Raw genomic sequence first — 128874 nt, 5'->3', positions numbered from 1 at the left:
TCCCCAAAGTTTTCCTGGAACTTCAGCTCTGCGTGCAGCAAGAGCTGAACACTTCTAAGGATGGGAAGATGATGGGTTTGTATACAAAGCCTGTAACTGTAACCTCTTGAAAGAATGCCTTTAAAACTTCGAGGACAGATGTCAGGGTCAAACCAGTATTTTAAACATTTTATCCTATACATACAGTAAAAAATTATGCTCTTTGGTACTGGGAAAGAAGCAAGGGAAGAAAGAACGAGCGAAGATGTTGACTGATGAAGAAAGCAGAAGCATTAAAAACAGATGCAGAGAAGAGAACAGAAAGAGGGAGGGGGAAGAGTGGGAAGGCAGTAAGCCAGTGAAAGAGCTGAGGCAGAAGTGGTGATGAAAGGGGAGCAGAGAAGAAAGAGATATAGAAGTAAATTACATCCATGAGCATCTTCAGTTGGAGCTCTGTTTAGAAGCCCAAATGTCACAGCTATTTCCGAAACAAAATGAAAACTATGTAGTCTAGAGGGGAAAGCACATACACTTCCCATATACTCGTTCCACTAGACTACCATTTGCTTACACGTGCCCGGTTGAGTTCATGAGACATTTGGATGAATAGCTACTCTGAATCCTGGAAAGTTACAACTTTACTGCAACACCCTAGATGACCTTTGCCAGTGCTTCAGATAAACACTTTAAAACCTCAAAGTCCTTGTTTGGGACACTGTAAGCAGTGAGGCAGTGACTTTAGACAGTTTGCAGACACCTGAAGGCACCACCATCCATAACAGCACTGTTTCTGTGATGAAATTATGCAGAAAAGCATGACCTAGGTTTTGATCTCCTACAGGTGTATACCTCTTGCTAAATGAAAGAGGGCCTGGGAACAAGCTTCGGCAGCGATCATTCACCTTGCCTGTTTTCTCACTGCTTGACGCAGCTTCATATTGCACCAGATATTCCTCTCCCAGACAAATCTGCTATAGATTAGATAGCCCTAGGCAGCAGGGGTGCAAACCAGTCAGCATCACATCATCCTAGGGTGAGGAGATTGCCGACACCAGTCTTTTCTCCAGCTCTCCATTCTGGGAGAAGGGGCAGGGATCTCTACAGCCTTGTACTTGGGCATTATCTGTACCTCCACTAACTGGTGACCCCACAGCAGAGACTGCTGCAATGAACCGGGCAATAGTAGCTCAAAGTACATTGTGCAGATCTTACTGGCTAAGCTTGGTTCACAGCAGAAGATGGCAGGGCCCTTCATCATTCTTCAGCACTCACTTCACCTTTCACGCACCTTCCAGCTGCATCCTGCAGGTTTGGCTCTCCTGTGCAAAAACATTGCTCTTCCATGATGGAGTGTAGAAACCTGATTCCAGCCCCAGGAATACCGCATGTTCATAGAGCTCACATTGTTACAACACATCTTGTTAATAAGCCAGGCTGAAAATTATATAGGAGCTCTGTTTTGGAGACTGAATAAATAGATGATTTTTTGAGATCAGAGCAAGACCTCTTCGTGGGGCAATCAGAGATGTTTACTCTCCTCTCTCCCACACATGGTACAATCACATTCCAAGTCAGGACACTAAATTACATGCAGCTTTTTCCTCTGACAGTTCTTGTGTTTTGTTTTTTGTTGCTGTTGTTTTTTTCCCTTCACTTTATTAATCTTTCTTCTTCCTCTCACTGCCCACTTTCATCTTCTTCATCTCCCCCTTCTTCCAGATTTCCTCTTTTTTTTTCAAAAGATGGCAGCTCTACTCAACGGAATATGTCCTTTCCCAGGCCTCCAGATCAACTTAGTAAGCTGCAGGCTAACTTTGAGACATGGGAAAATTCAGTTCCAATCAACAGGGTTTCCACCTTTTGGCAATCCATGAAAGCAATGTACAATGCATTATACTCCCCTCCCTCACTATTTCCATGGCCTTTAGGCTATTTTTACCATCTTGGTTCCAAGAACAAATACAAATAAATGTAGTTCTAGGAACTGTAGACTACAACAATCAGGGGGATGATCTGTACTCATCACTAGGAGAGCAGCTGAAACAGCAGAGGAAAATGGGGACACGGGGAGAGACAGGAAAATCCAAAAGTGGAAAAAAACCCTGGAGAGTGAAAGGAAAAGCAAAACAGGAGCAAAGAGGGTCCTGTTTCTCTCCTCACAGAAGAGAAAAAAAGAAAAAAAAAAACAGACAAGTAGTGGCCACACTGCAGACAGTCTGTATCTCTGTCATTTTGAGCACATGTAGGTAAAAAACTTACAGTAGGAGAGATCCATCCTCCACCCACAGCTCGTGCTCATTCTCACACCCTCAGCTTTTCCTCCTGCTGCCTCAGTGTGGACGGTGTGGGGGACACATGTGGTTTAGGCTCTCGAAGCCCCAGGGGCTCCCACAGGCTCATCCCACCACAGTCAGCAGCAAGGGCTCCCTTGCTGCTGCCCCACACCTATCCTTGCACAGGGTCTTCCTGGGGGCAAAGGGTCCTCTGCTGCAAGGCAAATGGGATCCTGGTGGGTCTGTTTCTTTACCCAAACCCAGTGCTATTTTGCCACCATGGGGCTTGCCCACTGTTCCTCTTTGCCTGCCTGTTGGAGATCAGGTGCCACACATTTGGGTGCCTGTGGATAGCCTGTCTCTGTTCCCCACTGAATTTTATCCTACTCAGGGAAAGCAACAGTGGCTCTCCAAGCGCATGTGGGAAAAACTGCTTGTCAGGATCTCAGCTCAGTATCTGAGAGCAACAGAGGAACCGAAAGGGCTCATCGGATTCTCCAAGGCCAGCTGAAGGAAGGGCAGCCAGAGGAAAAGGGGTTCCTACACACACATTTTTATAGTCTATATGTGGCTTCCCTCATCCTTTTCCTCTTCACCCTGTCACTCTAGAGGCCAACGGAGGAGCTGCACCAGGCTCTGCCTTCCTGTTCAGATAAATATGCCATAATCCCACAGCACGTCTGTCAGGACCTTTGCTAATGACTTCAAATAACCAAGCATTTTGGCCATGAGATAAGACAAGCCAAGTTCACCAAAGGCTATTTCAAACAACGGAACAAACAGGAGTATTTTCAAAGATGGGTGTAAATTCCTGATAAAAAGAAAAAGTTCCCCCATGTTATCAGACAACTGTGAATCACAAGTTTGCTTTCTCTCTCAGCCACACCTCTGCAAGTCCAGCTTGGAAAGACAGGAGAAATCACATCAGTTTTGTTTGTGATTTCTCATGGTTACACATCCCTCCCTGGTGACTCAGTTTCCATCAAATTTGGAAGAAAATAGTTCTAAATACTAAAAAACAGGCCTTGCATGAAAGTTTCCAGCTTTGTTTTGTGTGAATACAGGTGAAACTTTTAAACCGGATCAAGAAGGGTGCAATGAAATGCAATGAAAAAGGGTGCAGTGCAATGAAAACATCTGGGGATGTTACTCATTAGCTGTCTGATTCTCTAGGTGGTTTTGAAGTGTGACTTTCATCTAAAAAAACCCCAAACAAACAACAACAACAACAAAAAAACAAAACAAAAAAACCCGCCCCTTGTAGCATATCTAATATTAGTCTTTTTAATCTACTTTCACACCACTTCTCAGTTTGTTGTTATATCAAATATTCCTAACAAGTCTTTTTGTGGCCCTTCTGTTGCATAATTTTTATTGCTGTGAGCAAACAGGAGCTTTGAAGACCACTAAGCCGGTCAGTGTAAAAAAATGCTAGGACTCATACATATGAAAAGAAGGTACTAGAGCAATTCTCCTAGACCACGTCTGTCCATTTTAAGGACAGCTTTGGATTGAAGCAGCATGACTTGGTATAGAAGACAATTCAGGTTCAAAATACCCCATGAGCCTGAATATCTATCTGCTCAAACTATACACTGGAGAATTAATATACATTTCATATTTATGTGAAAAATTATTTAGACACAGCAAATACCCGTTTCTGGCTTTCCAAGATAATAGCAAATTTTTTTTACCGCCACTGAAAAAGAACTGAGATACAGCTCTGCAGAAAATAAAAAAGGCTGCAGGAGTGGAGTAAATTCAGAGGAGCAGCAAAGATCCAGTGCACTCCAAATGCACCAGCAAAAGTTCGAGTCATCCTGGAAGGATGGATGGGAACTAGTAATTCCTCAGTGCCTTTCTCTAATCTCCCTGTAGTTGTTTTTGGAAGCCCTTAGTGGTAACAATCTATTTATAGTTGACTCTGTTTTTGTAGTTTATCTCTGCTATAACATTGTGTCCTTTGTCCTAACTGCACAATACCAACCCAAAGGAATTCTTTACAGCTGGGTTCTCACCTCTTGCTTGATTAGCATGCTTTATTAATAGGAAGTAGTACCAGGCCACTTTCATCAGGCTGCTTAGCTGGGCATACACATTTGCTGTTCGTGATCCAGCACCTAGCACACTACTTGAAATGGGCATTTTTAGGTATGTGGACCTACCACAGGGTACTTCAATTGCTCAGTACTTTCAGATGTTTTAACGCTTATTTGCTCTTAAATATCAGTATATTTAGTACACAGGATTTGTTATATTTTTCCCTTAACTAGTGAATGTTTCTGAGTGTATTTAAGAAAAAAAATATACAAATATGTAAATACCTGATGTGGAGATGCAAAGCAAGAATTATTCCACAAGCATCAAGGAATTGGTCTGACATTCTGAAATCCTGAGCAACCAGATGAGGTGAAACACAGGCCAATTCAATCTGAGTGTTTCTGAAAAGGTTGCATCTTTCGTATCCATTTTCCTATGAAACAACCCTGCATTGACTGGATGGAAAGTCTACCACCTACATCTTGGGAAGCTGGACCAGATAAAATAATGCAGATGGCAGAGGGAGTCCCTGAGATGGCTGCTGTCTTTCTAGACTGAGATTTCAGTCATCATTGTCTACAGACCAAACCCATACCTTAACAGAGGACCCTAAGTAAGGGTAGTGCAGTGATCAGGAAACTCAGAGAGGTGGACCCTGCCAGTGTCACCACCATGCAAAGGATGGCAGCAGGTGGAAAGCCCTAGGCACCAGAAACTGGAAGGCATCATCTGCAAAAGGCTGCTCTTCCTACTGTGAGGTCGCTCCCCTTGGCAGCTGGTCTCAATTGAAGATGTGCAACCCTTGACTCGGTCCTTGTAGTATGTAGTAGCCAAAAGCTGGAGGTCCTGAATGATGAAGGGACATTACCAACCACAGAAAAGGGATGGGACCACAGCTCCATGCTGGCCAGCTGCAGTGGAATAGGGAATTGGGAAGGTATTGGGAAGTCTGCGGCAGTGCCATCTGCTGCCATGGTGTGTGGCCTTCCTTGGGGCCAGGCCCACCATCAGTCCTCCAGGGCAGCCAGTACTTCCAGTCCCACCTATCTGCTCCTCCATGATGAGGATGAGAAGACAGAGAATGGACCAGTTTCAGTAAACAAGCAGTTATTGGACTAACTTAGACTTAGGAGACTAATCCAAAGATGAGCTTTATGAAAAGGTTGTTTAGAGTATTAGTTCATATGGTATTTTTAGCAAAGGGATAGATGAAGAAAAGCAAAAGGGATTTACTTTGGGTTTGTTTAATAAATTAAAACAGCAACGTTACCATATCACTTCCATATATGCATCAGCACAGCTGCTGACACCATCCCAAACCCTCAAATCACTACCCCCCTCCAGTACTGTGTAACAAACTGTGCCTGGGTCAGCGTAGCCAAGGAGACATTTATGCTCCTGCATAGCAAGCATAAGGAGCAGGCATAAGCATGGACTTCTCATCTTCAGAAGGGCTGCAGGCCTCGCTGCTTTCCCATGGGGGCAAGGGGAAGCAGAGCACATCCCAGCCCTCCTGCCCATCCAGAACAGGCTGGCAGAGCAGGGTACAAGGTCATGCATGTGTCTAAGTGGTGAGTACCCCCAAGGAAGGCTGTCTGTCACATGCCTCATGCCTTGCAGGTACTGGCTGTCACTCTTGAAGTCCTTATCCCAGCTTGGTGGGAGTTTAAAGGCATCTTCACTGACCTCCTTCTGCTTCACAGTCATTTTCCAAAGGGTTGGCTGACAATTTTGTACCAGACAGAGGAGTCTTGGCACAAATAACAGGGGAAAAATCTCTCTTCCTTCCTGTCAGCAGCATGATTAAAAGGGCAATTTATTCTAAAGTACCAGGAATACCTCATTCCCATTTTTCCTAGTAATGGCTTTTGCTCAGAGGGGTGGCACTAGCTAAGCCATATGTCAGCTTTCAGCAAGGAAGCCCCTTGTTTATCTTCTATAAGTCTATGGTCTTCCCATCTAATCTTTCACTGATTTTTCGATATTCAGGGAAGCTGTCCCCTTGGTTTTCCCATCACATCATGCTTTGTTTTTACTTTATTTTATTTCATCTCAATTTTCCATCCTCTGAGGCTGAACCTTTCAGGCAAGTTCAGTCTTCTCTGAGACAAATCAATAAACTTGAAAAACACTGTGTACGACATGAGAAATCCTTCCTCCTGTTACTCTCCTGTTCCATTAAGCGATCAGTCCAGTGGGACACTGGCCTTGTGACCGACATAAGGAGGCCTCACACCTTGCAGCCACAGTCCCAGCTGTGATCCCTGTTAGTTCATACTGTGACAAGATTTTTTAGACATCCATTGACTCAGGTCCTATCCAGCCTTCTGTGTACAGAAGCTGCAGCATTTCTGTCAGGAGAGCATTAAAGCACATTCTTAAGAAGAATGTTTTAAGAGGCAATGGTCACAAGCTGAAACACAGGAGGCTCCCTCTGAATATCAAGAAACACTTTTTTACCATGAGGGTGACCAAGCACTGGCACAGGCTGTCCAGAGAGGTTGTGGAGTCTCCATCCCTGGAGATATTCAAAAGGTGCCTGGACATGGCCCTGGGCAACAGGTTCTAGGTGCCTCTGCTTGACCAGATGACCTTGAGAGGTCCCTTCCAACATCAACCCGTCGGTGATGATTCTGTGTTTCTTTTTCCCTACAAAGCTCCAAGCAACTGCAGTATACATTACCTGTGCTAAGCCATTCCCATCACTTCTGCTGGGAAACAAAAGCAAGCTGGATTTGTGCAACTTCAGCTCTGCTTTCTTATGCTTTTTTTGGAAAATACTATGTGTGTGTGCAAAAAACTACAGTAGTGCCAAATAACAAAATTATTCCTGTCGGTTGCATGCTGTGGTAGTACCATGTCACTTTTGTTCACCAGGTCTTGGGTCTAACGCCCACACTGCCCACAGAGATGGTTATGCTAACAATACCCGAGCCAGACTAACCTGCGCTCACCTCCAGGCTGTCATGGCTAGCTTGCTTTGTTGAGGCATGCAGGCAAATGGCCAACTCTGACCTGTCCTGACACAAACAAAATAACTGCATGAGAAATTATAAGGCAGCAACATGAGAAATGGCAGAAAAGATAAGTTAAATATATGGTGAAAGGGAAGTAGTAGTTTAAAGGAATTGCTGACCCATGTAGAAAATCCAGAAGCTATACTGTATGCTATCATACCACAGATAACAGATACAACTGTAAAACCAGCAAAACTGGGGGCAGGGGGTTAAGAGCAAAGGGGGCAGTCTGTGTGGGAGGGGATGAAGACAGTAAAGAGCTTGGTAGGAGAACAGAGTTGTCTGCTGTTGGTTTGCTCTGTTGCAGGGTAGCTGGCAGTCTCTGCTCACCCTCACCAGGTCTCCTCGGTTTCTTCTTGTCCCAGGATGGTATTTGCTGCTGCCTCAGCCTTTCTCCCTGCTCACAGGTGGGTCTGGCCATTGGATGCCTTGCTGAGAGCAAAGAGCAGCTTGTAGAGCAAAGATCTGTTTAAAGCACTTGTGAACTCATATGAGCTGGGCAAACGGAAAGTGATGCAAAGTGGGCAGCAGGCACAGAGGGAAAGGAGAAGAAATGGGTTAACTGGCACAATGACCATGCAGGGCCAGGTCTCCTGGAGAGCTGCTGAGCTACTTTGGTGGCCCCACAGCTCTGCTGTTTCCAAGGAGACATGGAAGACCTGGGACTAGTCAGGGGGCAGGGGAGAAAGAGGTGGCCACTGTGGACAGCTGGCCATGCCTGGCTCTGCATTTGGCACCACTTCCACCTCCTGCTGTGAGTCCATGTGAGTGAGGAAGGGCAGAGGCACCACCGTGCCACCTTCCCCAGAACCACGGCAGCCACAGAGGGCTCCATCTTCACCAACACAGCTCACACTGGTGTCCAGGGGTCTTTTTCCCTGCTGCTGCAGCCTTCAATTCCTCTCATGCTTTGCAGCCATAGAGTAACTCCAGAGAAACCGAGAGAGGTTTTGATTTAGCTCTGAAGGCTCCCAGCAGGAGGAGGGCCTGGGTTAGACCCTCACCAAAGGACTTGAGAGGAGAAGGGCTTCCCGGTGTGCTAAGGAGGCAGGAGGCGTTCTTGTCCCTCGGTCCTCTGTGGGGACAGCTCAGCAGGTGGCTCTGACTGTCAGCATTGTGGTGCTAAGTTATGACCTCGAGGTAGAAAAAGTTTGCCTTCACCAAAGCCATGAATGGCCACAGAGTCCCTCCAGCACTATACTGCAGGCAGTATTTCAGAAGTTGGCCTGTGCAGGGAAAAATGACATCAGAGGCGCGGCATCTTACTGTCTGCTGCTGCGGTGTCTGTGGCATGGTGGCTGGGGTCAGGCATTCAGCTTATGCTCTCCTGGTGGAAGTGTGTTTCCCTTTACCACTCATTTTTCTCAGAGGAATAAACTAACACTCTGTGTATATGTGTATACGTGTGTGTGCGTGTGTTCGCACACACGCACCTTTGGGCAAGGCTCACTGAGGTTCCGCGGTGCCACACCGTTGGCTGGTGGTGGCAGCAGGCGGCCAGGCCAGGCCATGGCAATGTGGCAAAGACTTCTCCAGGAGGGGCAGCTGAGGTGATGGTTCGTGTGCAGAGGTCTGATGCAAGACAAGGCCTGAGGCAAAAGTCCCTGGCTAGAAAAAACTCCATGGGGAGTGTTTGCAGAAGCAGGAATGCAAGGCACTGAGCTTGAAAGGGGACACAGCACATGGGCAGTGTGACCCTCGGATCAAGGAGTAAAACGAGGACACGCAGGGACAGCCAGAAAGCAGGGAGGGGACCAAAAGTTGTTGCGGGACTGAGGGGAAACACAACTGCTTGTTCAGTGGCTGTAACTCCCAGGTACAGATTAGCAATGCTGAAAATCGGCATCGATGACTGTTAATGCAGAACTAATACTGCCACCACCTCCACAGCGAGTCTGGCGTTCCCACGCCCTCACACTCAGACCACACCACTGATCACTTTCAGTGTCTGTTTAGAAAACCTCAGCTCATTTCTTTGGAGCTTCTGAAACTTTTCAGGTGATTTTCATCTTCTAGCTTGCTATGTGGCTGTTTTATTTAGCAGATGTAGAGGCTATCTTTTAAGATTATTCTTTCACTGAGTTCCCTGTGCCTGGAAACCCCAAGATAACCACAGTGCAGATAGAAGTTTAAACAAAGTTTTTGCATGCTATCATCTGACTACTTAAAAGATTTTCTCTCAACAGTTGCCACCTGTAATCATCCAAGAGCACACACAAATATTATAGGATGTTCTTGACAAGATCAGAGTTTGGGAGTCTGCAGTGTAATTTTTCCCTGCTTGGTAACTGACAGATTTGTTTTGCGTTGGGTATAGCTTCATGGTCGATTGGCAGCATGGATCCACCTGGCAGAGCACCTGTGTGTGAACTACCATAGAGTACATCCCCTCCGGGACCAGCCTGGGAAGGAGTCTCTGCTGAGGTCTGCATACCCAGGCAGACCTACCCTACCCAAACTCATTGAAGCACGTGCTCTCTCCTGCAGGGTACAGTCCTCCACCATAGCTGTATTTCTATCTGCTATGCACCTTGTGCCTTGGAGTTCAAGAAAACAGTAATTCTCATTAAGTGAAGCCACATATATCCCAGACGCCAGACCTGCCTGATGCACAGTGTCTGTGCACTACAAGGAGCAATGGCAGGCAAGGGGGCTCCAGTCAGTGTGGCTGTAAGGCTCCTAGGGATGGGTAAAACTAATGCAAAACACTGAGCTGGCATAAACATGCTCACCTGATTATGGTTTGTCCAGAAAGTGTTGAAGACATCTTCTAGCAGCATCTGTGCTGACTGAGGTCACTCACTCTCTGCTGGCTTGGGTATCACCTGTCATCCTGGGGCTGGCCTTGAAACCGATGTAAAAGCATAAAGTTGGCATAGACCCTATGTCATGTGCACTAATTCAACAGAAATGTGTGTTTGCCTCCAGGCTATGCAGGTCAGCTTTGTGTGCTGTGTGACCTGGAAACCACCACTGGTGTTACTGGTGTGGGACAATTCTGCTGCAGGTCACAGTGGAGACATACCTTGAAATCAGATGGAAAAGAGATCACCACATCATCTGCTGTAAATGAAGGGCAGATGCAGTTAAATATTAACGTGACTGTGATATAGCTATGGCCTGGCCCCAAAATGTATGTAATAGCACATACTTTATTGCACATATGACTAAGAGTCACTCACCTTGATGCTCCCCACAGGTATGACTAACCACCCTGCCCACCCACTTCCACACTTAGGGACTCATGGAAATTTATTTAATGAAGACTTAAGTTCAGAATTTCCTGATATGCCCCTAGTCCACTTACTCTTATATTTATGGGAGCAGCCCAATAATTTAGAAGTTATTGGGAACCTCTTGTACTGAATGAGCAGTTTGCTCCATAGGAGAGTCGGGACATATATTTTACAAGGTCACTCAGTCCAAAATACCTCCGTGGAGAACAACCTGTGCATTGTAAAACTGTCTGTGCTGCCGGCACTGCCACCTCAGTCTCAGGCAACCAGAGTGGGACCAGCGCTGTTTGCATGGCTGGCCACACAGGGTGCAGGGTGGCTGTTTGTCCATCACCTGCTGAGTAACGCAACGCCCTCCCTGCACACACACACTGCTCCCATATACACACACACAAGGACATGATGCTGTTCCTGTACTTGAATTTGTGGGTCCTTCTGCGAATGTTTCCTGCACTTTGTCCTTGGTTTTATCTTTATTTGACTTAGAGGCTGAACTTCCACAGTCACTTAATTAACATGCTTGACTCAGTGCCTTAGTTTCAGTCCACAAAGAACAGCTCTTCCGCAGGGAGCTCCCCTGCCTTCGCTTAGCCAATTCCTCCCAACTTGAAAGCGAACCCGCTCCAGTCCAGCAGTGGCCCCACACTGGATTTATGGTTCATCTGTACAAAGTGCCAAGTCCAATGATGTCGTTTCACAGACTCCCTTAGCTGTAAAGTGGCTAAGCTTTTCCATGGCTATTTCACTTCAAAAGCTGTTTGTTCAAGGGGCAACCAACCTTACAGATGCTCGAGGGTAGCAGCATGATCTCACAGAAGCATGTTGGCAGTTTCTTCTCACTTACCACTGCCCCAAACAGGATATGTAATGGTGACCATCACTGTCTTGTTGCTTCTTCCACCACCAGTATCCACCCGCTACCTCATTTCTTACACTGGAGGGAGATATCGAGGCACCTACTGCAGCTGGGAGGGGAGCATTGAAGCCTGCTGGGCAGCACAGCAAGACAGCCACTGCAGGAGAAGACTCAACCAGAAAACATTAGTCTCCATTTCCTAAGTCCTGTTCCACATGGTATATGTTTGGCTTCAACTTTGCCTGCTAGCTAGCTTCCTTACCATTGAATCTGACTCCCCTTACTTCTCTGACCAGCCTCTTTTAGTCTAGTTAGTCCCACTGAAATTTCAGCAGTCCTGAGGACAAAGTGAGGCAGGGCTGCCTGCATTCATGATGGGTTTGTAGCATTTAGCTCCAATTCTCTACCAAAGGCCATCTTGTTTGTCCATGAATGTTGGGTCTGTACTTTTCCTTTGGAGTTAACCTATTGGTGCTTTCTTGCCATGGCTCCTTGCCAGCTTTCTTTATCCTTGCAGACTCTGAGAGATTGTGTTTGCATTATCCCGTTTGTAGCTGCAGCTAGATTTGTGCAATCAGCATGTTTCATTACCTCCCAGAAGTATAGTCAGATGCCCAAATGTTCATAAAACCAAATTAGAAGATATCAAAACCCCCAAATTGACATCACAAGCTGCGATAAGGAAATGAGAGCTCTCAGGTTCTCCAGAAGGGAAGACTTAAGAGCACCTACCATTAGTGTTAGATACCTCCTCCTTTACTAGAGCAGCTCTTGCTTACACCTCTACGGTGTCAGAGACAGCAGACCTGAACATGGAATCTCACAAACAAATGTGCCATTTCTCGGATACAAGAGGGGTGGGTTTCCAAGCCATTTGAACAGAAGCTGAGCACAAAGCTCTTTTAGAAGCGTAAATTTCAGGGCTAGTAATGATTGTATAAACCAACACTGACAAACTGCATCACAGCTCTGTGTGTATGATACTTAGCTCCCCAAAGATGCAAGCTAGCAGAATTCCTTTTGCATCCAGAAAAAATATACTCAAACTCAGAGACAGTCTTTCACTAAATCTGTTGCACTGACTGATCCCCAATTACCACTTTTCTAGGTCAGTTTTATCTGCTTCGCTGCTCTTTTTAGTAAATGTTGTATATCTGATTCCAGGCCTTCTGTCATGTGAAAAGCAATATATAACCACACCAGAAGAGATGGGTAGGTTTAATAATTTCACAGAAGTGGTCAAATGGTGCTTTAACTCAGGACCATACAGAAAATCAAAGAATAATCTGCATAATGACACTGAAGTCTTCTGGCATCGTATACGTGGGGAATTCTGTAATTGCCTGTCTCTTTGCTAGACCACATTCCCATCAGCGATCCTAACAGCTGCATGGTGATACACATGGAGCAGGGCTGTCAGAAATACAGAAAATCAGGTCTCATAATGTTATACCACTTTTTATTCTATTAGGGCTGGCTTGAGACAATCCAGCACTCCAGGTTAACCGTATTTTGCTGCCTCAAGGATCCAATGGGATTTCAGCAGGGGTCAGGCCAAGGACAGGGGCTGCAGGAGTCAGGGGAGTCTGCCACAGGACGAGGCAGGGCAAACAGGCGAGTTTGGGGTCTTCAAAGAAGACTAATTGGTCTTGAAGTACAAGCACAGTCTTTCCTCATGCCCACCTGTTCCTCTCCATCTTCCTGGGGTCAGGACACTCTGCCCCAGTGCAGTCTTACCTGATGAGATGGGGGTCACTCTCTCCTCCATGCAGTCACCTGTCCCTCAGAGAAGCGCCCCCTTCTCCCCTTCCCAGCGGGATCCCTCTGGGCAGGTGCTGTCCCCACTGTGTAGAGACAGAGAAAGGCACAGACAAGGGCAGAGCTCCAGAAAACAGGGATCTGGGGCCCCTTGACACTGGAAATAGTGGTAGGATGTGCTGCTCCCTTGTCACCTTTGCTGTCCTCCCAGGCTGCCCGGGGGCAGCAGCACCAGGAGCAAAGCCCTGCAGAGGTGGGAAGGGGGCATCCCCTGCTTAAACTCCCCAGGCAGGGCAGCCTCACCCCTGCCACCACTTTTGCTCCTGCTCTGTGCTGGAGTGAGGGGCCAGGGGTGGCTCCATGCCTCACATCACGCTGTGCAGCTGTAATACCCTGTCTGAGCACAACAGTAAGTATGTGATAAATACATGCAATCTAGGAATTAATTAAGCAATCACACCCCCAAGACCTTACTGCAAAATCAAATGCTTGCTATTAACTATGTATTAAAGTCTTGCTGAACAGGGCCTGTTCTCAGCCTTTGTAGAAGCATCAGGGTCTTTTGGCTGTCCTGACAGCAAACCTGCTTGCTACTTGACGATTAGCTTTCTTCTATGCTTTTTTTAATCCCCTTTCAAATTCACAGTTTCTTTGAGCTGTGCTTCACCTGAAACCTACTTAACTTGCCTCTTCCCTCTTATCCAAGGCACGGAGCAGCTCCCACTTCTGCAGGGCTGCTGGTTCAAAAGGAGAACCTATATGTGGGAGAGAAGCTATCAATGTGTTTAAACCACCCCAGGAGTGATTATGCCCAGACTAAGAACTGTGAAATAGATACTACCTCAGCCCTTGCCAGGTAACTGTAGGTGCAGTTACCCAGTACATCATGACAATGGAACTGACCTTTGCCACCAACAGAAGCATATGTTATGCTGCAGCCTCAATCCCCAGGTTTGCTCCATCGTCACTGGTTTATAAGTCCCCTGTGTAGAATCTAGCCTTGTAATATCAGTACTGTTTGCACTGCTTGTCTCATGTCAAGTCCTGCTACCTTAGACCAGGTATCAGCAGGTCAACTACTCAACAGAAATAAAAAACCTAAGACCTGGACTGCAAGTTCTTTGGGGATGAGGCTTGTTCTTTCCAGTCGTGTGGCTGTTCACCAGGAAGCTGAAGCCCTGGGGCTCATGTGCTTCCCAGTCACGTTGGTGGCAGTGACGGCAGGTTGGATTGAGACATGAGGATAACTGCAGACAGCCTGTGCTGTACCTGTGCTTTGCCACCCCAGAGCCAGGTCCAGCCTTGGCTCTGCTGCTGGGTGTAGTCACCCCCTCCAGACAGCTCTGGGAGGAGTTTTGTGAATTGGATGAGTGGGTAGGCTTGAGAAAAATCTCTAATCAGCATTTTAAAAACCCTGGGTGTTTTTCCTGAAGTGCCTAGCACACCCTCCAGCCTCTGTGCGGGTAGTTACAGGACTGCCAGGACTCCTTTGCTCCCCTTGATAACCTTTTATCTCTGCCCCCTTTGATAAAAGTGGCTGTGCAAACCCCAAGCACGTTGCAGGGTGACCTTGCCGTCTCCTTGGAAAGTCAGAGCAAAGCAGCTCTGCCCTGGGGACCATGACACAGGTTCACAACAAGCCAAGCTTCTGCAGGGCTAATTCCCTTTCCCTAAGCAGCATGAGCATCCCTCATCCTGGCCCAAGCAGCTCCTCACACGGTGCTCCAGCAGCTCATGAACCCAAATGCCAGTGGCACAGCAGCTCAGCAGCGCTCCCACCTTTGGCAAAAGCTACTCCACCTCACGACTGCAGAAATGAAACGTTCAGAGAATAAACTCCAGCAACACGTCATGCTTTATACCACAGCAAAAGCTGAGCAGTGAGGACTGCACTGAGCTGTCTGTCATTGAGGGACATATTCCTACGTTGCACAATACTGTGGTAATTAGTGTTCAATGAGGAAATGAGCTCAAGCTGTGACTTTTGGATCTAGACGCAAATAATCAGAAACGAGAGGGATTTGTCAGATATAGTGTGATTATAATCTGAGAAAAATGTGTTAGTAGTATGTGAGCCAACCATAAAGTACACTTTGTTTCTCTCAGTTATAAAATACGTTCTTGTGGTGCAAATAAATATCAAGTGCAAACACATGTTGTTTGAAATAACTTGAGCAGCCTAAAAACAAGGTGTGTAGGCTCCCTCTATAGTCAGCTCTTAGATATCTAGCCCTCAGCACTGATCTGAAGAGCCGAAATCCCATGACGCAAAGCTCTGATGTATCACAGACTCTGGCAGTCCAAATTTGCTTAAACATTTTTTGGCAGGCACCTTTCTCCCAGCAGAATTCATGCAAGATCAGATGTTATCTGGCCACCTGCAGTCAGCCCCACTGCGAGTCCAGAACTTCATGCCCTGGTTAATTTGTCAGAAATGTCCCCATGTGTCAGCACCTTGTCCAGATTAGCTGTGTACTTGGGGTGTTCCGACTGCTATTAACGGCTCTGGCTGCACAGATCTGCTACTTATCACTGCTGTAGGCTCCTGCTATACATGTGGACATATATCTGGAGGTACCTGTTCTTCTCTATTGACTGGACAGGCCTGGACAACAGGTGTAGACAAATAACTCAATCTAGATGCTTTTACATGGCTGACATTAGCCCAGTGAAGCCCTACCAACAGCTACAAGGCAGCTGGTCTCCGTGTCACCACAAAGAGGACATCCTGCTTCTTCCATTGCCTTTCCAGCTTGCCTCCCGCAGCAGCTCCCAGCCATGTGGTCCTGTCCCTTCCCTTGTGCTGAATTCTTCCGCAGCCCTTCACTGAGCCCCTACAACTGCCTACTGCAGAATATATCTACCCAGATATTTTCTAGGATCAGCCTCTGCTGAACTTAACGAGTTGATTCAATCCATGGAGTACAGGACCAACAAGTGTCAGAACAGGCTGTAGGAAAGAGGATGGGAAGTTGGACCTTCACACCATGAGACTGGACTGGCTCAGCCTCTCTCATGAACCTGCACCCCAATGCACAGGCAGTACAGCCCAGTGGAAGCACAACTCACTGTTTATTTAGAGGTTTCCAGTGATTCTCCATCACATTCCTCTGAACCTAGTATTTCCTGTTCAGGTCCATAGTAGCACGCGATTATGGCAGACAGCATCATGCTCAAGGCTCCCTGTTAAACATCTATGCTCTTGTTATACTCACAGGAAACAGAGCTATAATAAGGTCCATACACATAGGTATGCACTAGGATCTGTAGTTTTTTTACAGCAGTGTTTTAGTCTTCACTTTGTTCACATTTCACCCAACCCTGTAAGTATACATCCAAAGCTCAGGAAGGTCAGAGTACAGGAATGCTTTTACCCCAGGTTTTGGAAGGCTGACACGTTTTAGATTGGGCATGGTAATGCTTCACTACAGTAAACTGAAGGGATTACTGATTATACACAGTAAACCTGTCACATCTGACACTGTTTCATGAACCTGTCACTGCAAGGTAATATGGGTCTTCTCTTGGAGGCACGAATGCCCTCTGCTAACAGAGGCGCTACAGCTTTCTTTACTTTGCTTCTCTGTCTTACGCATTATGTGCTGATTGATGTTATGCTGCATCTGTGCTAATAAATAAAATGGGCAGGCCCATTTTCTACTGCTGAAGACCTGGGGCATAGCATGGCTTACATCTGTATAAACCATTCCAAGTCAGGGTGATCTTTTCCCTCCTGCCTACCAGAAACAGCCTGGGTGCTGTGAGGTCCGTGCTAACAGGATTCAGGCAAAACAGTACTAGGGAGCGTGGTAAAGATTAAGCAGTGAGGGTATGGGACAGTTCTTGAGCCCATACACAGTCTCGTTTAGTTTTTCAGTGCAGAGGCTAGCTGTCAAGCCGCCTCCATTCACCTGTGTTCAGATCCACCAGCAGAACTGCGTGCATGCTTACTCCCTGCTCTGTCCCCAGCAAAATGGAAAAAAACCCTGCAGCAGAACATCTTAAAGAGATCACATGAATGCACTAAGGTGTGTCCAGGTGACAAAAGTCACATGCCATTATGTTGGCATGATGGACCACTCAGTTTCCCTAAGACTGGTGTCACCATACACAGGAGGGAGTCTTGTCAGGATATTCGAGGGCATCTCAGATGTCAGTAACAAAATCCTCTGGACATCATGCAATATGTGAAGCTACTCAGTGGCCACTCCTGCTGTAGGACAATACTTAATGGCAATACAAGAGAATAGTCAAGTGACACTGGAGGTTTTCCTAAAGAAATAACATCAATCTGCCTCAAAAGCAGAGATACAACCTTCTGCCAGCATAACTGGCATATAAACAAAATACTTGCATTGGTCTTCCTTCTTAGCATGAAACTACACTAGACAGAATCAGAAAAGGGAGTAAAGCAGATTTCCAGGATGCTTTCTGCAGTTATTCTTGCATTTAATTCTGTTCTGGCTGACCCAGGTTTTAGCTGTTAACGAATGCATCAAATATAGGCACTGCTGAGTAGTCTGTGTGCAGGTGGGTGCAAGGTTTAAAGGCTGCTAGTGCAGGGAGCACCTCTAGCATTAACAGGAGGAATAGCCCATTCCCTTGTGATGTAAACCAGACCTGAACAGAGACCGGTAAACAGTTTAGTTGTAAATGGTCAAAGGTCTGGTCTTTTCTTAGCTGTGAAAGATGTTTCTTACAAACTAGCAGTCCCATTTGTGATTCATGACAGTTCCTAGGCATGCCAGTCATTGTAATTCGATAGGGCTTCTTATTAATAGCCCCTTAAAATATCTCGTTACTTATCACCTCTGTTTTCTTCCAAGGTTCATCATTTACTTTTGTGCTTCATAAAACTCAGAGAGGTCACCGAGTGGTCCACGGGGGAAAATGAACTGACAGCACCTGCTCAGGGATTCCCTTCAGAATGACTAAACAAACTAAAAAGTCATAGAATCATAGAATATCATGTTGTAAGAGACCTCGAGCATCATTTGGTCCAACATTTCCTGGCAAAAGCATGCATTACAGACTGGTTTAGAAGGAGTGGTAATAAAACCTGTCTGCAGAAAATCTGCAGGCAGAAATCTTTGCTCATAGATGTTTTTTGACCAAATCCACACTTTTGATGTTCAGCCACACTGAACCTCTTCCAGTCTTCCATCACTGTTTACATTACTTGACACAGCAAATTGTTTACAGGGCAGGCAAATGGGGAACCACATGAAAGGACCTTATGCAACCAGCTATGAGAACATGACATAAAACATCCTCCTCAGTAAAAGAGGCTGAGGATGTCTCCATTGCTTAAGCACACATTTACACATTAGCATTGTCTAATAAATTCACATGAAATATCTGTAAAGTGTTTGTGAGATGGGACTGTGGCTTACAGCAGCCTCTGCCCGCCGCCTCCCCAGGGTGCAGGGCAGGAGGTAGGGCGCAGGGTGGGCACACAAGGGATGGTGACAGGTCTCGTGGCCACTCTCAGTTCCTCAGGGTGTGGAGTAGCTGCATGTGAACCCCTGCAAGTTCAGTCTGGGCATCTCAGACTCAGGAGTGCCAATTCATACTGCAGTGGCCTGTCTGCTTCATATTTGGGGCACAACACTATTCTTTAGCTACTAGGTGCCTAAAAGAAATCTGCCCTGTTATGTCCTCTCTGTGTTGTTTTCTACACCCCCAAAGCAGCATGCAGGTAGTCATCTATATCCAGTGTAATTCTGAGTAAAAAGTTCTTCAGTTGTATATATACAAGGAAGAGGATAAAATTCCTTTCATAATATTTATGGCCTCTGAAAATGCTGGACAAAGGAATTACTGTCTACCACATACCATGCACTGACGGACTCTCAGTGACACACTGAAAAGGACATGATCTAAGACATCATCCCTTGTTTTTCAAGTGTGTCCTATAGGAAAAAAAAGGAAGAACAGAGGCCAAAACAGGAGAGCCAAAGTTTGTTTAGAAATGGCATTTGAGAAACAAAGGTTGTGATGCATGGCTTGACAATTGACAAAGTCAATTAATTATTTGTTTGTGAGTTTTGAGGAAACACTTCAGCTGTTATTTAAGCATGCAGTGAAAGGCAAAGCCCTGGAACACAGCTGAGTTAGATATTTTAATGAGTTGCAATATACAAAGATGCCGACTCTGGATGACATTTTAGAGCACATCGGAGAATTTGACTTCTTTCAGAAACGAGCCCTCTTTCTCTTATGCCTGCTTTCTGCTGCCTTCACCCCGGTGTATGTGGGAGTTGTCTTCTTCGGGTTCATCCCCGAGCATCGCTGCTTCAGTCCCGGTGTGGCTGAGCTGAGCCAGCGGTGTGGCTGGAGCCTGGAGGAGCAGCTGAATTACACGGTTCCCGAGTGGGGTGGGCACAGGACTGGTTTCAGCAGCCGCTGCAGGAGGTATGAGGTGGACTGGAACATGACAGGCGTCAGCTGCACCAACCCCCTTAGAAGCCTCGTGGGCAATCAAAGTGCCATCCCCCTTGCTCCCTGCTGGGATGGATGGGTCTACGACACCCCAGGGACCTCTCTTGTGACTGAGGTAAGACATGGTTTGTCCAGCAAAATCACTCTTGCCTGCACACCTTGAAGCTAGAAGATGCTGGATTGCTAAAGTTTGCTTTTGGTGCACAGACTGAGCCTGACTGCTAATAAATAGTGAGTATCAGGACTTGCTAGGGATTTAGAGCAAAGATTTATATGGATAAATATTGGGGAATGATTGCTTATCCTTTGGGAGGATAATACTGCAAGCTTGTCATCATTCAGACAATGGCTATTCTCATAATCCAGTATTTCAGTCACCAAATTGAGGGTAGCACCCTGTTGCCCAAACTGAGGAATTGCACACTTGGGTGGTAATCCAAACAGATACTCATGTACAATGAACAAGAAGTAGAAGATGGTGCTGAATTTGTCAGATAATGAGTTAGCAACAGCAGCGTTCTTTTCTTCCAACTTCCAATATCTAAACCAGATAGTTTTGAAAGTGAAAAGCTGGGCAAACCAGTACTAACAGTCTAAAAAAACATGTAGAGACCTGAAGTTTAGGAAGGACCTCAAGATAGATCTCTTCTACTTCTCCTTCAGTCCCAAGCCTGTCTTAACTATACCCAAACCATGCCTAGCAGACGTTTCTGTAACCTGTTTTTTAAAAACTGTGACGCTAGATGCTTCACAGCTTCCTTGGGTAGGGTATTTGTATTCCCTTGCTTCTCTATCATCATTACAAAGCAACTCCACCCCACTTTCCCTTGGGACAGATGGGTTAGGGCAAAAAAGAGCACTCCCAGCTGTCCTTTGCATCAGCCAAGCCAGGGAAACTGGTCCGAGCTGTTTGGTATGGCCTCAGCAAACTTGTCCAGGTTAGAAAGAGATTAAATAAGCAGCCATAAGAAGCCTTCATGCTTCGTTCTGGGCCAAAGTCTAGTTACTCCTGAATGAACCTACCAGCTGTAGAGAAGTTAACACCACTTTACCCTCCTCCCCTCCCTGGGTGCAGGTTGGTAACCTGTTAATTGTAAATTAAAAGCAAGTTACAGAGTGCTGGTTCACTGCAGAGAAAAGTTAACCAAATCCTGGGCATTTTGCCAGTGCTAATGAGGAGTGGAACAGCCATCTCTTGGCTTCCCTCCGGCAGGGCTCATGACAGCCCCACCACCTCTCATGCCTGGCACTGCTTTCATGCAGTGACATAATATACAGTTAGAGACAGGTCTTGGCATCTGGGAAGGAAACCATGTTCCAAATGTCCTCCAAATTTCAAACAGATGGGTGGGGAGGAGAGGGCAAGATTTTTCTGAGCTTTTTAATTTGTTCATTCAGAGTTTCTCTCCCTTTCTCACTCTCCTTATGTGTCATTGTGCAATCATTTTCTGGCGTATAACTTTTCCGTAAGGTTTGGAGAAATCCAGACAAGATGTACTGCAGATGTCAGTTTAAGAGATTAGAGGGTTTCTTTTCCAGAGCCTGTTTTCTAGTTGTGTGTCATCAGTTTCCTTCATCCTTGAGGAGCCACGGTTTGTGCTGAATGTTCCTGTGCTTCTAACTGTGGTTGCCCTTGCAGTTTAACCTGGTGTGTGAGGACTCCTGGAAGCTGGACCTCTTCCAGTCATGTGTGAACGCTGGGTTTTTTCTTGGCTCCATGAGCATTGGCTACATAGCAGACAGGTATGTACTATATAGACAGCTGTGAGATGAACCGTTTCCACCGGTTATCTATCTGCTTTCTGCATGTCATTGAACAACATTCATGATTCAAAATGGAAATAAATGCAATTAGAACTTGATTCAAAAGGCCCATGTGTTACTTACAAAGGGGTGGATGGTAGTTCCTAAGCCCCTGTTTTCAAAGGCTGTTCTGACCCAGGAATCCACAGAAATGCCATGATGTTGCTCCAATTTTACAGCCTCACAGTGTCTCTGTGGGGAATTTGCACATTCACAAGCGAAGAGGTTTTGTTTTCTTTCACAGTGGCAAACTACAATGTGAACTCAGAGTTTGAGATTAAATTTTAACTCATGCACCAAAAACTATTTGCCCTTCTTTGTGATAAATTTGTTTCACATTAATTTTAACAGTATCCAGATGGCCATAAATCAGTTTCGGAATAGGAGAGTTTTTCTCAGATACAGAAATAGAAGCAGGTCCTTCCTAAATTTTCTTTGGTCCCCCTTTTTCTCAGTTGGCTCTTTATGTAGCCAGATCTAGACCTTATTTTCCCTCATGTCCTCTTTTCCATCACAAATGTCATTGTGCCATCTGTCTGCCCAGTGAGGTGTTTTTTTTAGTTTAGACTCTGAACAAATTTAATGCTTGGTAGCTGACCTTCCTGTGCATGTTTACCAAATTTTTCAGTAAAAAGGCAAGAGAGGCCAAGACTGGAATTTTGAAGAGGTGAAGGTAACACAGGGTGAACAATCTTTCTGTAGAGTCAGTCTGTCTTGGAGAAATGTATTTTTTCTTTGTATTCTCAGAACATAGGAAAGCACAGCGAGCAATAACCTTTTCCTCCCATGCTGATCAAGCCCCCAAACCATCTCTGTTGGACACTGTTTTCTTCTTTTCATTTTCCCCCTCCTCCAAGGAGGAAGGTCTATGGGAAGGGGCACAGCCATACCCCATAGTACTTCCGCAGTGTCACAAAATAAGGATGGGACTGTGTCCCCACGCCCATGTTTCATTGCAGGCAAACACATAATCATTTAAGCTGTGCACACCACCTTTGTGGGGAAAGTGGCTACCACAGTCCTAGCTAACCTCAACCTGTCCCTCCACATGGACAAACCTGCTTGTGAAGAAGCTCACCTATGGACGGATTGGACAGACCACTTTTCAGTCCTCAGTAAACCATTATTTTACTGCCATTGAAAGAAACCATGGGGGTTTTTAAGCTTTCTGCTTAAAGGGATTTTTCCTCAGAAGACAGTGATTTATCAAAGTAACTCTGGCCATATCTTGTGTGCAGCTACACTTTTGGCAAAAAGCTCTCTTGGGTGAAAATAGCTACAGAAGTACAGCAAAGATCCTACATCTAGTCTTCATTCCTGGGCTGGAGTCCCCTGTTTGATTTGAAGGACAAAGGCTGACATGTTTACACCGATTTTTGCTTTTCTTTACATGCATTGTGAAAGATCTTGGTCTCTTTTTTGCATTGGAAACATATGTCAGCCGTCCATCCTCCCTTTCCCTTAAACACAAATTCTTGTTTTCTGGCTAATCTTCTAGTGAATTTGAAAGTATTCTTTCCAGAACTGACATTTGGATAATGATGCACAGCTTATGGGAGCAAAGGAGGTGATATGTAGCATCTGCCCATCCAGGCATGGCAAGACATGAAACAGCAGTAAGCAGATCCCATGACAATCAGAAGCATTACTCTTCAGATCACCTTTTCAGCACAGGGGTGGATTAAGCAATCATGTTCACTAGCAAAGGAATTTCTTGGCAGCATACGGCAGTGCAAGCCAATAGAAACCAGAGCTCCCAAACACCCAGCCATTTATATCTCTCTCTGTGTCGAAATACTGAAGGATCTTTTTATCAAGGCTTATTATCAAGCAAAAGTATGAAAAGACGTGAGGGAGTAGGATATCATTGCTGTTAAGATAAAGCACATGCATGTCATAGCATCGAGTGGTTTTCTACTGCTCTGCTCACTGTCATCCATCTCCAGTTCACCATGGTCCCTGCACTGCAAGCACCCAACAGCTATATAAAATCCCTTACCCAGAGGGTTTGCACTTAGGGAAAAAAAAAAAAAAACAAAAAACAAACAACAAAAGCTTCAGATTTAGTAGAGAGAATGTGGGAAAGGCCCATGGATTCTATGTTTCCTGGATTTGAAATATCCATCCTCTTCTTGTCAGACAGCCTGAGTGCAGTTGAGTGCTAATCTTCCTGTGCATGAGATTGCTGCAACCCACTGTAATTGAGACAACTCCTGCAAATGTTTCAGCTGCTTCAGGGGAGATTTCATCAGCTCTTTCCAAACGTGCTTCTCTGAGGGATTAGACCTACTCATTTACTTGATCAGTTTCTGGGGACACATCCAGGTACTGACTTTGACATTCAAGAATCATAGGTGTCTTGGAATGACACCTCTGCGTCCACAGAGAGCTCCCAAGGTCAGTGATAACATGCAGCATTGCACCTCTGCCATTCAGAGCTGGGGCCCTGGGAAAGGACCTTTGTGGGAGAGGGCTCTTCTCGTGGTATCATGATGGCCTTCTGGGCTGAACTTTAAGGCAAGTCAAAAATGTCCGTACATCAGGCTCATGACAGGAGGAAAGGAGCGATGGGATCTGCTGATGTTATTGTGGAGAATAGAAGACATTTATCTCGTCTGGCATTTATTATTCTATTTTTGTTAGTGGACAATGACTAATTCAATGTTTTTTATAAATCATACTTAGTAATGGGATATATATCTCTGTCAGCTAGAAAACAAATGCCTTTCCAGGGTTTCAGTAAGCTTGTTTCTTCTGGAAAGAATTTCTGACTATCAGTGAGTCACAGTGATACAGGAAATGACAACAGGGATGTACAAAACCCTGCTCAATAGTCAGGCAAGGTTGATGAGAAAGCAGGTAAAGATCACAGTTATCGAACAAGATCCCCATTAAAAGCTACTGTAGCTTTGAAATATGGGCTGAAGAGCCATATCAATATGGGCATTTCTTGAACTCTTTAGCTAAGTCGTTAACCAGAAGTGAGCAATGACCTGAAAACACAGGACAGGGGAATCCTCCGAGCTTCCACTGAGATGAAAAATGTTGCAAAGGGAAGAGCAGATACAGACTCCTACTCAAAATGAACAGAGAAAATGTAGGCAGGGTCCATCTCCAGCTTCTTCAAACCCTCTGGTTTCCCACCCTACCCTGCCAGCAGCTGAGCCTCTTTCTTCTCATTTCTTCTTCCTCTCCACAGGTTTGGCCGCAAACTCTGCCTCCTGGTCACAGTCCTCATCAATGCGGTCTCAGGGGTTCTTATGGCCTTTGCACCGAGCTACACCTGGACAGTGATCTTCCGCCTGATACAGGGACTGGTCAGCAAGGGGGGCTGGCTGACAGGCTACGTCCTCAGTTACGGCAGCTTGCAATTATACTTTCTGGCAGGAACCCCCTGTTTAGCAGCAGGGCTGACCCCGCTTGTTCCATTCAGTTTTTAAGGAACTGTGTGTAACAAGAGCAGACACTGACACTGTTGTATTTACTGCCAAACTGCACCTCTTTGCTTAAATACGGGTGTTTATGACCCAAGCTTGCACCAGCTCATAGATATAAATGGAATAATTAGGAGGCAGCTCTGAAAACTAGGGAGTGTTCACATCTGGAGAGGCAATGGCCAAAATGAAGGACAAGGTCTAGAGACAAGAACTAATTGAAAAGGCTGCAAAGATGTATGACACTTCTCCGGGAAAGGCAGCAAGTGGTACTGTGAGAGGTAACACTTGTGTTTCACAGCCTTGATGCCAAAACAATTTTTGCTGTGCTGTTTCACATGCTTGGCAGGTAGGGAGGCTCTGTTCCCAAGACGTATGGGAGGAGGGAGATGGAGGCAAGCAAGTGCCAGCTGTCTATTTTATCTTTGTATTTAGTTCTTAGCTAGAAGGAGTGCAAGGAAGAAAGCAACTTTTACCCCATGTTAATGGTTGAGGGCCTGACCCCTTTGGAGGCAGGGATGAAGTCCCCAGCTGAATGACAGAGGAGCAAGGGTCAGGACTTGTCCTGCGATTTACACCAGGAACCCAGACCTGCTCTGCTTTCCCATCCAAACCCACACCCACACAGCACACCACAAGGACACAACTACACACAGGGGCTCCATGTGGTTTTAGCTGGCAGGAGTTACATCCTCCCAGCTCTCCAAACATTTATTTTAGTTCATATGACTTTGCAGTTGCAGAATTTGTTGGCTCAAACTACCGGAGGGCAGTGGGCATCACTTACCAGCTTGCGTTCACCCTGGGACTCCTCATCCTCACCGCCTTGGCTTACCTACTTCCACACTGGAGGTGGCTCCAGCTCACAGTCACACTGCCCAATTTCTTCTTCCTGCTCTACTATTGGTAAGTGCCTATTCTTTCTTACAGCTTCCAGCAGCACTGAGCCAAAAATAGGAGACTGTAAATGGGAGATGAGGTTTCTCTGTAGAGATCAGCTGTAGGGCTACACATAGGTTTTCTAAGATGACATTGGATCAGATTGTCATTTTTCTGTTGTTCTGTTGTTCTCCCTGCCCAGGAGTTTAGTTTGAATCACCTAAGAGCAAGGGACTACCTGCAACATGTCTTAATGCTTCTGTGTTTGCAGTCCTTGCCACCCATCACAAACTAATAAATCATTATTTCTTGAACAGTACCTGAGCTACTGTGAGAAGTGAGTTTTTCCAACCATTGATTAAATTGCTGCTTTTTTTTTTTTTAATGCAATCAACAGAATTTTGTTGACTATTTGCAAAAAAAAATGGAGTTAAAATGCTCAGAAAATTTCATAACCAGATCAGGGAACAGATTTGGGAGGGGTTTTCGTTGGTTTTTTTCTGGAAGTTTATTTTTAACATGGAGAAGATGAAGGATCAGGTTTAGAGGTGTTCTTTTTTATATCCACAGTCTATCAGCCATTTCTAAAACATGTCAACAGAATTTATCTCAGACTAATGTTTCCAAACTATAATAAACTGGTTTCAGCCTTAAAAAAATAGATTAAAAAAAAAAATCAGGCTATGTTGTCATTCAAGAGGAGCACAAATCAGATTGCAATCACTGCCAGACAGAGCTATCACTGATATCAGTACCAGCCTTGGATATTCAATACACCATAGGATCCTAGCCCAAGAAACTCAGTTCCATTTTCTTTTTCTGTGTACCAGTAACATGCATTTTCCTCCATCATAGCTGTCACGTTTACATGTGTTGCAGGTGCCTGCCTGAGTCTCCCAGGTGGCTCATATCTCAAAAGCAAAACGACAAAGCTGTGGAAGCTATTAAGCACATCGCCAAGGGAAATAAGAAGAATTTACCTCTCTCTTTCCAGGTGACTGCACTGCATCTGATGCATATATGCAAAGCTCAGGGCAAATAATTTAATGAATTAAGGATTGTTTTGAGTTTAGAGCAGGGAGCAGCTTGGCAGCCAAAAAACACTGCAGTTCCCTAATGGCAAGTAAGTTTTCATTGACTGCCTACGACCCTTGCAGAGAACATTTGGGAAAACAGGCTTGCAAAAATAGCTAGCAGACAAGAAAAATTCTTCCTTTAAGTAGTAGCAGTCAACAGTAAACTCACAAATCTCATGACTGAACAATCCAGAACATCCTTACTCATTATTTTTTTAAATGCTGTTTCATGCCATGCAATGGCCTAATACACATGGCTACACAGATATGAAGGCTGTCTATATAAATTTTCACGTTTCCCCAAAACACTCTGGAGAAGTTATTTTGCCCTGTTACTTAACTGGCAAATGAAAACCCTCATCTTCCCATTAATCCAAAGGAAAATATTCATTGCAGTGCTCACCACCCTCTCCTCTGCCCGGTGTAATCTCTTGTCCTTCTATTGCTTGTGCTCCTAGAATCTCCGCTTCAAAGATGAAGATGGCGAAAAGCTGAAACCTTCATTTCTAGACCTGGTCAGGACACCTCAGATCAGAAAACACACATTTATTTTGATGTACAGTTGGTAAGGGAAGACTTTTGCAGTCTAAATGGAGGTGTGTGATTCAGTGCCCTAAATGGTCATCATTGATTTAAGCTTGTTTTCCTCTTGACCAGCTGCAAATCTCAGTTCTGTACATAAACTCTCTCTCAAAGAGTTTGGCTTCATTTGCACCCTGTTCTCTGCCCAGGTTCACAAGCTCCATCCTCTACCAGGGGCTCATCATGTACATGGGAATAGCTGCTGGGAACCTGTATCTGGATTTCCTCTACTCTGCTCTCGTGGAGTTCCCAGCCGCCTTCATTCTCATGCTAACACTGGATCGCATTGGCCGTCGCTACCCCTGGGCTGCAGCAAACGTGATGGCAGGTGGTGCTTGCCTCATTACGGCCTTAGTCCCAGACAGTGAGTCATGAAATCCCCCTCTGTCAGTGAATTTTCTCCCTGTCTCTTGGTTATTGCCCTGAAAAATGGAAAAACAATCCTTGCTATCCTGGCCCGTGTCAGTATTGTGATTCAATGAAGACAAATTCCATAAAAGCTAACATACATCCCACCGTCAGCATTTATACCAGTTAATGAGAGGCTGGAGAAATGGGGTGAATTAAATTTCCAAAATGGCATCAAACCAGATGTCGAGTCTGATCATGTGCTAGATCACGAAACATGCCATATTAAGTCCACAATATTTGTCTGGTCTAAAATTTGGATTTGAGTGCATAATTCAGGGTTTTCATCCAAAAATCCCAATGTTTTCTATTTCTGAAAAGGAAAAATGTATGGGTACATGCACATACTTAAACACCATCTGGGTACCGTAAGTATTTCCTGCATCTACACATCAACAGTGCTGCTGCCATAAATGTAGGCTGTTGAGCAACCACAGTGACAGCACTTGGCTTTTGTTTAGCTAAGCATTTCTCTCCAAGGCTATAGTCTCAAAGCAATGTGTCCCTTAAGGGCCACCGAAAGAAACAATCTTTCCTTTTTCTTTATGGAATAAAGCTAGACTGAAACCACAGATGTAACAGTGCCAACAACTGTCACTTCATGGGGGAACAAGAACAAACCACAAAATGTTACGAAAAATGTCATAAGCAAAAACCCAAAGTGTCCAGACAATGGAAACTCATTTTAACAAGCAACTGGGGAGTGCAGGGACTATGCAAGGGACCCCTGGGCTTTGCTGAGGGAGCACAGGGGTGGGAGCCACACAGCCCTGCAGCTGCTGCCTGTACCAGGGCAGTGGGAACAGCAGTGCCCAGGTGAGGGTCTTGCTCCAGGGACAGTCACAGCCAGTGAAGACACTGCTGCCCTTCCAGCTCAGCCCATGGTTTGATGCCCCACCGGGCTTGGTGGCAGCACCCACCAACAGAGACCCCAGCTTTCCCCACTTGCCTGTGTTAGCACTATCAGCCCTAAGCTGAGCCCCCTGCAAAGCCCAGACCCCAAAGTCCAACCCTCCAGAAAAGGGTTGTTTTTCACCCAGGCCAGCTCCGCGGGGCTGTCAGAGCCCCGTCCAGGAGGCAGGGATGGTCCCAGACTCCCACAGCTGCAGTTGCTGCAGATCACATGCAGCAGTGGCTGGTGTCTCAGCCCTGGAGAGTCTCTACTAGCACGGCTTGCCAGGAGCTATGGGTCAATAAAATACTGCCCTGGGCTTGATGAGCCACTCAGATGGTGAAATGACGGAGAAACTCAATGCTCTGTATGTGCTAATAGCTGAAACAACTGAAGCCACGATCCAAGGTCAGTTGATCTAAAAGTGCACATGGCACACAGAGATGTGCTGCACTGACTCTACACCCAGTCCTGGGATATTTATTTATTTGCAGAAGACATCTGTAGCTCCAGATGTGAAAGCAATTGTAGACCACATGTAAAAGACAGGGAGGCAACACAAACTTGTCCCAGTCTGAAAGCCATCAGAAACCTCTGTGCAAAAGTACAGAGAGTATCTTGCTGACAAGCAAATTTCAACTACCAAACAATGCAGCTACCCTCTGTTTAGATTTATTGCAAGCAAGAAATGGTGACTTGCATAAGCTTTTGGTTAATGTACTGGATAACCCAAAATAGTTTGTATCATTGATTTCTCCTCTCTGTGACAGCAACCTAGCAAAATCTCAAATCGCGGTTATTTGCTTGAATCACAAGACAATTGCATTATAAATTATTTACTGATTGAAACAGCACACGAACATGTGCTGTCCTCTTGACCTTTCATGACAGCAAACTTACTGTTTTCTTAAATTAAGTTCAATGCTGTTTTACATCAAGAGCAGAAAAAACCCTGTAGTTTTGTATTCCAACCTTAATGTGCACAATGTCTTTCCAGCGCTCTATTGGCTTAAAATGACTGCAGCTTGCCTGGGCAGGATGGGAATTACCATGTGCTATGAAATTATTTGTGTGGTAAATCCTGAGCTGTATCCAACATTTCTCAGGTAAGTGCACCATCTTCTGTTAACTGGTAAAAACACTGGCTATTTCTCTGGAAGAGACTGTGGGAAGCCAGCTCAAGGCTGTGGATGCAGCTGATGAGTCTGTGGCTGATGCACTGCCCTGAAAAAGGTGTTTGTGCGTATTAAATACACCTTGCAAATGTGGAGGAGAGCTGCTGGGTAGTGCAACAGAAACCCCCCACCTTCCCTTGTCAAAGTCCCTTCCCTGCTTCTGAGCCCAGCACTGAGGCAGCAGGTTTCTGAGGGAAATGTAAGAAACCTTCCCAAACACCCTCCAGGCTCCCCTTCCAGTGCAGTTCAGGGAACCAGAAGTCAAATATTCATTAACATCTCTCCCCCAATATAGGGTTAGTCTTAATGTCTTGCCTTGTCTAACTCTCTCCCCCACTCATTTCATCTTGCAGTATTTCCCCACGGGAGAATGCTCTACCTATGCTCTCTTTTGATTATGTTCACCACAATAGGGGCCAGACCTTTCTAAGCCCCAGGGTGTTTGTTACCTGTCTTTTTCTCCCTGAGGCTCACGGCCCATCCCTCCTCCCATCAGCTGCAAATCCCCCAGCAGGGTGGTGACCTGCTCCAGCAGGTTCTGCCGGGGCACTGAGGGTGCAGGGCTGTGCGAGGCACCCTCAGGCGGAGCTAGTGACCCTGTGTGTGTGCATGCCTGTGTTCCTGCTTTGCAGGAACCTGGGAGTCCTCGTCTGCTCATCCATGTGCGACCTTGGTGGGATCATAACACCCTTCCTTGTGTACCGACTAGCGGAGCTCTGGCACGAACTCCCCCTGGTCATCTTTGGTAAGAGCTATGAGATGGGTCAGTTGGCTACAGCCTAGATGAATGAATGAGTTTGGTGATCTATTTCTTGCCTTCTAAAAAAATGGTACAGCTCTTTCAAGCTCTGACTTCCTCCTGCAGAGCCCTTCCCAAGGGAGGAATGTCGCTGGGTTCTGACCCTCTCAACTGGATGTGGTTACAGGACCTGAAGTCCAAGCAGGATGACCTCCTGTCTCCCTACGAAAAAGTCACACTCCACCTCTTGCTGGCACCTCAGGGGCACAGTCTGTTAAAGATCCCATAGAAATTCAGGATGACAAAGCAGCATGTCAGCCCTAATGTTAAGACTACTATCCTAAAAAAAGGCTGCCTTGAATGCCTGCTACTGCACATATTCAGATCGATGTCCCCACATGCACCATCTGCCCTGAGTATGGTCATAGCAGCCTCTAACTAATCAGAAGGTGAAATTGGCCAGGTTGGCTGGTAGCAACCTTTTGTGCATGTCCTAATCTACCCAGAAGTAGGGATGACAGCTAGCTAATGTCACCCCAAGTCCTGTGCCAGCTGCACAACTGGAGCCAAAACCTGTTTCTTTCACACTGTGTGCACAAAGTAAGGGAACCAGTCTGCCTCTGGGTCTATGGTCCAGGACGGCTTTCCAGGCCTCAGATGCACCTCAGAAATATCTGCAATTACTGAAAAATGAGAATGACGTAGATAAAAATCCAAGACTTATAATCACTTTGAAGAGCCTTTATTCAATTGTTGGGGCAGCTGTGTCTCAATGAGAATTAGTTAGTGACTTGGAATTAAACTCAGGCATGACCATTGTGTTGCCTTTGCAATCCTTGTTCTGTGTTTGCAGCTGTGATTGTCTTAATTGACAGTGGTTTGGTTTTGCTCCTACCTGAGATGAAGGGAAAAGCTCTGCCTGAGACCATTGAAGATGCTGAAAATTTGCACAGGTATGGCATTAAGGACCCTCCTTCGGACCAGAGCAACTCTCCTTTAAATCTGCAACATCTGCTAAGAAAAAAGTTATTGTACATCTCCGAGGATCTGTTGGGTTTTGTTATAGACATATAAATACAGTGGATGGCTGGTGGGTAACTCATGCCCAGGTAGCAAGATCAGGCTCTGGGCTCTCCTGCATGATCTGATCAGAATCCACTAACACCTTACATGGGAGCCAGACAGTAAGAGAAGGCATGGAGGGCAGTTTCAGAAAAGCACCAGTCTGGGCTTCAGTTGCTCCTTAGATATCACGTACAGCCTCTCCACCTTGAGAGGCATCCTTAAGCAAGAGGAAACACATCCTCCCTGCCACAGCCAGCCACCGACGGCAGCTGACGATGGCTTTCAAGCAGGAGAGCATCTTGGCATGACAGCAGGAGCTTTTGGCATCTCGTTCAGCTGTCCTACCTGCCCTGGGCAGGTGAGGCAGAGGGGAAAAGGCACAGCTCCTCGGGGAAAGGCAAGCAGGTCGATGGCATGGAAACCCTACTCAATCTGGCTGTTGTACTTGTGTGAAGTAAAGCCGAGGAAAACAACCCCCAGTCATGCCATCCTCCTAAAAACTTAGCAGTCCCATCTAAGCATCTGTGGCTGCCAGCTGCACCCCACATGTGCTCAGGGATTCTCACCACCCTGGTCTCACCCCCCATACACAGCTGTGCCAGCAAGGGGACTGCTGATGTCACCAGAGAGGCTCATGTCTAATGGGGACAAAGCTGGCTGAGGTGTAGTTTTAAGTCTGGTGAAGCAAGGCAGGGAATGTCCTGTGGTTTCAGTGCTTTCTCCTTCTGGCACGACTTGCACCTGCTGAAGCAGCTCCCAGGGTGAGTGCAGAGCTCCGCAGGCACTAAAGGAGCTGCTTGGATTTACTGAAGCTGATGCAGAGCCAAAAGATACTTGGCCTAGTAAAAAATTGGGTGTGGAAAGAAAAGGACCCAAGCCTGGCCAGAAAGGGATGGCAATGTAGCACAGGGTAGAGTATGGAGAGGTTGCCCTTAGGAAAAGTTAGGAAGTCCATCCATGCAACCACAAACCCAGATGTTACTTTAGGAACCACCTAGAATAACAGTTTTTACAGTAGGAAATGCCAGAGATAAAGTTACTAATGCTACTGTTAGGATAGGCTTTCCAGAAAGCAGTGCAGCTGCAATAAGACCACAGAAACTCTCCAATTTACTCCTTATTCTGCTGCTCTTCAAAATAATCTAACCTCATTTGTAAAATTACCAGTGATGAGACATCCATTAAACCTAGTTTTCAACGATTGTAAGCATATGGATTATTTGGTGGATCATGCTGTTAGCCGCCAAAGAGCATCATCTGCCTTTTCCCCTTTCCTTCCACAGGCAAGAGAGAAGCAAAGAAAAAACTATTTATCTCCAAGTTCTGACTTCTGAAGCTGCCCTCAAGTAAGAATCAGAGGATTGTTTAGGTTGGAAAAGACCTTTAATATCATCAAGTCCAACTGTTAATTTAGCACTGCCAAGTCCATCACTAAACCATATCCCTAAACACCACATCTACACGTCTTTTAAATACCTCCAGGGATTGTGACTCAGCCACTTCCCTGGGCAGCCTGTTCCAATGTTTGACAACCCTTTCAGTGAAGAATTTTTTCCTAATGTCTAATCTAAACCTCCCCTGGGGCAACTTGAGGCCGTTTCCTCTCATCCTATCGCTTGCTACTTGGGAGAAGGGACCGACATGCACCTTGCTACAACCTCCTTTCAGGCAGTTGAAGAGAGTGATAAGGTCTCCCCTCAGCCTCCTTTTCTCCAGCCTAAACAATCCCAGTTCCCTCAGCCACTCTTCATAAGTCTTGTGCTCTCTAGACACTTCATCTGCTTCATTGCCCTTCTCTGGATGCAGTCCAGCACCTCAAGGACCCGTTTTGCCCCAGATCTACCTTTGTTGTGGCAGGCAGACAGAAGAGGACCAGCAGAGCAGCTGCAGCAAGCCTATTCCTTGATCCCACATGCAGGGGACAAGCCAGGCCAACGTGGTGATCTTTTCCCTGTTGCACTCTTCCAGCTGCCAGCAGTCTGTGGCTTAGGGACTTCCTGAGCCAGAGGTCATCTGGCCACATTTCTGCATCAGTCCCTCATGGACCATCCTTCCAGGAATTTTCCTATTTGCCTTCTGAACACATTCATGCTTCTGGCATCCCAGGGCATCTGGCAGCAGCAATTCATAGAGCATGAGTGGGAAATCCACGAAGGAACACTTTCTTCTGCTTGTAACAAAGCTAAAAATCTCTTTGGACCTCTCACTCACAGCTTGCTTCTGTAATGAGCGGGAGTGTATTTGTGAGCCAAACTCACTGCCTCCAAGATACACCTGATTCAGCATGAAAGCAAGCATGCAGACAGTGATGGATTTACTGTCACAATTCCCCCTACACCCCTTAAAATCTTGGTACTGTCAGTCAGTCTATGGATCCTGATGTCCAGAACATTGCCTTCATGAGACAGCTCCTGATGCCCAGCAGCAAGCACCACTCCTGCAGAGCCTGCTTTGGGACCCCAGGGCACCCAAAACCCCCTCTTCCCTCCCAGTTTACTCCTCCTTTTCCAGAGAAATAGGTACAAAAAATAAGCAATTCTAAGCCCAGACTAGCTTTTAAGTTTTGGCATCCCCAAATTTGACTAGATGTTAGGGAAACTGGAAAATGGCTAGATATTAGGCAAGCTGAAAAAGGTGAAGAGGAGTCAGAGGCCGTGAAGCCTCAGGACATGGGAGGCTGCGTGCAACTACAACGTCATTAGGGATCAGCGGTAGGACAGGGGAAGAAAGCCCCACTGGGAGTGGAATGAAAAATAACAGAACACTGCCTTGCATATTAAAGTGTATTCATGTTTGTGTTTACACATGATTTTATTTCCTAATTCCATAAATTTAAGTTTTTGCATGGCTGAACTCCAAAACAGCTGTAAGGGGTGAGGATTAAGTCAGGGGAGGAGGGAGGATGAGCCAAAGAAAAGGATATGGCTTCCCAAGTAAATCTCCCTCAAAAACATGCTAGAAAAAAACCTGCTGTAGTGGTTTTGAAGGTTAAAGGGTCCTCTCCACAGCCCTTGGACAGCATTTAAAATGTGATTCACATCTTATTCATCAACTTGTGTATATTTTCTGGATTTGAGTTCATCTCTTGACCAGTCCCAGTTCTGGGAAAAGGCCCAACTTCTTCATATTTTAAAACATTTACAGAATGTAGGATGACACAGTGCCATACAGTAGGGATGGGATTGGAGCAAGTTGCACGTATAATGAAGCACATGAACTATTCTGATTACACAATAAGCAGGGGAGCTGGAAACAACATGAGCTTGTGCTGGCCTGTAGGATGTGATTTTCTGCCCATTCATGAACACATACACAGAAGAACACCTTGACAAAACAACCATGTTAAGATTACAGCTTGCAGACAAGAAGCCTTAACGATTCTCTGATATACCAAGAGCCTGTGGCCACATTCGAGAGGATAAAATTAGCACTGGAGTCTCCAAATAGCAGCTATGCTGGCATTGTGGTGTTTGGATGTTGATGCTGACAGAAACAGCAGAGGACAAAAGCAGTGCTTAGAAAGTGCTGTCCCAGACTACAACTGCAGCCAGGCTGTCATCAGATGATGCCAGGGAGAAAACCAGAAACTTTGTAAAAATAGAGAGCAATTCTTTCCAAAACCTAGTTACTGCAGGTTGGTGGAGATGCTGAAACATGGAAATTTTATGTTCCCTTTAGGCACAGTCCTTATACAGTTCAGTTTTTTAGTAGTTGGGCGAGGGACAGGGTCTTCTTAAAAGGTCAGTCTCACTTTCATTAACCTGGACACAAGGCTGTCCAGGTGCTTCCTGAGTTGGGCCTTGAAGTTCTCCTTCCCAGGTTCCAGGGACAGCCCTGCCACTGAGGTGGTTACGCTCCAGCAGTCCCATAAGCAGACAAGCTTGAGCTGCTGTTAAGGGAATGGAATCTGGCAAACTATTGTTTTATCTTAGACAGCTTGTTTCATACCCTGGAGGAGATCCACTCCTACCAGGACAGAAGAGCTGTCTTGAGAGCAACCATGTGCAGCTGGACCAGGTTTGGTATGTTTCATTGACTGTCCAGCCCCAGGAAGCAATACATGAATGGACAAGGTCACCATCAAGGAAATCAATGAAGCACATTTGCCCTTGTGCTCATTAAGGTGCCACCAGAAGCAAAGGTCAATATAACTTGCAGGTGGCTGCAAAGTGAAGGCACTCCAGAGCCTGCCACCTCTGCAGCTCCTGCTGTGGCAGTAGCAGTGCTTATGGAAAGAAATACCAATGTGACGGATAAGGGTCTTCAAAGTCAACTTCTATAGTTACTCATTTATTCATCCCAGTATTTACTTTGCTTGACTTCTTGCTGCCTCCCCCATTTTCTTTCTGCAGAGTTTTCAACAGGTTTTGAATCAATGGACTATAATAAAGATAGCTGTTCTGACAGATTTCTTTTGATGCAGAGCAGAGATGTCTCTGCAACCACAGCAGGACACAAGCTCTACAGGACACATAATTACATCCCCACTGTCCCTCTTGACCATCTCAGGACCAGTTTGTTCCCCTCTGACCCTGAAGCAAATACCAGTTTTGCAACTACCTGGCCCAAAGTCATGTCATTCCTTATCTCTTGGTATTCCGTACCCTTCCTAGACCAACCTCTGGCCCTGCTTTGCTGGACAACATGTTTCTCTGCCTTTGAGGCCTCACCAACACACTGAACTTTAACTGGGGCTCAGGCCAGTTGAAAGTAAGGGCAAGGTCACTGTACTGCCACATAAGGAAGCAATTCTGGGGGAATTTTATCCCACCTGCAAGAGTCCAGCAACACTTTGGCTCAGCTGGGAGTTCTCTTCCTGCAGCTGATCATTAAAGGGCAGAAGTATCTTGTGTCTTGCTTACAGCATCCTTATTGAAAACCAGCATTTCCCATCACTGCTATGGACCAGCAACACAAAGAATGAAGGGGAGCCACAGTACCATGGTGCCCGTTTTCCTCTGCAATCACAGGTCTGTTATGATTGCTCAGTGGGATGGAAACGTGAAAGGTGACGGATATTTCCTGGCAGACCCAGTGTTGTCCCTTATGCCCCCTGAGGTACAGGACCCCATGCCAAATTCCTGGTCACAGTCTTGCAGGTCCCAAAGCCTGAGTGTGGCTCACTCCAAATAGGTGCCCCTGCAGAGCTGCTCCCTCCAAACACCTAGAGATACAGTTCTGTTCTGACCCCAGTCCCATCCTAAGCCTCCAGTGGAGCAGCACTGTAGTGGACTCAGCTCCTTCCCTGGCATCTGTAATACTTTTTCCTTGTCTGGAGTCTCAGTATATTCTTTTTAATAAAATTATGTTTATCTGTTTATGCACACATTTATAACTCTGTGGAGGCTTAGAAAAACAGTTTTGTACAAAAAAAAAAGGTATAGATTATCCTCTATGAAGATGATATTTAACTAGACAAGAAAATTTAGTGGTTACACATTGAAAACTGAACAAGGCTATTACCTTATGAAGAACTCTGAGTCTATCTCCCATGCACCCCTTTTCATGCTCTGGAGTTGACACATGCCCATCCTTGTGAGTCCGGGGATAGCAAATAAAATCCATATAGGCTACTGTATAGGGATATGGACTCACATGATCACCATAAGACATAAGGGCTGGTAAAAAAAATCTACACAGATCTGTTGCAAGTTGTAAATAGATTGTAGGAGGTTGGTAGTCACCTCAGTTCCACAACAAAAGTAAATCTCTGTTATATTATGCTGCCCTGTCATAAGACCAAATGAGAAAGTTAGACTTCATGGAGGCTTATAAAGTTTTGTTGGGCTGGACCCCACCATCCCCAAGTTAAGATCTGTCCCCACGTTGATGTCCAGACAGATGGTATGAAAATTTCCCAGCCTTAAAACATATAATGCACAGAGATGGAAGCAGCTATGCAGTGATGAGGACAATCCCCTCAGAAAACCCGAAATATTGTAAATAAAGGATAGTCAAACAAAAAAAGATACAAGACTTCTGAGAGAGTATTTATTCCAACTTGTCTTTCTATTCTAGTCCCCAAAAACAGACTGTCCAGTAAGAGTTATGCCTTCTTCAGTCATGTGCTACTTCTGATGTCTGGACGTGGAGATAGATTTTTTTGGCCTTTGGAGCACTTTGCCTGCAAGAATAGCAAGACATCAGCAGCAAACCAGGAATGATGGTGTTCAGAGAGCACTTAACTTCAAGTACTTGCTCTGCCTTTTTCCCAAAGAAATTGAGCATCTAATCCTCAAATCCTCTAGATTTTCTCTGACTCTTCAGTAGATACTTCACTCACCACACAAGTAGCTGCTATCAAGTCTGCCCTTTTTCTGTTCCACAATTAGTTGTTTTTTAAAGCACAAATAACTTTTATAATAGTGTTGCAGCAGTTTTGAGACTAGTACAGTTATTTACAAGCCAGTAAAGACTTATGCTCCTTGTTTTCAGATGCCTAGGTAGACAAGCAGTGAAGAGAGAGTCCAAAATCTCTCCAGCTAGAGTCTGGGAATTAACTGCAAATTTTTGGAAGCATAGGAGGCAGCCAAGTAACTCCCGGGCTTCCCAAAGGAGCTATGGGCAAGGATTTTGCACAATTTCAAGTAAAAGTTGCTAAGAGTTCATCATTCTGACTCACCTGTGAAAGTTTTCAACATCTTCAACAGTCTCAGGCAAAACTCGTCCTTTAGTTTCAGGTAGGAGCAACACCAATCCACCCGCAATCAAACCAAGAACGGCTTCAAATCAAACAGATGCACAAAGAACTTCTTAGCATGTACCAATTTCCAGTGTATACACCACTTTCTTACTGCCTGACACAAAGGACTTGCAAATGGCATTTTATTTCATTCTTCATACAAGATGTGCACACCAAGGCTCTATACTGTTATACCACATCTGGCTGCCATGTGGAGACAGCAATGAGCCAAGATCAGTTGTTATGCACTGAACTAGGGCATCTCAGACTGGACAGAGAATCCTTCCTTTATAGAGGAAAGAACCCTCTCTAGTGTGAGAGTATGCCAGGAAACATACACAATTTTTCTGCTATTCACATAAGATTATAAAATACATACAGAATGGTGATTAACTTCTTCACTGATCATTTCTTTTACTCACTTTGAACATGTTTGGAGTCTATATTTTCAATCTACCAAGCACTCTTCTAAATGTCCTGTCTGTTGAAAACTGCATCTTGCCATTCAAGACATTTCTCTATAAATAGTGTGCTGATCTAAAGATTCAGACAGGTCTTGCAGACCCTAACCTGAGAGTTCAGGTCACTAGTCTGCAAACACTCATCTTGTATTTATTTACCAGCCTCTTTCCAAATACCTGGAGGATAGCCAGTTAACAGACTGTCAGAAGAGCTGGTGTAACAGCCATGCTTGTACTCCATTAAATAGGCGATTATGTGAAATTCTAGGTTTTGGCTCCTGGACTGAAAAATTATACCTCAGAGAAGAGCAGTAGTAATTCATCAGATTTGAATCCATCAAATATTAATCTCATCAAAACATTTTTCAGCCCTTTGCCATCTGTCAAACCTGTATTCACCTCTAACTTCCTTCAAAGTGCAAGGAACAATAATAAGGGCGAAGGAGACATGAATGCATAAACAAGCTCCAGGTTGTTACAAACTAAAGGCTATGACTTGTATAGACAGGAAGGGGCTTCTGCTGAACTTGGAGCAACTGCTTCTGTGGCTTTTCTCGCTCTTTGAAACTTGGGCCCCACTGCTGCACTCCAGGAGTGGCCAGCAAGGAGATGGCACTTACTGAAGACTATCAGTGGCAGATCATGCCAGACTTCCACCAGTCTGTAGACAATGAATGGGACGATGACTCCACCAATATCACACAAGGATGAGCAGACCATCACCCCAAGGTTCCTGGTTCAACAGCAAAGAGATCACATTAGCATCAGAGTACTGTAGATGGAAGGGGATGGATAACAACTATGACCCTTGCACAGGACAAATCCAAGCACTACATGGAACTTCAGATCCCTCATCTACCTTGGTTGCCTCCACTTTTCCTTTTGTTTCAGTCACATGAGTTTTCACCTGCCTTAAAGAACTTTTTTTTTCTTTATTAAGCTACCTTTTTAATGCATTTTAATTGCAATCTACCTGCTTTATGTTCAGCAGTACTTGTGTATTCTGAAGCATTTGAGGATAACTTGATTTAGCATAAGATGTAACATGCACCTTGCCCTCAACTGCTTGTTTCCAGGCCAAATGCCAATGGGGAGGAGGATACACATACCTGATGTATGTTGGATACAGTTCAGTGTTTACAAAGCAAACCATTTCAAAAGCCATTGTGATTCCCATTCTCCCGATGCAAGCAGCAATCACTTTTAGCCAATGTATATCTGCAGACAAAATGTGTTTAATACATTTAAAATTATCCCAGCGATTTATCAGGTGTCAATCAGTACACCAGTGTTATTTTAGGGGGACCTCCAATCCCATGTTACTTAATGTTTCTAAGGGGCCTTGTTTTATCTGTGTGAATGAGGAAATGGGAACAGGCACCACCACATGAGCTGTGGCACAGGGACCACCCCAAAGCAGCACGGAGGACAAAGGTGCTTTGAGGTTTATTATTAGCAGGCCTAGAAGTCAACCTCGTTTCACTTCTGCAGCACGAGAAGCACCGCTAAAAATCAAGAAGGCAGCACTCGATGGTAGGCATGGGTTTGCGAACCTTTGGGGCTGGACCTCAAGGAAAGGGAGATGTGGGTGCTGTTCCCAGGGCGTGAAGCCAGGGCGGGAAGCCACCAGCACATGTCCTCACCCCGGTGACTCACCCTCTGGGATCAGGGCTGTGACAAGGCAGGCAGCCCCAGCCACCAGGTTTGACGCAGCCCAGGGGTAGCGCCGCCCGACACGGTCGATGGTGACAATGATGATGAAGGCAGCTGGGAATTCAACAAGTGCAGAATAGAGGAAATCCAGATACATGTTCCCAGCAGCTAGTCCCATGTGCATGATGAGCCCCTGGTAGAGGACGGAGCTTGTGAACCTAGACAGAGAAGAGCATCCCGCCTCTGTTAGTCAGTCGAAGAACAGAGGTCTGTTTCCAGCTGGAGCCCTCAAAACCAGAACTTCAGAAACAGCTCTCCAAAGTTATCTTCTTACCAGTTGTACATCAAAATGAATGTGTTTTTTCTCATTTGTGGTGTCCTGACAAGGTCAATGAGTGAAGGACTCTGCTTTCCACCATATTCCTCTTCAAATTTAATATCCTGTGGAAGAGCCAGTACAAAGTACAGTAAGTTTTTACTGGGAGGAACTCATAGAAGGGACTATCATGACGTTTACTTACATGTACTAGCAAACCCTTAGCTCACCTCAAAATGGGAAGGCATCTTTTTCCGATTCTTTTTAGCTATATTACTGACAATTTTCATAGCTTTGTCATTTTTTCCTTGAGATATCAGCCACCTGGGAGACTCTGGGAGGCACCTACAACATGAGTGGATGCTATTATATACCAAAACATAAAGCCCACATAGTGTTCCCATGTATGGAGTCCCCTCAAGGAGCCATTTTCCAGTTGTGCCATCACAGGTTAAGAAGTAAACAAGCTGGAATTGGCTTACCAATTCACAAATATGGGAAAAGGAAGACAACGCATCTCTTTCTACTATTCCTAACTTCTTAACCCACCCAACTTCTCAAATCCAAAGCACTCAAACTGGAAAATATCAATCAAAAAGAGAGGAGAGAATCCAAATTAAAGATGAACCCACGTGCCTTCTTTTTGGTTGGATCACAAAAAGCTACAACTTTTTTCCTTAAAAGAACATGTTAAAAAAAAAAAATCTGTTACAGTTATGTCAGCATTCAACAATTTCTCAATAACCACCTCTTCAGTGTAGGATCTGCTAAATTATGTCAAAGCATTTATTTTCCTTCATTAAATGCTTCATGAAGCTAATATGTGATATTAAACCACTCTCTCCCAGTGTTTTTCAAAGTGGTCTTTCTTTTAAACAGAAGTCAGCTTCCTATTTCCCTCTCTTTTTTGCTGCGTACCTCCTCTTTGCACTAAGAGGTGTGCATAACCAAAAAGCAGTGCCAAAACTCCCTGAGTATCAAGCCTTGGGAAGCCATAGAAGCTAGTTTTCGGGTCATGGGCAGAATTTTACCAGTAGTAGAGCAGGAAGAAGCAACTGGGCAGAGTGACAGTGAGCTGCAGCCACCGCCAGTGAGGGATGGCGTAAGCAATGGCATCAAAGATGAGGAGCCCAACGGAGAAGGCCGTCTGGTAGAGGATGCCCACCGTCCTCCGGTACTTTGGACCGACGACTTCTGTCACTGCAAACATGCACAGAGACAGGTGAATGACAGCTCAACCATGACTGCTCAGCGCAGCAGTAACTTGCTCTGCAGGGGGGCTGGAAGACCAATACTGTGTTAGCGCCCTGAAGAAACCGTTTTGGCAATCCTGGGCTTCCTGGCATAAGGCCTCCAAACAAAAATCCCCTGGTGCGCCCAGAGGAAGGTTTGCTTTTCTGTCACCCTAACTCTCAGCAGAGGTGAAGACACGGCTTCTGCTCTTAGACTGGCCTAAGGCATCCAGTACTGTCCTCTGCTGTAGAAATCTCTTGAGTAAATCAAATATTCCTCAAAGTGCACAGATGGATTTTGTTATAAAACCTAACACCAACCTACATAATGTCTCCAACCCAATAACAAAACATCATATTTTGTTATCTAAATGCAGCTTTTCAGCCCACATCTCACTCCAACTATATAAGAAATGCTTGTACCACAGGATGGCACACAGCTTCCTGGTCAGGATGGTTTCACAACTCATCTGCACTTTGCAACTGCACATCACAGGATAGACCTTACAGGTTAAGTCTTGTTGACAGAGCTAAAAGTAACTATTCCAGCAGGCAGGCACAAGCACACTCACAATTTTGCATCTGGTTTTGTGATTTCAAGAAAGTAAACTAATTAGAAAAAGAACAGAAAACAGTTATTCAGCACCTGAAGGAACGGCTGTGTTTTGGAGCCATGGATTAGCTAACACTGCTTGGCCAAATGATGCACAAAGACATCTCCTCAGGCTTGGTAGGACGGAGCCAAAATGCAGCTGAAGGGTAGAAAAGTGTCCCAGGCGAGCACAAGAAGGTTGCTCTGTCTTTGTGCCCTTCCCTGGGCATTCAGTATTGGCCACCCTTAGGAAGAAGTTACAAATTTAAAGGGGCTTTGGGGCTAATTCTAGGTGACTTCTCTCTCATGAGAGGGTTTCAAGAACCCAGAAGTAAAAAGGTGTGACTGAGGAAAAATACCAGGATAGGGCAAATCGTTGTCCTATAGGGATTTCATGCTCTAAAATGGCATAAACCTCCTCGGAAAAGGTGATGAAGATTTCATTTGTGCCAAGATATTTAAGAGGCCAAGCAAGCATATGTACAGGATAGAATAACCATGTATTGTCAGAAGATGGTCTGGACTGTGGGCTAGATGTTTTTATTTTATTTATATCAGACATCTAGATAAATGGATTAGCAAGATGTCTCCACTAAAAGACGTAACATTTTAGAGTGTTATTTACATTTTTATCACAGTGAACTGGATCACTCAGAGCTACTCTGTACAGCCACCTGACATCCTAATCCAGGTAAGGCTCTGATGGGCAGCATTCAAGATATTTAATTTGCTGCTCAGGTGATTGTTTGGTATTGAGTTTTTTTTGACAAGAGCCAGAACTCCACACCAGAGAAGCCCCAGGCAGCTCTATAATGCACCAGAAAGTTGAGATGGCCCCAACCCTACTGCCACACAGCTGTGCTTCGCCACCAGACATGATCAGTGCAAGACGTTGGGAGAAGCACCAGCACAGCCGGGCTCCTCGCATTGCTCTGCAGTCCCCCAGGTTGGCCTCCACTCAGACAAGCATGCAGATACCCAAACAGCATGTCTTTCTCTGAGCAAGTACATGCTGTTCTTCTGTTATTTTTAGGCTGTAAAGCCTCTGTTTGCCCTTTAATGCTCTTTGTGTCATAAAAATGCCTCCAGTTTTCTCCACCCTCTGCCTGCTTTTTTAATGGCTCCTCTGTCATCACCCTGTCTGTGACTGGGCTGGAGCGGCTGCAGTCTGCCCTGGCACCGCCACCTTCACCAGCCAATGCTAAGGGGAGGGAGAGGAACACCAGGGGACCAGATCTGCAAAGGGGAACTGTACCATAGGAAAAAGCCTGTTTTGAGGTAACAGCCCCAATATACCACTGCTTGCTTGAGGTTTGAAGGCTACCATCATTAGGGACAAGCAACAGTGTTTTAAAAATACTCCAAAAAGTCAAAGAGGGAGAAAACTTGATAAAACACCATGGGAGGCATTTTTTAAGTGGCTTTTGTTTATTGTTTTGTTTGGGTTTTATTTCTCTCCATCTTCTGCAGCCAGTCTCACTCCTGGGAAAAGGTCTGAACTCACCGAGGATGTAGCCTGCAGTCCAGCAGCCCTTGCTGACCAGCCCTTGCAAGAAGCGGAGGATGACTATCCACAGATAAGTGGGCACGAAGACCAGAAGGATTCCACAGACAACGTTTGCAAGAATTGTATTTAAGAGGCAAAATTTACGGCCAAACCTGTATTTGAAGATAATACAAATAAAGCAAAACACTAGTCATGAAAACATTGGCTTTTTAGAGTAATAAGAGCTTTGTGTATTTTTGGAAAAAAATCCAAGTTTACTGTACAAAGGATAGACGCATACTGACTTATTCTTAGCCCATCACTAATCCGCTTTTCAACTTCCCGAAAAAAATTACTGTGCCAAATGCTCTGCAATTCCACAAAGGCTTTCAGGCTTCTCGGAGTAAGAAAAATTTCCCAAGTTAAAGAGCAGCAATAGTCCCATATTTACATATATTTGGACTGTGACTGTTATCTCTGAATTTCAGAACAGGCATTTTAGTAATTTGGTTTTTATAATGCAGTGAAAGTATGGATTAATATTATGAGTCTGATAATTCAGCATTACCAGAGTAACAGATTTATATACCCCAATCTTAATCCCCCAAAATCTTGTATGTATAGATCTTGCTGTGAGTGGGCTACATTTCGCAGCTGGATCAGCTCAGAGCCTGCTGTACTAACAGTCTCTTGGCAGGAGGGGAAAAAGGGCTTTCAAATGCCAGCATTTGTTTCTTTTTAACTCTGGCCACAGGCAGCTGTTTCTGCTGGCTCTGAACAGGGGTGCCAAAGATGCCAGGACACAGGGATTTCTGAACTGGCACTCCTGCTTATCTACCTGGCAATCTCTGTGACTATTATTTCAAAGTTTCTCCAGAGGAAGCAAATGTTTCCAGGCTCCAAACCAGCATTTCCTGGCTTTGGTTAACACCCTCAGGCTCTGGTGTGACACAGTAGAGAGTATGGGGCATACAGTCCTAAAATAGCCCTCATGGGCTCTGCAGGACTCGCAAGTCACCAGGTATGACCCAAGAGACAGAGTACTCCCTCCTAATACTGTGACTGAACACCCAGGTTGCTGCCCTTATTTTAAAAAGATCAGAGATGATACAAGTTGCACAGCTTTTCTCTGCCTTTACCTAAGCTCAGCTGCTGAACACCGATAAGGGAGGTCAGAGGGTTTTACTGTCAGCCCACACGTACCTGTCTGCTATGTAGCCAATGTTTATGGAGCCAATAAAAAATCCAGCATTCACAGAAGACTGAAAGAGGTCCAGCTTCCAGGAGTCTTCACACACCAAGTTAAACTAAAAGAGCAACCACAGTTAAAGCAAAAGAGTGTAATGAGGAGCTGGCTCACATCCACAAGTCTCCTTCTAATCAGTTAAAGATTTAAACTTGTTTCTGGGTCAGTGCCTGTTTTATCAGCACCCAGAAACCCTCCTGGCTAAATTAAGTGTCCAACAGTAAAAACAGGATGAAGCCCTTGAGCAGTTTCCTGGTATTTCCCATTCATGTCTCTTCTCTTGTTACTGGAAAGAACATACATAACTGACGTATCAAGATCAGGACTCTAATTCATGTTAGGCCTTGTTGATGAAATCATCATGGACCTGATGATCATCCTGGGTTTTTCAAACATCTTTTTTTGCGGCTGATGGTGAACATGTCTAAGCAGTTCTGGCTGCCTCATACCCTCACATGCCACAGTAGTCCCTGCAGACCTCTCAGGACTAAGGGGGATTCCTTCACTAAATGATGCTTGCAGAAGCCAGCCTCATCTTGCTTCCCATGGTCCACCAGCTCCCCAAAGGAGGGTGGGAAGATATATTTGCATCTGCCCCTGAGGCCACAGCATCTTCTCTCTGCTCTGGCTTTTTGCTCAACTAAATTGTCCTACAGCCTAACGTGTCTGAAGACCAGGTATTTTGTATCTAGGGACAAGCTTTATACCACATGGGTACACACATATATTTGCCATCTGGTCTTAGTTATCTTACTTAAGTAGATATACATAAAAGCTACTGGAGAACAAGTTATCTCAATAAGCTGTCCTAAATATGACTGAGAATCCATTCCCATTCTACTGGTAGCTAGGTTTATCTAAAGCTATGCATCTTTAATCAACACAAAACCAGATATTCCTCCTCCTGATGCTCTGTGGGGCTTCCCAGAAGAAATTCTTCCATGTGTAACTGTTTCCTTCAAGCAAAGTTACATGCTTCACTTTGTGCTATCCTTTGCCTTGCTTAGCTGCCAGAGCAAGGGAGAACATAACAGAGCCTGAGAGCCTTCACAGAAACAGTCACATCCAGAAGCAAAATACATTGCCAAAACGCACAGAGGCATATGACATTTCTGATCATCCTGTGGAAGAAGCGGCCCGCGGGCCTGGCCTTGCACCACCTTCAGAAGAAAAGGAAAGATGCCTGATGTGAGAGTGTGAATGCACAAATCCACACAGACTTCAAGTTTTCAGCTTCCCGCAGTCTCGAGAGATCATGGTAGGGGCATCGGGATCACAGAATCTGTCAAGCCTTTTGCAATAGATGTGCCCACTACTCTGCTGCTTTGTAGAAGTCCTAGGTCACCCTCCATTTGAGGTGTCTCACTTCCTCACTTTAATATCACGCAGTCCATACTTCACTGAAAGAAGTACACTTAACAGTACACTGCCTAAAATTTAGCTCCAACCTCTTACAAAACTCTAAATGCTGAAGCTGCTAGAGCAGAGAATTTACCTGCTCCTGTGTGTGTGTGTTAAGACATACGGGGGAAAGAATCCTGACCTCCACCATCTCTAAAAATTTGGTGGAACTTTCTATGACAAAATCAAGTTTGTCACCCTAGACACTGATTTGGTTTTAAAGTTAAGGCACCTAAAATCCTGAAGTACCCTAAGTAGATTAAATACTATTTTCAGTTTATTCACACATCTTCTGAGAACACAGAAGATTTTTCTTCAATTTATTCCTGAATTAAGCTGTTTAATTGTAGGAGGTGATTACCTTTTCCCCCCACCCATAGTCATTCAATCATATTTGAAACAAACTTTAAAAGATTTTCTTCATTAAAAAAAAGGTATCAAGACCTTCACATCTGGGCACAGATCCCAGAAAGATAGGGAGGATTGTGCAGCGTGTCTGCTCAGGGATCAGCTGGTTTTGTTTGCAGCACTGCAAGCTGCTGCTCCCTCACAGGCACTGTTTACACACCTCCACCAACTGGACCTCTCATGTGATAGGAGTTTCATTCAGATCTGGACTTTATCTACCTAGGGATTTATTTGCTGAAATATGCTTTGCTCCCCAGCTGGAGATATAAGCCTCCTGAGCAGACAAGGCAACGCTTCACAGCAAGGACAGAGGGAAGACAATTTGCAAAGCGCTCTGTGCAAGTTCACAGCAAGAGGATCCCCTTGTCCAGGTAAGCAGATGTCATTTTAACACAGCCTAGGCTACACCAACCCTCTCCCATGTCCCTCAGCTTGCCATTAACTGAGGGGACAAGGGAAGGGGGATATTTGTTTGTACCTCGGTCACGAGAGAGGTCCCTGGGGTGTCGTAGACCCAGCCGTCCCGGCAGGGACCAAGGGGGATGGCGCTCCAGTTGCCCATGAAGCTGCCGAGGGGGTCGGTGCAGCTGACACCCGTCATGTTCCAGTCCACCTCATACCTCCTGCAGCGGCTGCTGAAACCGGCCCCATGGCCACCCCACTCGGGAACCGTGTAATTCAGCTGCTCCTCCAGGCTCCAGCCACACCGCTGGCTCAGCTCAGCCACGCCGGGACTGAAGCAGCGATGCTCGGGGATGAACCCGAAGAAGACAACTCCCACATACACCGGGGTGAAGGCAGCAGAAAGCAAACACAAGACAAAGAACGTTTGCTTCTGGAACCTGTCAAATTCTCCAACATTCTCCAAAATGTCATCTAGTGTTGGCATTTTGGCATCAAAACCAGCCCAAAAACCTCATCTAGGTCTTCTCTGAAGCACTGATATATTTAGTTGGCAGCAAAGCTATTTAAGTAACAAAGACATTTGACCAAAAGTCAAGACTAACTCCATAAATTATTAAACTACATGTTGCAAGCTTTATTTTTTAGGTTTCATTTCAAATCAGACCTTTATTCACCCAGGAAGAATTTGCATTTAACCCCTAATCAGAGCACGTATGTTGCTTTTCTCCAGAAGAGCCACTAACAGCCACAGCACTTTAGGGGTTTTTTATATTAGCCAAATCAGCTCCTCAAAGACACATTTTAAGGAGCAAGCATAGATGAAAAATTCCACCAGCATGCAAACAAATGAAAAGTTCAGTGTAGCAGTTGTTGGGCACTACACGTGAACAAGGCTGATCAGCCAGGTTCTATAAAGAATAGGTAAGTACACTGTGAAACAGAAGTGTCTCTGCATTGAGCCATATAATGGTAAAAGAACAGCTCTTCTGCACACTCCAGTATCTTGTATGTCTCACCCCTGCAGCCACCCTCACTTTTCACACTCCTCTATTTCCAAGGAAAACCTCTCCCACCTACATCAGGGAACACAGTTTTCACCTGACCATATTTTTGCAGTGATACCAAAGTTAAAAGCATTCACTAAGGAATTACGCACTGGGAATAACTTTGGAAAGCCATAATATTAAATACACACAGCCAAAACAGCTCTTTCTTACTGTAGATGACCTGTAAGGCCTTAGGTAGAACGCATTGTGAAGCAACCCCCAAAAAATCCAATTATCTCAGGCTCCAATGATACTTCATGCTGTCTATGGATAGACACTTGCTACTCCAACACCTTCGGCTGACAAGAGCTGCTTCCATCAGAAAGAAAAATGAAGATGACATTTAAAAGATGGACTACTCTGTTGATCACTCTACAGAGACACCTGGACAGGCTGGAGCCATGGGCTGAGGCCAACTGGAGGAGTTTCAATAAGGCCAAATGCTGGGGGCTGCCCTGGGGCCACAACAACCCCCAGCAGCGCTACAGGCTTGGGGAGGAGTGGCTGGAGAGCTGCCAGTCAGAGAGGGACCTGGGGGTGTGATTGACAGCCGGCTGAACAGGAGCCAGCAGTGTGCCCAGGGGGCCAAGAAGGCCAATGGCATCCTGGCTTGTGTCAGCAATAGCGTGGCCAGCAGGGACAGGGAAGGGATCTGACCCCTGGACTGGGCACTGGTGAGGCCGCCCCTCGATTCCTGTGTTCAGTTTTGGGCCCCTCACTACAAAAAGGACATTGAATGACTCGAGCGTGTCCAGAGAAGGGCAACGAAGCTGGTGCAGGGTCTGGAGCACAGGTCATACGAGGAGCGGCTGAGGGAACTGGGAGTGTTTAGTCTGGAGAAGAGGAGGCTGAGGGGAGACCTCATCGCCCTCTACAGCTCCCTGAAAGGAGGTTGCAGAGACCTGGGGATGAGTCTCTTTAACCAAGTAATAAGCGATAGGACACTCAAGTTGCGCCAGGCAAGGTTTAGACTGGATATTAGGAAGCATTTCTTTCCAGAAGAGGTTGTTAGGTGTTGGAATGGGCTGCCCAGGGAGGTGGTGGAGTGCCCATCCCTAGAGGTGATCAAGAGTCGGGTCGACATAGCGCTGAGGGATCTGGTGTTGTTGGGAACTGTCAGTGTTAGGCTAATGGTTGGAATGAATGATCTTTTCCAATGTAGATGATTCTGTGAAAAAAAGTAAAAAATGGTCTGGAAAGTGACTTGCACAGTTTAGACAACCAGGCAAAAAAATTAACGAGCTCCTCTAAATACACTCCAAAAAATAAACCAGCTTAGGCAGGCATTCTGGTCCAGGGACAGAACCAGAAACAGTTCCACACCTAGTCTCACTGTCCATCAGCCATCAGAGCAACAGATCATTCCCTGCATCACAGAGGCATGCCCCCTCCACTCCTACCTCCTCTTCTCAGGCAGGAATGGCTGAAGCAGGGTAACGAAGGACACCTCTCCTACAACCACTTACAGCTGTGTTACCCCAAGCCCAGCACAGTACCACCCCACACCAGACCTTTACCTCCATGGCTGCAGAGGCTCCACATGGAGCTGGGGAGGGGGACAGGGACACAAAAGTGCACAGCAGCCACCATGCTCTCAGCCTGCTCTTGCAACCTCCCTCAGCAGGAGGATGCGTGCAGCCAGCTGAGGCCAAGGAAACTGAAATCAAAGCCTGCCTGAAACATGAGAGAAGTTTAAAGCCATTAGGCTGTACCTTAAAAACACACCCAAAAGCCTCACATCACTTCTTTCCTAGCAGTTTTGCTTAAACTGTTGGTAATGATGTGCATAAATTCTGTGTGAACTAAAAAAAAGTTAGATTGAGATTGTGCCTTTTTTCCTGATTTCCCAGAACCCTCTCTGCAGTCCGGACAGGGGTTGGGATGGCACTGTGCCATGCAGGTGGGTGCTTTAGAAGCTCATTTCCCAGGGAGTCGTGCTGTTGACTGGCAGGGGTCCTGCTCCTCGCACAGCCATTTGTACATACTCAACTGGTCCCCACTATTCTCATAACACTTTCCTCCCTATGGTTAAGCAGGGTATTCTACTGGAAAGTCTCGTAAAGCAAGTCACACATCCAGCTCTGAACAAGAGATTGTCAGCCTACCTCCAAATGCCTAGACAAAAAGTGAGCAATAGTTCCAAGACTAGGCACTGAAGTCACTCACCACTGTCAGCTGCATATTGGAAATATATCGTTGATATTGCTCAGAGAAGCATCCCAAGGCAGAGTACCTAAGCCTCATTATGCACAGTCACAACAGAGACCATGCAGTGTTATGCCTTAACACCTGAGAAGTTATTTCATACAGCAGTTCATGGATCAGACAACTCCAAGATGCCAGCCTTGAAGACTTGGAGAAGGCAAGCAGCCGCTTTCAACATCCATTTACTGTTGCAATGGTAACTGACAGTATCAAAAATACACTGTCAGGCCTCTTGTTCCCCCAAATTAGCTTAATGCTAAATATAAAAAAATGCCACTTTCATAGAGTCACAGAATAGTCTGGGTTGCAAGGGACTTTAAAGATCATCTAGTCCCAAGCCCCTCCCTTCCACCAGACCAGGTTGCTCAAAGCCCCGTCCAGCCTGGCCTGGACACTGCGAGGGAGGGGGCAGCCACAGCTTCTCTGGGAAACCTGTTCCAGTGCCTCATCACCCTCATAGTAAATAATTTCTTCCTTATATCTAATCTAAATCTTCCCCCTTTCAGTTTGAAATCGTTATTCCTCATCACTACACTCCCTGATAAAGAGTCCCTCCTCACCTTTCCTGTAGCCCCCTTTAAGTACTGGGAGGCCGCTATAAAGTCTCTGCGGAGCCTTCTCTTCTCCAGTCTGAACACCCCCAACTCTCTCAGCCTGTCCTCATAGGGGAAGTGCTCCAGCCCCCCAATCATCTTTCTTTTAAGCACGACAAAATGCAGCTTTAACCAAACTGATTTACAATTTCAGTGATAACAATACAAGAGGAAGAAAATCTAAGCCTGATAAAAAAAAAAGAATACACCACTGGAGCTCACCTATATATTCTGATCTTCGTCATCAAACGTCAATTCTCTTTGAGTAATGTGATTAAGATATTAGCTATCATAGCAAAAAAGGGTATCACCAGGCTGATGAACAGCATTACAGACTAGTGTAAGAAAGATTCCAGACTTGAGATGTGGGATTTGGAATACCCACTTCATACCTTTTATTGAAATTGCTGAATACTTTATATTACACTATTTTGATTCAAAATGGAGTTTTTATAAAAAGAAACCATTATTGAAACTGAGTAAGCCAGCCAAAAGGAACAATGAAAAAGTTTCAAAAAATTCTGACCAACGCATGTATGATGCTTTGAAACCCTACCATTGCCCATAATTTAATTCAGGAAACACCTGGAGAAGAGCAAGAGGAAATCTGACTTGCATTCATTGCCAGCAACATTTCAAATCAATGACCGTGGCCACAACTGTAGCATAAGAGCTAGAACTATCAGAAAACATTGGCCCATATTTTTTTTTCTTTTAGTTAATACAGAGAGAGGCACTGTGCCAACGAGGGCTCCTCTAGTTGTTGGGCTTTTCTTGGCAATGACAAACTGGCCAGTGCAGATTGTATTGCAGGAGTTCTGTCTCTATGTCACTGAAAACTCTGGTTCTCTGTGCAGTCAGCCTAGTCCAGCCATAATTTACGGGAAAAAAAAAAAATCTTTGGGTGCTTGTCAGCTGCTTAGGCAAATACTGATGAAGTCAGTCATGAGACCAGTACCAAAAAAAAAAAGAAATCATGCAAAGAACAGCAACCATTTCAGGCTAAAGCTATACAGACTTGTACCTTTCAGTCAATACCTTTGAACCAATGATCTGTTTAAATTAGAATGGATATTCAAATTTACAGGATAAATTAAGACCATTTCTAAAATTTACATCAAATCATCCCAACACACAAAAGTTATATTTTTCCTTGTCTTACCATGGGTGAACCCAAATAATAATACCCTGCCGGCAGGAAGAACATGTTGCTATTAAGCAAACCTGAGTAGTGAGGATCAATAAATACAAGGAGTTAAAATGCTAGTAGTCAGATAACTTGAGTCTCAGGAGCCAGGGGCTTCATTGAGCCTTAATCCTTTCCTTTCAAAGATTTCTCTTTTTTAAGCAAGCATTTAACATCTATGCTGAGGCTTAAAAAAAAGTGTCCTGGCTAGAGAGAGTCAAATAACTCAGCCAACTGGATGTTAGAAATCCAGTCATTACTGAACAGATCATTGTAAACAACCAAGAAATCTTTCTCTTCTTCCCTTTTCAATGGTTTCTTGTTAAAGGCAAAATTCAGAAAAATCTTTCAGGCTGAAGTCCTCATATTTGGTTGGAAATGTTGTCCCATTATACATAATCTCTCTATATATATTTTTGATTAGGCACAAGAGGGATTATTAAACATTCAACAAGTCCTCATCACTATCATCATGAAATGATACTGTATTTGTAGAGTTCTGTGCCTGCTGCTGGCCTAGCTTGGCTTTTGCTTTCCATTCCTTTCCTCCATTCAGCAAATAAGCTTTGTCATCACTCCCAAGACTGGGTGGCTTCTTTTGTGGGTGCTTTGTCTTGTCTAGTCCCCTTCCTGTCTGAATCTTTACATCTGGAATGGTTAACACTTCATCCTCACTGTCCAGGTCATCCACATGGAGAGAGGTAAAGGCTTCAGATGTAACAGACTTTGTAATGTGACCATTCTCCTGCCCTCCTTTTGCTGTTCTTTGATTTGGTGCTGCAATTTCCTCCATGAGCCACTCTGTTTCATTCTCATTAGCTTCTTCTTCACTGTTTATCTGCAAGAAAAAGAAAAATGCAAGTGGAGACTACACATACCACCCTAGACTGCCACACACTGATCTCCCCAACTGTCAGACCCCACACAACACATGGCCTTGGGTTTAACTTAATCATAAGATAGTAATAATGCCATAGCATGCTGTTACTATTGCTTTTCACCATGTCTGAAACAGACTTCTTTCTCTCCCTGTCTATTCATGTGTTATTTGGCTACTTATGGACTGCTCTTCATTTCCTCAACTCTATCTTTCTTTCCCATTTCACCATACAAATGTAGGTGTTTCTTGCTATGTGGCCATACAGATTGGTTTCCATGCACTGAGGAACTAGGAATTAAGGGAGTTTATTAATAAAATCTTCATATTAAGAAAGCTTGACAAGAAACAAAACCTTCGATTTTGTCGGTGTATTACCTTTGTGTATTTGTAGGAAACACCAGATGTTCTTCTGCAGCAGTTCGTTATCTTGTTTATTACAATTTCCCTAAAGAAGGGGAAGACGACTGCATTAGGGAGACTGTATCCTCTTTATTAGCCCTCATTTTTCTTCACTGGATTTTTACCATCAACATAAAGCACTTCCCCAAGCAAGCTATTACACAGGGACACTTGACCTTGAACCACTTCAACAAAATTCAGTCCCATGATGATGTACATCTTCCCCCTTACCACAGCCTCAGTGTGACTGCTCTGAAATACCTCTGGCCTTTACATCTAAGAGAAAAAAAACCACAAACGTGTCTGGAAAGCAAAGAACCAGCAGGACTTGCATTTGTTCCTTCCTGCTGTTATATGGTTCCAGCTTGACACTATGAAAGAAGAGGGATATCAAATACTAACAGTATTGTCACATTGTTTTATCCTCCTTAATCGCCAGCTGTCCACAAGAGATTAGCCCAATTCAGTTGTGTACTCCATCCCTCTTTACCTGGGCCTTCAGTAATTGGGAGTTCAAAAAAACAGCAGTTTGACAGTTGATAGTGCCAACTGAAAAATCAGAACTTAGAAGTCTGATTAGATGTTCGCTACTTCCTTCACACTGAGGAAACCAAGTCCTACCAAAGGAACTTCTAAAGCCTCCCAATCACTTCTTACCTCCTCTCTTTTTTGTAGAATAGCAAGATTATTAGGCATGCAGTGAGAACAACCAGAAGGACACTCAGCACAGCACCAACAGCCTGACTTCTCCTTGAAAGGCCTTTATGTACTTGGGCCTCCTGATCAGTCTGGCGCTCATTGCTTCCTGGATCATTGGTTGATCTAATAACATAAATTGGGAAGAAAAGGACAAGTAAGATCTACTGACCAGTTGCATCAAACTGGATTAGAATCAGCAGATTCAAAGAAATTAAACATGCCACGCTGTCCTGTCAGTCCTACCTAACAGCTGTAAAGAACTGAATTTAGGGGATTTCATTCTAATTAAAAATCACTGGAGGGAAAAAAATAAAGGTATGTACTGTGCCTAAATACTGGTATGCTTTCCAAAGGTGCATAAAACTGATTACAGTCAAGATTGAAGTACATGATTAGGCACTCTAGAGCTTACAGAGCAGCAGCTATCCACAAAAAGCTGCTATTTTAGAACCAAACCTACACCTGAGCAAGCAGCAAAAGCTACAGCAATTATTTACCTTCCAGCAGACTATGGCACTACACAGATCTCAATAGCTAATGGCCTGTTTAAAGCAGAATAAACAGTTTCCCTGTGTTTTCAAGCTAGCAGCCAGAAAGTGAACAGTCCTAGAAGTAGTCACTCCATTCTTCGCAGTGAGGCTGCCTACATGTCAACAATGCCATTAAGCACCTACATACAGGCACTCTGCTTTTAACACTGCCACCTCATTAATCCTTTTTGCAACTGTAGATAAGCGATCATAATTAACTGTAGAAATGCCTCATTATTCCTACAAACTGTAATGATTTCCACTCCAGCCTAAACAAGTAGGCAGATAGAAAGGTCAGTCCTTGCCAGGGCTTTAAAGTTTTCCAGACAGTAAGGCAAAAAGGACAAAAAAACCTTACCCAAATACTGGTTACTCCTCTCAGTAACATGAAACAGCATGTTCTGTTAGCTACAGTAGGTTTTACTTAGTGAGAACAACAATATTAATTCCACACCGTGCCTCTCCACTTCCTGTTCAAACAAGAAGCTTTAGGTCCAGATTAACCTGGCAAGCTTTTATTTAGTGGTCATGTGCCAAACATGATCTACATGAACACCAATTCCATCTACCCATGAGTCCACTGATTTTTTAGTTTCTCATTTTTTCCACAATCTCTGTGATGAACAAATACAGAAGAGCCCTTTAGCTGAGAAGTGCTGACAAGAGCTGCTTTCAGAAAATGGTTAACTACTCACATTAATGGACACACAGCAGATGTGTACCAGGTGAATAAATACTGGCAATCTGCTGTCTCATGAAGGAATTCAGGGATGCCTTCCTTTACTTGTGGACTGCAGTGGAAGAAAATGGTTGAAGACACAAACTTTGATTTATCTTTACCGCATCTGGAGTCTGATGAAAATATGACATCCAAGTCATCATCTACAACGAGAAGAAAACCTTATAGTTTACTACTTCCTGGAGAACACGCTATAAATGTTAGACCCTGGAGAGTTATGTTCTGCCGTAACAGCTTACACTTTGCAGTATCTGCAGGTGAGTTTATACTTTTATGTAGCTGATCCCATCAGTTACTGTGGAACAGTGGCCTAAGCCCTTCACAAGAACGGGTAGCTAAAGGAAATCATTGCTTATGCAGCACAAGCACAGAAGAAAACTTGGTCTCCTGTTTTCCATCTTGCATTGTTTCTACCAAATTCTTTCAACAAGTGTCAAGCCCAAACCCTATTAGGGCCACATTCGCAACTGAACTTACACAGTAAAAAAAAAACCCAACCAACCTCAATTCTGCTACACAGACTCTGGATACCTTTACAGAAATGGATTAGCACAGATGTTGAAACAAGCACCATTTTCTGATGAAGCAATCACTCGGAGTATCAGGCAATTCTGGCTAGCGAGCAAGTACTTACCCTCAACATAATATTTAGCTTTTCTGGCAGAACCGATTCTCCGAAAGCGACGTTCATTAGTTTTAACCTGGCAGATGTTTGCTCCAGAGCATTCTGGAAAACTTGAGTTTCTTATACCAGAAAGTTGAATTTCATAAACATATTTATCGCCATTTGTCCGTATGTCACCAGAAGCAGTGTACAACCTGAGGAAACAGAGGATAGGTCTTTCCTTAAGTCTGAACTCACAGATTTAGGTTATTCCCAAGATGTAAGACTGGCAACAGCAGTAGCTGCTACCACCGTCTGATTCCAGAGCAAGTTGGAAGGACCGATTCAACAACCAGAAAAGATGCAGAACTGAGGCTTCCTCCCTGATCACTACAAATTAGGATTATATTTAGCATAAATATGATCTAAGAAAGCACAAAAGCAAGCTTTTCTAGTTATATTGGGTGTATGAACATATAAATACCTCCAAAGGATTAAGATAAACTGGAATCAAAAGCATGATTCAGCAGCTCATACACAAGCTAGCCTACTGACCATAAGAACCACACTGTGTGCTCTATAGCCATAATAAATAGCATCGCTTAGCTGTCTTCTCTAGAAGGGTAACTAGTTCTACCATGTTACCGAAGTAGTATTTACAATTTTATCCTTTCACACTGCTTCTCAGAGTGAGAATGCTCTGGAGATTCATAGTTATTTGTTCTGGCCACCTGCTCAGAGGCTGAGCTTGCTCAAATATGACTTGGCTTTAATCTTACATTACACCAACTTTTATTTTTGTCCTGACTTCCTCTCCTCCTTCATCCAGACCTGTTTGATGTTTGTTTTTTCTTTAAGCTTGTAATGCTATCACCACATTTGCACAGCAGGTTTTTCACAACACTTCTGCTCAGTTACTCTAATCCTACATAATAATAGTTTATGCCCTTCAAGTAGAGTTTGTTCTTCCCATAACACTATCATTGACATTAAATATAGTAGTTTTGAAGAGATTCTGGACCAGAAATCTGTGCAATATGTAGTACAGTCAGTGTAACTGCTGGTCCTCCCCTGCCTCTCCTGAGTTCAGTCACGCTCAACCATTCCTCCAGAGCTGTCCTTCCTCACTTTTAAGGCTTCTGAATGATCCATACAGATCATCTGAGCAGGTAAAAAGGGGCTACATAAAAAGACAAGGAGTACTCTAGGTGAAAAAAAAAAAAAAAAAAAAATCAAGTTCTCTGGCACTGAACTAATGTCTACATACTATGGAAGAGACCAATAGGCTACAGTAGAGGTCTAACATCAAGGTGAGTATGTGCAAGCTTTAGACTAGTCTTGAGTACACCTGGACATTCTCAAAGCTATAAGCCCAGCTGTGAGCTGCACTATTAATCACACCTTTAAGTCATTGGTACAAGGTGAATTCAGCGCTATTTGCACTTGACAGTTAAGAAGTGTTAAGGCAACATATTCACACCAAGCTCTCTTTTCTTGCAGTACAGTTTTGGAGGACTAAGGTGTTGTGGTTTAAGGTGGTTGTTGTGGTTGTGTTGTTTTGGGTGGGGGATTTTTTTGGAGGTGGGTTGTTTTTATTTTTACTTACTTGTAATAAACATCCCCTAAAGAGAAGTTTTCCCCAGTTGCAGGATTAATAACTGTTCCATTCACCACTTCCACCTCCTGCTGCTTCACAGCACAAGCTGCACGTGTGTCCCAAGCGATGTAGTAAGCACAGTTTTCCTCATCAATCCTACCAAATAACAGACACAACTTATGATTCCAGGAAACAGCAGCAAGTGCTTACTAACTTGAGAAAGGGAATACACGTCGCTGCTAACCCATGTGTGGGAATGTCCTGCCTAAGCATCATGATCTTCAAGGTCTTTTCCAACCTAGACAATTCTGTGATTCTATCATCATGCCAAGAGTAAACTAAAATAGCCAAGTAGTACTCAAAAGCAGCTACCCGAAGAGTTACACTGCACTTTCTACAGTTCCGAGACCTGAAAAGGCCTGGCTGCATTTGAACTTCCTAATTCAAAAGTTCCAGAAGTCAGAGTGTATCACAGGGTTCTATCAAAATATTTTAGTTAACAAACATGTCAGGCTGCTCTTACCAGGTTTAACATGCTGCACGTTACTTAACTAAGACAAGGAGTATACGCTTGTGAGATTTTACTGCCTAGTTCAGAGAACTGTCTAGGTTGGAAAAGACCTTGAAGATCATCCAGTCCAACCATTAACCTAACACTGACAGTTCCCAACTACACCAGACCCGTCAGCGCTATGTCAACTCTACTCTTAAACACCTCCAGGGATGGGGACTCCACCACCTCCCTGGGCAGCCCATTCCAATGCCTAACAACCCCTTCTGGAAAGAAATGCTTCCTAATACCCAGTCTAAACCTTCCCTGGCACAACTTGAGGCCATTCCCTCTTGTCCTATCGCTTATTACTTGGTTAAAGAGACTCATACAGAGCATCTTGCTCAGTTTCCTAATTCTACAAACAATATACAGTTAATCAAAACAAGACTAAGCAAAAAGCCATCAAGCTTTCTTAGTACTTGTGACCATGCATAATACCTTACTTTGGACTGCTTTTAGTTAAATAATCCCTATTGAGGCAACAATAAACCATATTAGCTCAATTACTTATCTACAGTAAGTGTTCTCCACTAAACAGATTTTGAGCAAAGTTAAAGAGTGGTTGTACTACAACTGACATGGAAAACAAAAGCATCCCAGCCACTGTCAGATCTAATTCGGAAGTAGAATGCTTACATTTTTGCCCAGAAAATGTAAATACAGAATACAATTTACACAAGTAACGAGTGCAGAAACTCCAGAAGATTCATGCCTTACAAGTACAGGCCAAGGATTATTTTAGGGATTGTCCTGAGACTTACAGTTTACTGGAGAGGTACAAAGGAATAAACCATGAATATCAGCGGTATGTTAATTTCTCACTCACCTCTGCAGCACAGGCAGGCCAACTGTTTTTGCACACTTCAGTTCTATAATTGTCGTTACTTTCTTGTTTTTCCTACATTCCTGCCCACTGGAATAACTAATATACACTGTGTCACCTAGAACAGAAAAATGGCATCCCTCAAGGTTTCTGTAAGCAGCTGTAAAATTCCCTTTGCTCATTCTCCAGACTTCATTATTTTAGGTTAACTTCAAAGATTATTTTTTCCCATGCACAGACCATGTACCAATTACAGCACTTCAGTAATTTGAGGCCTTCACACTGATGATCATTTAACAAAAAAATAAAAAAATCTCTCCTCGAACACCTTTGTGTTTACATCATACCATATGTTCAGGCCACAGTATGTCATAATGAATGTTTACATCTGAGACATTTTTCAGACATAAGAGTAAATGAAGACATCCATTTATAAATGAACTCGGGCAATCAACACATGCAAAACATCCCATTGTTTTTGTAGCTGGATGGAAAGTTTCCCTCAATTTCACAAACTCAGCAGTGATATAAAAAAAATATTCTTTAAACTGAAAACTTTGGTAAGGTTGAGATTTTTATTCCTTTTCTTAAGAAAGAAGTCATCTTTCACATGCGGCTTTAATTGAAGAAATTAGTGGACATAAACCAAGTCTTTCAAAACAGCATGAACAAAAATAATTCCCCCTCCCATAATTGCAAAATCACAGACTGGTTGAGGTTGGAAGGGACCTCTGAAGGTCATCTGTTCCAAACTCCTTGCTCAAGCAGGGCCACCTGCAGCCAGCTGCCCAGGACCATGTCCAGATGGCTTTTGAGTATCTCCAAGGTAGGAGACTCCACCACTACTTTGGGCAACCTGTGCCAGGTGCTCAGACACCTTCACAGTAAAAGTGTTTCTTGACGTTCAAATGGACAATTTACTACTTACTGCTTTAATGACAACACTATTTATTTGCTTCAATGTTTTCTCATGACTTAAACACCACTTTTAAGTTGGAGTAGTAGCATTTACTGGTTTTGATTCTAAACAGAAGATTAACTTAGAAAGGTATTTCAAAATAAAGGTTTCACCATAATGTAAGAACCACTATAGCTAGGTTCTAAGATTTAACCATCTCTATCTCGCTACAGGAACAAAAGTAACTACCTGTCACATTCAGCTTCTGCGTATGAACAAGTCCAAGAACTTGAACATCTCCATTGTTGCTTTTCCTGCAAATACTGGCTCTTTCAGGGCAGCCTGTGGGTCCCTCATGTACCCTCTGACAGAGATTCACATAGTACCTATAGAGAAAGGGATAGACAAAACTTCTTTAAAATTAATTTAGGCTCAACTAAAAAAATTATATGAACTTTAGAATCCTCAGGGGAAGTTAACTAAGCTGAAATAAATTAATTACTCTAGTTGACAGAATAAAGCAAGTACTAAGCAGATTATTTCTAATTATCTTTTCCAAGTAAATGACTGTGCAAAAAATTTGATCATTTACCAGATTAGTTCACTAGTTAATTTTGACCTACATCAAAACTAGAAATTGGAACTGAGTTAAGAAGTACCCAAAAGTTTTTTCAGTTACAAAGGTTATTGTCCTAAATTAAGCATCTCTTCAGAGCTATACCTGTTAAGTTTTACTAGAACAAAGGAACTAGTAGCAAGGAGGTGAATGAAACAGTTTTGTTACCCCACAGTTTATCATAAGTTTAGAATTAGATGCTCTCATGTTATCAGTTAATTTCTATTTGCTAACTGGAGGGGGAAGGCTGGAAAGGTTGATGACTTCCATTCATTCCTATTTTCCTCTAGGTTGATACTTAAAGGAATGGGGGAAGAAAAAGCCCTACTTAAAACTTTAAACAAAAAGTTACACACTTGAGTCATTAAGATTTTTGTTCAACATGATTAAGAAGCAAAAAAATGCATTTAAACTACAAAATGACTTTAAGACAGCAATTCTAAGAGAAAGCCTTTAAAAAGCTTTTAGTTTAGACTTATTCATCCTTTTAAAAGGGTTACCAATAGAGGAAAGGGGTGAGGATGCAGACAGTAATTATTCATCCTCTTCTGATAAAACAGGTTCCTTTCTGGTTTTTTGTCTATATGCAGTGTTAAGAACTGACAGCTTCAAGACACTGTCAGCAATTTAAAGAGACTCTGACCAGGGACCAAACACAAGTACTGTGCCACATTACAAGTTCAACTGTATTGATTAGCATGCTGCTCCCTGGGAGTTGCTCATTACTCACGAGTTGCCATTATGGAAAAAGATCCATGAGCCTGTCAGGGAAGAGAGCATTCTCAAATCGTAAGTTCTGTGTTTTTGGACAAACTTGCACTCCATTTTCTTGGGAGGACAAACAGCTTGAGTCTTCCAATCAAATGTCACAGCACAGCCAAGTGTCTCACTCAGAAGGTGTGGTCTCCCAACACCAGCATTTTCATCACATGTGAAGATAATGGTAGATTCCCTTCTTGCAGTTGCTGTAAGGGGGAAGGTTGGTAAAAAAGAAGGAAAAAATACTTTGCAAGAGGATTTCAGGCACATATGGATTTTAGTGTAGCAATTTTGCTGCATCAACGGAAATCTTAATCGGGTATTGCTTTAGATAGCAAAGAAGCACAAATGCTTTACCTAGCAATTTTATTCCCTAGGTTAACTTTCATGCTTTTTAGAAAGTAGTGCTCCTTCCAAAAGGACTGATCTCCAAAGCAGTCACCACTTATGAATTGAACACTCATGATCTAAAAGCATGAACTTATTTCAAAAGTAATTTGCTCACTTGAGTAAAGTCAGGTTTGTCACACATTCCTTGTCAACACACTCCCCCATTCCTTTACTTCCATTGTATTGCACCAGAGGTCTTTTGCACAGCCTGATAATGTCTAAATCCCTGTGTTAGCTCAGATCCTTGCACATGAAGTATAGGAAGTTCTTACCGTTACCACAAAATCCCCACTTTCCATCTCCCTGGTAGTTTTCAGTTGTAGCACACCATGGCCTATTCTTTTCTTCTGTAATACATTCCTCATAGGTCTTCCCTTTGTACTTGAAGGGGAACACACAAAGCTCTCCCCTTTCAGTCACTGAGAAGGAAAGGTATAGTCTTTTAGTAAGATGCAATAGAATAGCAGGCATCCCATATTAAGGACCATATCCAAAGCCCGTCCTTCAAGACTACAGAAAAGTCACAGGCAGCAGCAGACAACAAAAATACTGAAACACTGAGTCTAAATCCAAGTAGAAAACTAGGATGTAGTGTACAATTAGTTATGATCATCACTACAGAAGAGTTGCACTCTCTCTTCTAGGAGATAAGTATTGATGTTGCAGATTAGTATGGTGCATCTGATTTAATGAAACTACATGCTTTTATTAACATATTCAAAATCCATGTTGCTTCCCTTCTACTGCAAGAAAACCTCATATTTTAAAGGTGAAAAAGCTGACGGTTTTTTACATAAAGAGTGGGTCTGCTTCAATCTCACCTGGAGGGCACCGATCACCTCCTGTATACTGCAAGATGACTGTTTCATCCTGGTGGCTGTAGTCCATTTTCATTTCCTTTATGTTTCCAAAAGATGACACACCACTTTCAGATGTCAGACACACTGCCCCATCTTTGCATTTTCCCTGAGGCAAGTCTGCTGCCTTACTGCATACGCCAACATGGTAAATCTTGGACCCAGAAAATACCTGTGTGGACATCCAGAAGCATCACAGACTGCCTCAGAGCTTGCAGTTAATACTTACAAAGAATCACACAGTTGCTTTATAAACCAAGTTTCATGCAGTACTTGCATAATGCAGGAGGAAAAGAACATAACTAACTTTGCAAGTCTGGCCTTCATTAATATGGCAAAATTACACAGAGTGCACCCACAGGACCAAGGATATAGTATGTTCAGCAGACTTGTTTTCATGTTCAGGATTCTGCCACAGGTGAAGATTTCTCTTTCCTTTCCCCATCAGTATATCCATGAATTTCCCTCTCAAAAACATGAAAAACCTAATGTTATTCCCTCTAATATTATTCCCTCTCTCAGAGGCCAAACAAATATCAACACTGACTAAGCTGCAGCACATGCTTCAGTCTCCTCTCACACCCTAGGATGCTTAAAATAAGCCCTTGCTTCAGTTTTAAAATGTTGATAGCAATGAGCAATTTAAAAAAAAAGAAAAAAAAAAAAAACATATACAGCACCAAAAGACACTACCTCAAATGATCTTCCAGAAAGGCTGGTCAGGTTAAAAGTATAGTGTAGCTGTTCATCAGTCACAGAGCAGCCTAAAGTTTTCACTTTATCGGGACACACAACCGGAGTTTCCCACTCAAACACAAAACTGCAGTCAAGTTTCCTTATCATCTTTGGCTTGCCCTGTTACCAGAGAACACAGCAAAATACATTAGGCTTAATTTTTGAAGTTTATTATTTTTTCTCCATTTTTCCACCTGCCCTCCAACAGTTAACCTCAGTAATCACCAAGGCTAGACTTTACTGACTGTAGGACAAATATCATGCCTTCATACTACAACCAGTACCAAAAATCTACAAGTGAAGTACATTCTACCCAACTCCAGAAAACAATCAAAGCAGTAATTGAGGTACACAAGCTTTCTTATTAATCAGGGTTGAGGTTTTAGTGTTCAGTTTAGTTGCAAGCAGCAACAAAAGTGAGAGCACTGCATTTCTTATTCTCTACCTTGGAGAAAGTTCACTGAGTTAAGGTTTAGAAAGAATGCTGTTTCCATTGTCATATTTTAAATAAAAGTGACTATGGACTGTGTAATATTCAGAGCTGCCCAGAGTTTCAGCTCATACCCTGTGTTGATGGAAAATGGTTCCACTGAGTCTCTGCAGCAAGCTCTAGTTTGTCGAACATCATACTTAAGTGCTTCTCTACAGTTTGTTAAAGCATTCAAGAAATTCATGCAACCTCAATTTAGTGTTCAGGTGTCAACACAAAATAAAGACATAAGTATTTAAATGCAGATTTTTAAAGCTGTGTATGACTATGGAAGGGGTTACAACACAGGGGAAACATTTCACAGTAACAGTTTTACAAAGTTACCCTGGTTCTTGTGTTGGCTTGTGGTGCAAGTGCAAGCTTTTGGACCTAGACAAGCTGCAATACAGCATTAAGTTTAGCACCAGCAATAAGTTATCGCTACATTACTTCAGTGGAATCTGATCCCTGAAACCATCAGAACCTGCTACACTCAAGCCTAAAGTTCATGCACTCCATGAAATTTTATCTGGTTAAGAATACATATACTAACTATTTAAGTACTAAGTATTTAAGTAGTTAAGAATACAAATCCTAAGTATACTCCTCCTTGTTGAAACAAGTCCATCCTTACATACTAGAAACAAATCCTCGATTTAGTTTTAAACAAAGCTAACACTGTTTACTACCCACTTCCCACATCACTCCAATATCAACATAAGTTTAACAGATGTCTTACCAGACTAGTTCCTTGGCTGCAGTGAAATACAATAAGAGAAGTATAGTTCAATTTGTTGTTTATCTGACAAGGAGTTGTGCTGTTGTAAGTGATGTAAACTTCATTTACTGCCTCATTTAACTTGGGAGGTTCAGTAACACGACCAATATCCTACACAGGCAAAAATATGTATTAAGAGATATATGGGACACACCTAGATTTCAGATCAGCCTAAGTATTCAGTCAATTCAGATTCATCTGTTTGGTTTACATGGGAACATAATTATCATGCTTTTGAAAACTGTATTCTGTACTCAAAGAACAGTTGTAATATTTCAACCCTAACAAAACAAAGTTGAGTAGCTAAAAACACTCTCCAATTAAGCCTGACAAAAGCCAGGGAGGTTCTGCATCTTACAGGTAGTTTTATCTTTAAATCATTGTGCCAAAATACCAACACACCATTTAAAAATAGTGTAGTATTAACAATGGAGTAAGGTCCCTAGATCGACGTGGAAGTTCATGGAAAAAAAAAAAAATCTCAATTTATGTGCATCTTCTACAGCTCACAAACAAGACCTCAAAAGGCAAGAACTTCCAACTCTCAAGGTAGTAACACAGACAAGTTAACCAATATTCTGTCATAGGCTTGTTATTCATGCAACTGTCTAAGTTCTTACAGAGAACTACTAAATGCATTTTGGAGCATGCTAGGACACCCCCTGCTTCATATCGCAACAGCTATTGCAGGATCAAGCACACCATTCCTGTGCCACAGAATGGCAGAGTAGGAGTCATCCTCCTTCCCAGTGCCCATATCTGGCACACAGCACTACATGCAGAAGTTACCTGTAGTAATTTTTCTATTTGTCACAGTATGAAATCTTCTGACACCCAAAAAAATCACTAGGGTTCAGGATAGGAAAATACTGCTTTGTAGGGAAAAGCAATAAAAGGGAATTTTGCAGGGTAGATTTTCATTTTATATTCCATTTCTTTAACCCACTATCAAGCTTCTGGTTCAAGACAGGTCTCTAGGCAGGGACACCGTTTTGAACTATTAGGGAAATGCACATTTCAGTGATTCCAGGCAGATTACTTACTATTGGTGATTCATTAACAGGAACCATGCAAACAGCTGCTCCAGGTGGGCAATTGACATCTTTGATAGGATTGAGGGGCTCACAAATGTTGATGTAGAAGTCTGGAGAAACATCTGTTATATCTTCATCCACAAATGCCTCATAATACCCAGTGCGATGGATCAGAGGAGACAGGTCAATAATGGAGCTGCCATTCAGTACTGAGCACTTCACCTACAAGAAAGTATGTTTTATTGTTTTTATTGTTTATTAATGTACATCCTGTCCTTCATTGGGCCAGAAGTACAGCTGCATTTGAAAGTTTCAAATTCGATTCAAGTAAAGCAGCATTTGTTACAATTTTTGTTTGTCTACAGATAGTAAGTACCTACAAGCTGCATATGAAAAGCCACAATCATTTAAACTTTCTTATGGAATGGAATCCATACCAGAACAATATCAAGACATAAAGCTCTAGCATGCATACTCCAGTATACACAGTCACTATGTCCTCACAGTAGATCAGGTAGATCCTACAGTTCCTTCCTCTCCCCATCTCCCACACATCACTGGACCACCTCCAATAAACAATGTTGGTTATAACAATGTAAAGTTACTGTATTGCAAGCTCACGGCTTGAGCCCTGTCTTACCTCAGAACCTACTTCATGAATTCTTAAAGTACATGATCTTACTGACAGCCTACCTGGTATTTGGGAAGTCTAGCCTTGTTTAGATATTAGATAAGTAGCAACCAACAAAATTACTGTTTAAATTCAGGACAAATAATCATCATTGCTACCTAGCTAACACCACATTGAAATAGCTAGGGTTACTGTGGTTATACTGTGAAAAGTGATCAGAAATGCACAAGTGATCACTGATCAGACTAACAGGCTAGAAAACACAATGTTTTTAGGCACTGTTGATTTTCATTGCAGCACGGTACATACTACTGAAGAAAAAAACAGAGCTATGTATAGCAGAACTCTTATAAGAAGGGACATGTGACAGTTCCTGTCAGGGAACCAAAAAAGATTTTTCCTGAAAACCGGAAAAGATTTTTCATAAATGGAAGCAGGAGTTATGCAATACTGAGACAGTGATGAGGAGGAAAAACAACTTGTCACAGAGAATGAGGGCCACACTAGAAGTAATCAAGGAAGCAAAAAAGAACGATTAGACAGAGTCACAAAAGATAACGTTCGAATGTTAAGAAAAGATCTGAATTCACCCTATAGCTCATTTAGCTTTCTATTCCTATTGCTGGCTTTGTGCACCACTACTGGTAACAATTTAACTAGTTAAAATTAACTGAAGTAAGACTAGCTCAAAGTACTGTCTGGAACACACCAGTTCAACTAGCGTTGATTAAATCATGTTATTACAGCATGTGTTATACAGGAGAGGCAGATCCTAAATTCATGCCATCAAGGTTTATCAGTTTTTGCACTGAGCAAACTGATCATACACTTGCCTGGCTTCTAGTCACTTGCTTAGAAACAAAGACTATCCCCACGCACAGAGATGCTATCCATCCTCAGCTCCTAAGCTCTTGTTGCCTGTTGCACTGGAGGATCTTAACCATCAGTTCCCAAGAAGATGCCCTATGGCTTCCATTTGAGCTGTACGGAAAAGCAGTTAAGTTCCACAGAGGGGTTATTCTGAAGTGTTGAAGTTTTAACTTGGCTTACCATGTGGACCAGAAACTTGCCAAGTATTGTTAATCCCTGCTGAAAAAGTCAGTGATAAAAGTATTTGAGAATTTCTATATGAACTTGGGTTCTGTAATACAAGAAGAGGCCTTTCCCTCAAGGCATTTAAAACATACACCCCTATTATGCCTAATCCCTGCCCCTGAAACCTAGACCCACAGGTGTTTTCCATAGAAGTAATTCTTACCTCTTCCTCACAAGCCAAGGAAGTATGCCAAGAGAAGTAACTAGTGCATGTCTGCTCATCAAAAGAGAGAAAAACAGGCCAACTGTCATCTCCAACATCAGACTTGCATACAAAGCTAAAATAGCTTTTATGCTTCAGTTCAGGGTCTGCAGGGCAAGGATCTCCATCTTCATAGACAAGCTTTAACACTTGATCTTCATAAGTTAAAGTTTTACTCAGTTTTCCAGCATTAAGTGGTTTTGGACCACCAGTGATACAGACAGCTAAAGTCAAAAAGAAAAATGAACAAAACAGATCAAGTCTGATGTAACTGCACCTTACAACACAAACAGAAGGAAACTTAAGATTTTCGTCCCACTTTAATTTTCCTACAAAAGACAGGCTTTTTCACACCATCCAGAGCTGCCATTAAACTGAGCTGAACTGCACTGAAAGACCAAATATTGTCTTTAACATTTCATTAACCAAGCAGAATGTACTGCATCTACACACATCTAAGCAATCACAGAGCATAGTGTTTGGTTACCACTTCTCTGAAAACAAAGACATTAACACAAAATGTCAGCCAGATTATACATAATTTTATTAAGATGCCTCTTAAAAACCAAATCAATCCAGTATGTTCTTCTAACTACACAAAAATAATTTTAAATTCACAAGTGATACTCCTATTTTAGCAATAAAGATGCTTAAATATTATCTCATATTAAGTTGACAGAAGAGCTAGCAATTCAACCTGCTAGTAAGCAGCTTAAAATACAAGTTAATTTTTACTGATGTGTCAGAGGCATCCAGAACAGAACAGAAAGCTAGAAAGATGGTTGGCAAGGGTTTGAAGTGCAGACACAAGGCTCAGTGCAGAGGCATTATGGCAATACATCACCATAGAGCAGTTTTTGTGCTCAAGCTCACTCTGTCTGGAAACTTGTAACTTGCACCTCTTAGCTGTTGTGAAAAGGAACAGTAGAAGGAACACTCCTGCCCTCTTGTCCAGAAGAATACCCACCTGTTTGTATCTCAAGGAATTGGACTGCAAGTGAGCCCAGGTAAGTTTAGGAATGGAGTATGACAGAAATGCATTGCTGCATTTCCTAAACCAGTTTTAGGACCTTTTCCTGGCCAATTCAGACACGCAGCTGTTCCCTTCATTCCTTCCCCATTTGCAGTAAAACCTGCCCCTCATATTTTACTGTAAACTTGAGCATAAGTATTTCCTTTGGGTACTCTATAGTCAGTGATTACAGTATCAGAGGAGATAAGACACTTACCAGCTCCATTACCACACAAACTTTTAGCTGCAGCACAAACATTCAACTCAATTTTTCTGTTGTGTGAATCATTGATGGTATAGCCAGACTCTCGCTTTAGTGGTGTTAAATCAAAGAGGTGGCCTGTAGGCAGATCAGGGAATAATTTAATCTTTTTCTCAGATTCAAAATCAAGACATTTCTTTGTATTAAAAGCTTTCAGTAACTTAATTTAGTTAGGAAGGTCAACCAGCCTCTACTTGCCTGCTAGCTTAGAAAGCCAGTTACTAACTCACATTAGCAGAGGTAAAACTAGTTTCAGAACTCTAGACTATTTATCTTCCAAGGGACATTGCAGTACAAGATATTTCTACCCACCAATAAGCTTGTTAGTCACTCTCCAGAAGATGTGTCACACTGCCCTTTTCTAATAAACTCCCTTAAGAACACAAACACAGTAGTGCCACTTCCAGCTGACTCCTTCCACATAAAAAATCCTGAAGCCTCCTCCTTACCTGTTGCAGGATTGGTTACCCGGCAGTCATTCTGCACATTGCTTTTAAGAGGACAAGCAGCAGCAGTGAACCATAAGAAGGTATATTCACAGTCTTCAATGGCTGTTATAAGTTCTGGCTTCGATTCCTAAACATAAAACAGTGGAGAGAGTGACATCTCTACAGAGTGAGAGGGTCTAAGATTTCATACCACGAGGTTATCCCTGAAGCCTGTAGCTGAGCTCAATTCCAATGCTAATCCTAGGACTTAAGATCATTGTGGTCCAACGAATTAACCCAAGGACAGAGTATTTAACTGTGACTACTTCAAATAAACAACAGCACAGAATCATTATCAGGAGCAATAAAATTGATGAGAGAAGAGCTAAAGGCAGCCTAGCTGGGCAACACAAAATCCAAACAGTAAGGGTAAGAAAGAGTACTTAACAGCAAGACATGCAGATGTGCGAGAGTGAAGAACTACACAGCCAACAGCATTATTTACTATTTGAAACATTTCCCAACCTGCAATACACTCATCTTCAAGGCACAGACAATCTGAAGCTATTATAGGTGATAAAACCTGTGCTAGCAGATTGTTCAAGAAGATCTCTTAAAAACTGCTCAGCATCTGAAGTTCAAGTACTTAAAAGCCAGTCTGCTTACAAGACCAGCTCCCATCCAACTGCAGACGATTATGGAATGGATAAGAACTACCCACCATTCTCCATACACATACAGTGGCATGAACAACTCATAAAAACATAAAACCCTGACAGATGGACCCCACTTACAATTTTGCTTTCATCACATTTGAGACGCAGTATTGTTGTTTTCTTGCGAATTTTATCTGGACACTGCTCCCCATTAATATATTTCAGAATAGAAATGCCATTTTCCCACTGGGGACCATCAGCCACTTCCCCAAGACTTGTACATTTTGTACCCTCCATGAGGGAGGCAGCAGCATCAGAAGGACAGGAACCTATATAGATAAACAAAACCCATGTTATTACTCCAAATATTATTAAGGTTTACTTCCCTGGAATAAAACTCCACTACTCTTACTTTCAGGTATGTCATGGCTGATTTATCCCCAAGCCACTGTGCAAAACATCTCACTGGGGTGTTTTTTTTTCCCCAAAATCACAACTAGCAGCAACCACCTCACTTCATTCAATGTCATGCAGAAAGTAGTGGCAGCTGCTACTGGAGAAGTAGACTACTACACAGAGTGAAATGCCGACTCTGTTACCTGGTCTTCCACAAAACACGGTATCAGTCATAAGATGCCACAGAGAAGATTCTGAAGTTAACATCTTGGGACAAAAGATTATTTTAATCTTTAAGAGTTATAACAGACTTTGGATAAGGATGGAAGAGCTAGAGTGCTTAAGTTATCAAGAGAAGATAAGAGCTGCCAGTGAGTTTCATCTGCCAAGCAGATGGAAATCAGGCCCACTATCTACCCTTCCTTCTGGCACTGCCTCTACATACTTTGTTTCGTGATTTTTTTCACTCTGAACAACAGCCAGCAGTACTGTCCTACCACTTGCCTGCCCTAGCTACAGGGATAATATATTTTTATTTTGCTCTTACGTGCAGCACCATATGGTACTAAGGGCTTGCAGACATTAATATAGTATTTCTGTACAGAAGCAGATAGAGCAATTGCCTCCCAATTCTCTCTATGCCGTGTCAGAGATGAAAAGTCATAGAAGTTTCCTTCACTATCCCTGTAAGAAAGACAAAGGATTCAAATTAAAATGCATTTTAAAAAAATCAAGTAATTGTAAGCTACAATTCTTAAGTTACTACATTAACTTTTAACCTAGTAACTCTATAAGCAGCGCATCATGCTGGCAACAAAATCTGCACCAGACTCATTGTTCCTTACAAACCTCAAATTTAGTACAGAGATGTATCGCTGCACCAGCCATCCCTACAGCAACTCCACATGCACACAGCTCTCAGCCAATGCAAGAGTAATTTGACTTTTCATTGAAGTATGCAGGCTTTCACTACATGGCAAGCACAAATACTCAGTTACAGTGAATTGTTCTACCTTAGGGTAGAAACTTAACATGATGCCAGATGTTAAAACTCTGGGCCAATTATTAGCCACATTTGACCCCACTTATCAAATCTTAATGAGCTAATACTTGGTTGTGACAGAAATAGATGACATTTTTCCCGGAGCTTTGTTTGGTGGAAGTTCCAGACAGCATTTGTATTCTTGTTTAAATTCACTATAGCTAAATAATAACTAGACACTTGTAACAACTTAACATACTCAAGAGTTCAAACATCAATAACTGCATACCCAACAGTTTGCTTTGATACTAAGATTATTCCCCATAAGAAGCTCAAAGAAAGTATTTCTCTTCAGTAGAATTAGTTCTATGAAGTACAGATTGCAAAAGTTACTTAAAAACCATTGCACTGGCATTGAATACCACATTAGCTGGTTCCTGACCAAGTCAAAATGCAATAGCTAAAGTGGCAGTATTGAACTGAGTTGCAGAAAGGCTGCATTTGTTTCTGTTGCCATGCAGTTCCATTTTAAGTCCGCGGAAACAACTTACTTGTAGGAGCACTCAGTAGATTTAACAGGTGGGCAAGCATACTGAGTATGCCATTCAAACATGTAGGTGCAATCTGGAGTTTCCTTCAAAAATACAGGCTGAAAGAACAAAACACAAGAATAACTCAATTTCTTATTTAGACACACTGAAACTACCAAAATGTCTCAGTTGTGCTTCAAGATGATCCAGGAACTTGTATTTACATATTATCCTAGAGCCACACTATGCCTCCTACCAGCTGAAAGCATGGCCTCTCCCAAGCCTGAGTTTATTCACATGCACATTTCTGATAAAAAGAGCCATTAGGAGCTTCTGCCTACTCCATTAAGTACGGGGAAGAGCAAAAGTAACTCTAAGCACCATTGTTTAAGAGCAGGAAGGAAAGCACAAGTTCAGAGAGAGATACTAAAAGCAAGTAATAAGCTTATTTTGGTCTGGCCATGCAGTATCTGCTTTCTTGCAGATTCATCCTTCTACCTTTTCTTTCTGACAAAGAAATTGCTGTTCAGGAAAAACATCCCTTCCCAACAGCTCCAAGAGCTTTCCTAATTGTAGGCATCCCTTAAAAGGAACAACATACCCTGACTTCCCTGGGGCATGACAAAGGTCTAGCAAGCTCAAGACATTCCTCATTTTTTACTACCTCACAGCACCTTTCAATCTCCTGTCTAATCTGTAAATGATTCGGCAGTCCTTGAAAAAAGCTAGTTCACATTCTTCACCTTACCCTCCCCACACATTAAGAAGAGGGCAACTCTGGAAGACAGTACATACAGGAAGCATGGTTCTGAAACTAACCTCAGATGTAGTCTTGTCACAATAGAATAATATGGCAGTTGACCGTTCGTATATTTTATGACATTTTTCTCCACTGGTGTAATTAATCATTATTAAACCATTTTTGAAAGTCAGTTTTTCTGTAAGCAAGCCTAGAAGCCAAAAGTTGAGAAAAGTAAACAGCTAATCCAGTAAATACACGACTGCAGTATTTACCTCTGGCAACAGGGTTACGTAGACAGCAATAATATGCTTGATAAAGTACTGATAGAAAGACCTCAACCTTCCTCTAAAACTTGCGATCTAGTTATTGAATGAGTACTACTCCAGTACAGTAGGGTTGAGCTCATTCCTAATTTTGTGTCAAGATAGCTATATACATGACATTTTATTTGCATGTGAAGCAAGAGTGGTAGGGCGTACATCTCATAAGATGTACAAGATTAGCAAGAACCCCTCTTGTATCACATTGTAGCTTCACTTACACCCTGCTTAAGCTTCCCATTCTTTTAAGTTTCTTCCAATCAAGTGCTATACCTGCTACTTTTCTGAAAGTATTGTCCATCTTCTTTACTTGACACGATGACACAGTGTGAGCCTCTAGTTTGCAAGGTTCTGTTATTTCTCCACAAACTCTGAAGTAGTAGTCATACTCATCTGTACTCACTTTTATGTCTTTATTGGAAAGCGGCTTCAGGTTATAAACATGACCATACCTTGGATCCTTCACCTGGCAATCCTCTCCTTTAAAGAAAAGTTAAGAATTTAAAACACAGTTTAATATCTATGAGCCATGCCAAATACACTTAGGACAATCACAGCTTGCTGGCACAAATAAGGCTACAAAAATGAGTAGCTGGCCCTTCAGGGTAGTGACACTGAAGAACTATTCTAGGTCAGCTAAGCAGCTTGTTCCAGGAAGTCACCAATATCCAGAACTATGAGACTAAGTGACAAATGGAACATTTCTTTTATAGCTGCCACTAAAGCAAGATGCAAAAGTCACACTAGTTCAAAAACTACCTCAAAGTGGCCTCACAGGTTCTTCACTCAGTCATGCTGAAGGTTAAGTACAAAACCAGAGACTCTAAGTCCAGCACTTGTTTAATTATCTGGAAAGAACAGTGAGGTCACAAGGCCAAAGCAAAAGTTGTCTAGATGTCAGTCTTGCATCTTCTTTTAACAGCTATGAAGTTTGCCGGGTTAGAAAATAATTGATGACAAGAAATGTTAACTACAGTTTACGGGTCTACCAAGATGTATACAGAAATGGTTTGGCAAAATTCTAGCTTCATGAGTCTTATCAGCTGATATACATCAGTAACTTTGCTGCTGTTCAAGTCCTGTTTTAAATTGACCCTTTGCTCAATATTCTGAAGCTTTTAAAAAAACCCATCAGATTGTATCACATTACCATGGACCCCTCAATCATCCAACAAACTGGTACCAAGCTAAACACAAGACATCCACTTCCCTCCCTTCAAAACTACAATTCTTGTCAGCAGGGTCCTGCACAGTAATTGTGTTTTACACAGCAGTAGCTTTTAAACATTCCTCTTATGCCATATAAGACCACTGGCAGTTTCAATAGTGTCTAGGACTGTTGCAATAGATCATTTACAGGAAGTCTGGATGTTTTATAACACATCAGCTGCAAGTTACAAAACAAAGTATGCAGGGCAGAGAAGATACATGGGAAGTTGAATGTGCAGGTAAGAGCCAACCAAGTACCAGAACCACAACCTGTGATTCCTTCTTGCATGTTGGAGCCAACTATAAACTCTGATACTCTCCCACTGGCCTCTTCCCTGTTGTCTAACAAGGGTCAAGTTTACAGTATAGCTTCCAGTCTTCATGGGGCACAGGGAATGACTTGCCAGGAATAGGATCAACTGCATTCTCATGAAGCCTGATGCTTTTTTTTTTTTTTTAAGATTTACAAGACACTAGCAAGTCTGATGTGATTTAACAAGGTAGTACTATGATTTGTCAGAGACAGCATTATTACTTTATCTTCTCTCCCTAAATAGGTAAGTATATTTGCCTGTCATCTTAAATTGTACTTTTTGTTAGATGTGGCTCCTAGTTCGCTTAATGCTCAGAAGAGACATCCCTCCACAAGCCAGCACCTATTACATAAAGATTCACAGCGCAATAAACAAACATAGCTTCACTAATTACTTCTTATACAGATTTGTTTGATATTTTAAAGCTCTACTAACTACACTTACCTTCTGCTTTGTGAACAGGACATGCTGCCAAGGTTCTCCAAACAAATATGAACTCACAGTCATCCTCTTGCTCAAACACTGGCGATCCCTACAGAAAAGAGTCATGAGAAGGAAGCTTATTAAGAATTACATTGCAAGTCTCAAAATGTACATGCAGAATCCTTTTTTATTGCAGTTGCACAGTTTAAGATGTCTATTATGAAATTTCAGTACTCATTTTCAGCAAAGAGCTGCTTTGGTGGCTCACAGAATTCCACTATAAGAGTTCATTATTGTGTTCTACAGGCTCAGGAAAGCAGTTGTAAGGAGATACAATGGAAAAGCCTCTATACAAGATATTACTTTTTAGAACCAATCTCTCCATTCCAAGAGGAATAAACACTGTCTATTTTGTTATAGTAAGCCCAAGCTCTAAAATACTCATTAATAGCAACTAGTACAAAAAATTACCATTGTTTGATCGCACTGGAAGATTATACGTGTAGAATAACGTTGCTTATCTTTGCATGTATCACCATTCAAGTAAATAATGCTTATTGACCCATCAGTAGCAGCCTGTGGGTTTATCTGAATGACTCCAAGGTTCTTGCTCTCATCAGCATATTTCACACAAGATCCTATGGCACCACCTACAGGAAAAAGAAAAAGCCTGTATTTTAGTTCAAAGCTTTGACAACTGAAGTTAACTATTGTAAAATAACATAATGGAGTAGCTTTAAGAGAGCTTTGAGCATTAAAGCAGGCTGTCTCAAACTCCTGAAAGCAGAACACAACTGCAGTGTTTTCATAAATACAGTTAGAGACATTGTGTGCCTAAAACCTTTGAGGAATAGAAAAAGTTACTTCCCTGCATTCACTGACATCTTTAGAACTGCACTAATTTATCTGCTCCCACAGACGGATAAAAGACTACAGGAAGAAGTTAAATAAATCAAACTAACTAGTAGTACAATAAAATGGCATAAGCTTCTCATTTTGGCCTCATTCAGTTAGGAGACTACCAACAACTTTTCACTTACCTTTCTTCTTTAAAAAAAAAAAAAAAGGATACTGGCAAATAGTGTCCTCTTCCCAAATGCATTTCCATGCATCTCAATGCAAGAGTCCTGATGAGTGTTAAGACTGCTCTCAGTTTGAGAAAGTCTGTTCATTATACCCTTGACATAGCTCACCCAGGTCTATGCAAGTTCAGTGACCACATGGGCAGGATTCAAGGAATTCTACTGAAATAACCAGGGATGTCATACTATATATAAGGTCTTCCATCAGATGTCACAAGTTAAGAAACGCTTGCGAATTGGCTTACCAGGACATCCAGGCACATAGGGCAAAGGCTTGCAGACATTCAAGAAAAATGTTCGCTTCTTTGCTTCCTTTGAAGTGTCTATAGCAACCCACGGTTCACCCTCTTTGCTCAAGTCACTTAAGTCATACTCATTGCCAGCAGCATCTGAGAGAGATGATACGGTACACACAGTTAGCTGAAAGACAACCTGTTAGACACTTGCAGAAGTACTGGGTTTGAAGTGATACGAGTTTCACTGATGAATACACATAATTCAAAGTAATTTTCAGAATCACATTAGATATCCATTGAGAGAAGGTACTGTTTCCATAAAAATGTCACTACCACAAATGTGGAACTGTTTCCTTGACAGTTACTTCCTACAAGTAAATACTCCACAACTCACAGGTGCATTTTTCCAGAGGCCAGTAATAAGTTATCCATCTTCTTCAGAACTGGACAGAAGCAGCACCCAGTCACAACAATTATCAGCTCTCTTATGTATACCACTATGTTCCACATTAGCTTCTCGCCTGTCTTTGTAAGTTAAGCCTGCTTCAAACAACTTACTTCCTCTCCCTCTCTACACCTTCTATAAAGACTTCAAGTCTTACAAATGTCTTCACAAATGTCTTCACAACAGGTCTTCTTAAAGCCCTCCTCTGCAGAAGTTTGCTGTTCAGTTAATCCTTTCAACATTTGCTTGACAGAGCCCACCCAAAATCCAGGTACCCAAATTCCAGGTACTTACCCGTAACCTGGCAGTCCACAGGAGCAGGAGCACAGGCCAGAGCTGTGTGAAACTCAAAGAAAGTATCATGGATGTTCAGTACACTGTTTATCTCCTCACGCACAAACTTAAGGTCTCCAGGATATGAATCATTACAAATGAAAGTCACCGTGAACTTGTCAGATTTTCCTGTAAAACAAACACTTATCTGCTGCTGGTTCACTTGGGAATATTGAATTTAAGTTCAAGCTAACACTTGACTTTAAAATTTTCTAAGTTTCTTATTGCTAACTGCTTCAAGAAAAACATTACCTTATTGTTTATGGTTTTTTAATTGTAAATACACAAGCCTTCTTTAGAAGGCTTGTGCTAAATTGCCTAGCAGCCCCAACTGTTTCTCCTAATGGGAGACCAGAATCCCTTGATATTTCAAGAGCATAATTACTTTCACTGAACTGTGCTTCCTAGCTCTTGGACATGACATATTTGAAGAAACAGAAAACCTATAAAACATCAAGTCAGCTATACCAGTAAACTCTAAATTACATCACACATAGCAAAGTTTTTGGATTGGGGGGTTTATTTATTTGTTTGTAAGAAGTTCAGTGTAATGACTGCTGAACAAATAACAGTGATACTATTTCAGCATCCTATGTTAAGTTCTGTAAAAGTTTTGTTTCTGTTAAGTTAGTCCTTCCTTCCACAGCCCACAGAAAATAGCAGAATTAGGGGTGGAGGGAGGAGTAGTATTTGTCATCAACATATCCCAGTGTTATTAAAATGGTAGAAGCTCTCAAAGCAAAATATACGAGAGTTCAATCACTTGTTTTCCATTGCATATTAGGTACAAAAACACCACAACTGGGAAAATAAGAGATATCAGCATCGCAATTTGTACAGAGGACGAACATTCAGGAGCATCTGAGGCTCTTGAATCCAAAATCCTGTTTTCCTAAAAACCTTTTGTTGTTAAGGTGTTATATATGCCTTTCTATAAAAGCTCAGTTTCAGTACAGTTGGAGAACATGTAAAATCCAAGAGTTAGATAAACATTTTTTGTCTTACCTGCAAAACAGACTTCCATTCATGAAGTAGGTGTACATCAAGTACTTATATAGAGCACTTATTCAAGAAATTCATTTAAAAGTATCTTACTGAAAAATTACCTTTCAGATATGAAACTACTTTAGAGAGCATTATTCATGAACCTGAAGCTTAAAGCGATGACTTTACTTAGAAAAAGAGCCAGAGTTCATTTTTCTTATTTTCCCAATTTGACTATCCATTTCTCCATGCAAGGAGCAACATTTTTTACTTACTCAGTATGTAAAAGGAAAATCCTTACTAAGGAAAAAATCCTGTACTATATTTGGTTTGTTTCCAGGATATTTAAAATGCACATGAATTACTGAAAACTGGCCATTACCATTCCGCATGACTTGATTTCTTCCTAAAATTTTCATAAACAAGCTAGTTCATAAGTGACTAGCATCCAACCAAAGGAAAGAATGAAGACCATTCTCAGGAAATTTGTACAATATGAGCATCCATCTCCACTGCATATTTCCTTAACTCACCTGATTGCACATGAAGAGGACCTCTGTAGGTAAGAGTTAGAAATCCTTCACCAGAGAGATACAGGGTTTTGTCCAATTCCACCAGCCTCACCGATGTCAGATTATCTGCTTCACATCCAGCAGCTGTTTTGCCATTGATTTTACCACAATCTGGCATGGGTCCACAAATGTTTAGCTAGAAGTTTGGAAAACATGTGAGTGTACACAGTATTAACTGCATCAGAAAAACTAGGTCCACATAGACATTTCTACATCAGTAGAACTCACTTGTCAAGAACTATTTCAAACACAAGACAACCAAGTATAGTACACAAACAATATCCTCAATCTTCAGTTTACAAGATCCACAAAGTCTCCCCACTAGAAGAACAGGATGTGGTTTAGCAAGTTTATTTTTAGACTAAAAAACACTGGTAGTACCACTTGTGGACAGCCTAGATTACTGATACATGCAGATCACATTAAGAACACTGAGAGGAACAAATTAAATCTTTTTCTAGGCTTCCACTGTCCATTTCTTCAGCACCAGCAGATAAACTGGTATTACACAACAGAGTCCATAACTGGAAGACCATGTGTAGCCTCGAAAGTGTGGCTACCTTATATTTGCTAAGAATGAGAAGTTTGATGCTTTTAAGACCATTTGAGATGAATAAAGTTATCTTCCACTCCTCCCCTCAAGCACAGCACTTTTCCTGCCAATGCAAATTTCTTAAGAAGACTGAGACAAAGCTCCATTTGCTTTCCAAGCAAGACTGGAAAAATGCAACAACACCACCAATAAGCAACAGATTGTACAGTCAGAAACCTTACCAGGAAATTTTTCCCAATGCCAGTAGCCATATAGCCTTTTACAGAAGCTAATGGCTGCAGATTGAACAGAAAGCCAGTGTTTGGATCTCGCACAGAGCAGGACTGGAAAAAAAAAAAAATTATGACAGCATTATTTTCTCCTTCTGGATTCCTTCTGTTTAAGTTTTAACTCTAACTTGTTTAAGGAGCCAAAGTAGTGATTTACAAATATTCCTAACCTGCATAACAATCAACTTAATTTGGACAACCAGAATATGTCTCTGGCAGCAGCAATACTCCACTGACATCAGCCACATACCAACATATCAAAGTGCATATTAACAGATTACATTGATCAGGTTAGCTAAGAGCAAGGAAATTTTAACTGAGGGTTGTTTTCACACTATGTGATTATGTTGAGACCTGTATAACAGAAGAAAGTAGGTAGCTCAGTGTAAAAAAAAATTTTAGAAAGCCATATTTGATGATCTGTATGCAAACGAGGACAATATATATCCTTACATATAAACTCAATTTTACTAGCAAGCTTGTAAGGGAAGGAAACATTCAGTATCACAGCAAATAAATTGTTCCTGAGAGAGTGCACTTGAATCCTTTGGTCAGAAGTTACACATTTTGTGAACACTTCAAGAAAGGAGTAAGATATCACAAGATTCCATCATGATCAACTTCAGACTTCAATGCAGTTAGTTTTCTCCAAGAGTGGACAAACACAGCAACCAGGAGTGCTAGAAAAAAAATAGTATGTTGAGACAATGAATACAATTATCACTCCCTTTCTCACCTGAGAATCATCTTTTGTTTCCTTGATTGGACAAGCAGCCTCAGTTTCCCATAAGAAAGTGGCCACACATTCCTGAATAGCTATAAACTGTGGGCTGCTACTCTGGAAACAGATTGCAGAGAGAAGACCAGTATAAGTGTAACAGTCAACATCATCTTATGTTTGAGATTCCACTTTATGAGAAACTGTCAGGTTCTCCTAACAGACTTCACTACGAATACACACAGGTCCCTCTCCCTGTTTCCCTATCCCCTATTTATTTGAAGGTCACCACTGAAAACTTTGTCTAGCTGAACACTTAGCATGTCATTAAGCTTCAGCAAAGAACTGAATCTGACACCCAAATATTCAGATTAAATTAATTAGTGAAACTAGACATGCATAACCAGGCCTTGCCTCAATCTAAACTTTCAAGAATTTCGGCATATAACATACAGTTTACTCTAAAAAGTAAAAATCGAGCAACACAAAACTCTGTTAGTTGAGGTAACAAGGTAACAGGAGTTTCAACTATACACACTTCATCTCAGTGTTTTCAGACAAAACCAAAGCAGCTCGTAACTGCTGCATTTTCACCATACCTCTTGAGCTGAAAATCATGTGAGTGGTAGGAGTAAGGCCTGCAGATTCACAAACCAGCAAGAGCAAGCCTAGGCAAGCTTCAGTCTAAACTTCAGTATGTGAAGTTGTATCAGCAAAAGCTTTACAGATTTAAGAACACATCTATCTAGAATCAACAAGCTACAGAGGATGCAGAACCTAAGCCTGAAGATGCACTTTACAATATTCTTCCCCTTAAGAGGATCTGCAATGTTTGCACATGTAACTCCTGAGTCTTAAGTCCCTGTGTATTTTTTATGCTGATTAGACTAGTCTGAAATACTAACTGCCTCAGTGGACAGCGTTTTTTAACTAGTTCTTCCTTATGATAAAATACCCAGTCCAAGACACATGCTTCCCTAGCATCTAAGTCAGCTTTGGTTTTACATCTCTGTTTTAAGTCCTCAAGAAGTCTCCCTTGTCATGAATCTCCTATAGACTATACATCTTCATGGAGTTTCACATTATATGATGTAAAAGCTACTCTGATGAAGCAACAAATGAAAGATCATTTGTCCTTACAAGAGCACCCCTGGAACAGATGAAGTGGATGGTGGTGGTATAAGTAGTCTTCTTTCCATCAGCATCGATGCACACAGAGCCATTTGCATAGGTTAGAAAAATGTGTCCAGGTCTTTCAACTACTAGTTCTTTGCTGGCAACACCAAGATTACTAATAGAGGTGACTTCAGAGTAAGAAACCTAGAAATAAAAAAAGCATATCAGCAATTCTAAACTCAAGTGAAAAGTTATAGATACAGTCAGAAAGAAGAAAATACCCACCGTAATAATCTTGTATCCGGGAGGTTATCTTGAGAGTTTTGAAGATAACAAAGGCAGAGAGATCTCCTGACATTTCTCCCCCATTCTCTACTTAAGTTTTATGTATTTAACAGACAAGCTCCACAAGCAGGCATGCTTTGGTTTTTTGTTGGTTTTATTTTTAGTACAATAAGGTGCCTGTAGTTCCTCACAACAGTCATCCCCATCTCACAAGCTACACACCTTAAGAATTTAGGGAGGCCTATGTCTCATATGCAGCAATTAGTATTTAATTTATACAGATCTTTAAAACACAGTATGTGGAAGCCTCCAGACATTCTTAGAATTGACCTTAGAGGTCTGCCATGCTTCAGAAAGCCTGAAGAGTACTAACAGAAACTGAGCATTAGAACAACAGTAGGTGCTTTTGGTCCAAGGTCCAAATTAACCTTCACTTCTGCAAGATAACTAGTGTTTCCTATTTTTAAGAAATCATTTTGAGGTAGTGACAGCAACAAACAGAATAATACACCTCCAAAGCAGCTCTGTCCACAAAGACTTCTGCTTTTATTTGCTCTTCCCTTTTTTTTTTTTTTTTTTAACAGCTCTGCATTTATATTGAGCCAGTGTGCTCACTTCTTACTCCAGTGCCTTCAGCAATGAAGTAATGAAGCCCTAATGGTTCTCCATATTAAAGTAAGCAGCCTTACACAAGTAGGACTAACACAAGCACAGGAAACTAGTAATATTTAGCTCAAGTGCCATGATGGTGATGTGCAGATTCAGGCACTCAGACATCCTCTGCAACAGTACAGAGAGAAGGTGTTCTCTCCATTTTACAGAAGGAATTAGGACAGGTTGGTGAGCCTCTAATTCAACTTTCCCTACAGCTTCAAGTAGCACTGAAGCCAGACCTTGGGCATTTATCCAAATTTACTCAAGAGTCCATCCAGCCTGTCAGCACAGTCCCATAATAAATTGATAACCTTCAGGGAAATATAGAAGTAGTAGAAGCCCATAACCACCACATCCTTTTTTTTTTTTTTTTGTCTTCACAACTTCTGCCTAATCTACTCCTCTAAGCCAAAGAAAGCTCAGAGTGGGGTGACAAAGAATCTTTAAAAACATTTCTTCCACCATTCAGTCTAAAGCAAAACAGGATATCCAGGAGAACAGCCTGTTCTTAAAGCAATGCTAACAGTTTGAGACCACAGCAGTTTACACAGAAGAGATGCAGTTTGTCTGCCTCTGCAACACAGAATAAAAGAATTGTGCATGTCAAACATGACACTGGTACACCTGTATAAATTAAAGCTTTGGTCTTTAAAGAGGTAGACAGGAGGTCTACCACTCTGCAGTGATTATGCCAACATTATGGACACACAGAACACTACTGTATTTTGCACAAAAAAGCCAGAATTCACGTGCCTATCTTGCATATCCCTTAATCTCTCTCACTCAGCAAACCAGATCTGAGTTGGGGTGGAAAGGATACTCACATGATCACGTTGATACTCCATCTGACAGACAGACGCTCGCCGGTCACATCCTGGGACAGCAATCAGTGGTCGACAGACGTTTATGTAGTACTTCTTGCGCTCATTTGGTCTTGAATTATCCATGGCATACCAGTTTTCACCTCTCCTCTCAGATTTTGCTAAACTGAGCAGGAAGAGAAAGTTCTATGCTAAGAACACACATTCTTCATAGGTTCATTCTCTCTAGCTTTCTCTGTCAGTCTCAAGAAACACAGCAACCATAAGGCATTTCAGAGCAACTTTTTCCCCCTCATTTTTAAGTGTTACAATTAAAAAGAATACCCCTAGGAAGTAGAGCATAGTTGAAAACGTAATGAGTTTTTATTAAACAAAACCATCCCAAAAAGTCAACTTGCATCTTAGGAGGCAAGTCAATGTACTATTATAGATGGAAATATTGTCTTCATTTCAAGATACTTGCAGTTAAGATTGTCACAACAGATGTTTCTATTGCTGTCTACACAGGAAACCAACTTTATCCAGTGCTATCAGTCAGAACACAACATAACTTGGCTATTCTAGTTTAGTATTTGTTACTTTCCTACCTTGACAAGTCATACTGGACCATGGCATTGGGATCAGTCACAACACATTCCAGTGGCATTTCAGGACAAGCATATTCAGTGTACCACCTGAAGTTGTAGGTATAGCTATCTTCTATCTAAAAACCAGCAGAACAGATCAGTGAGGCCTTCCACACAGAATACTCTGTGACCCACAGCTACTCCTTTATATGTTAAGATTGTTATTTCCCCTTGGTTTTGGGATATACCTTCTCAGATTGATTTGTGTAGGTCTGTTTTGTTGTAGATCTTGTTGTTTGCTGTGTCACCAAAAGCACTTTTCAGAAATAACAGAACCAGAGCAACTAGAGCAAAGTAACTGCGTCTGCTGTGTTACAGGACACACAGTCCTACCACTTGTTACTTCTCAGTCAGTTTGGTTTTTTGCAGCTAGAAATACAAGATAAACAAATCTACTAGTAATTACATGGCCCAGAGACTGAAGTGAAGTAAGAACCTGGAGCCGGGTGAACATCTTATTGTTCAGCGGTCAAGACAAGCTCTATAGCTGCAACAAGAGGTAGGTATACCAAAAGAAATAACTATTTCTTAGTCTGCTTTATAGATACTGGATATTTCCATTCACTAATCTGTGCTTGCACAAGCCTCAGGATTTTGGGATGGAGATCCTTCCCTTCTTCATGTAGAACTTCTTACCTGATATTCAGGCTGACCTCTTCCAGCCTGACGGTCACACAGGAATGTTATAAGGGTAGATCGCTGTGTTTTCTCCTCATCATTGTATGCAGTACCATTTTTGTAGGTCAACTGAATCAGGCCATCGTAATATGACAGTTTGGAACTGGGCAGCCCAAGACTCCAGAAATGATCCTTACTAGAAAAGAAAGTGGGCTTTGAGACGGAACAGAATGCAAAATTAACTCTCTCTTTAAATCTTACAAGTAGTTAGCACACAGGTAAGCTTATAAAAAATAACAGCAGTTACGCAGTGATGATCAGAGTAGCAGTACACAGTGGGATTGTGCCTGTGCAGCACTTCTAGCAACAGAAATATCATGCAGAGCCAAGCTCTGGGCTCCACTACTGCATAAAGCAGTCGCTACTCATCCTGAACGCAGCAGTTGCTTTAGGCCAGCTCTGGAATCCAGCTGACCCTGAATCGTGCATTGGCTTAATAAAACTGCAGCAGTTAACCTACAACTTGCAGTCCCTATGGGAAACATAAGGGGGAGCAATGTACACACTCATTCAATCTCAAAAGCTAGCTGTAAACAAGACTACATGTGTGTGCACTTTGATTGATACAGCTGGCAGCATAATTACTGCACTACCAAATAATATTTTACATACAAATTACTTGAATCTATTACAGGCAGCACAGTAATTATTTTACATGTAAATTGTTCATTACACACAGACAACACATCACACAACAAAAGATCTATTAAAGACAACAAAACTAAAGTTACTCACCTTTGTGTTACTTGGCATGCTGCTGATTTTGTATGACACAACTCATCAGGCACACTACCACAGACGTTTATGTAAAACACATATTCAGTAGTATTAACTATATAGTGCCCGTTTTTCTTGGCCAGAGGTGATAAATCAAAAGAGAAGCCTAATTGGGAATGAATAAACTTTATCAGTCTGATATTTTTCCCTGTCATCTCTCACAGATTTTGATGCTACCAGTCACACAGCTAGTTCACCTCCCCTCGAAGAAGACCCCTTCCATATAGTTATTGTTCCAAAACCAATTTGGACATACTAAAAGCATGTTTTCTTATACAGAGAGATTTACTACAGTAAAATACACATTACACCTATTTTCCTACACACACACACACTCTAAGGGAATATTAAGCTCATGTTGTTCTGATCTTCCATATGCATATGCTTAAAACTGCTGTGGTTTAATGTTGTGGGTGCTTAGACTTAGGCTGAACTCACTTTGTTCTTGTGCATCAAAAAGTGTTGTGACAAGTTCTATTCCTTACAACCTTTCAGATTGCTGAATGTAAATACATACCTGCCTGAGGGTCAGAGACTTGACAGTTATCTCCTTCAGTTTTAGACAGGACACACGCAGCAGCAGTATACCAATCAAATGCATAGGAACATATACCCTCAGACATCAAGATTGGAGCACTTTCTAGATCACCTGGTATCACAAGAGCAATGCGTTACACATACAGACAGTCAGGCTGCCAAAAGGAACTAGGAACACTAACTCGTCCCCAACAGCAGACCAAGATTAACTGTTAAAGTACTGCTTCTCTGAAAATGAGGACTAAATAGAACCAAGCATTCCTTGCTCAAATTCTCTGCATCCTCCTCCCCAGAATAAGAGTTCAGCCCAGAAATGAAGATGCACTGCTCGGTCTGTTCCTGTGTATCATACTATCACACACTTTGCATGTTTGCTTTGATACACAAACCTGGTGTTTTAAGCAACAGCGTTATTAGGAAGTAGTGCATAACTTGATCCTAACAGCCAGCACACTTGGAGGATTCAGCTTCCTCAGGCTAAGGCAGAAGAATGCAGTTTTTCTGTTTCCCTGGGAGATGGTTAAACTAGCGGACTATTATATGGAGATAAACAACATTAACAAGTTCTGCAAGTGTTTCTGCTTTTTATTAACTGCAAGCAATTTAACCTTCTCTTCCAATAAGTATGTTTTGTGTCTAAAGTATCTGATCTTAGTTTAAAGCCAGTCTTTCCCATCAAGACAATCTAGGGAAAGTATTTATATAGCTTCCAGGTATTTGTGGAGCTTTAAACACTTAAAACGTACTTTCAGTACATTTGGGAGAATCTTAGTTCAAGAGACTTGCTCGAGGGTCTTTAAGCAGTACTTGTATAAAAGGTCAGAGCTAAATACCTGCAATTACATTGTTATCATCCTAGTAAACAAACAACAATGCTTCAGCTTTTGCATAGAAGGCAATAAAAGATGACACATGCTAATACTTATTGATAGTACTCGTGTCTGGGCGTATTAAATGACCTCTTGTTTTTAACTGAATCAGAGAACAGGGTGTAGATATTCTCACCTGGTCTGCACACTAGAGTGATGACAGTTTTGATTTTTTTATTAACACCACAGCTGTCTCCATTTGAATAGGTAAGTTGAATATTTTCTCCAACCTTTTTAGGAGAAGATACAAATGTTCCAAGATTCCTACTGTTGTTTTGTTTATCTGTAAAGACAGTAAATATATCACTTCTTTCCAGGGAAACAAAAGTTTACACTATTAAGATAATATTAATTAGCTAAATGGAAAGTCTTAAGAAAGCATATCATTAGGAGTTCGCTTTTATCTCAATAAAACCATGCTACAAAGCCTGGAGTTTAGTTAGAAAAGGCTACTTGCATCATTTCTTCTAGGATCCTTGAGAGCACAAGAGAGAAATGTGCTCTTAATTTTCGTTTCCTCAAATAATGGAAGGCACTCAGGGCAGCCAACTCCATTTGTAGGGGAAGTTCCAAACCTTCACAGCCTTAAAAAAAACCAAAACCAAAAACAAACCCAAGCAGACAGACTTACCTACAGAGCAAATAGCAGCATCATCTGGGCAGCTGGCAGCTCCTCCTCTCTTCCAGACTTTATGGCAGACATTGATGTAATAATGCTTCCTCCCGACCTCCGAAAAGCTACTGTCCACAGCTTCCCAGTTCTCAGCTAACTCTGAAATATAGGAGGTTGTTAACAAGTCATCTGGCCTAATTGGTCTAGCCTCTCCATGCCAAAATGCCTGTTATCACAAAAGAGGATCCACGTTTAAAACCACTTAAGACCACAGCAACCAAGGCAGTCAGGGATACAACTACTTTCCTACAGCACTCACTCCTTTTGGAATGAGGGAAATGAACACCAGTACCCAAGAAATTCAATCAGAAAAGCAAAAGCTGATTAATGTTCAGCTAAAGAACTGCACTAGAGATGGCATGTAAACTCAGGACAAAAGTAACCCAAAGCTACTTTCCACTGCCATACCTGAACTGCGCATCAGAGGTGACAAGTCATAGTGTTTTCTCTTATCAGTAACTCTGCAAAGGAGATCTTCTTTCTCTTTAACACATGCATATTTTGTATCCCAAGTGAAAAAATAGGTGCAGTCCACTTCACCGGTAAAAACTGGAGTTCCTCTACCATCATTACCTTAACATTAAAGATGGATAAATAGAGGTTAGGTTTCCAATGGGGGAAGGAGAGAAAAGGAGACTTGAGGACTAGCAACAAGCAAGAAAAACAAAAAACTTTTTGCCGCACAGGACTTGCATTTGTGGTTTGCTGAGTTTTTTTAACTGCTCACTATGAAACAAAGCTCTTTTACACCTCAGTGTTCTTGAACATCAATGTAAATTTAGAATAGCAGGGTTACTACACAGCACAAAATCCTGCCAGCCATAGAAATTAGTGCTTACTCTAGTAATATTTATTCCTTGTGTTAGCTGTGGCTCAAAGCATGCATTCCTTTGAACATAAGGTCTACTAGTAAGCACACAGTCATCACAGCTTGTTAAACTCACCTGCTGTTTCATTGCACTCAAAGTTTATGACAGTCATTCTCTGAAAGCCGGAACTACACGCATCCCCATTCGGATAAATTAAAGTGAGATCCCCATCAGAGTATCTGAGTAAAAAGTCAATTTTAGATACAAACATGGGATCAGACACACTCACACAGTGTTCTTCACGTAACTGAAACCACACTCGTTTGTCTCACTCAAAGCGAAAACAAATACTTATTCAACATTAACACTGACACTTCTACTGCAATAAAGGCTTGCATCCACTGATTTTTCTGGTTACTTTTATTGAATTTGTATAAAGAATGATCTAAATCTATTCTAGCTGTGGTGGAATATCTGTTACCATTTGTTTATTGCATGGCTATTTTTGCAGGTGGAGGAAGTCATGCTTCCTGGAAGATCACTCCAATGTGTTTACAGTCAGAATGGAAGATCATATCTAGATGAATAATCTCTGCTTTGCCATCTCATGCAAGCTATTGACCCTATATGCCACTTCGGAATCCTGAAGTTATAAAAAAAACCCAAAAAACCCACAAAAACCACCCAGAAGATCCTGGCCCTCAGTAGTCTTGGATAGGATTCATACATGCTCTTACAAAGGAAGCAGAAATGCCCTCTTCTTGAGAACAGCTTCTAAAACATCCAATCCTGATGCCACTTTATATGCAAAACTCAAGGAGGGCAAAAGGCAGCGCAGCACATTCTGCAGTTACAACACCAAAGCCAGTGAAAGTTTCTTCCTCGTCTAGCCAATGGCCTCTACCAACTATATCTGCTCCTTTGTTTGCTAATGCTATCCTGGTATACTACAAAAATATGAGAAAATTACTTGTAGTTTTTATCAAATATTGCTTATATTACAAATAAGGGCATCAAACTAGGAAACAAAGCTCAATCAGAAAGTGACCAGGGTTAAAGAGCCTTTACATACCTTAAGGTTTGATTCTCAAATCTTCCTGCTACTTTTTGCTGGTTATTCGAAGATTTTACTTGGCAAGATGAAGTATATCCCATGTCATCCTTGCAGTTACCTGCAGTGGTTTTCCCACATATATTCAAGTAATAGTAATACTCCTCTTTGTCATCTTTGGCTAAATATGGCGTGACATAGTCTGAATAACAAAAAGAGAAGTTCTCTAACACACAGTAGAACAGATGTAAAAACCCAATTACCTACAGGATACATTTTTCCCGTCTCCAAACATGAAAACAGAAAACTGGCTAATAACGCCACACAGAGAAGGAAAATAGTGAGCTTACCTGGACTTTGAATAAGTGGTCTTAAATCAATGGAGATATCATGTTGCTCATTAGTCAGAAGACAGTTCTTGCTCTCCAGGTAATCCCTGTGACAGGCATACTCAGTAACCCACTCAATTTCATACCGGCAATTTGTTTTTGCTGTGAGTTTGGGACCTGCACTCTGATACAGAAATTAACAGAATTTAAACTACAAGTAGAGATTTATTTGAAATATATCTTTAAAGCAACAGTATCACATCCCTTTAGGGTCCATAATGACTAATGTCACCTGTAAATTGCTTGAAGTGCAAACAGGGCCTCTGGCCTCTCAGAAATATGTACTGAGAATAAAAACAACATGTCTTATTAATGATGTGGCAAACCATTAGAAGTCTAACCAGAAGTATCAGGCATTAGCAGAAAGACAGCTGAAGTAACAGTACTTTAAAAAGCACTTTTCCTTGACATGCTGGCAAAAGCAGGAGTATGTAAGCCCAAATTGCTAAGCACATCTTGGATTGTGCTCGCTTCAGAGTCCTCAAAGAGGTGAGCAGAGATCAAGTGTTCTCTGAAAGCAAAGCAGCCTCTTAAACACTGGTGTTTTAGCAACTTTCATTCCCTCAGCCCAAATCAGGACTGAAAAACATCTGAGAATTCTTTAGCCAACACTTCCATTAGATGTTATTTTTGTAACGAAATACTTCTGCACCTCAGAGAAGGGGTAGCATTGGTTTTCCTCACCCAGAGTGAAACATTTTGAAATTCACTTTGTTCCATGAATCTATATTTGTGCCATCCACTAAAACAAGCAGATACACGGGTAAGTATCAGGTAAGTTACAGGCACAAATAACATTAGTAATACTACTCATACCACAAGTTTGCATAGCTGCAGTGAGGTATTACAAAATGACAGCAGAGAAAGGTCTATCGTTTGTTTCTGCAATGATGAGGGTGAAGTACGGTACCTATCTAGGTGAGATGAGAGACAAAACATTAAACCAAAAAGTAGCTAGACAAGAGTTCCTCCTTCACTAACCTGGCAACCAAAAGCATCACAACATGAAATGGCAGAGCATTAGCAATAGCCACTCTAGCCCAATTCAAAGAGTGTGGGCTGCTGAGATCACCCAGCATTACATCAAAGTAATCATCATACTTCACTGAAGCTAGGCTAAAACTACGTCCTGCAAAAAATGAGTTGCTGCTTAACACGGAAGATTTTACTTTAAGTCAAAAGGAGTTCAGGAGCCTGCTTAGTAAGTGACACTCTTTTGCCATGCAAGGACACTTGCTAGCTTTTTTCCCCTGAATAAGGCCAGATTAATAAAGAAACAAGTTACAGACAACAGCTATAAACATGCCCAGCTTGACTGATGATGGAAGAGCACTCATTAGCAAGCACAGCTCTGTGCCAAGGATTAACAGGATACTAACTCTGTCTTATTCTCAAAGGAAAGCTTTGAGCCCAGAAAAAGACAACCAAATTTATCAAGACAAGAAAGAACACACCCCTGGGGAAATCCTATTCAAGTTCTTGTTTATTACTCAATTTCTAGAAGACTTTTTGAAGAGTATATTTAGAATCTTACACTCTTCACAAGCTGCAAACCAGGTGAATTTCTGTTCTCTTCAGTCCTGAATAAAAATGAAAGATAATGCAACAAAAGTTAAAGACCAACCATTTAACACAAACTGAAACAGCAAAGTTACCTCTTCTCCCCTCTTCGATGGGCAAACAAAAGTGATTGTCACTGCTGGGTTATGGTCTAGGCAGAAGTCTGGCTTTTCTTCATCACTATATATTCTCTCATAACTCAATACCAGCCTAGAAAATGGAAAACCAAAACTACAATTAAAACACTGTACAGAAGAAGGATATTCTTGAAAGAACATCTACCCTTTGCTAGGTATCCAGGCAGAATATACCAAAGTAGCCCTCCTCCTGAAAGCAACTTTTATGGAGGTTGTTATTCCTTTAATCCTACAGTTAACCAAAATAGAAACAGTCACAGCAAAATTACTTAATACAGCATCTCTTGCACCCCAGTTAAGACTATGTCAAATGCCTCATAACCCCTATTGTAGTGAGAACTTGGCTGAGTCACAAGAAAACTCTCAGCTTTGCTCTCAAACTGCTGGAGAACAGATGGGATAAGCAGTCTTGCAACCATGAAAAATAATCACAGGATCATCTAGGTTGGAAAAGACCTTGAAGATCATCTTGTCCAACCATTAACCTAACACTGACCATTCTCAACTACACCACATCCCTATGACAACCCAACTCTTAAACCCCTCCAGGGATGGGGACTCCACCACTGCCCTGGGCAGCCCATTCCAAAGCCTAACAACCCCTTCTGGAAAGAAATACTATTTAATATTCAGTCTAAACCTTCCCTGGTGCAACTTGAGGCCATTCCCTCTTGTCCTATCGCTTGTTACTTAGTTAAAGAGACTCATCCCCAGCTCTCTGCAACCTCCTTTCAGGTAGTTGTAGAGGGTAATTTTTTTTTTTTTAATTTTCATTGTAAGGATATTATCAGAATAAATTCTTTAAACACTTAAACATCGATTTGGTGTACGTGGATCACTTATCTATACAATATTATGTAATACAGAGTAGCTCTGGTCGCATTCTGGCAATAGGTCCCTCACGTCAATGTTCCTAATGCTCACATGCTAAGAGCTCACATATAATTAATGTGTTCCTTGTTTTCCTCAGCAGAAGTCTATGCACTGTCTTACAGTTATCTTTATACTCCCTCTACTTCATCTTTTGATCTTCCTTTGCTAACTCAATTTTCTAGTGCTCTTGCTTTGCTCAGAAATACCTGTATTGTGTTTTCACAGGTTTTTAGAAGGGAGTTGGAGCCAGGTCTTAAGCAGGAGGGTAAATGAGCACCAGCAGCAGATGAAGGTGAGTATCATCTATGGATTTACATCGCCACGCAGCCTGCCCCCAGCAGTGATCCCAACTGCACCAGAAATCCTGCCACTCTGACCGAGAAACCGAAATCCAATCACCACTCATGTTTTACCACATTCCTATACTTCACCACCTCTGTATGTATAATCTCTTTCCCTTCTGCCCCCAGAATTAGAGCAAGATGACAGCAGGAAGGCAGCTGGGACAGATCAGACAAGGCAGGAGTAGGACAATGTAACATAGTAATTATCTGACAGGGAGAGACAAATTGCAAGATGACTTGGATGAGAGAACAGTGAGACCAACACAACTTCCCAGCTAAGCATTACTGTTCTATACAGTCTAACAGGCAGAAGACAACAGCTCACAGAGGGGTGACAGTCTGGCTTCAGGATAGCCACACCTCTAACTGGCCTCTCTATACCTTAGGACACAGATATACAATCATTCCCTTCTCAGGCCACCCCAGTCTGACTGAACACATGCAATGAATTTTCCTCAAGAAATGAAGTGATCTTCAGTCCTAGCAGGGATAAGAAAGCTTTCTTGCCAAGCACTTTTATAGGATGCTAGTTGCACTTTAATATGAGAATGAGCTTGTACCTTCTCAGATATAAGTTTCTGCCTTGGTATATAACACTTCAGACACTTGTTTCACAGTGCGAAAGATGCCCTGCAACAAGGGACTAACAACTTCATTTGTGAACTAAAAGAAAACCCTCAACTTTATCACTGATAGTCCAGAACCTTTGACCTTCCTGTCATTAACCTGATTCATTCTGCCTGTTTTCTTCATCTTGCATCTGACATAAAAAGAGTACTGCAGAAGTCAACAGGGTACTATTGACCCTACAGACAAGGTAAGCAGGCTCAGAGGACCTGAAGCTCAGAAAGATCAGCATGTTAAGTAAGTTCCCTGAACCACACTGGGTTGTCTGGGTAGTTTTTTTGGTGTTTTTTTGTTTGGTGTTCTTCTTTTAAGCGACACTTCCAGCACAAAAGGCAGCAAACAGAAGAGAAGCGTCATCAAAGAAACTGTCTCCTAGCCATAGTTCTGCCACCACCAGGAAGAGTAAGGCTTGTATTACTTACCTATTTCTTCTATTAAGAACTCATTAATGCAAAAACACAGAAGGGCAACATCTGACCCTATTCTCAACTTCTAAAGTACTCATGGGAATTACCGTGAGTCAAATACAGTGCGTAAACCCAGAGAGCCAAGTGCATTTACCCTGTGGGCCTTCAGATAATAGGCAGATGGGGTCAAAACTCACTCTTCTGCTCCTGGGCAGACAGCAGCAATCATCCCTCACTTTGAGAGTTTTGCAATTCTGTAAAAAGGAGTCTCTCGCAATGAACACAAAAATTTGATCTGTTATGGCAGTACAATAGGATGCCTAAAAGACTCTGCCCTGCCAGTATGGGAAGAAATTTTTCTGTCAGTGCTTCAAAATTGAAGTGATATTAATGTTAAGTTTTAGAAGACTCATCTATTACCAAGATGGCTTTTTCCAGCCCATATGACTGAGAAACATTCACAGAAGCATCACCACAAAAATTATGTACCTGTCTTTGTCATGAAGTTTCAGCTGTTCCTGTGGATGGCCAACATCATATGCCTGACCTTCATGTAACAAGCAAGCAGCACTGCCAGCAGGGCAGTTTGCAGTCTCTCCACTTGTCCTTCCTGTTATAGAATACAGAGAGTAGAATATAAGACTCAGTTTCTAAGCTGGGCTCTACCTGAAGTATCTTGCCATTTTATGTGTGGGCTTACTTACCATTCATTGCTTTACCCTTTCCTAAAGATATCTTTAAAACAGTTCAATTAAAATGTGAAACTGACATGACAAAACCTGAAGTGCTTGTGATAGCTTATGCTGCTCTGGTTTGGGACTACGAACTCATCCTTCTTACCAAAGTAGCTGCAGCTAGTTACCAGTTGCTAGTACAGATGTTGGACGTGTAGGGCTTTGAGGACTTCTAGAGGCATGCTAAGTATTTTTTTTTGCCACCATTTCCAAAATGATACCACGTAATGGGTAACCCCTTCTCACAGGGAAGGCTTTTTCCCCCTTCTTTGTTTCTTATGAACTATCTTATGCAAAGTTGTCAGCAAAAAGTTTCAGACTAGTGGGATTTTTAAAAGAATAGACCTGTCACTAAAACTAGAAATATTAAACCCTTAACAGGGACGCAAAATAAAATGTTTAACTGCAGAGTGAAAAACACAATGGGAATATACAGCTAAACTAGCCTTTTCAGCGAGTTTCAGATGAGTGATTTTGCTGGTTTCATTCCTTACATATATAGCTCCCAACTGACATGAAAGTCCTAGCTATGCACCATTACTTACCCAAGCACCTGAACACCATTTCAGATGCATCTCAGGACATTCACTTGGAACTAAGCAACAGCCTGAACTGGAGCCCAAAGTCATAAATTTAGAGCACATGAAGTGCTATGAAGTATCTCGGTCCTATCTGGTAGCAAATAAAAGCAGCTATAAGACAAGCTGCGCTCTTCCACTAAGTCCAGTTTAAATCAACTTTTTTAACAGTACTTTCCCCATCCAGAAGTGGTGTATCACTGAACACTTCAATAGTTGGAGAATAAGACCTGGCTTCATAGAAAGCAGCCTTCAAATAATCAAAACTAGCTTGAAACAATACTGCAAGTCCTAAAATACTGATCTTTGATTATAAGACAACCTCAGCTGAGACACTGGAAAAGAACCACACTACTAGAAGTTTATACACCAACAGGTGACACAAGCAAGTGTTCACACCTAGGTCCCTGCAGATGTTTATGAACAAGGAATCATCATCAGAATCATCCACCAAGTAGTGTCCTGAAACTTGGATGAGAGGATTCAAGTCATGTTTCTTCAAATCTTCATCAAACACATAGCAAGGCACCTAGAACAACAAAAAGTTACATGCAATCCATGCTACACAAGTAGGGAGAAGTTATGAACAGGCATATATAAAGTCAAGTTAATATGTGGAAAAGGTTTTTACTTCTGGAAGCTCAAATACTTGAAGCTAGACTGAAAGCTAGACATGCTGACTAAAATGAAGCATCCAAAGGTAGACTGTTCTGTTCTAGCTCTTAGAAGAGTTTTGCTATAAACAACATCCAGATCACAAAGAAGGTTGAAGAGTTATTTAAAATTCTCAGCTCCACCAACTGCAACAGATGCTTTATATACCTATGAAAAAGTTTATGGAGGTTGTTGGGAGGCATTTGGGGTGGGGGCAGGTGGTTGGAGTAAAACTGCCAGATGTGTGAGAAGTAACTTCTGTATGGATAGTACATTGATTACCTCTTTCACAGGTTTAAACAAGTCTTTCTTGCAAGCCACAAAGGTCCTCCATTCAAAATAGTGCACACACTCTGTTGCTGTTACAAATTCAGGGGTACCCTATTTAAAGGAGAAAAAATAATTCTTTAAAAAAAAGACTTCAGTTTTATTTTACATCTGTAGATAGCAAGAAGATTGTTCAACGGATTAAGAAAAACAGAATACAGCACGTCAGAGAGCAATGGCATAGTTTCTTAAGAGCACTTTTAACAGCAAGTTTGTTATTTAACAGTTTTGTTGGTAAATACAAGAAGATACAGGGTGCCAAATCCTTCTCAGTCTGCATATGCAGCAATTCTCAAATTAACACATGTCAGGCTTAATATGCAGCAATTGTACTGTATCTTTCGGAAGCACTCACTATGCCAATTGATATTGGCAGATGCACCAGTCACATCTAGTTACTGGAAAGGAAAACACCAATACAAATGTGTATAAATAGGTGAACAGCAAGGCAATGCATGGCTTACCAGTTCCCTGTCCTATGAAGATGACTGATTAACAATCTCTTCTGCTGCACAGAAAGAATAACTCTGATCTCAACTACTTATCTGTATATGCTCATGTTATACATATTTGCATCTGTTTCAAGATGGGGGTTCTACAACAGCTCAAGGCTGGATGCTCAACTGAAAGTCTTCTTTTAAAAAAAAGGCAACAATCAGATTTTTCCATTCTCTCTCCACCACCTCAGCTAGAAGCACTTTAGCATACTTAAACTGATTCCCTCCCCATTTAACCCTGCCATAAAAGTGTTGGAAACAAGTTGTTCCAGAGATCATTACAAAATCCTTTTTCTAGGTCACGTGAAGAAGAGGTGTCAGAACTATGCTAACTAGAAGTCTGAAGATAGTCATGATGTGGCATTACAGCTGGAGTTGAGCAATAATTTTTAGTTTAGCTTAAAAAGTCATCTGCTGAAACAGAACAGGAAGCATTTAAAACTCTGCTGCACTAACACTTTGTTTGAATTGGCTAGATTTCCAAGAGGGGGTGTGAAACAGCATCATCAGTGCCAACAGCAGCACTAATAAGTACTTATCTCTGATACACAAATATGTAAACTGATCACAGTCTGTACAGAATACCAAGCGGTGGTACAAGTATGTGGAAGCTGTAACTCCAAGAGCACGTGGACGTGAATTGCATACACACACGCCCCTAGGAACCTTTCGGGGATCTCCATTCACACTTTAATCAGATTCTCAAGAACTACTTCCCACAGAAACCCAACCAGACCTGTTAGTTCAACAGTGTGCAGAGAAAAACCTAACGCTTACTGTTGTCAGCTACACTGACCTGTAACAGAGGTCAGTCGTCATCTTCAATGCTATTAAACAGCCATGTTAGGTCCACAGCTTGGGCATAGCCAACATTTAAACAATAGCTCTCATTGTTACGGCACCCTGTACATTGTTGACTCACTCCTTCATATTACACTATTAAAATACTACAGTGCAATCCCTGTAAAAACATTAAAGACCCAGAAGAGCCCACAATCAGAGCTAAGCTGAATTTTGAAAGCCACTGTAGATCATTAATTTGGTACTAAAACATAACTGTCTCTTCCTTAAGTTATGAAGCTCAGCAATTACTACATCCAAGTACAGCAAGTCTCCTTAAAAAGCAAGTCAGAAGTATGTGCCGTTTCCATTGAAGATAAGAATACATGATTTAGACTTACTAGTGTTTTCCCACACAGGAAGTTAATGTTGCTTTGAATTTGGTGCTGACTGCCTTGCTGCAAGCAGCGCTGTGTAGTGTTGAGTTCCAGAAGAGTTTTAGAAACTTTTTGCAAATTTAAGTCACCTAGGGTTTAAAAACACAAACAAACAAAAAACACAACAACAAAAAAAAGAGTTATTATCATAATACAGGGCCTTCACAGAAGCTCAACAGACAGGCTCTACTTTCAAGCACTCAGCAGCACATAACATACCTGTCCCCTCGAAGACAGTCTTTGAACAGAGTATAATTGAAGACTTTCCTTGCAGTTCTTGCGATTTGGAAGACTAGATCAAATTTGAGATAGCGTTTGAAATCTCTAATCACACCTCTACTTTCTCAAAGGTTTTTAACAAACACTTTTAAGATTAAGAAGCCCAACAGCAAGTGCCACTACAAACTAGTCACTCTCTCAGGGCTAAAAGGACTCCATCAGAAAACTGTTACCAACTAGTTCCAAGTACTACAGTTCATTCCTTCCTCCCACGGGCTTCTTTTTATCAGTTTCTCTGCCTTTATGCCATTTGTACAAATAGCATCAGCACAATATGAGACAGACAGTCTATCACAGAATGGTTTGGCTTAGAAGGGACCTTTAACAGTCATGTAGTTCCAACCCCCCCTGCAGTGAGCAGGGACATCTTCCACTAGATCAAGTTGCTCAAAGCCCCATCCAATCTGATCTTGAATGTTTCCAGGGACAAAGCATCCACAACCTCTGCGGGCAACCTGCTCCAGTGTCTCATCACCCTCTTCATAAAAAATTTCTTCCTTACATCTAGTCTGAATCTACCTTTTAGTTTAAAACCATTATCCCTTGTCCTATCGCTACAGGCCCTACTAGAAAGTCTGTCCCCACCTTTCCTGTAGTACCCTTAAAGTACTGGAAGGCCACTATAAGGTCTCCCCAGAGCCTTCTCTTCTCCAGGCAGAACAACCCCACTGTCTCAGCCTGTCCTCATAAGGGAGGTGCTCCAGCCCCCGATCATCTCCGCATCTGGACTCACTCAAGCAGGTCCATGTCCTTCTTATATTGGGGGCCCCAGAGCTGAGCACAGCACTCCAGGTGGGGTGTCACCAGAGCTGAGGGGCAGAATCACCTCCCTTGACCTGCTGGTCACACTTCTCTCAACACAGCTCAGGATACAGTTAGCTTTCTGGGCTGCAAGCACACATTGCTGGCTCTACTTCATCGTAAGTCTACTTAATGAAGAACCCACTGGTGCAGCTTTGCACCTAGGCCAAATGTTGTTTCATCTTAAGAACACACTTGCTGGAACTTTGCCCAGACTGTTATCTCCTCACTCAAGGCAAGCAAAATTACACTACACCCAAGTAATATAGTCTTGAGAACAAAAGGAACAGAAGTAAGCAAACTCAGCAGGAAGAGGGTACAAGAACCTCAAAAATTTTATGTTGAACTGCAGCAGAGAGAAGGCAACTATAGCCCCCAAACTTGCAGGTAAAGCTGAAACAGTGGTGATCAGAACGGAAACCTGATGCTAACCCACACAGCATCCCCTCAGTAGCTCTGGGCTCTTCCAATCATGCTGCATATACTCACACTGTGTTACAGGAAGACACAATAAGATGCTCATATCTAAGCAGCCACTCACAGCATCCCCTGTATAACCAGGGCAACAAGTACTACACACTGTTCAATAACCCTCTGCCTTCTCAAGGGAAGGTAAGAGTAAAGACACGTCAGCACAGAACAGCAGCATAGTCTAAACCTGCACATGCAGACATGTGTGCAAGGTACGTGCCTGGCTGAGAAACTGCAACAGTGAAGCATGTTACCAATGCTGCAGTTCAGTGCCACCTTGCAGGTGCCTGTAGGCTGTCAGTGGTTTCTGCCTTTTACATCTCCTGACACTCTTGCTATCAAATACCTTCAGGTTTTATGACTTCCAGCACTGATGCTGGCAAAGGTGCCATGCAGGTTTCTTAAACCTAAGAGCTACACATTACTTTGAGATCAAGAGTGCTACTTATCATACATCATTGCTTAGAAGATGCTGGCAAAGTGTCCTCGTTTCTTCTCTAGATTAGCAGAAGGAAGCCAATGCAATTTTCTAGGCAAGAGCTGTGTACAGTAACAATATGCACATGTGATTAAAAACTCTCCAGTTACAAATGTATACAGTTATAAGCCCCAACTTAGCAGAGAACTTATGGTAGCACCATCCCAGGACTCACCTCAATGCTCTGTAAGCATTAGTTTTCTCTCAACATTAATTGCACTGAAGACACTTGTGAGTTGACTTCAACATCACACTCGGTGAAAGGGATATTCAAGAAAAATCAAGTTAAGCCAGTACCTCCTGTTTACTACAGGCCAATATGCACACTCTCTTTCCCCTTGCATACTTAGGACTAGCTTGGGAACTCAGTAGAAATGTTAACAAGAATCTATTCAGTGGCACGTGACTCATCCCATTCCTGCTCACAGAGCAAGTAGTCTCATGAAACACCCCCTCATGCCATCAGCTTCCCATGAGCTTCCTTCCAGAGCACGAGTTCTGCAACCACCTTTACTGTAACATCAAGCTCCCTCTTCAGTGATCACTCACATTTCTTCATGACTTTAGAGAGGTGTTCCTTCCACAAATCACCTAGTACAGCTCACAAAAATTAGTACATATTACACAGTTGTGCTAAATCAGTATCAAAGGCACTGTCCACAACACCTTTTGCTCATTGACTCCTTCTGTTTGGAAGGAGAAAGACAATCATGGAAGATATCCGATCAGTTGTCCAGAAGCAGGGTGCATTTAGGTGGCAACTATAATCTCATGTCCAGTCCTTCTACTGCAGCTGGACAGAGTGCATGTTTCACCACTCAGGTTAACAAACAGTTACAGTAGTATTTCTGTTTTTAATTTTAGTACTAGTTCAGCTAAATGGCACAGGAGTCACTAGGTGTCACACTAAGTTAAATAAGTACCACATTATTTCCACCCTCGTCATTCAAGAACTAAGCATTTGCCTACATACTGAAAACTTCTAAGGACAATCATTGAAGCTTAAGAGCTTTTTCTAGCAGAGTCCTTTGGGGTCTCAATGCCAACCCTGGTATGTCACACTGACACACGCTTAATGTTAGTTAGTCACAAGGTTTCCCTTGGACACAGACTGATTACTGCCACAGAACATACAGCCTTACTACCTATCAAAGATAGGAGCAACAACAAGACCCAATCCTACAGCTGTCATCCTCGCATAGCCAATATTCAAAACCAAAACTATTGTTTGCAGTGAAAACTTTTTTCTGAAAGACTTAAGATCTGATTAAGCCCATATTTGAAGAAAGCTTCCAATTTAGCAAACTTTATCAGCTGGCAAATTGCCCTTCTTTCCCCAAATCCAAGCCCTTCACTCAGCTTTGGCATACAAGTAAACTTGTATCAGCTGGATTGCTTTAAGACAAGTACATGGCTTAGCTGGTTTAGGTAACTGGAATCTACACTGGGAGTCTACACCTGCCTAGACCTGGATCAAACAGATTCTTTTCTCAATAAGAGTGATTTTTTTTTTTTTTTTTTTTTGACAAGCCAGAAGCTTGATAACCCATTAGCATGATCTCAATTCCATGTGATGGTGCTGAAGCTCCAATGCAACTAGAGGAGGTACAATGAAGTACGGCAGGCATCCCTAGTAAGTCTCAGACTAACCATGAAAAAGAACAGAACTTAGACAACTTGACCTATAAAACAAAGCCAACTTCTGTGTCAATGTTAACTCCACTGCCTTGATTTCTTAATTACTGCAGGGTGGTTAAAAATGCATCTTGCTTAACCAGGATTACTGGCTTAACCCTTGAGAGTCAGTTCAAACAGACTCTGCAAGGCCAAGTTATGACTGTTGCCAAATCCTCTTCCATCCAGTAGCAGTCAGGCAATAAGACACTCAAGGTTTGCATACAGCGGAATATTTGATACTGTTCATGGTCATCACCCAGCTCTGTTCTCCCTTCCTCTTTCCACCAGAAGTGTGGAACAAAACCTATGCAAGCCTCTAGGTCTCACACTTTCCTGGGGAGAACAGGCTTCCTTAGGCTCACTCAACCTGCCACATTCCAATCTCACTCAAAAAAGCATGTTAAAACAGATGCCCAGATGTTGCTTCCCTTTCTAATCCACAGGCAACTGAAGCCTCAATGCAGATAAGTCAAGACCCACATCAGCAGGAAACAAAATTCTTGCTGTACATTTTAGGAATGAAACACATTAACAACATCAAGCAATCTGAGATGTCACACTCCTCAGAGTAGAAGATGCTACTACATGCAATTGCAGTTTGAAATCAAATGCAGTCTAACCAGTCATCCCAGAAAACTCTGGAGCTTGAATATACTGCACTTCACAAAAGAAACCATGTACCCATGAATTGAGATATACTTTTATTCATGCACTCAGTGATTTTATAAGCCTGGGTCACAACACGAGCAGCTTGTTTGAAAGGCACTGATTGACCACAGTCTGAAACCAAAGTATCTCTACAGTTAATGGCAAGGGATGGGAGAGTGGAGGCTGACTAGCTGCTGTATATCTGCATACAGGCAAGAATCTTCCTCCTCACCATCTTCCAGCCGTTCAAGCTCAAACACTTTTACTGAAGATTCATAGCTTCTCATAAGAATTGCCTGCCAATGGAAGGCAAGATAGACAAGCACGTTAAATACAGACTTCAGATCTGCAGATACTAAGAGGCAGTCTGAAGATACATTACTTTTTAGAAAGCTATTGCTTTATTCTGTAAAAAGTAACAGTTAACTACCAGAAAACCTCTTCATCAGTATTCATATATTATTGTTTCATTAGCTGAAGCACAGAAGCAACCTTGAAAGTGACAAGCATCCACAAAAATAAGCACACAAACACTGTTCAGAGAACAAGGTGTTTCTGACTGATAGAATATTGTGCAAGCGTGTGTATAGGAATACGCCAGTTTCATATTCAGATCAGCATGCACAAGTCCACCACTCCTCAGAATACCAATGACATCTGTGAACTACTGAAGCAGTCACCAGATTTGACAAGTGTAACTGAAAACAGAGGACTGCATGTAATTGACTTCCTTTCTGTGTGTAACAACTCAAAGACGACATCCCAGAAGCTTAGCAATACTCCAGGATTGCATTACAGAGAGTAACCTGACTCTGAACAAAGAGCTGATGTTACACAAGGCTAAACTGTGGTATAGTTTAGAGCTGTAACTTAAGTTTCATTCTGTGTTCAATATCAGGCTTCAAACAGGGCTGTGCACAGTGCATATCCTGCCATAGTTAGATGCATTTATTTCTACTTGAGATAGTCTTACATAGTTTCACACTAGATTACAGTTAACTAGACCGTAAGTTTCACTGTCCTGTGAAGTGATTATCTGCAATCAGGTCATGCTTTCCCACATCTCCCCACTAAATCTACAACAGAAAAAAAGTCTTACACTGTTCTGAGAAGAAAAAAAAAAAAAAAGAATCTTTGCTAACATGTCAAAGTTTGCCATAGTTATCATTAACATGACTCTGAGCGACTTATGAGGAAAGACACTTGTTTACTTACCTACAGACAGATAGGTCTTCTGATTGATGTCATATGCACAGACTGCACTTGATCCTCCACACTCTTCAACACCAAAACAGAAGTTTATTTTATAAAGCACTTGTTTGTCTGCATCAATTGCTTCCCATGTGTAACTGAAAAGAAAAAAAAGCCTGTCAGTTGGTATTCATATTGACTGCACTACCATACTCTAGACAACCCTGAAATAACCAATTTATAAAGCTAAGAGCACCACTAACTTAAGTTTTATATTTGTGATCTTTATCTGTAAATAACAGAAACCGTTATTGTGTCGGGGCCAAGAACAAAACAGATTTAATCACTTGAGGAGTGCATATCAGGTCCATTTTACCCTTTCTGGAACACTCAACTACCCATTCTTCCCCATTAAATCTCTGTGAAGGCCACTCTGACTAGGTATATCACAGGGGTAGCGAGCCTTTTTCCTTGAGAGCCTGATAAATATCTTTGTCAGGCTGCACACTACAGCACTTTAGCAGAACCCAGTAACAGTGGCAGAAGTGTTAAGTCTAAGTGGAATAGAACAGCCAGTCTCACCCTGCCTGCCAGCAGCAGAGCCACCTAGCTTCAGGGTCAAAATTTGGGTTGAGATTCTTGCAGCATTCAGACTAAAAGATGCTAATAATGCTTATTAGGGCCTAGCTGCACCTTTATGCATTTTAGATAGGTACCTATCTCCATACTGAAAGGACAGTTTCCAAAGGGTGATGTCAGAAGCTGGAAATCAAGCAGAGCTATCCACGGGATGCTCAGTGAAAGATCACGCTAGCTAGCTACAGCCGTATCAAAGTCAGCTGTCTAAAAACTGATAAAGGAGCATGAAGCTCTGGTTAAATACAATGAGGAACAAATCAGAGTAACAGAAAAACAAAATTAAATGGAGGGTAGACGAGAGGTAGAGCAAGGATTCGTTTCCCTCACAGCAGTTGCCAAGACTGCAGAGAGATGTAGCCAGCTGCATTACACAGCACCACCTAGTTTCGAGGCCCAGGTCAGCTAGTTTGGAGTCAGGAGTCCTTTAGACAGCCTGGCTTATTAGCACGGTGCTCTGGCCAAGTTCTGTTAAAAAGGCACCGCTCAGTAAACATCTGCCATCAGCTTGGCTCAGCCACACCTCTTCTGGTGCTAGCAGTAGCCTGAATCCTCTGGACAGTATTGGTATTTGCAACATAAGAGATTCCTCAGCTTCCCTGTCTATCCCATGTGGAAACTTCAATGCAATTTAATACAGTCATCACATCAGAAAGCTGAGGACAGCACAGTGACTTAATAGGTATTCCTGCTATTTACAACTCATACAGGGTTTAACACATCTATCTGCCCCATAAAAGCATTCGTCTTAATCTACAGATTAGTACCAAATCCAGCAAGGGAGCTCAAATATACTCTCTCAGCTATCAAGAAATTAGACACTGACCAGAAGCTTCACCCATAAGGTTTTTTCGTCTTTAGCTCGTAGGTGTTGCACCACTTGGTATTACTATACCCCAGATCCCCACAGGAGGAAAACCCATTCTTCTTCCACTTCTGAAGCCAAATCCCTGGGTGAGGAAGGGGCAAGAGCAGTTTAGTTACTTTACTCCCACCCTCTAATCAAACAGCCAACAGTAAGATAACACATCCTTTTCTATTTAATTACTGACTACGGGGTTCTTGGCTTCCCCGTACTACCGCAGCCTTATTAATTTCAGCCTACTAATGGCTGGAACAAGTTCAGGACAACTACAAGAGTTCTCACTGTGAACTGAAAAAAACCCCACCTTTATGTCCTAATTATATTGGGATATAAAGGCTCAAATATAATAATATAAGGCTCAAAAAATAACTTACCAGTTACTGAGTCATGCCTAAAATACCAATAAAAATACTTTTTAATCAGATTTAAGTACTGTGTCTCAATCCTAGACAAATACTTGCCATTATTCTTTCCTCATAAGCAGGCAGAGCTGACATTTCACAACCATCCTGATTATTGCTCTGAAACAATTTCTTGCATTTCTGAAGCGAATAAAGACAATCCCAATGCAGGAAGATGATAATTAAGCTACAGTACAGCATAACCAAAGTTCAGAAATGGAAGAAAGCTTGACAACACACGATCACACACTGACAAATTTAGAAGAACTGGACTCCACCTTCAAGGGCTCTGAAAACAGCAAGAGATTAAGACTAAAGCTGGTTTTACTTCCAGAAGAAAATACATTTCAATTAAAATATAGTTTCTTCTCAGTGAAGCCCCAGAAAGTTAGCATCTCACTGAAAAATTCCCAGGGGCTCCAATACTCTTTTTTGGCTGGTTTTGGAAGACAACAAAAAGGTAACATATAATACTAAGGCACGAAGGTTTTTTTAGAGAACTTGCAAATTAAAATCTGTTTGTGAACTCAATAAGAATCTTAAATCCTCCACACAACAGAATTATCACTCTGAGAGATTAAGGGTTTTGCTTTCTCAGTTCCATGTTATGAAACAGAGGAAATCAACATCTTCAAGTCAGTTCACCCACATGCCAGAAGCAAGAGAGAAACAAGATGAGCAGCTTACGGAACACTGGCAAAGCAGGTCACTAAAGCCAGCCCTTCCCTCCACCCTTTCACAGGCCCCTGGACAGGGAATGCTGAGAAGTCCTTCAAAACAGTCCACAGAAAAGATGTAAGAAATCCCACGTTTAATCATGTTCCAAATCACAACTCCAGTGGCACACAAAAATGAAAATCTAATGCAGTTTCAGAGTAATATTACTTTCAAGGAAGTTCAGAGGACTTTTTTTAAAAAAAAATGGGTGGGAGGAACAGGGCAGGATTTATTCATTGGGAGTAACAGCAGGCTGGATGCAGCCTAAGCAGCTGTTCTCATCAGAGAGATGCAAAATACACTTTCACAGTAAAAGCAAGAATTACTTCTCCCACAAGTAAGACTTCTGGCATTAAGTCAGTGCCTGGGAATAGTTTCAAGTTGCATGTGCTCTACTTTCCAATAAAATACAAGCTGACGTCTCTACTGCATCCCATAATGGAAACAATCTGTTGGCAATCACATCACCCATCCTGACCATGGCTGAGGCACACAGACCAGCCTTCTCCTCCAGCTGCTCAGCACTCACCTCCACCAGCACTGATGCATCATTTAATTATCCCCTCAGCAGGGCCAGCAAAGTTATCTTGTTTGAAGGGCTTAAACTATCCCAGATTCAATGCAGTTGAGCTAGTTTAGGGAGCTGTTATACCAACAGCTTTAAAAAGCTACAGCCTTGGTCATGGGCTGGGGTGGAAGGCACCCTCTTATCCAGGGAGTTCAATACAGCCACTACCTCATGAATGACACTATTCAAGCAGCCATTTCTGGTGCAGTTCAAGATTTGGGCTCAAATATGACATCTGTCTTGATTAAAACTGTCAAAGGGTTATTTTTGCTGAAACCATAACACACCACCTGCTTCCAGATAAACCCAACCATAGACTATCCCACATACACCCTTGCCAGTCCCCCCAGACCAGGCTCTCCTCCTTCTCCTCTGCATGTTGCTTGCTGGCCTCAGCACCAGACACAGGCTGGACCCAGGGACTGCTCTCTCTCAAAATTAACTCAGCAAAAACAACAGGTGCGTGCACATGTGTGTGGGGAGGGGATTGAGCCCTGCCAGCTCCCAGCCTGACTCACAGCAATTTCTGGCCACGAACCAGCAGCAGGAGGGAGGCAGGGAATGAGGGCGGGCCAACCCAGGCCACTGTCAAAAGCAGCTGTGCAAGCAAGGTCCAAAGAAGTTACTGGGAATTACCTTGCCTGCAGGTCAGCCTTTCCAGCTACCCAGCTTTGTTTTTAAGACATTTAAGTGACAGCATGAAAAAGAAAATTAAACTACTCTTACAGCAAGTTGTAAGATCAAAAGGAGAGTGCTGCATTTTTTTTGACTTTTTGACAAAATTTTTACTTCAAATTTCGAAGTAAAGCAGCAATTCATGGAAAAAAATAACATGAAAAAGGAAAAGGGACGTGACCTTGCAAATCAGTAGCTCAGGCACTGAAGTCAGACAAGGTGCAGATGGCTAACGGCTGTCACAGCACGTGCATCCCCACACCAGAGACACTTTGAGGTTTGAGCACTAGAGAGCCACTTCAAATGCAACAGAGCAGCAGAAAGACAATTGCTACCATTCTCATAAACATGCTCCAGCTTTTGGTTCTCAAAACTCCTACCCACATGACGGCTGCTAGGAAGAAGAGTACATCCGCTCCAAACAGGTTATAAAGAAACAAGAGACAGAGCAACCTACAACCACAGAGTTGGAAAGTGGATCCATGTGATTATGCATCTACACCATCTTGTGCCCAGCAGCTCCTCACCTATCAGAACACTGCACAGATGAAACTAATACCTGAAGGTCTTTTTGAGCAGGTAAAACCAGCACGATCACAGGTAGACAAGCTCGGGAACAATTTCCAGGATGGTCACTTCAAATTTGAATCTGGCAGCTCAGATCCAGTAGTTGCAACAAAAAACACTATTAGATGTGCCTAACATTTTAGCTAACATTTTAGCACAAATACATATGGTAAAGAAACCACCGTATCAAAGCAAGTTCTCCTTACAGAGAATGGAAGCTTGAATGGCACAAGGTACAAAGCCTCTGCTGTGCTTCAAGAGCTTTTTAACGCCCTACTCATGCTTAACTCTGCTCCAGCTTACCTGTCACTTTTTCCAACCATCACACACAGTACATGTCTTCAGGCAAGTTTTCCTGCATATGCATCATGTGTAATAGCCTTACAGTTACACCACAAGCTGTTAAGCTTTCTCCATCCGAAAGACATTTGGTCTTTCATGCTACACTGTAAACCACATCATCATCTTACAGAATGTGTAAGAAAAGGGATAGCAATTTGAAGTTCAAGTACACAAGAACTATAGGCAGCTCATGTGCTGAGAAATTACATTTAAGCCATTATAATGGCAGCTACCCAGGCTTGTGAAGCAACCGTGCACATATGCAAATAAGTCCAGTAATAGCTGATTTATGACATCTCCCACTTAAATATGTCAAACCACTTAATAGAGCTGCGCAAGTTCACCTAAAGGTCACCTCCCTCTACTAAGCACATGCTTCCTCATGGAAGCTAAGTGAACACTAAAATCCAGGCTTTCCAGCAGCACAGAAGAGCGCAGTTGTGGTTTCATGACAGAGGCTGAAAAGAAGGTGTTTGAATGAACACAACTGTACATACAGTCAACTGTAGGAGTTGTGTTATTAAAAATGACATTAAATGTAGACTGCATAATAACAATCCTGAGATGTACAGCAGTTTAAGGAGTTTTCCTTCCACTCAGGAGTCTAAAAATTACAGAAGTTATGCACCAACTCCTATCTTTGCATAGTAGACAAGAACATTACCTGTCATCAAACCATCTCTCATCCAGGGTAGATTATTAGGCAAAACAGCAAGCAGAAGAGAAAATTTGTTTTGCTGCTCTGCCATCACACTCAAAACACTTCCTGCAATTTTTTAGAGGGTTTTACAGTAGCTTCCCCAATGTTACACAGAAGATGAACACAAACTGTCAAGCTTTCTTTTGTTTTTAAAGTAGATAGATTTAAAGAACAGTTCACAAAATTAACTCCAGAATTTGTTTCTCCTGTGTTGTCACATGAAAGATGTACAGGGAAGAAAGAAAAAAAGGAAAAGAGACCAAACTGGCTAGTAACTTCCTATACCCAAACAATTCCCTGTATTCCTTCTCAGGTGCTCATACTGCAGCAAACCTGGAGACACCTCTACACAGAAGACAAAGTGAATTCCAATTGCAAGTCACACAACAGCAGAGTCAGCTGCTGGAGCACTCAAAAACAAAGGAGAAAGCATGACAAAACCACCCACTACAAGCCATAACATTTGACAAAGTATCAGAGAAGGAAAGCTTTTCTTCTTTACCCAGACTGTCCAAGCATACCAGCAGTGAGGCTACACAAAACAAGAAATTAAAACGACTAATTCAAGTTTAAGTAGCCTCATGCCACAGTTCTTGCACAAAACACCTTTCCTCCTCCCTGCAAGACAGCTGTCCTAACCTGGGTATCACTCTACTCTTACTTAAAGGAGAATCAGTGCATCTTCTAATCTCCAACATTTTCCTTCCTTGCCTACCTTTTGACATTCACATACCAGACAGAGAAGCTGCTGCAAACTTCACCAGGCCTATTAAGCCACACAAAAGTCAGGACACTGTTTTCTTAACATTTGTAAAACAAATCAAAACCTTGTCTTAAGGCAGGGCAAAAATAGGTTGGTCAGGGACTTGTCCTGTACACCCATGTTGTATCTTTTGGCTGAGACACCAGCCAGCAGTGTGTTTGCATTGCCTAACTGCATCATCCCTCACTTGGTAGCTTTTCTGTAACTATGCCCGAGATGACATTTCACCACTGATCTCTGTGGGGTCTTTCCACCTGTCAGACTGCAAGTTCTTGTTTTTCCCTTCACCCTTTCTAGATTACTAGGCATAAATCCTTTGAAGCAGTTTTTCCCACCATGGCACAACAGCACGTTTTCTGCATATTTTTGAAGCAGCCCATCTTAAAAGGAAAACTGCCAATTATGCTATCTATTCACAATTTATTTTTCACTTGCCAGTAACAAAAGAAAATGAGCTTAAGTAATTTGCAACCAAAAAGAGACTGCATGTCTGTCAATGGCACTCCCAAATATTCCTCTAGTCACAGACATGCAACAAAACCAAGACAGACATTAATAGGACTTAATGCTATTCTCAAAATTAGGAACTGCTTGAGAATCAAGTCATTTAAGGTAGTTTTTTTAGAAAGAAAACCACAACCACTAGAGTCAGAGGAGTTAAATTTCCTCCAGAAGCCACAAAACAGTTTCTCATTTCTGTCTCAATTCTACTATTAGGGTGGTCATCTACAGAACCATTTTTTGACATCCTCATAGGTCAACCTTGCAAGCAAACTTACTTTCTCCCTTTTTCATCACTTAACAGTATCATGTCCACCAGGAGGAGAGCCCATTCTTTCCAGTGACCCGACCCCTGCCCTCAGTGCTACAGTCACTGTGTCACATTGGTGCCTGCCCAGTGCACCTGATAGGGATAAGGTCCTATAAGGACCACGGCATATTCTTGCTAAATAGTGAAGAAATGAAGACTAGCAAGACATGGTTACCAGACTAAATTCATGCCTGAATTCAGAGTAGGAACATGCCAAAACATGAAGAATAGTGCAACTTCCACATAGCAGTTCTCATTTCTCAAAGCTTTCTTAACTCACCTGTAAATAACTTAACGGCATTTGGCAATATCCTTAGCAAAAAGGCGGCTATCAAATTATGCCCCTTCCAAACCACTTTTGTTTTTTTCACACTAGGATGGATACAGCGACAGAAAGCAGCAGTCTTTACGATGGGCGACTCGAACAGGCAAGTCTCCCCATCTTCTGACCTGTAAAGTTCCTGAATCTGCAGAGTCACATGATGAGGTCCCACAGGGGCCTGCTCCACACCGCCAGCCTGCAGACACCCCCCAGTGCACCCTCCGAGAAGACCCACGCAGCCTCACGCCAGCACCGCGGCATGTTCATTACTGACCAAGCTGGGTCTTGTGCCCGGGAAGCCCTGCCCGCCCGCCCAGCCGCAGCCGCCGCTTCCCCGCCTGACCCTCACAGCAACGGGCCACCACAAGCCCCGCTCGGGCCACCCCGGAGACGGCGCCCGCCCCGCCGAGCCCCCGAGCTGAGCCCCCGCACTTCCCGCTCACTCAGACGCGGCCCCACGGAGGGCAGGAAGGAGCCCGGGCACCGGGAGACACACACACACCCCCCACCCCACCCCGTACTCCGCCGGCTACAGCCCCTTCCTGCGGGAAGGCCCTCTCCAGCCACCCCCCGCTGCCCACCTGCACAGGTCCCGGTAGGCGTCGCTCACGGCCGCGGCGGCCCCGCCGCCTCCCTCCAGCCCGAGGGGCAGCGACAGGAGGGCGAGGAGACCGAGGAGGAGCGGGGCGAGCGCGGCGGCGCGGGGCCGGGGCGGCGCCGTGGGGGGGCCGGTGGGGGCCATGGGCGCGGGCAGGGCCGGGCCGGGCGGACACGGCTGCCCCGGGACGTCAGGCGGCGCCGGCGACCAGCGGCACGTCATGTGACCCCCGTCCGCCCACTCCCCGGTCATGTGACCGCCGTCATGTGCGGGCGCGGCGCTCACATGATGCGCCCCTTCCCCTGCCGCGGGGGGCGGGGCCTGCCCCCCCGTCGTGGCCCCCCCGGGGCCGGCGGGTGCGCGGCCCTACCGCCCGCTGGCGGGGAGCAGGCGGCCCGCGGCGCCCTCACTCCGAGTCCCCTGATGCCGCGTGTGGGTGCGCGGGCCAGAGCTGCTGCCTGCCTCAGGCGCCGCAGGGGCAGCTCCGGGGACTGGTCACCGGGCTCCCGGTGCGGCCGCCTGCCCTCCCCGCTGTGCGCTGCCGGGAGGGACGCCAGGCCTTGTGCCCGCCGGCCGGCTCTCGGGTGGGATTGGGTGTGCGGAGGCTCGCCCTGTGAAGTGCGCCCTGAGAGGCCTGAGTCAGAGACGCCGTTTGGAAAAAGTTAAATGGGGGTTTAAATAAGTTACACAAAATGTGCTGCGAAGTCTTGGGGGAGACCAGAAAACCGAGCCCGTTGGGCATGGAGACGGGAGGCAGCGACAGCAACGTGGTTGGCTGTATCGCAAGGATTACTGCCGCAGGAGGGAAGCTGGCACGATGTGGAAATGATCCCGTGTCAAAGGGCGGGCAGGAGGGGAGGCTTGCACAAGGCAGCAGCCTCCTCAAAGGGAAGTGGAAAAGGTATTGTCCTAACACCTCTGCCTCCTAGACTTCTGAGAAGAGCCAGCTGGCCCAGAGTTTACACAATAGATTATTTCCAGGATTTAGAAAATTTTAACAGGGGTGCTTAAGATTCCAAAGAGGCACTTAGTATTTCATTTTTACGAAACTGCAGTTAAGAAGCAAAGCACCTTTGAGCGTAGAAAGAGGCATTAAGGTGGGCAGAGTGAAAGAAAAATAAAAATTGCACTCTTTAATGAGACAGCTATCTTATTTGTGTGAAGAAATTCTGTTCACTATTTGGGAATGCTTTCCAAAAGTCATTTTCACAAATGCAAAAGGCCTACAACTGAAATAGTTTCTGTTTTTCTTGCCCCATTCCCTGGCATCTGAAGGAATAAAACAGCACTGAAGATCTGCCTGGATGGCAGTTTATCCTGATTCCAGGCTGCTGTGATCCACTCGTTCTTCTTCCTTTCTCTCAGTTACAATTCCACTTCCCTTCTTTTAAGTAGCTTAGTTCTTCTGCAGCAGGGTTATAGATGCCTATCTGGCTGAAAATCAACATGCTGTTTTGATTGTTCTGGGAAAGTTTTCAGCAGTATCACTTGGCCAACTTACTTGGCTCCCCGTGTATCTGCACAAACACCGACACCAGCTCAAGAAGAGAGAGAGGAAGGCACAGCTGGCACTGTGGAGGGGTAGGAGGCCCCAAGTAAGATCAGCTTTAGCTGCTGTGAAATTTTACCTGACCAGAGAAGCCAGAAGTTACAGCTCAAGTCAAGCCAATGGCTCCCCACTGCCACGTGTGGCCTCAGCCCCTGGTCCCCTCTGCCTGCCTGCTTGCGCTTAGTGTGCTGCTGCTTGTGCAAAGCCACTCAACTCAATTCAACTCATTAGTCCAACAAGAAAAAATCACCTGCTGAAAAGAAGGGAATAGTTTCTTGCTGTCCCAGCAGTTGTAGCAGCTTAGTGAAGTGATGAATCCTGGCACAAGGGCAGGGGAGCAAGAGGAAGGTAAAGCAGAAAGAGGAGCGCATTGGTTCAGCTGTGATAGCAGCTTAGCTTTTAGAGTTATCACAGCCTAACCTAATAGCAGTGTTCTCAGCTGATGAAGAGGGGACAACCTTCAATCTTTATTGAAAGAGAGTTGCAACATGAAGCAATAATCAATCTTTGCTCAGAACCTAAGAAAAAAATTAATGAGAAAGACTGGGTAAATGCTGTTATCCATGGCAGTTTTCTGTTACTTTATGATGGGTTATTCCCAACTCTGGCTCTTTTGTTTCAGCCTTCAGTGAATTCCTTAAAGCTCAAAATCTGATTACTCAAGAATCCCAGTTGTCTGCTTTTAAGACTCTAGCCTGTATAGTCTAAAGAAAGACAAGCTTGATGGCTTGAACTCAAAGGCTCAAAGGAAGGCAAAAGCAGTAGACTAAAGGAATACCAAGTTTATTATTTCTGTGGTTACGTTTCTTAAACTTTGCTGCTTTGCTGGCAGGACTAGCAACACTCACTGTAGACAGAGCACTGTAAATACATAAGACTTATTGGTAAATTCTGTCTCTGCTTACCAAGTTGAATTAAAAATGTATTGACCAGGAAATTCAGTGCAGACAGCAGTGCAGGCAGACATACTACTGTAGCTTCTGATCTTATTAGCTACCTGAGTTTCTGCAAGTAGAGCTTTACTCCTGAAATTATCTTTGTGTACCTTTAAGCATGTGAATGACTCCACTGAAGACAATGTGACTGCTCACTTTGCTAACATTAAGAATGTTTATAAAGATCTGCAGTGTCAGGCCCTGGCAGTGTATAAATGGTTAATTTCAGTTACCTGATAAGAGCTAATTCAAAGATGTTTACTGACAAAAGAATGAAGAAATTTATACGAGTTGCATTCTTCATTCTGCCTACTGCTTTGTATGCGTGGGCCCCTATATTTGCACAAGGCTCAGAGAATTCAGAGCAGTTTCTTTGCATACAGAGAAAAGTATGTGAACAGCTACCTGTTTTCTGATGTTTCAAGAAATGCAAATATCAGAAAAAAATCCCAGTTAGAAAGGAAAAACCAGAAAGTCTACTTTCATCTGCAGTACTAATACATATGCATCAACCCAACAATGAATCAAAGTTGTAACACAGCAAGGTTAGCTATGGAGCTGTGTAAATACTGAAATATACATTGTAAATACAAATACCTTAAAAATAAAATTATAAAGTAAAAGTTTGCAGATTCCGATCCTGTGCAAAGCATGCAGATTCAAATCCTGTGACTCCTTCCATTTCCCTTATATTTTCCTTAGCTTTTATCATATGGGGGATCCAGTGATTCTGTTAAGATCCATGGAATTTCTCCCATATTTAAAGTTAAGTACATGCATAAAAATTGGCAGGACCTATGTGTCAGTCATTTTTGTATCCTAAACTATGTTTTACAAATAGGCAGTAATGTTTCATTCTGAACATTGTTTATAGAAAATAAATATTTACCACCCATGTTTAATGATATCAGCATCTCAGCTAACTGGATACCATGGGGAAGTGTTAAAATATTCTGAAATGTAATTTTATAATCTTACCTTTTTCTTTTCCTCGGGAGAGGTTCAGCATGATGACTGCTAGTTACTTTGCAGTAAATCCTGGTATACCTGAAACTCATGCTGAAACTTTCAAGTTATGGATGGTTTTCAGTAGGCAGGGTATCATGAATAGGTGATGAATACATAGGTCCTCTAAGAATCTTCCTTGCAGCTTGCCAGGTGTCCAGTGTCACATCATTTCATGTTCTTCTGATTCTCAGTCTTGCTTCATGTGGCCACTTATCAGCTGTACAGTACAGGCTGACTGAGAGGCAGCTTAGTTCTACTGTTATTGTCTCAGTTCCCTTTAACACTCATATCTGATCGCTGTCTTTTTGATAAATAGGAACAAAAACTCTTTCAGAATCCAGAGTTGGTTTTACATATGATTGTGGAAAATTCTTTCTCCAGTGAGGTTTGGATAGTTTATTTCTAGCTGTCTATAAGCTACACTGTAATAAAATAATTATTTTTATACTATGTCAAAACTTCATATGGTTCTTCCATGGAGCTGTGCTTCAGAAAGCACAGAGGCACCACTTGGTCTCTCTTCTTTCCCTTTTTCTTGCTTGCTACACCTAAACTGTAGTCTTCCTAATCTTACACCCATTGCCACCCATTTCTGAATGCTCCTTGTTCTTTTTGCTGCTCATTCAGTCTTTCACCATTTCTCTAACTCTTTCTACTCCTATTCCTTTCTTTTCTGTTCCACTTCTACTCTTCCCTGTTTCTTTCTATCTAGCATTTTTCAAAGGCAAGCTCTTGATAAAGAGCTACCTTCTGATTTGTTATGATGAGTTATCCTGCTCTATAACAAATTAAAATAAGACTGTTGAGTAAAACACTGCCTAATGACCTTGTTTCACAGGCTTAGATTTAGGCTTCCCAATGCAGTTAGAGAGATAATTAACAACCTTTCCTAATCTAGCTGATATTGTTCAATGAAACTGCACAAGAATATCAACTTTGTCTAAACATGTTCACTTTATCCGAAATCTTTGTCTTGCTGGGAAAGTCTTTACATGCTGTACTTGGTGTATGTGCTGAAAAGGGCACTATTTTGTACTGTGGCTTAGAAGATTAGAAGACTCAAGGCCATTCCTGAGCAAGTTTGTAGCAGCTTTTCTGTATTCCTCCATCTCTTGTCACATCTTTGGTGCAGCTTCTGAAGGATATGACTCTTGGCTATTTATGCTTGGGTCAGAACTCAGTATTTTATAGTGATGAAGGATAGGATTCACCAGCTAGTGCCTAGGTTACTTGGTGGACTTGCACCAAATAGAGCAAGAACTGTAAAATAAAAGCCACCAGAGTAAACCAACGGTAGTCAAGGAAATTTCACTAGCACAAGTTTTTTATGTTAGAGGAATAAGATTTGATTTCTCTGCTAATCCTGTTTCATTTGAAGCACCTAGTAGAAAATTATCACAAATGATTTAACCTCAAAGCACCTTAACAAGGTAGTAAATACAGAGTGAAAGACTCTTCAGTGATTTAAACCTCGTTACCCAGTCCTGGGCGCTTTTACTTCAGTGTCTCTCTTCACACTTTGATCTATTCTTCTCCCAGGAGCTTTTGTCTCTGTGGTCTCTTGTTGACAGCCATCTTTGAGCTAGCCACCATCTTTTGGTTCTGTGACCTATGCTCATACCAGACAGGTGTGCAAGACAAACCTGCTCTTGCTGACCTCGCTGTGTTCCCAGAGAGCATTTTGTCAGACAAGCAGATGTAAGTGTGGTGGTAGCAAACACAGTACCAATTTGCAAGGTAGGCTTTGGAAATTAAAATGTCCCCAAATGTGTTTGTTATTTCAGAATTATTTTCTGTCAGTTCCCTCTGTCCCCCTCCTGACTTACATTTGTCAGCAATCTCCCAGGCTATTATCTATTGTCATTGATGATGTACTCCAGAAATATCACCATCTCTTTCCAAATATTATAATCTGTCATGTTTTACTCTCCATTAACTTGATTTTTCCAATCACTTTTTAACTTCTGCAGATGAAGTGTTTCTCCTTCCTGCATCTGGGACCTCATCTGTAACATAATTATCTCAATGTAGGCTGCAGCTCAGCATAGAAGGATGTGATAATGGGAACAGATAACCTCATGCTTCCTCACCTACGGTAGCTGAAAATAGTTGTGGTTCCTCTGCTGTGAGAAGTGCAAGCTAGTACAAGATATGTAAAGACCACTTGCCATGGCAAAAACTTGCAGGTATCTCTTGTGGTGCTGAAGTGAATAAATTAAACTTCTTACATCTGGAAGAATTCCTGCTCCATCATGTTCTGTTTTTATTCTGAGACAATAAGCACCTTTTCTTTTTCTAATTTGGGAGTTATTTCACTTATTTCATTAGTACTGTGTATGGCAGTAAGTTGTCATCTGTTCCATCTTGATTGTCGCAAGGTAGCTGATAAATTTCTGTTTGTCTTCATTTTTCCTGGCTCTGTGTAGTGTGACTTCTTTCCCTTGTAACTGAAGGACACTAAAATGAAAATGCTGTCTTCGGCATCACACTTAAAAATTAGCAAATTCCATGCACAGCAGAGAAATTACCAAATTGGTTTTGTTTAAAGCATCAAGGCTCAACCTACATTTTCCTTCTTCATATTCCTTTCAGGGGAAAGAAGCTATGCAAGACATTTCTTGCATAATGCACTATTTGTGGAGGACTAAAATATGTGGTATACTTTATTCAGTGATTCTTCTATCACACTGTCTTGCTAGAATATATTTATATATTCTGTCCATGTATATACATTTGTTTTCATAGCCACATTCATAAATATGTTTAGGCTTATATTAAATGTGTTCTAGATATGCATTTTATTTCCATTACATATGTCTGTAAAATATTTTAAGATATCTGAAGTAGAAGAGTAAGAAATAAGGTTACATATAAAGTCATTTAGAAGAAAAGTAACAATCTGTTTCTTTAATTGTAGATACCATATTTCCCTGTATGTTTTATAGCCACAAGTTGCTGAAGGAGATAGGGTAGAGAAAAATAAATATCAATAGCAATGTATATATGAAGGCCCAGTTAAGCCATTACAGGATTAATGCCAAATAACAATATTGTATAAATTATTCAATTAAAAATTCACATTAGTTTATAATAATAGATTGCACATGTAGATCACAAGACAAGAAAGAGACCTCCAAACTACACTGTTTTGAATCTGTAGTATTTCTGCCTGAGTCAGTGGAAGTAATAAAGATTTTCCTTAACTTTTTTCAGTCAGAACCTGAGTTAAATGAACAGAAAACATGTAAATATGGTAGTGAATGTGCTAAGAAGTATGCATCAGATCGACATGGAATGACAACTATCTTGAGTTTTCTGGCATTTTCTCATGTACTGACATGAAATTTAAAGATATGATAAATGTTAGCATGGGGAAGAAAATCTTACGGTTCACCCTTACTGAAGTGAATAAAAACTGTGGTGGAAAATTTACTAGGGATAAATATTGATATTTCTAGACAGTTATTTCCTTAGCAGCTGAAATAAAGTAGTATTATGAAATACCATGTATGTTCTCTACCAAAATAGGATGTCAGGTTTGTGCTACACAAGAGAGAAAATAGTTTTCTCTGTATGTTATTTGCCTTAACTTTCACCTTGGCTGTGCACTTGAGCCTCAGAGTGTGCTCTCTGAAACTGGTGTTGGAGGAGCTGCTGCTTTCTGATGTGCTAGCACTAATTTGTCTTTGAAGCCTTCAGTAAAACTACTTGGAGGGATTTTCTGCATATTTTCTTCTTGCCTCTCCACACAAAGCAATGATGAGGAGACTGATGCTTTGTTTGATGATGGGCAGTGGTACTGAAAGCTTGTTCAATCCTCTTGGCAGTGTTTTGTTATCCTAATGCTACAGGAGGTACATGATCTCATGAGCATCGCCAAGAAAAGAAGGTAATGGATGCGGTGACTCTGAATAGACAGGGTAGGAGCCATCCGATCTCTGCAGAATTTTACAAGTCTTATGCTAAGGATCAAACTGGAGGGAAGCCTGAGTGGAGTACAGAGTAGGAAACAGGATGGATAGAAATGTGAGACATGCGTGGCATATATTTCACTGTAACTGCCCAAGCACTTAAAGTAGCTGTGCTGTAGGCTTAAAGTCTTCTCCTATAGTGATTAAAAGGGGAGAACCCACAGGATGGCACATGCAGTGGCTGAATGATGCTTTGAGAAGTGACATCAAATCTGGATGGGGAAAAGTACAGATAAAAGTTTCTCAATGCTGAAGGCTAAGAAATGCTAAGAAACAGAAGCCAGTGTTGTGCTCAAAAAAATACATGCTAATGGATAAATGAACCAAAAGGGAGCTGATAATAAAGAACTTAGTTAGTGAATAAAACTATATTTACAGAAGACCTCAGCCATGCCAAGGTTAGCAATAGAGACATCATTCATTGTACCGACACCGGTCTGACTGGCCTGGCCTGTCACCTAGTTAGGGACAGGTCCCTTCCAGGCCAAGCCCAGGGAAAAAGTTATGAAGATTAACCAAACCAAAAATTTCTGATTGTATATATTAATTTTCACCAAAATAATAACACTTTACTGTAGTGTGTAATTGAGTATCTTCAGTGAGCTTAGAGTATGTGTTCATCTGAAAATCTTCACTTGTAATAACATTTTTTCCTACAAATAATATTTAAAAGTTATATCTGAAACACATATGTCACTCTGAGTCAAAAAATAAATCCAGATAGACCAAAGACAACATAGAACATAAAACACCCTCCTCCAATGCATTTAAGCAAATGGGTTTTTTTCTTCTGAGACAGAACAGTGACACCAGGGTGTTCATGCCATCTTCTGCACATAGCTGTTAAAAGTTTTACAGTTTTACATCACTTTGTAGACTATATACATAAAAATATTTGCTTCTATAAATATTTTAATTTATTCTTTACCTCAACAATATGTTACCTTTTATCATTAAAATGACTATCTATTTGCTATGATGTCCAATTGTCAAGGCCCATATTTGTCATAAGGTAAATTCTTAACATGATAAATAAATACTTAATGTAGTTACTCCTATTTCAGAGACACTTTGTGTCAAGCTCTAAAAAAAAAAAAAATAAAAAAAAAAATTAGTTACTTAGTGTCACTTCTTGCTTAGTGCTGTTAGAATGATGGAATTCAAGTAAGAATGTAGTTCTCCTACCCTTGAGGACAATCCTTCAGAGTGACCATGGAATACTAACGTACAAACTACCAAGGAAAGATTAGTAGACAGTGTTAGTGGTGGAATAATTACAGCAAATTGGAGAAAGTTTAAGATAAAAATCACTATAACAAATTAACTTGTTAGTCTAGATTTCAAATCTAAGGACTAAAATTCCAGTTGGAATAAGAAAAATATATTTTTTCTGTTTTCTGTATCACTGACTGTCCAGCCAAGTTGCTGAGAGAGATCTAAGATGCTGTGAAGGCAGAACACAGGGCCATAATGCGAGGCAGGGGCTACCCCATGGTAGAATGACTGTCCTGTCAGAGCATGGGGCCAAGGCAACTGTTTCAGATAATCAGTGACTCTCCATGGACCAGCTGGTGCAGGGGCTGGTGAGGAGAAAAATATCCCCTGACTTGGCTGCATAGCATATAGAACCTGGTTCAAAATGCCACTGTCAATACATTGCTGCTCAGTAACTACAATAATACATCTAGATTCTTGCAGGAGTAACAAAATTGTGGACAATTGCACTCAAGAAAGGAGCTTCTTAAAAGTGAGGAAATTTTATTTTTTAAGAAAGAAGTTGAAGGGGAAATAGTTATTGGGAGGTACAATAGAAATCTCTTCAGTCACAAGTGTCATAGAGACTAGTTGGAGCAGATTGTTCATGGGTTTTTTTCCAGTACAAGAACTAGGGGCGTTAAAAGGTCTAGGAAGTGGCAGCTCAAAACAACCTAAAGGAGGATATTTTTCAGGAAACATCTAATTAAGCTGTGAAACAAGTGTTGAAGACATAAAAAATTTCTATGGCCTTCAGTGGAGGGCAGATGTATTTGTTGAAGAGAAATCCATTGTAAATTGCCAAATACAAAGATTTCTAGACTAGGAAGTTTCTGAACTTGAAGGCTTGGAAAGGATGAGAAGGAAGTGTGATACATGTTTGCCCTGTTTCTTCTCCTCTCTAGGCATCTGCTTCTGACCACTGCTGGAGATAGGATTTGGGGCCAGATGGACACTGCCATATCCATTCCCTCTCCTTTCCTGCCTTCCATATTTCTGAAACAGCTGAAGCAAGGATTCTAGAAATACTTACTAAACCAGCAGCAGATCCAGTCTGTGTATTTAATGAGCCAAGAATCCAGTTTGGAAAAAGATAGGTTGTAATCATATAATTAAAAATTGAATTATTATATGTAAGGCAGAAGTACTAGACTCATGCAAGCTACTTCATCTCAGTACCTCTTCTCTGAATTCAGAGTTTTGCACCTACAATACATTTCTTTGAATATGGATCCTGGTGCCTAATCTTTTAGGCTTGTAGGACTCAACTGGAAGGAAGGAAGGAAATAATTCCATGTGGACATCACATAAGTGCCCAGGCAACCAAATGGAGGTAGCTAGAAGCCCTGAGTAATGGATTTTAATAAATTATTTCTGCGTGGAATTAGAAAGAGAAGCAGCAAAGTACTCACATGGCAGACAGCGTATTATGACAGCTACACATGAGCTCACACTGATTTTCTGCTTTCCCTTGACCTAGGTACCATCTGAGAATACCCTCTGCCGACCAGTATCATCACTGCAACATTAGCACGCCGTGAATGCCACTTGCCTGAACTAAAGGAATAAGTGAAGCCGCGGGCAGCTGCTGGAAACCGGGCAGTGCTGGGGAAGGAGAGGTGAGCATACAGCTAGGTTTCACCTTGAAAACACTGCGGGTACCAAGGGGTGCACACCCCACTGCCAGGACCGGAGTACAGAGTCCAGGTCTAGCATAACAGGCTAAGGGCTGTGGGTATTTGTAGGTCAAGAAAGCAGTGCAGGGAAAGAATTACAAAATATGGAGAATGAAAGTCAGCTAAGGATTCTAGTGGTCTCTCTGGGCACCATCTCATCAGGCATCCATGATGCAGGGAACTCAAGGAGTCATATGCAATCCCTTGTCCCTCTCTGCTCACAAAACCCAGTGTGTGGATCACCCTCCCCCTGAAACAGGCAGAGTGAGAGGACATGGGCAGGAGTCTCTCCCAGGTGCACACAGAGCCAAGCATCACAGGCTCCCAGAAGATTAAATTACCTAGGACCTTGCTGGAGATTTGTCTAGAGTTTTTTGGAGGACCCTGCAATTGAACAATCCCTCCTATCTTCCCCCCAGAATGTGACCTGAGGCATTATACCAAGAAATGCTGGGCATTTGTAGATTTTTCTCATGCTAGGAAAGGGAGCAAGAGGGGGTTTTTTTTTACATCAGCAACCAGTACAACTGGGATGTATTTCAGCCTCCCTTAGAGGATTTCCCAGGCTAAGCTCCAGGCTAGAAATAAAATGGGCAGTATGTTCTTCCTCACCCCTCTGCCCTTGCTGTCACAAGGATCATTGACAAAGTCTGTGAGGAAAGCTGCTGCATAAATTCATCGCATCATTTTGGACCTGAACCTGTACAGCAACCTGCCCCATGTCATCCTCTCCACCCAGGGGGTAGCTATGACAGAAAAAAAATTGTGCACTGCTGAAGGAAGTGACTTCCCTCTCCGCATTTCTGACCACACTTTTATATCACACAACATTCATTAGTATCAAGTAGAACAAAAGTGTGGTAAAGAGAATTTTAATAAAGTAAGCACTGTTTCTTCCCTGGATAATTCCTTGTCTTGACTGCACAGCAAAATTGAGTCCTTATTGCCCTGGACATTACAAGAGATAACCAAGAGATAGCTGCAGTTCTGAAGTGTCTGTATTGTAAATATGAAAGCACAACACTGGAAACAAAATAATGTAATCCTCATTTTATAGGCAGAAAATGGAGGTACAGAAAAATTAGATGCCAAGACTGCATCAAAATGGAACCCACATCTCTAAATTCCATGGCTAGTACTTTACCCACAAGACAATCTTTCTTGTTCTGCACCACTGCAAAATGCTTATTAACACCACCTGACCTGCACAGAGCTATTCCCCCCTCTCTCACAGATTCAGATAATTTTTAAAAATGCAAGCTGGTGGAGAATCACATTCTTGTTGTGTAACAAACGACGTGTCACATTTTCCCTGTTGGGTTTTTTTTTTAAATGATGGAATAATGTGCTTATTAGTTCCCCTTGTACTGCAGCCTGTCTGCACAGAGTCATCAGGTGCTGTGATAAAGAAGAAAGAACATCTCTAAGGTATTTTTATCTGTGGACTGGGAAACATTAATCATTTTTCAGCTGCTAGCTGTTCATTCTTATTCATCCTTCTGGATGTTCATCTCATGCTGAATGTTAATTTTGTCTGCTCTGTGAACTAATATATGGGCAGTTGACCAAATTCTGAAACATTTGAGGGCATGGCCAGACACAGGTGAAAAGGAGTATGAAGATAGAAGTCCTAGAGCACCTGTTCAGCTCACGAGCATCTATTACTGCCTCTTCAGACCTACTGCCCTGACTGCATACATAGTGACCCTTAACACAAAACCTATCATAATAATCTGGGTATGTTTAAGCACTGTAAATAATATGCCTTGTCTCACCTGAATCACTTTGAGAGAATTGGGTTACATGTGTGGTTACATGTAACTGCAACTTTGCCCCTCTGTCTGGTTCTCCATGTGGTTATTGTAAAGGGTCTTGAGGTAAGGGTAGGGAATGGCTTTAGAGAAGAGTCTGGGTTTTTTTTTCTGGGCTAGATCTACCCTCGTATTCAAGTTTATGGCATTTATCAGTGTTGACAAATTCCCTGACAGGCCCCCAGCAGGTGCATGCACACACATGCCACATGTATGTGGACATCACACACACATTCCCCCTGACCCTCCCAGGGTGTCTACAGACCTGCTTGCCATGTCCTGCATTCACCGTTGGCAATGGGCCGCTGCTCTGCTGATTTGTCAGTCCAGCAGTACCGCAGATCATTGCCCTAAGGGAGAAGCAGACTGTACTCCTTTACCACCTGAATGAATAGAGGTCAATAGCCTGGGACTAGAGTTTCAAAGACAAACAGTGGGACAAGTAGAGGGCTGTCATAGATAAAGGTTTCTTTGGAGTGAGGGAATTAGGAATATATAGGGGTAAACTCTTCCTTTTCCTAAGTCTTTTCGGCAGTGACACACTGCAACACTTTAATGTAAGTAGAAAGGGACGCATGCGTAGAAGGAATATTTACCCTTCTGAGATCTCTTCTCTATGTGAATTCCCATCCAATCCTTGGTCTTAACCTACCATCTTCCTTGTTCCAGGACTGGCAGTCTTTCAGCAAAGGAGGGGTAGGTTGTATTTTTCTTTCCCCAATTAGCTATTAAGTGTGCCAATGGAAACTTGGCGGGAAGCTGAAGATGCTGCTTCTGCCTGTGGCAGGAGGCCTCAGTTCCTGCTGAATTTGGAGCTCTGTGGAGGCCACAAGCAAATGCATCTACCAGACATCTCTTTGAAAGTGCCGCAGCTCTCTGACTGCCCAGACCTCTCGTATTCTGTTTCTGTGTGATAAACCTGGCTTAGCCCCATTCCCTTCTTGCTGTTGTCTTCCTCTGCCCTCTGCAGCTTGGCTATAGTTGAGCAAGTGGCCCTGGGATTTAAACTCCACAAAATACCAGCCCTGGCACCCTGACAGTCAGCTGGAATGGTGTGACTGGGGTGTAGTTCTGGTCGTGCATTGTTTGAGGCACCTTTATTTTTTTCTGTTTATCCAAACCCGATTGTTATAAAACAAAGAGACCACATGGGGAATATATACTCTCCAGAGAACAGCTAAATACTAAGTAAGTGGCTGGAACAGCAAGTATTGGGACTGAATTTCTTATAGGCTCCTTGAATAACTAAACCTAGAGGAACACTGACATTTTGGGGATAAGCCAACCCCACCATTCACAATTAGGGAAAAAGCCATCTGTAAGTTGACAGCATCCCTATGTTGGCTGCTACTCCTGTGTGTCAGATACCAAATTATCACAGAACACAGAGAAATGTTGATGTCACCGGAAATTATGCAACATACACCTTAAAAACAGACCCTGAAGCAGCCCCTTAACCACAGAGGGACTTGACCATTTAATATACACTTAAATGTCTAGCTAGACCAAAGCTATACCGTATGGTTTTGGGTATGTATGGGGACTTACTCTCATACGTGGGTTTCTTCCTCTGTTTCCCCCAGGGAGTGGCTCTTTTGCGCACTTAAACAAGCTGGAAACAGTTGAAACTAAATCCCAGTGTGTAACGTGAATCCTGCATTTAGTGGGTTTGACTTTTAAAAATGCTAATACACATAGGCCCTGATGACTTCAATAGCATTTATGGGTGCTCAGCGCTTGTATAAATGTCACACTATTTATAACATATTTCTGTGTCCTTTTTTAAAATTCTCTGTTGGCCTGTCTCTTTTCCACTGTGGTATCTTTGACTGACATAGTCACATCAGGATGTAGCATGTGTTTGAATAATTAAGAAAATACAAATAAAAGTTATCTTTATTCTAGTCCATATTTTTCCATTGCTCAACCACCAAAGATAACAGTACCAGTTCACCACTGCTTTTTACATTCTATGGAGAAAAGTACTTTTAGTTTTGCGGTGGTTTATTAAACCTTCCAAGTCCAATTATTTGCCCCTAGAGTTTCCCCCCCTAAGCTTTAGAAAATTGTTTCAGCTATATCCAAACTCATGCCAACTTCCTGGCTTCTCGGCCGCAGCCCATCAGCAAGTGCTCTACTAAGAACAACTTTGAGGCTCTCCTTGAACCTCTTCTTCTTGCTGCTTCCTACAAAAAAGTAAACAAGGGGGTTGATGCTACTGTTAACGGTGGAGAGAACAACGGTGACATGGTTCTGCTGGCTGAGCAAAGACGACCAGTGGTGGTAATTCAGAAGGTACAACAGCCTCATAGGCATGGCAAAGATGAGGAAGACAATGACTGTGGCCACAATGATGATGTAGAGCTTTGACGAATGAGGTCTCAGGGAGTTACGATGAATCCTGATAACCAAGATCAGGCTGGACAGAATCATTAGAGGAATGAAGATCATGAAAGTCAGGATCCATGTGAAGATGAGCAGTGCTTGGCAATGGTTGCCATCGTCGAATTGTTCCTTTGTTGAATCATCTTTGCATGTTAAGTATTCGGCTACTGTCATCAGAAAAGACAGAGTCCACAGAATTGCACACACAATTGCCGATTGGTGCTGTGACCGGTGGCATCGGTACCAGATGGGGTAAACAATAGACAGACACCTCTCAATACTGATGGCTGTCAGGAGATAGAGACCAGTATTATATCCAAGAAGGAAGACAATAGATAGTGTGGTGGTTATATAATAGTAAAAACCATATGCGAATCCGAAACCAGCAATGTACTCAATCGACAGAATAAATGTACAAAGCAGTAAGGAGATATCAGCAATGGACAGGTGTGTGATGTACGCAGTGAATGGGTTTCTTTTGATCTGGAAGCAGAGGCACCAGAGGACAATTCCATTTTCACAAAAACCCAGGAAGGAGATGATCATAATTACCCAAAGTGGGGTCAATATCTCCCAGACTCTTTCCTGTGTAGAAATGTTTCTGTGCATTGAGATGTTCTCTGTGCCTTCGCTGGGATGAAACGTTATGTTTGACTCATCCATGGGGAAAGCTCAAGTTTGGATAGCACAGCTCTTCCTTCTGTAAATACGTATAAAAATATACTGTGAGCATTGTGCGCTCCTCCCCTCCCCCTTTTCTTTCTGTTTTGTGGCCCCTTAATTTCTGGTCATATCCAAAAGCCTTAGCAAAAGGAAAACCAGCTTTGATATACTGATGCTAGCTGAAACCCAGTTGGAACTACTCTTGGCAATGTGGTTAAGCCCATTATGCTAGCAGAAATCCTGAGCTTTCTTCTCTATGGGGTTCAGCATATAGTGCTAAACCACAGCTAAAGAGATACTCTCAAATTGCTCTTGAACAAGCAAGGTCTCCATCACATTGCAGTTTCATGATATAGTGGTCATAGGTAGCGTTGGTGGTTCTTGTTAGAGCCCTAGATTGTTCCCAGACAGGTCTATTCAGCTCTGCTATTGTTGAAGCTAATGACATAAATTTTAAGTCAAACATATGTATCTCAAGTGAATTTAGCTCACAAGTTTTTTGTTTGTTTGTTTGTTTTACAAAAAATTGATACCAACATCACTTTTCCAGGAAGGGCTTTAATTAAGTAAATAAAAATAATATGTAGTTACTCAGAATTGTATTCCCTCCAAGTACAGAGGTGGAGGGAAGGTGAAATGCCACTGTTTTGAGACGGTCATTTTTTACCAGTTTTAAGTGTCATTTATCATAGCATAACATAATTTAACCATGTTTTCAGACTCTGAATACTTAGCACAACTGCAGATATCTGGCAAACATTACAAATCCGACCCATCACAAGGAGAAGTAGTTATTCAGGTTCCCTGGCATTATTATACTGGTTTAACTGTTGTTTTGCTGAGTTATGGAACAAGTTGTCCTTCTGCATGTCTCCTTTTATCTCATAACAGAGAATCAGCAGCATTTGCTTCAGCTGGTTTTCGTACAGATATTTCATGCCCCCTTCCCTGTTAACTTCCCAGCTGCCCCTGTGATGATACAGAGTCACATTCAGGACTCTTGCTGATTTACTGATGTTTAACACTGACTAACTGTTGACAATAAGCTTGCCCAGCTGACTTGGTTCATCCATATAAGCAGACTTGTTCATTAGCATGTCATAATGAGAATTCACCCGTATCCTCAAGCAGTTAAGAACATCAAATGCAAGATAAAGAACTTCTACTGGGGCAACTTTTGCAATGATTATTTAAACAGAACCATTCACCCCAGTCATAGATTTTCTCTCATGAGCCCTGGGTTTCCTGGGTTCAAAACAACTTCTTAAAACAGGATATCACATTCTAAAAAAGAGCATTCAGCAAACAACCTGGGAAACCTCAGGGCTTGATGTCATTTAAACCTGCACAAAAATGTTAATGATGATCCCACCTGCATGTTGACCATGCCACCATCTTGAGATTCAGTTGGAGGGAACAAACAATGTAGCTGGAAATGTGGTAGAGAAGTAAATGTAAATGCAACAAGTAAATGCAGTGACCAGAATGAGTGCAAGCCTCCCAAAAGCAGTGTTCTGCAAAAGCTGCAGAGGGAAAGTGCTCAAACAGTGTGCCGCTGGAAGTGTAGTAAAGTTTCACTGAAGAAAAGGAGAGAGAAGCTATCTACTTCAAGAATTAAAACAAATAGAAAAGGAAAAAAAGAATTCCAAGACTCAAGTATGAAAAAAAGACTCAAAATAAGAAAAGACTTAACAAAGTTCTTGATCTGTATCTCTACATAAATGGAGTAGTTCTCTCTGGAGGGTAAAACAAAGAGGAAAAAGTTTTGGACTTACTAAGGTCATTCCCACATGAGAGCATTCAGAGATGAGAATGGAAAGAATCCTCTCGATCCAGATACATCCATGGTCTGTTCAGATTTCCCTGAAGTTGCTGAAGAACCTCCTTGAAGAAGCTGAAGGTTACCTTCTCCAACCATTTGCCTTTGGTAAGAGGGGGAGCAAATAGTGACTCTGACCATGACTGCCTCAAAAAGAAATGTGCAGTCCTCCCATCACTCCAGATATCTGAGGCATGCCAAATAAAGTGCCCCAGGCTCATCATTTGAGGCTGTGCTTCAAATGGCATCACTCAGTAACCAGCAAGTCATCTAGCTGAAAGCCTGGGAGTTAACTCTTGTGGGAACTGAATGGCAGTATATGGAAAGTTGTCCTGAGCTGCTACAATACCAAGAGACACAGTTTAAACAAACAAATGCAAAGTGAGTAGGAGATCTATTTGGGGATTATAAGATCAGGAGGAAAAATCTCAATTTAGAACTGTGCCACCACGTGCCATCTAAAATATTACAAGTTGATTCGTAAATTTGTCTTACACTTTTTAATATGAGAAAACAAGAAAGTGAGAAGGACAGAGAAGGAGAATAAAAGGGAAAGAAAGAAAGAAAGAAAGAAAGAAAGAAAGAAAGAAAGAAAGAAAGAAAGAAAGAAAGAAAGAAAGAAAGAAAGAAAGAAAGAAGAGGAGAAGGAAGGAAGGAAGGAAGGAAGGAAGGAAGGAAGGAAGGAAGGAAGGAAGGAAGGAAGGAAGGAAGGAAGGAAGGAAGGAAGGAAGGAA

General features: G+C 42.4%; 4 protein-coding genes across 4 annotated transcripts; 1 reads left to right on the top strand and 3 right to left on the bottom strand.

Moving 5' to 3' along the window:
- Positions 1 to 19304: 19304 nt before the first annotated feature.
- Positions 19305 to 36243, top strand: LOC141969255 (solute carrier family 22 member 2-like). The gene is made up of 12 exons (XM_074924840.1): positions 19305 to 19715; positions 21240 to 21343; positions 24603 to 24757; positions 25575 to 25743; positions 26596 to 26710; positions 27251 to 27357; positions 27524 to 27738; positions 29672 to 29780; positions 30482 to 30594; positions 31442 to 31541; positions 32937 to 32995; positions 36074 to 36243. The coding sequence occupies exons 1-12, from the start codon at positions 19305 to 19307 to the stop codon at positions 36127 to 36129; spliced, it is 1713 nt and encodes a 570-aa protein (XP_074780941.1). The 3' UTR covers positions 36130 to 36243.
- A 1399-nt stretch (positions 36244 to 37642) lies between these two features.
- Positions 37643 to 48165, bottom strand: LOC141969248 (solute carrier family 22 member 2-like). The gene is made up of 11 exons (XM_074924826.1): positions 47609 to 48165; positions 45279 to 45382; positions 44094 to 44248; positions 41797 to 41965; positions 40996 to 41110; positions 40784 to 40890; positions 40453 to 40667; positions 39906 to 40014; positions 39417 to 39529; positions 38276 to 38375; positions 37643 to 37777 (listed from the first exon to the last, which is right to left on the bottom strand). The coding sequence occupies exons 1-11, from the start codon at positions 48017 to 48019 to the stop codon at positions 37711 to 37713; spliced, it is 1665 nt and encodes a 554-aa protein (XP_074780927.1). The 5' UTR covers positions 48020 to 48165; the 3' UTR covers positions 37643 to 37710.
- Positions 48166 to 51750: 3585 nt separating this feature from the next.
- IGF2R (insulin like growth factor 2 receptor) lies at positions 51751 to 111246 on the bottom strand. Its single transcript, XM_074896632.1, has 48 exons — positions 111053 to 111246; positions 103129 to 103262; positions 97524 to 97648; positions 95801 to 95899; positions 95264 to 95393; positions 94042 to 94162; positions 91260 to 91374; positions 89566 to 89728; positions 89237 to 89417; positions 88300 to 88403; positions 87764 to 87928; positions 87314 to 87454; positions 86819 to 86965; positions 85794 to 85925; positions 85235 to 85382; positions 84458 to 84635; positions 83783 to 83898; positions 83199 to 83361; positions 81460 to 81639; positions 80338 to 80439; positions 79554 to 79655; positions 78741 to 78915; positions 77185 to 77352; positions 76455 to 76598; positions 75599 to 75777; positions 75149 to 75236; positions 73455 to 73661; positions 72939 to 73069; positions 72141 to 72238; positions 71155 to 71291; positions 70350 to 70540; positions 69577 to 69703; positions 69083 to 69205; positions 67815 to 68077; positions 65935 to 66147; positions 64853 to 65002; positions 63603 to 63764; positions 62874 to 63081; positions 62325 to 62471; positions 61634 to 61868; positions 60537 to 60673; positions 59393 to 59507; positions 58023 to 58169; positions 56447 to 56631; positions 55769 to 55955; positions 54502 to 54666; positions 53821 to 53890; positions 51751 to 53403 (listed from the first exon to the last, which is right to left on the bottom strand). Exons 1-48 carry the CDS (start codon positions 111211 to 111213, stop codon positions 53005 to 53007), a joined length of 7458 nt encoding a protein of 2485 aa, XP_074752733.1. The 5' UTR covers positions 111214 to 111246; the 3' UTR covers positions 51751 to 53004.
- A 14085-nt stretch (positions 111247 to 125331) lies between these two features.
- MAS1 (MAS1 proto-oncogene, G protein-coupled receptor) lies at positions 125332 to 126321 on the bottom strand. Its single transcript, XM_074924813.1, has one exon. The coding sequence runs from the start codon at positions 126319 to 126321 to the stop codon at positions 125332 to 125334; it is 990 nt and encodes a 329-aa protein (XP_074780914.1).
- Between the last annotated feature and the right edge of the window lie 2553 nt (positions 126322 to 128874).

The sequence above is a fragment of the Athene noctua genome, chromosome 1 (assembly GCF_965140245.1).
Source record: "Athene noctua chromosome 1, bAthNoc1.hap1.1, whole genome shotgun sequence".
In the NCBI taxonomy this organism is placed as follows: domain Eukaryota; kingdom Metazoa; phylum Chordata; class Aves; order Strigiformes; family Strigidae; genus Athene; species Athene noctua.
This window is presented reverse-complemented; position numbering and strand designations above follow the sequence as displayed.

Excerpts from the sequence above, each read along its gene's own strand:
- IGF2R (XM_074896632.1), bottom strand. The coding sequence starts at position 111,213 with ATGGCCCCCACCGGCCCCCCCACGGCGCCGCCCCGGCCCCGCGCCGCC. Across the intron at positions 95,900-97,523 it reads TCCTGTGTGGGAAAACACTA|GGTACCCCTGAATTTGTAAC; the intron begins GTAAGTCTAAAT and ends TCCTTTAAATAG. Across the intron at positions 85,926-86,818 it reads CACTCTAGTGTGCAGACCAG|GTGATCTAGAAAGTGCTCCA; the intron begins GTGAGAATATCT and ends TTGTGATACCAG.
- LOC141969255 (XM_074924840.1), top strand. The coding sequence starts at position 19,305 with ATGCCGACTCTGGATGACATTTTAGAGCACATCGGAGAATTTGACTTC. Across the intron at positions 24,758-25,574 it reads GCTGACAGGCTACGTCCTCA|TTGCAGAATTTGTTGGCTCA; the intron begins GTTACGGCAGCT and ends ATGACTTTGCAG. Across the intron at positions 29,781-30,481 it reads CTGTATCCAACATTTCTCAG|GAACCTGGGAGTCCTCGTCT; the intron begins GTAAGTGCACCA and ends CCTGCTTTGCAG.
- MAS1 (XM_074924813.1), bottom strand. The coding sequence starts at position 126,321 with ATGGATGAGTCAAACATAACGTTTCATCCCAGCGAAGGCACAGAGAAC.
- LOC141969248 (XM_074924826.1), bottom strand. The coding sequence starts at position 48,019 with ATGCCAACACTAGATGACATTTTGGAGAATGTTGGAGAATTTGACAGG. Across the intron at positions 41,966-44,093 it reads GACTGCAGGCTACATCCTCG|TGACAGAAGTCGTCGGTCCA; the intron begins GTGAGTTCAGAC and ends GCATGTTTGCAG. Across the intron at positions 40,668-40,783 it reads TTCATTTTGATGTACAACTG|GTTCACAAGCTCCGTCCTCT; the intron begins GTAAGAAGATAA and ends TTCTCTGTCTAG.